The 126,321-nt window shown below is 44.1% G+C and overlaps 1 protein-coding gene across 1 annotated transcript; it reads right to left on the minus strand.

Moving 5' to 3' along the window:
- Positions 1-318: 318 nt before the first annotated feature.
- On the minus strand, positions 319-86,859 carry ADAM19 (ADAM metallopeptidase domain 19). Its single transcript, XM_063086356.1, has 23 exons — positions 86,763-86,859; positions 82,709-82,791; positions 78,360-78,430; positions 55,351-55,429; positions 49,630-49,706; positions 36,277-36,469; positions 35,494-35,559; positions 31,055-31,126; positions 26,782-26,948; positions 24,768-24,852; positions 23,295-23,434; positions 19,075-19,252; positions 16,468-16,557; positions 13,892-14,087; positions 12,481-12,589; positions 10,671-10,875; positions 9,846-9,923; positions 9,620-9,728; positions 8,520-8,664; positions 7,593-7,677; positions 7,066-7,290; positions 1,762-1,914; positions 319-978 (listed from the first exon to the last, which is right to left on the minus strand). Exons 1-23 carry the CDS (start codon positions 86,857-86,859, stop codon positions 925-927), a joined length of 2,757 nt encoding a protein of 918 aa, XP_062942426.1. The 3' UTR covers positions 319-924.
- Between the last annotated feature and the right edge of the window lie 39,462 nt (positions 86,860-126,321).

Consider the following 126,321-nt stretch of genomic DNA (forward strand, 5'->3'; position numbering starts at 1 on the left):
ATTTTTTGGTCATGAGCACCAGTCACCAGGAGCTCAGGACCACTGAGAGTCCACTCACCAAAGCACCACACATTAGAATGGGTCTGAGGTGAGGAGGAAAAGACAAAAGCATGGGACACTAGGAAAGTGCAGAAGAGAGAACAAAGAGTGATCAAGGATTACCAGGAGTGGAAAATCGCAACCTTTGGCATCATGGCTCAGAGAAGACCCAATCCTGGGGCTCCCCTTGCTGTCTACAGTGCCTCCAAATAGTACCTGTCTGAGTCAGAGTGACCCATGTGAACAAGGAAAGTTGGGGGCCTGGGGGGAGGTGGGGAGGGGACTTGGCTCGTCACATGCAGCCACATAGCCAGGAGCTGTCACCTCAACCAAGCCCTGGGCAGGACCACAGGAATGGCTGGCTTGACCTTTCCTTGATCTCTAAAAGCTAAAAGGGATGGCCAAGGGTCCAGCCTCTGTCCAGCCTGGGACCTTTGAGGGAGACGGAAGCAACAGAAAGCTCTCATGCATACCCTCCACTACAGCATGTGGATGGATGGCTTCTCCAAGCTAAGGCCTGGTCCGGTGGGCTGAACAGAACTTTTCCCAGCTGGGCTGGCTGGCGCAGACATCCTTGCACCTCTGGGCTGGGAGGCTGGAGGGAGAAGCTGCCATTCATCCTCCTCCCTGCTCTCCCCTCTCTCCCCGGGGCTGGATATTGCACAGAACAACACTTAGAAGCCATTGGATTATAGTCCTTTTGGGCCACCGAGGAAGAACAAGGAGGTTCTGAGTCAAGAAGGGGATTTTTGGAGATGTGGTGGTTCCAGGAGGAGGGCAGGAGGAGCTCAGAAGTGGCCAGACATGCTTCTTCCAGATTCCATGGCCATAGATCTTCTGTGGTGTCTGGAGTCCTCAAGGAAAGGGAGAACCCCTTAGATGGGTCTAGATTTTTGAGCTAGTTATCCACCCAGCCCTCTGTGATCTGTATTCAGGAAACTGGAAAGAAAGAGAAGGGAGGGAGAAAGAAATCAGCTGGGTGCGAATCAATGGGCTCAATGGGGAATGGTCCTCTCGTTTTGACAGCTTGGAAGGATAGACAGGTCATCGCTGAGAAGAAAGGTTTCCTGTAGATGTCTGTTGATGTGTCTGCTCACCCAGACCATCAGCCCTGTGGTGACAGGTGTGGTGGGGACCCCTATCACCAGCTGACCAGTCACCCCTCCCTCCTCCCTTCCTCATAAAGCTGCAGCGCAGGCCACAGATGTCCCAATGCCTTGCAGGAATACAGGGCTGTCAGCAGCATCCTCCCCCTTCCAGGACAGGCAACTGAGATCACATCAGCCACAGAGAAGAGGTGATAGTGGGGCCATGTGTGCACAGCCAGGTGGTTTACATAAAATAACCGCCTTGATCTGCACAGAAGCCGTGTGGGGCTGCTTACTGCTGCTTATAATTACCCTTGTACAGATAAGGAAATTAAGCCTCAAGAGAGGGACTTGCTCAGGGTTGCTGTTAAGGTTGGATGCAATGCAGATTTGAAGCCACCATAGCTCAGGCTCCTAAGCATCACCTTTCACATGAAGCCAAAACACCCTAGCACTAATTGAAGAAACAGTCAAATGGGCCCCAAGAAATGCTAAGCTTTCGTCCTTGGCTTCTGTCCTGGAAGTTCAGCCCAGACAACAAAAAGCATGCACTAGTTTGTTTTCTCAAACACACACTTGTCCCCCTGGGGCCTTCTGGTACCAGCTTTTACCTTGGGGGCTTCTGTGGACTCACCTTAGGGACAGGTGCTGCCAGAGGCCGGGGAGGCTGAAGGCCAGCAGCAGAGGGCCGCAGCGTGGAGGTGCCTCCTGGCCTGGGGAGGTTCCTGCGGCCTGGCACTGGGTTCGCTGGGAGGGCCTTCTGGGGCGGTCGAGGCCTGGAGAAATCCTGGAGAGAAAGCAAAAAGCCTCACTCCAAGGCCAGAGGGGCCGATCGAAAGATAATGTTTCTGATATCTTAGGGGTCAAAATCAGATGAAAAAAAGGTATGTACTATATGGTCCCATTTAAAAAGAAACTGTGTATGTGTGTATATAATGTGTCTACATGCTCAGGAGAAAGCCTTTTTGGTGAGCAAGTTGGCAGTATCTGTTAAAATTAGAAATGATCATTCTCTGATCTCATAATTCCACTTCCCATTACCCATGTTAGAGAACTGTTTGCACAGGTGCACACAAATGAAACTCCAGGGATGTACTTTGCAGCACTCTTTGTGACAGTACAGAAATTATAAACACCCAAATTTCCATCAATAAAGAAATACCTCAAATTATAAAATCATATACAATGTAACATTTAAAAAGAATGAAGTAGGTTGGTATGGGCTGATGTGGAAAAATGTTCAAGAGTTCTTGTTAAGTGGAGAAAACAAGCTGAAGTACGAGCTGCAGAGGACAGTTAACATAACATATGTCACTGCACCCCCCCGCCCCACTGTAAACATAGTGAACAGGAAAAAGTCAGGAAGGACACAGACCACATCCATAACAGAGCTTACACTGAGATGGGGTGTAAGTGGGGAAGGAGGGGGTCTAGGTGAACATTCAATTTTTTAATACATATTTAACAATATGTGAATTACCTGTGCAAATAAAAATAAGATTTAAAAAAAGACAAAACCACAGTTTTTTCACTTTGGCAGTTGCTACGGTTGGAATGTCTGTCCCCCCTAAAGCTCATGTTAAAACTTAATCCTCATGTAGCAATATTAAGATGGTGGGAAATCTGACTATGGTATTTGAAAGGTGGAGCCTTTAAGAGGTGATTGGATTGTGAGAGCTCTGCCCTCAGGAACGGATGACCCCACTCATGGATTAATTGGTTAACCGAATAATAGGTTATCAGGCAGTAGCCTGGGGGCTTTATAAGGAGAGGAAGAAGCATGTGCGCAGGCTCTTGACCCTCATCTACTTCTTTTTCTTTTCATATCACTTATCCTTTCTAGCATGTACACGTCCTTTTCTTATTAAATTGATTTTTATTTTCTCTCTCTCCATGCCCTGCAAAAACAGAAGCGGGGGCAGGGGCCCTTGTCTGTTTGGTTTGATAACATCTTAAGCATCTAGACCTGTGCCTAGTATACAGTAGGCACTCAACACATATTCGTTGAATAAATATTCTACTCAAGTTTCTTAAATTAAGTATGTACTTCTGTGCAAATCAAACTTCTTGAAGTAAACATGTATTGTTTCTGCAGCTGAAAAAAAATTTTTATGGGCAAAGAATGAACCATGCCACCCACCGGTCCCCAAGCTGGTGGGGTGAAAGAGAGAAGCCGATTCTGAGGGTGGGAGTTCCAGTGCCTGCTCTCCATGACTAGTTCCCCTTCATGACGGGGTCTCTAACAAGCATAAAAATGGACAAAAGACAAGCATGCAGAGAGGGCAGGAGAAACTCCAGGAGCTGAGATTTTCCACAGGAAGCTTTGCAGAGTCAGAAAACTGACAGCAGAAACTAAAGCCCAGAGAACAGCAGAGCAGCGAAGTCTTGTGACCATAAAGCCATGTTCTTCAGTTCCACCCCATTCCCCTCCCCAGCCCAGGACAGCTGCCAAACTTCAGTGGCTGATGGAGACCAGGATGGAGACCTTCTTGTGGGGAGCGCCAGCTGGGTGCAGGCGTCAGGCTGCAGTTAGGAAATGCCATGCACCCTCTGCCGCTTGCTGTGCAAAATGAGCCACTGGGGGCTTGTTATCTGGGCAGGACCTTTAGCAGCATGTCAGCACTGGGCCTCCCAAGGCAGCGACCTGCCACAAGCCACATCTGACATGACCCAGCTCGGCTCTACCAGTGGCCTCACCAGCACTGTTCTCCAAAAGCAGAAACAGTTTTCAAAAGCTGAACCACCCTGGCCCACAGCTCCTTTCCTCAAGGGGTGGCATCTCATTCAATCAGGTTGCACCAGCCAGACACTGGGCCATCATCCCTGTCAACCCCTATTTGCAATGGATCCTCAAGTCCTGTCTGTTTCTCTTCTACACATTTCTCATCGGCTTCACTCATCACCCCTGCCACCTCCTTGCTCCAAGCTATTATCATCTTTCTCCAGGAAAACGTTTAAGCCTTCTAACTAGAATGTCTATTTGCTGCTAGGGTGATTCTTTCATTTTTTAAAACTTTTTAAGTGTAACATACAGATAAAAAGGTGAAAAAACCCATAAATATACAACCAGATGAATTGTCACAAAATGTACACACTTATGTCATCCCTACCCAGGTCAAAAATTAGAAAATTAACAGTCCCAGAAGCATCTGTGGACCCCTCCCAGACACTACACCTTCCTTCTACCTAAAGGTAGCCTGAAGAGTGATTCTTATCAATGGCAAATCTCAGCATGTCACCATGTGCCACCACTGTTCTCCTCCCATGGGATGCAGACTAATGTCCTGATCAAGCCTACGTGTCCAACCCCCCTGGCTCTCCAGCCTCATCTCATAACTCTTAGGCTCCAGGTACACAGGCCTTTAAGTTGCTCCAACCTGCAGGGCTCTCTCCCATCACATAGCCTCCCAGGACCAGGAAAGCTCTTTCCTTCCCTACCTCTCACAGCCGGGTGAACTCCTTTTCCTCCTTCATGTCACAGCTGAAATGTCACCTACTCAGGGAAGCCTTCCTGGATTTCCCAGACTAGGTCGATTCCCCCCATTACTGGTTTTCCGAGCACACTGAACCTCTCCTTCACGGCACATATTGTTGGAACTGCATGGATCCCAGCACCTCTTCCCCAGCAGAATGTGGGCTCTGGGAGGCAGAGCTGCCATCTTCTTTGCTCGCCAGTGCCTGGCACAGAGCAGAAGCTCATATATTTGTGGAAAGAGCAGAAGAGGTAAGTTTCACCCCCCATCTCTCCAGGGTGGTCCACATCGCCCAACCAGGAGGTGGTGGAGCTCAGATGTGGTTGGCAGACTAGAGACTGTGAGTGCCCCCAGGGCAGGGGGATGTCTCATTCAGCTGGGTTCAAGTCCTGGCCCCTCCACTCACAAACCGTGGGATCATGGGTGAGTCCCTTCAGCCCTGTGAGACTCAGTGACCTCCATGAGAAACGAGGGTAGCGATAACTCACTTCTCCGAATGGATTCGAGGAGGCAGGCAGCTGGCCAGATCTTATCCCTTCAGCACCCCCCCCCCCTCCCCAGAGCAGCTGCCTCCCACTGCCGTGGAGAAACCCCTGCTTGGGCCCCGGGGCCCAGGAGAAGCTGTGCTTGGGATCCGTGTGCCGGGCACCTGCCATGGGCTGGGTGGCCCCCTGTCCTCGGGACTCCTGCCAGCAGCCACCAGGGAGAGTCAGAGGCAACACATGGAGACCCCACCATCTCTCCCACCCAGCTGCATTCCCATTGACCCTGATACCCCCTAACCTAGTGCTTGGCACCTCGGGGTGACATGGGGTGAGGCTGCCCCATGTTTGAACAAGCCTCCGGTGTGGGTTTTTAGGAACAGTGGTCTGAATGGACTGCTCCCCGACACACTCCCTCCATCCCCCGCCCTCCTCTGGCACCTCTGGTCTCCCGCTACACCCTTGTCTCTACATAGTTACTCTCTCCCTTCCTCTCCTCTGTCTCTGCTATGGACTGAATTGTGCACCCCACTCCCACCCCCAAAAATTCTTATGTTGAAGCCCTAACACCCAGTATCTCAGAATGTACCCATATTTACAAAGAAGGTCTTTAAAGAGGTGGTTAAGTTAAAATGAGGCCATTAGGGTGGGCCCTTATCCAACCTGGCATCCTTATAAGAAGAGGCAATTTGGACACACACAGAGACACCCAGGATGCGGCAGAGGCCATGTGAGGACAGAGTAAGAAGGCAGCCATTTGCAAGCCAAGGAGAGGGGCCTCAGGAGAAACCTACCCTGACAGGATCTTGATCTTGGATGTCCAGCCTCCAGAACTGTGAGAGAATGAATTTCTGTTGTTGAAGCCACTCAGTCTGTGGTGTTTTGTTATGGCAGCTCTGGCAAGCTAAAACACTCTCCACCTCCTCTATTCCTCCTTCCTCTTGCTTCCTTCCTCCCTTTCTCTCTCCCTGTCAATTTTTTCCCCTCCCTTTCTGCCTGGATTTTTCCATTCCAATGCCTCATACAAGAGAAATCAGAAAGTAGCAGCTTCACATCAGAGAACCAGACCTAATGCTCTCAGCTCTGCCAAACCGTAACACTGCCTAGTCCTAGAGACTCTCCAAAGCTTGCAGCTAACTCCACAGTCCTTAGGACCAGAGACAGCCTGGGGCCCACGGAGCCCTCTGGACTATGCCCAAGAAAAGCAGTCTCATTTGAGGGGTCACACCTGAAACACACAGGCCAGTTCTAGAAGGCAACTCACCTGGCCACTGACCCAGAAATCCCCGTGTCTACACTGGCGGAACTTCTGTCAGGTACAGCTGGTGCCATCAGAACACAGACACATCACCGGGTGGTGGCTCTGCTTCCATGAGCACCAGTGGTGACAGTGGAGAGCCTAGACCCCACTCTCAGCTCCCAGAGGCCCCTCCCCCTTAACCTGCCCCTCAGATGAGCAAGACATTGGGGGTCATCCCTTGGTAAGACTCCCACTACTGGAAGATACCGACAGCTGCAATTTGATGGAATAAATAGTATGACGAGAGAAGTACAGGGGTACCAAACTCAGACTTCAGGGGTCAAAGAAGGCTTCTTGGGAGAAGTGGCATCTAAGAACAGATCTGAGGATGAACAGGAGCTGGCTGTGCAAAGGGCAAAAGGAGCATACCAGGCAGAAGAAACAGCATTTGCAAAGACCTAGAGGGCAAAAGAGCATGGAGAACTGAAAGAGTTAATTCCAAGAGGAAGGGGGGAGGATAGTGGTTTGTCATAAAATAGGCCAAGCAGGGAGGAAATGTCCTGTGATTTCGGGGCTGCCTGGGGGGTACATTTCCCCATGTTCATTGCTCTAACCCTCTGTGTGCTCCCGAGGCAATCAGCTTATGACCCAAGAAGTTCCATCCTTCTAGCCTCTGAAATTACCCATGACAGGTGGCATTAAAGGCAATGCTACTAGCCCAAGGTTGCTGAGAACCCACTCACCTTAGAGAGGATGCAATTTGGTGCAGGGGGCACTGGACGACTTGGGGGAGGCCTCCTGGATGACTCCTTTCTCTCAACTTGGGATCTGGCCCCTGGTGAGTCCCTAGTAGCCCTGCTGAGATGTGCTGGCAATGGTGTAGGTGGGGACCCGCCGTGCAGATAGTCTGGAGGGGGCCGCGGAGGAGGCTGGGAGGGCTTCCGTAGGGTTTCAGGGGTGTTGGTCACCTGTATGCAAGGAATCTTCAATACACTTAAAAACTCAGGGATGCCCTTGTGTGTCTCATTGAGATGAACAGAGGTTGAGGGGAGTATAGACATGCTGACCTGCTACAAACCCAGAGGATCCCAGAGGTCAGACACAACCCTTAAAGTCATTGGGGGATATCAGAACCAACTGGCATGCCTCTCAAGCCAATAAAATGGCTTTTATTACCAATCCCATGGGCCCACAGAGGTTCTTAGAAAACCCAGCACAGTCCTGAGGGAGGAAGGAAAAGTAGCCAAGTCCAATGGTGCAAAGCCCTTACCTTTCGTTTGCCCTGGGGTGTCTGCAACTTGAAAGTAGGGTTGGCATGGCCAGTTCCACTGTTCTGAGACACCCTGAAAGGACAGCTAGAAACAAGGAATGGGAGAGGGGGGTCAAGGGGGATATTCAGCACAGGTCAGTGACTCAGTTCTTTTGACCCAAGCATGGCCAGCAAGCAGCTACATCTTCCCCCAGTCTGCTCTAGAGGAAGTGGGACTGGTCCTCTCAAATCCCATCTTCCTAGGTAAGGAGACTTGTATGTGGCCCAAGGAGAACTCTCAAGAAAAGAGAGTTGACCTACACAAAGCCGAGTTTTCTCAGCACTTTTTCTTCAACCTTTGAAGATCTTTCTCCCCTAAGGAGACATAAAGATATCAATAGCCATCAACCAATCCCCCTCAAGCATAGATCCAGAAAGACCTGGGATTTAACATCCCCTCCAGAACAAGTGTAACTTAATAGGAGACTTGGAGACTTTACATCTTCAATGTCCAAAGGAATAAATCACTTTTTAAAAAAAAGTGAGTCTGTCTTGAGGGGACGTCCAGCCACCCCTGTGATTGACTTGAGCTAGTCATCTGTTCTCCGTTGCCTCAACTTCCTGTTCTTTAAAATGGGGAACATATCAATTAGATAAAGGAAGGCAAATGAGTTTTTATTTCATATTCCGACTTGAACTGGTTGGGAGCATTCTGCTAAGAAGGATTCAGAAGTGACGAGCAGGCTCAGTACAGAGTATTCAGAGTGAGATTAACTAGTCGTGTCTGCCACAGTCACAGAGCATGGCAAAAGGGGTGAGGGCAGAGTTACCCTGCTTCATCTTCCCTGAATTAGACCCACCACCACCAACTCTTTCACTTGGTACTGCCCATGGAGAGCTTTAAAATCCAGAAGTGGACCCTGAGTGCTTCAGGACACCCTGTCATACCTGAACTGCTGTCTCAACTTGGAAGGGAGGGTCGAGGGCTTGAGTTGGCCCAGTTTGTTGTTCTGTTTACAGCAGTAGTACACCAGCATAAGGGCCACCAGCACAAAGATGGCTGTGAACACACCAGCGATCACAGGTCCAACACCTTCCAGAAATAGAAGCCAAGCGAGAGATTTAGACGCTGTTTGGGCTATAGCAGTGGATTGCAAACAATGTATTCCTGATTCTTCTGTAAACATTTGATTTGCATTTAATTTGTATTACTTATTTTAACCTAAAAATAATAATAAAAAGCGCACATTATGCACCACTGGGAAACCACTAATATTAACTTAAACAGCCAGGTCAATTTGCTTTGTGCAGACCTTATATTATAAAGCTTCTCCAGACACTTCTGTTTACTTGAACAGAGTCCCTTTCAAGGCAAGCGGTTTAAGCTTTGTTATCATTTGCCACTGGTTTTCAGCCTGACTCATGATTTTCCTGGACACAAAGCAACCAACATTTTTGCAACTCAGATTGATTTGAGGCTAGAACCCTCACCTATAACCCACAATTTCACATTTGGTTTCATCAAAACTGCCTCAATGTTCTCACAGATTATAAATTTAAATGTACAAATATATTTATACCAATAAAACACTACTTTTATCTGTTTTATATATTAGGAGTTCTTCCTTGAAAGACTTTTTTAAAAGTACTTTGCTACTATTAAAAACAAAAAGGTTTGGAAACCACCCACAGGGCTAGAAACCCTGAGATATCTACTAAAAAACTAAACTTTTCTGAGTGTCTGACTCCTCATTTTAACCTTTGTTCATCTAAGGAAATCTAATCTGCCCCAATGTGCCCCAGGTTCATGATTATTTTTAAGTGCCCCAAAAGGACTAGTCACTACCCCTTCAAAAGGGGTGTGAATATTCAATGACCTACAGTCTCTCTTAATCTCTTGCTCTACTAGGCAAGGGTTCATTCTCCTCAGTAGAAAGGACAGGAGAAGAGTGACTGGGCGTGGATACTCTACAACATGCCACTTGCCCCTGCAATGCCCATCCCTTCTCACAAAGGCAGGCAGGGGCCCTGAGCAGGCTGGGACTCACTGTCGGGGGGCATGGGCCCGCTGTCGATGCTGCCCCCTGGGCCAGACGTGTTGCAGAAGGGAGGGGCCCAGCCCCGCAGGCAGTGGCAGTTCTGGTTGTTGTTGCAGACCTAGAGGGAGGGAAGGGAAAGGGCGTCAGCACCCTGGAGAGCTCTGGCCTCCCACAGAGGCTGCCCCAGAGCCCCAGTGTGGAGGAGCCCAGAACCCGGGCACATGGGCACACGTACCCCATGGCCATTGCACTTCTTCCCGCAGCCTTCAGTTTCAAAGAAGGAGGTGTTCCTGCACTGCCCCTCGAAGCAAATCTGTAGCGAGGAGGAAGCAGAATCACTGGCACAACAGAAGGGACACTGGTTGGAAATTAGGGGACTGGGGTTTTGCGCTCAGAAAATATGGGGACCCAAAAGGGCAGCCCACTTCTGGTTATTAGTTACAGTGAAAAATAGAAAACAACCAAGGACAGGACAGTAGTTAACTAAATTCTGCCATTGTTTTCGTAAATAGGGAGAAAATGATAAATTTTATATTGTTAAAATATTATATTTAACAATGTAATATTAAATGTTATTACATTATGTATTACATTATGATATATTATGCTGATTATATCTTCATTACTTAATTGTATACTAATATATCCTAATTTCAATCTTATACCTAAAAATAACGATGGCGAAAGCAGCCTACTTTGCCAGGTACTATACCAAGTGCTTCATATGTTTTTTATATTTTCATTATCACAGTTAACTCTGTGAAAGAGTTGACGTTATTTTTCCCAGGCTTCCTTGACTTCTAGTCCATTTTTAATTCATATGATAATCATTGAGGATGAAAACGGTAACAGCTAGCCCCTCTAAGTGATTTACAGGGATTGTCTCCTTTAATCCTTACAACAGTTCTATGAAGTGGATGCCTGCTGTCACTATACATGTTTATAAAAAAGCCATTGAGGCTCAGAGGTTAGAGAGGCTGGGATTCGAACCCAGGCATCCTCCCTCCAGAGCTCCTCTCTGCAGCCTGGCTCCTGAGGTAGGCCGGGAGAAGGGACTCACATGGTTGTAGCCACACTTGGTCCCAGTCATGACCAGGCCTGGGTCCAGCATGTCACCCTCCTCCTCAGGACTTCGGTAGACATGAGTGCCCCGGCATTTGATCTGCTTCCCATTCATCATGATGTCAGTGTTGATGGGCACCGCATTGGACTCCAGAGGCCGCATCTCAGAGGTCTGACATTGGATCTTCCCACACTTGGCATCTCTGGGCCCAAGAGAGAGGGAGGGAAGGAGATGGAATCTGAGGCAGGAGAACAGCTGGGGCACCACAGAGCTTCAGTCTTTCTTGGCGGAGACAGCAGGCTTGGGTAGTGTGGGATAAAGGCCTAGAGCAGTAAGTGTGCTCTAGAAACCCATCAGGAGAGACTGCATGCAGACTTAGACCAAGGGAAGGGTGTAGGCTTCCTGTCCCTGCACGGATATAGGCCAGGGAACTGTACTGGAAAGTCCTTACTTCAAGGACAACTGCCTGGCCTGAGCAATACGTCCCCTTATGCTCTTTACACCATCATCCACCCAGATCCTCTAGCCAGACGCCTGGGGTCATTTCCAACTCCCCACTCTACCTCACTCCTGGGTTCACACAATTGTTAAGCCCTGTCAATCTTCTGTCTGATGTATCTACCCTAATTCACACCAACATCCTCCCTCACCTGAACTGCAAGAAACTGATTTCCTGCCTCCAGTATTGCCCCAAGGAGTCTAATTTCCACACTGCTCTTAAGCCAAAGTCCAAACTCCCCTAGCCATTCATTCAAGACTTTTCACAATCTAGTCCCTGCTTAACTATCCAGGCTCATTTCTCACAGTCCCCTCTCTATTGCACCCCAATATTATACTTTGTATCAAACTTCTATCAGTTCTTTCAACTGCTGGTTTTTCTCTATCTGTATCTTTGCCTACAACAGTCTCCTATGCACCAGCACCACTCCCAACCCTGTTCTCCTAGATAATTGCTCCAGATCTCAGCAGAGGCATAACTTTCTTTGGGAAATCACCATGACCCATTAAGTCGGGTTGGGTGGCTGATTACCACACTATACCACGACAACACTATATTGTTAATTAAAAGTTACACACACTCAGCACAGTATCTTATATATAGTAAACCCTCAATAGATAGTGGATAACCCTCAATATCCGCATCCAGCCCAGCGAAGACCGAGCCACTGCCAGAAGCCCCCCAGGCTCCCCTGCTGGAATGAGGGGGGGCACCACGGACCCCAACCATGCCTCCCCTCGTCCCTCCTCCTCCCACCCTATCCTCTTTCTTCTTCCCCTCTCCCCCTCCCCCCAACTGCTCCACAACATCTTAGAATGTAGAAAGAGTAACAACAACAACAATAAAGAAAGAAACTGAAAAAAAAGATTGTGGATAGATGGTTGAATGGATGCATAGATGGGTGGGTGGGTGGATAAAGGGATGAATGGATGGATGGGTGGGTGGATAGTTAGTTGGAATGAATGAATGAGTGAATGAATGATGGGCTATTTAAATGAGGGTATAATTAGCACCCTGCAGAAAGGACCCAAAAAGGTATATTCCCTGCTATACTATAAGGTGATCCCAAAAGGAAGCCCGATCAGCTTTCTAGGAAGCACTGACACCTGCCCCTGCACCTACTTCCTTAGGGCTGATTGGGACATTGTCAAACAACAGGCCAAGAATAGATGGCTGACTTCAACTGATTTATTTAAAGGTCCAGCTCTGGAGCCAGCCATGCTGCTGAGCTGGGCATCAGTGAGTAAGGATAGAGCAGGAATTGCTTTGTCACCCGTCGTCTCACGTGGTCTGCCCTACAGTCCTCACCTCAAGTTGCACTCCTTGTATACACCATTCATGTCCTTTCCACAGTTTCCAAAGGCGTCTCCTGCTACATTCACCATCTCAAAGCAGAGATCAGGGGCAGGCCTGGCTCCTGGGTAGGCATGAAACAACATTTATTAGTACACTAGACTGCTGAAAGCCCCCAAAGGACAAAACTAGCCTTCGGTAAAATCATGAGGTTAAGAAAGTTTTGGGGGAGGGAATTCTCAGCCTCTTCCTCCTGTACCCTATCAGCTTATTCCATCCCTGTATTCTCATTAAGACCTACTCACAGAAAAATGTTTTATATCAGTTCTTTATACCTTATTAAGAATTTGTACCTGTGGGGGTTTGTACACTAAGCTGCTCTCTAATAAAGAAGCCCGTTCCATTTCAGAATTCTGAAAAGTGGGTAATACATGCACAAAATTTTAAAGACACAAAGTATGTTTCAGAATTTTTCCTTGTAGCCATCCAATTCCTACTCTCCTACATCCTGGAGAAGCAACACTTATTAACATTATATCTTCTAGAGATAATTGTATCTCTGTCTTCCCTATCTCCTAGATATAATTCCATGTGTATCTTCTGGAGATATCTATCTAATGAAGAACGGAAGCATTCTCTATTTGCTGCTCTGTACCATGCATTTTTACTTAGTTTATTGTGGGAGAGGATTTTATTCAGTACATGCAGAGCTATCTCCTATTTAGGTGCATAGCATTGCACTGTATGGATGCACCAGAATTCATCTAACTGGTCCCTACTGAAGGACATATAGGTTGTTACTGCTATAACATACAATGGTGCAATAAACATCCTTGTAAATATATCTTCACATACATGTGCAAGTAAAAATGTAGGCTATATTTTTAAGCAGTGAAATTGATGGGTCCAATAAGTGCACTGAAAATTTTGATATCTCCAAATTGCTCTCCGTAGGGGTTTTACCTGTTTCCTTATACCTGCCACAACACTGTATTATTATTGTTGCTGTTGTTATATTATTAGCATTATTATTATTATTATTATATTAACTTTCAGTCTTTGCAATCTGATACATGAAAAATCGCACTTCACAGTAGTTATAATTTGCTTTCCCTGATATGACTGAGGTTAAGCATCTTTTCATAGCTTCAGAGCCGTTTACATTTGCTTTTCTGTCTCCATCCTCTGCCCATTTTTCTTCTGGATTATTCTGATCCATTTGCTCACTCTGAGGATTAAAAGCATCCAGGGACTGGGAAGAACTCTGTCCGCTGGCTCTCCCTGAGTCGAAGGGTGAAAGAGCTGGGATGTGGAGTGCTGTGTGGAAGCCAGGATTCCAAGCTACCCCGAGTGCCTGATGGGGGGGTGGGGGTGCTAGCTTGGGAGTGGTGGGAGGGAGTAGGGCTGTGCTCCCCAGAGCTCTTACCGGGCCCCCACAGCTGCTGGCACTGCTCCTGGTAGGTGAGGCACATGCCGTTGTAGCAGTAGGCCTGGCCACCCTCACAAGGGGTGCCGTCCATCTGGTAGAAGTTGGTGGGGCAGTGGGGAGACTTGCCTGTGCAGAATTCTGGGAGGTCACACTGCCGCGCCTGCTCGCGGCACAGGGTGCCAGGAGGCAGCAACTGAGTAGAGGAAGGAGAGGAAAAAACAGTCAATCTGCCCCCTGCCCTCAACCCTATCAGCCAAGGGCTGGTAAGCATTACTCTTGTGGAAGAGAATTTTCTATTGCCATGGCTCACAGCACTTTTTACATGACCTGTTAGCTCAATATGAATAGCGACTTGGAGTTTTCAAGGTATTTTCACAAATGTTAACTCACTTCCTCTTCGCAGCAGTCTTAAGAAGTAGGTAAGAAATAATGGTTATGCAACAGTTTACAGCTTACTGCCTGCTTTAGTAATAAGTTACTTCTATGCAGCTCCCACTTAAGTGCCAGTAAAAATATTACTTCATTTAGTTTTGATGACAGTCCTATGTAGTATAATTATCCCAATTATATAGACGATGACACCTGAGGCTTAAAGAGGTTAAACAATGTATCCAAAGTCTCATAGTAAGTGGCAGAGGAGCCAGGCCCACTAATACATAAACATGTGCACGTGTGCACGCACACACACACAACTAGCATTCACATAACATCTTTGAATTTACAAACACTTTAGCAATAATACATCCCCATTAGTGACCCAGCCACTGGGCTGAATATGTTACATGCATTTATCTCCTGTGATCCTCCCAATATCTACGAGATAGATAACTGCTGTTTGCCCCACTTTGCAGATAAAATAACCCGATCAACAGGACACCTTGGGCAAATGGTAAAAATTGAGTTTTACTTGAGTCTTAACAGCTTCCCCAGGTGGACAGTGTTATTAATACTCCTCCCACCTTATAGATAAAGAACGTGGGCTTAGATGGTTAATTGGTTGCCCAAAATCACACAGCCAGAGCTTGAACTCAAAGTCTCAGATACCAGTTTGAGACTCAAATTGAAATCCTGGGACTGAATGCAATGGGCACTATCCATGAGTATTCTCAGGCTTTGCTCCAAGACTGGAAGAACTGGACCCAGCACAGGCTCCTGGAGGATGCCAGGTCTACCCTAGAGTCAAACCGCATGGCGTGCAAGCTCCCCTGAGCCAGGTAAGGAAAGCTCGTCTGACAGTAGAGCCCTCCCCTGCTCCTACGTGACTCCACAGAGCCCACAAGGTCCTCCCAGGACAGAAGGCAGACAGGCCCATTTGCTGGCCACTCGTGGGCCAAGAATGGGCCAGCCGAGCAGCTTGCTGAAAGAATGGAGCCCCAGCTGCAAGGCTGGCTGGGGGTAGTATGTGGAGGACGACGCTGCAGGACACGCTGTACCACCCAGGAGCAGAAAGGAGGCAAAGAGGACCCACCCCCAAGCCAGCCTGCTTGCCTGGATCCAAATCCCAGCTCCTCAACCAGCAGCGGGATCTTGGGCAGCCACTTCAAACCTCTTTGTGTTCCTTCACCCATAATTGGGGATAGTAACCCCCATGGGGTTGTTAAAAGGAATAAGCTAGAATAAAGTACTTGAACAGTGTCTAGTGCATAATGTGCACTCAGCAAGTGGGAGGTGGAAGCACAGGTGCACACATCCTGTCCAAAACCTTGAGGCCAGATGGGTGTCAGACTTAAGATTTTAGGAAACAGATATTATAATACACATGTACATATGTAGTGTATGTGTGCAAGGCCTAGGATAACACTCTATAATCAAACACACTAATATTTCTGCAGGGAAATATAAATATTCACTTTAGGTATGTTTTTTTCTTTAAAAAAAAAAATGCCTATAATTAGTCTCATGTCAATTCAGGTCAAGTTTTGCCACTAAAAATTTTTATTTATTTATTTATTTCAGTTTTCAGAACTTTCTGAATTTCAGATTTGTTGATAAGAGATTGTGGTCCTATAGTAACATTAGTAGTAATAAACTATATATTTCCCACATCGTTACTATGGATGTGTGCTCCAGAGTCAGGGAAAGCTGGATTTAGCCCCTTCCTGACTGTTTGATTCTGGATAATCCACTCATCCAGTATAAGTCCCCTGTTTCCTTAACTTAAAATGAGGATAACGATATACATCTCATGGGGCTTTCGTAAGGACTGAATGAAATATGTCTATAAAATTTCCAGCATAGTGCCTAGAATCTACGAAGAGGTTCATTAATGTTAATCAAAATTATGATGATGATGATTATGAGCTCCAAATAAAATCAATCCTGCTCTCTGTCTGAACAGTTCTTTAAAAAAAAAAAAAAAATGACCATCTGCCAGGTGGCAGCACCTGCCGGGATGCTTTGAGCTGACTGAGGCCCAGTGTAGGAAACAGTCAGCTCTGCTCAGGGGTCCTCTCTGAAACTTTGGCATCATCATTCCTCCAGGATGGTGATGACCAGCCACCCTCCCCCAACCCCCCAGCAGAGCAGTTGGCTATCAGGTCAGAACCCTAGGCAGGGGGGAAAGGGCCACTTACCTTACACTGGTGGCAGCAGGAGCCGTGGGCACACTCCGCCCCTCCCCTCAGGGTGCAATTAGAGGCGTTGCAGCAGGGGTTGTCACATTCCTGGGGAGGTAGTGAGAGGGGGCCGGAGATGGGAGATGGGAGGCTGGGCTGCAGGAGGGCCTTCACCACGCCACATTTCCCCACCCCTACCCGACACGCCCCTGGGAGCCCCAACACCCCAGGAACTCTGCCAAAACATCACTTTACAGCTTTATCACTAAGGTAATATGTATCTATCATAGAAAATACACATAAGCACTATCATCAATAACACAACATCTTAGACATGACTACATTTTGAGTGTGAATATTTTCCCAGGCATATACACATATCTAGACATATACTGGTTTTATAAACTCATGGTATCCACACTGCTTTTAACTTAATATACTATGCACGTTTCTCCTTGTAACCATGTATTCTTCTAAAACATGACTTTTAGCACAGTACTACATTAGACGGAAAGTCTACGATTTGTTTTTCTCATCCCCAGTAGAACATCCAGACACCCTATCTCCCACTGCTGCCTGCCCTCCCCCACACACTCCCGGACCCCATTAACCCCAGGCAGAGAGGCCATCGAGCCAGGGCGTGCTGAAACAACCTCTGTGAAAAGATTATGTCAACTACTGGGCCTGTTTCCTCAAACTTCTTTCTCTGCCTGCTGCTCTTCCTAAACCCTCTCTTGCCTGGAACTTTCTGGAACAGGTCTCTAGGGGATCCTTGCTCTCTCCCCTTTCATCCTGCCACACAGGTCCTAATGTGCCTGAGACTTAATACAGCCTGAGACTTAAGAAAGATGAGGAGACACCCCAGTGAGTCCGAGTGTCCTTATCGCACTCCTACAGTATTCACAGGCCAGTCCACAAACCATTTCTTGACAGCGGGCCATGCTCCATACATATTTCCACTACAGCCTTGAGGAGGCAGCATCATCCCCATTTTGCAGATGGGGAAACCGTGGCTCAGACAAGTCCAGCAGCTGGCTGAGGCACACACCTGCCAAATTCAAGTCATGTCTGCCTGGGGCCCACCTCAGGTTTATTAAGTGTATCATAACCACAACAGTCCAGGGGTCTAGCATGTTGAAGAGACATACCCCACCTCCTGACTACAGACACCTGTCCACCTGCCTCCCCTAAGAGAAGGAATATGGGCACTTTCCTCCCATGAATCTCCCCCCGTCCTGGGCTCCAGGCAGACCCGTGTTTCTGCCCTTCCGGCATAATATATTTCCTCCCCTCTACCTGCAATGAGCCTTCCCTCCTTGTGCTCTTAACACTTCCCGCCCAAACAGGGCAACTTCCTGTCACATTATATCTGTTCCCAGCACCATGGAATTTGCCCTCCTAGCACTTGTCATAGACTGTATTTGAATATTTTTGCAATCATTTGGTCAAAATGTGTTTTCCCCACTAGACTATAAGCTCCCCAAGGATAGGAACTATGTCTGTTTTTGCTGTCTCTCCTATCCCTAGTACCTGACACAGTAGCCCGTGCTCAGTAAAGACTGCTTGAATGAGCAGCTGCTCAGAATACGAGGGGTCTCCAAAAAGTTCCTGGAAAGATTCATATTATTTTTTAATCCCATTTTTCCACAAACCTTCCTAAGTACCCTCATATAAGCCGACCAGCTGAGTCCTCTCTTGGGCTGCTTCTCCGCCCCACCGAGCCTCCGTGCTAGTACAACTCCCTCCTTCTGAAGGGTCTGGGCTGATCTCTCTGAGCTTATGGTTATGGGGGTAGTAGTCTCTTTAACCAGTTCTTATTTTATTCTGAAAATTACATGCTGGCATTAAAAGAACAAAACCATAGAGAAAGCTATAAAATCAAATTTTTTTTCCAAGTATACCCTGTCTCACCCCCATAGTTTATGTTATTCATGTATTCTCCCTCAGATTGTATACGTGTGTTAACATACATATTTTCATCCTTCAAAAAAAGAGATGAAACAATCCAGTTCTGCTTTTTGCAGAACAGCATGCATTTGTTAAAAACGACAGAGCTATGCTGTGTGCCCTGCACGCTCACTTTGAAGATCAGAAGGAAGGAAAGAGCTTATACATAAACACTTCTCCTCTTCCTCCTTGCAACCCTTTCGAGACTTGACAGCACTTGCTACATCCCCTTTCAATCATCTCTTCTCCAGGCTAAACAGCATGAGTGTGTTATTTTAAGCAGCCTCATAAGGCCCATGCTCAAGTCCATATATCCGGCTGTGTGGCCTCCAGAATAAATTCAGTGCAGCTGGAGGGCCAGGGAGGTTATCTGTAGCTCCACTGGGGAAGAGAGAGCCAACCTGCCACATGATTGTGGTTTCTGGTTAAAACAGACACTCACAAGAAAAACTCCACCCTGATCTTAGAAACAAACAGTGCCAAACACAAATTAGGAGGGGCTACAGAAACAGTCCACCTGCAAGACTTACACTCTAAGTCTTATTGGCAATAGGGTCTTGATAGCCATGTATAAGAAATGCCTGTGACTGAGAAATTTCCACTGTATTTTCTTTTGACCTTAACCTTTGACACCAATGCAGATTCTTCCCTCCCATTAGCACTGTCGTGGCCCCTTACCTCTTCCTCCCCACAGTCACACTCTTCCCCATCTTCCAGGTACCCGTTCCCACACCTCCGGCCTCCATACAGCGTTCTGGTGTCTGGCATGTTGGACAGACACATTCCACCACCTGACTGCAGGTACCTGTCCAGCTCCTTCCTGTTGCATCCATTGAACACTCTGGGAAAGGGGTGCCTGGCAGAGCACAGGGCTGGAATTAGTTGAGAATCTGAGCATCCAGCAGCCAGAATAGCTGTAACTCCCGCTACCCGTGAGGCTGATTCCACCTGGACTCAGACCCCCCAAGTCATGCACATACATTATGCCCCTTTGGAACATTCACTGACACATGAATATAGAATTTTTTCACCCTTAATGATGTAATATTTACCACCTCATAAGGTTTTGTTTTTCTCACTTTGCATGGAGGAGTTGTAGTGGATTGAATTATGTCCCCCCAAAACTCCCTGAAGTTTGAATTGTGTCCCCCAAGTTTTATGTGTTAGAAACTTAGCCCCCACTGAGACTAAGAGGGTGTGAAATCCTATTATTGTAATTGAAGAGTGGGGCCTTGAAGAGGTGATTGGATTGTAGGACCATGCAGTAGTGAACGGATTAAAATTGGTGATCAGGGGTGTGGTTCTGAGGGGTTTAAAAGAAGAGGTGAGTCTGTCTCTCTCTTGCTCTCTCTCTCTCTCTGCTTCTACCATCTTGCCATGTGAGACCCCTGGGTCACTGTCACCACCACCAGATGGACTTTGGACTTTCTGGCCTCAGAAACTGTAAGCAGTAAATTTCATTTTCTTTATAAATCACCCAGTCTCAGATATTCTGTTATAGCAACACAAAACTGACTAATACAGAAAATTGATCCCAGAGAAGTGGGGTGTTGTTTATAATAAATACTTGAAAATGTGGAAACGGCTTTGGAACTGGGAGTTGAGGAGAGGGTGTAGGAGTCTGGAGGACTCAGAAGACAAGAAAACCAGGGAAAGTTTTAGAGACTGGTTACGTGGTGGCAAGCAGAATGCTGATAGAAATATATGGACTGTAAAGACCATTCTAAGGTGGTCTCAGATAGAAATAAGAAGGAGTTTTTCAGAAACTTGCACAAAGATCTCTCTTGCTGTGAACTAGCAAGGAATTTGGCCGCATTCAGTCCATGCCCTAGGACTTTGCGGAAGTTGAAACTTAGGAGTTGTGAACCAGAGTGCTTGGCAGAAGAAATTTCTAAGCAGCAAAGCATTAAGGAAGCTGCATGGCTACTTGCAGCAGCCTGAGTTATGATGGCAAAGGCACGACATAAAGCCAGAATTTAAAAGGGAAGCACAGCTTAAAGATTTAGAAAATTTGCAGCCTGTCCATGTGGTAGAGAAGAGAGCATGAAATGGTGCAACCCAGTGACCATTAGCTAAGAAGATTAACACAAAAGAACGGGATTATCAAGAGAAGGGGGGAAAAGGCCCTGAAGGCATTGCAGAAACCTCTGGGGCCAAACCTTCCATTTCAGGCCCAAAGGCCTAGGGAGACAAAATGGTCTTGGGGAACAGGCCTGAGGCACCCTCCATGGACTCACCACCCAGGGCCACCTCTAGAAGCTGCTTCCAGCACCAGTTTCCCAGCTGCTTTGGCTGCTCCAGCCATGGCTAAACTGGTCCCAGGTGTGGCTAGGCCCACAGCTTTGGAAGATACTAGCCAGAAGCCTTGGTGACGTCCACATGGTGTTAGGTCTGCAGGCTTGCAGAATGACAGAGCTGTAGAGGCTTGGGATCCTCCACCCCGATTTCAGAGGATGTATGGAAAAGTCTGGGGGCCCAGGAAGAGATCTGTCGCAGGGGCAGAGTCACTGCAGACAATCTTCGCTAGAGTAATGCCAAGTGGAACCACGGGGTCAGTGTTGCAGCAGAGGAACCCAACAGTGCCATGCCTAGTGGAGCTATGAGAGCAGGACCACCATGGAGACCCCAGGCCTGGGGAGCTACCAGAGTGGAACACCAGACTGGGAGTGCTAAAGTGTGGCCTGAGACCAGGAAAGCCATAGGAGCGGAACTGCCTGAGGACTCAGGGACCCGACCCCCATGCCAACATGCAGAGAACATTGAACATGGAGTCAAGTTACAAGATTCACCAGCTTTGAGATTTAATGCCTGCACTGCTGAGTTTCAGACTTGTTTGGCACCTGTTACTCCTTTCTTTTGGCCTATTTCTCCCTTTTGGAATATGACCCCTATGCCTGTCCCACCATTTTATCTCGGAAGTAGATAACTCATATAGATTTCACAGATGGGACTTTGAAGTTGAAACAAGTTAAGACTTCAGCGATAAAATCAATGTATTTGCATGTGAAAAGGACATGAGTTTTGGAAGGCCAGGGGTGGAAAGCAGTGGATTGAATTATGTACCCCTAAAACTCCCTGAAGTTTGAATTGTGTCCCCCAAGTTTTATGTATTAGAAACTTAGCCCCCACTGAGACTAAGAGGGTGGGAGGCCCTATTATGGTAATTAAAGGTGGGGCCTTGAAGAGGTGATTGGATTGTAGGACCATGCAGTAGTGAATGGATTAAAAATGGTGGTCAGGGGCATGGTCCTGAGGGCTTTAAAAGAAGAGGAGAGTCTGTCTTTGTCTTGTTCTCTCTTTCTCTCTCTGCTTTCACCATCTTGCAATGTGAGACCCCTGGGTCACTGTCACCACCACTAGATGGACTTTGGACTTCCCAGCCTCAGAAACTATAAACAATAAATTTTGTTTTCTTTATAAATCACCCAGTTCTGTGTATTTTGTTATGAGCAACAAAAACGGACTAATATGGGAGGTATCAGAATCAGAAGCAGCAATTTCTGCCCTTTGCATGAAGGGGGTTGTAATAAGTAAAGGGTTATAGGTGTGTTACAACAGGTCTCTTGAGCCTTAGAGCTTAATGTAATATCAGCCAACCCAAACTTTTCTTTCCTGAAACTGATATCTGGTGGATAATCTCCGGGGACAGAGGACCATGCCAAAAAAGGCCAAGATCATAGACCAGTGATCTGATCTCTGTTCTAAGGATGCAAAGAGCACTCTAAACTTAACCAGCAAACGAACAAAGGCATGGTCTTTGTGACAAGAGTATGAAAGATCCTGGGTCCCACGACTGGGAGAAAGAATGAAAAGTACCACCATTTCGGTCTACAAAGGGAGAGTTATCTTGCTCCCAATTCTCTAAACCAATTAAAGGTTAAACACTAGAGAGTTTCTTTCAGTGGTAAAGTATGCTAGGAGGAATTGGTTACTAATAATTGCTAGACTACTAAAATTTGTGAATAATTTAAAAACAAACGAGTAGTAATTCATATAACTTGCTACCATTTGTCTACAGATAATGCTTTTTAGATGGGAAGAGAAAGGGGTGGACTTAATCGTGAGCTCTTATGGATTTCAGCATCACCTGTGGAGGTGTATCCCACACGTCAACATCATCCTTTCTGTGTTACAGCCAAGAAGTGATGACCAAACGCTGAATACTGGCACTCCAAGAAAGCTATATGTCTCAGAAAGCTATACCTCTCAGAGATGCTGGAACGCCATTCTCTAAGAAGCACAAGTGGGCCCTAATGGTTTGGGGTGAGGGAAAGGTCCCACCATGATGTCTGCCAGGTCCTGGAAGAACCCAACGTTTTGTGCTATCTGTGTTCAGACACCAGAACATAAGTCCTGTGAAGAAACTCTAAAATTCTCCTTCAGAGGCTCCAGTTTGAAAAAATCCACCATGACTACAAGGAGATGTAGTTGCCTCGTCCTGGTCCCTCGTGGTAAACGCAGCCTGCAAATTCCCTGAGGAGCCACTGTGGGGTGTGTGGATGGTCCCCTGCCTTCAACTGGTGCTGGAGGCTACATCAGAGCTTTCCATGAAGCTGGGATATGACAGCACTGATCAAACTTTCTTGGGATGAGAGGATTAAGGGTTGCGGGTGTGATCAAAATGGGTTCTCATCAAAAATTCATTAAGTACAAAAAGACACATGTGATCAAGCCAAAGACACCAGCACCAAACTTCCTGCTAGAAACCTAGTGCTTCTTCCATATACTCGCCTTCTTGATCCTCTTACAATTTCCTTGTTGCAAAAACCACTTTTCTCTGAGGCCCCACCAGAGGGATGACAGAGGCTCCCTGGGCCCAGCCAGGGAGTGCACTTGGGTGGCGCTGGCCAAGCATGCCCTACCCTCCTGCCCACCCTCACCCATCGTGATCCACTCACCCAGTGGCAGCCGCCATGATGCACCCGCCATCAGCTGCGCTGGCCGAGCAGCAATCTGCAGTATCGTGGCTCATGCCGAAGTTGTGGCCCATCTCGTGGGCCATGGTGGCAGCCACGCCGATGGCATTCTCAGAGTGGTCCTGCTCGGGGAGAGAGCCGAGGTCAAGGTCAAGAGGATAGCTCTGCTTCCCTCCCCACTGCCCCATCCCTGCCTTTTCTGTAGCCAAGACTTGCAGCTCCCCATGATTCTGCCACCACTGAGCAAACAGGCTCTCCATTCCTGCTTCTGACAGCAAGTCTAAAGTCGTGGTCATTATTAGGAAATTAAATGTTTAAAAGCTCGTATTTCCCAAGTTCTAGAAGGTTGCAGACCATGTCTTACCCATTGATGAATTTCCAGACCAATAATTACTTTCTGAATAAATGAAAGAGGAGGAATTTTTCCTGTTCTTCATCTTAACATATTTATCTCTCCAGTATGTAAGGGGATTGACATAGGAAACACCACCTTGAGTCAAACATAGGGTGCAATTGGCTCAGTGTTTTCTGAGAGGTATATATGAGGGAAACTTCAAAAAGCTCATGGAAAATAGAATTAAAAGATAATATGAATATTTCCATAACCTTTTTGAAGTACCCTCTTATATCCCAGGCACAGCACTTGGCATAGTGTTCAATGCTTAATAGCCAGAAGCAAAAGCCAAGAAAACAGAAAAGCAAAAACCAAAAAAAAAAAAAAAAGCTAGCAGATCAAAAGCAGCTAAAAAAGATTTGCTAACACTAGGTGTGTTTCTTGCATTATTTCATTCTTACTCCAAGATTATAAGCTGTAAAATTATCTCTACTTTAACCTGAGGATGGCTCATTAACTTGCCCACAGCCATAGCTGCTCTTTGCACCTAGTCAGTTCTGACTCTAGAGCCTGTTGTCTTAAACTTTATGCTACTTTGTCAATAAACATAGAACGAACAGCGGGATGGAGAAATGGATGGCTAGCAGCCTCTTTGATAGCCACTTCCCAGGTTAGATATGAACAGTCAAAACATTCTCACAAAGTCATAGAGAATTTCAGAAGAAGCAGTAATTTCCTAACCATGACTTTGAGACAGGCCCTTGTTCCATAATGACATACATAACAACACAGGACCTGGAATAAAAACACTTTTAATCTCTATTCTCTTACTATTCCCCAGCCTATGGTTTGGAACATATGAGAGATCTAGTGATGTCTTCATGTAATTGCTTCAAGATTCTTCTGAGCTTGAAAATCAGGAATAAACTACAGTAAATGAAAATTCACCCCTGGGTACCTCCATCTTTTAGAATTAATGACTTTGATTTAAATAATTGTCCTTCTTGATGTCAAAGCTTTTTTTCTGCAATAATATCAAATTATTTTTTAAAAGATGACTTCCTGTCCTGCGAGCCAGCTTTATTGCATTCTGCAGCACCAGCAAATGGGCTGAGACTCACCATGTTGACCCCTCCAGATTGGTACACGGAGCACATGGCCATGAGGGGGGCCAGGCCAATGGTGGTGCCGTGGAAGGACATGCCGCTGCAGGGGGAAGGAGAGAGATGACTCAGGCGGGGGCTGACAGGACTGCTGCAATGTGCCCAGGAGTGGGTGGCCATCACGGTGTTCTTGGCCCTGCTGACATTCCCAGATCATTCCCAAGGGAAGAGGCCCTAGTATCCGGGCTGACTGGACACCTCCCAGGTGGCCACGCATCTCACTTCCTCTCACCTACTCCCTCACTGCTCCAGAGTGACAGAAAGAGAGAGCCAAAGGTCACTTCTTCCCACAATATGCCCATAGTCAATTCCATGGAAGGAAATGGGCAGGGCTCGCAGAGCTGCATCCCATTCCTGCTGCACAGGAAAAGGTCAGAGGGAGGGGCCAATGGGGGGTGGCACAGGTCTTGACTCCGAAGTGAGCCAAGCCCACTTCCGCCAGCTGCTGCGGCCCCCGGCTCTGTGTGTGTGTCTTGAGGGGTGAAATGGAAGGACTGCGACAGCAGCTGTGGGGCTGACGCTTCATTCCCACATCACTCTGGGGCCGAGGAAACAGCTGTGTCCCATCAGGAGCCTCACAGAGTGCAGCCGGGTGCAGGGATTAGCAGTTTCTGCCCTTGTTTTACAATTGTGGTCCTAATCAGCCAACAGCCAGCTACATTTTCTCCAGTTTAACACATCCCCCTCTCAGCTGTATACCTCCAGGATAAAGGAGAAGAAGTAAATAAAATACCAGTGATTTTGTGCATGTCACAAACATGTAATCTATTTAAGGGGTCTATATGGAAATTCATTATGTAGTTCTTATGTCCATGTTTGTCTTCTCACTGAGAACATTTTATCTTTGAAAGTGAGACTATCTTACTTGTTTTGGGATCACTAGAACCTAATATAGAATCTGATGCATAGTGGGTGATTAATAAATGTTTGCTGAATTTAAGGCAGACTTATCTTAAGAGAAACAATATGCAAAGAAATATGAAAGATAGATATCAATCAGCCCAGCTGGTTATTTTATAAACTTAGACATGGCTTTCAGGAAGTCCTACTGGAAACCTAGATTTAAGGTCTTGTCCAAAGCAGGATGCCATACTTCCAAAGTTCAAGACAAAAGTTTTGGTAACCAAAAACTCTTTGAGGTGAGTTGTACCGTCATGAAGTAACCACTCATAGCCCAGGATTTTGGAACAGTTATTTTCCCTGGTTTCATTTAAAGGGTAAACCAAGGTTTAAATGCTTGTTGACTCAGAGCTATACTTGTATTTAGGGAACAGATGAAAAATGGTTTCATTATCTATATGCCTTCTGTTGTAACTGTCTCAAAATACCTGTGGAAGTCAACACTAATAAACAGCAAAAATTCACCCTTAGAAGACTGTTGCGTACCACCACGACTTCCATTGTTGTCTGTTCTTTTCTCTCCTGGACTGATGAAAATCCAACACAATCCCTCCCCAATGTCTCTCTCCCACCAAATACACAGCTCCTGCACCATCTGCCACTAAGACTACCTCAGGTATTCAGGCCTGAGCCCCCTGGGAACCGAGTGAAGGACGACCCAACGATGGCCCCTCTCCTGTGCCCGTGTTGGGGGATCAGCTCATGTCAGAACAAAGTGCCAATATCAAGCCCCTTAGAAAGTCTGTTTCAAAGTGGCCCATGACCAACAGTCGCTTCCCTGATACACATTCAGCTATTTCAGATGCTCAACTGATCGTGGGTAAATCTAATTCTCTCATGTAGATTGTAGACACTTCTTAGGACTGTTACGACTCCTAGGTTTTTAAATATTTTCCAAGGTGTGCTGGGTATAAAGCACGTGTCTGAGAAATGCCTGATTGTCTGGGCCAGGGAATCAGGATGGCCTTGGACAACCTACACTCAGCACTGGAGAAAAAGAGGGGTAAGCTCTGGGCACAAAGAGGCTTTGCAGCCAAGGCCAGCGCAACACATATGGACAAAGGCTACTCACGTGATTAACTGTGCGTTGTCATGGCTCTTGTGGGTGAGCAGCTTGCGCCTCCAACTGAGAAATGACCAGAGGGTAGAATACGGATTCTCCGAAACTTCACACATATTCCCATGAGTCCACACTTCCAAGCCCACAAGAGCAATCCGAATGTTCAAGGATCGGTAAAACTGAAAGTACACACAGAAAGGCCAAGTATCTGTCAGCACCTCCTGGGATTTATAAGGCCCTTCCTAGCCTAAGAGATCAGAGCACAGATACCAGATTTCTCTTCTGCCCTGGCTCCAAGGGGAAGAGGAAACAGCTACTATTGACATTTTTCGGAAGGGAAAAACGAGATCCTGAGAGAGGTACACAACATTCTGGTGGCAGAACTGGGGTGACTTTGCTTAGAGAAGAGAAGACCGAGATAGTACATAAAGTTGCTCTCAAATATGTACAGCGCTTTCATGTGGAAAAAGGATCAGCACTGTTCTGTGTGGTCCTCAAGCAGGGCTTAGGTCAACAAGTAAAACAAACAGGAAGATAAATCTCATTTTAAAATAGAAGAAATCTTTCAAACAAAGCTGGTCATAAGTAAGCTAAGAGCTAAATTTGCTGTCTTCTGTAATAAGCACCCGTGGTCTGGCTGTACCATATTCTCTCCTAATTCCTTACATGGCCCTTATCTTTTTTATACATATCGAAAAAGTTCCCTTGTATATAGATTTTTTAAAAAACAACTTTATTAAGGTATAATTTATACACCATAAAGTCCACCCATTTTAAGTATACAGCTCACTATATTTTAGTAAATTTTTCAAGTTACAAAGCCATCACCATAATCCAGGTTTAAAATACTTTCATCACACCAGTAAGATCCCTCATGTCCATTTATGGTCATTTCCTATTCTCACACCCAACCCCAGGCAACCATTGATCTACTTTCTGTCTCTAGAGATTTGCCTTTTCTGGAATTTTTTACAAATGAAATCATACAATATATGGTCTTCTGTGTCTGGCTTCTTTCACTTAGCATAATGTTTTTGAGACTCATCCATGTTGTAGCCTGTATCAGTCTGTCATTCCTTTTTATTGCTTAATAATATTCTACTGTATGGATATACCAAGTTATATATGGATATTTTATTGTAAGATGTCTCTCACTCATTTTGGAAGTAGATGAGTATAAATGACGTACACATAGATAGGTGTGCCTACGCCCAAAAGTTTGCTTCCCCACCCCTGGAGGCACTCAGATTTTGTCAAGGATACCATGAACAGGTTGCAAGCTTTAGACTGTAAAGGTCCTAGGTAATCTTCAGAGTTCTGTCCGACCTAGAGATCCTGAAATTTTATAAATGAGGCCTGACCCTCAACCTCCCTAGAGCTACATCTGACATTTTTGACATGGAATCTTTCATCTCATATATATATATAAGCAGGAGGAAAGTTTTCTTTAAAGCTAAGCCATTGAAAGGCTAGGCACAAGGGGTTCTTTGATGGGTTTCCCCTAGAGACTACTGAGCCAGTGACTTTAAAAAAAAAAAAAGTCCCATGTCTACAGAGGTCACATGAGCAGGAGATACTATCTTACTCCAAAACTGGCAGGTACTTCCCAGCAAAAAATAATAGTGGCACCAATGTTTATCAAGTGCTTTCTATATACTAAGCACTGAGGCTTAGAGATGTTAAGGAACTTGCCCAAAGTCTCAACAAGAAGATGGTAGAGCCAGGATTAAGGCCCAGAGTATAACCTCAGAGCCTATTCATGACCCTGTACTGCTCATGTGGGGGGTAGTTACACAGCCACACAATCAACCTACCCCCAAGAACTTATGGTCTAAGATGGACTCCAGATTCTGCAAAATATCAGTTTATTTCTATGGAAATTTTGACTTTCCTTTTTTGTGCCACATCTATCCTTAAAGAAAATAATGGGCTCGGATTCTAATTCAAATTTGCTTCACGGGAGGGGAGCTTTCTAAGGAAGTAAACTTGGCTTCTTCACAGTTAAGGGAAAACATATTGGATTGGGCTCATGATTCAGCAAATTAGTACATTCACTCCAGATTTAGTTCAACAATGGTTCTGTTCAAGTAGCTGGGTCAGCAAGCTTCAGGGAAGTGGGTGTGCCTCCCTGCCAGCCTGCATTGACCAACATCAGCTACTGAAGAGCAAACCAAGACTGGACAGACTGAGAAGCCAGCAAGACCTGGGGCTTCATAAGAACTGATGCCTCTTTTTTCCCTCCACGTTTCATCAGCACCCTTGGTTCCATCACCCAGACCAGATGAAAAGTTCACTAAAGGAAACCCAGCCATGTCCCCCATATCCCAGTTCTCCAGAACAATAGATGTCACAGGGGTGCTTGCAGGGTCTGCCTCAGTATTCCCCCTCCCTCTCTGCCCAGATAAACAAGCTTTTCTTGTTTTCCCAGATGTTGAGTATTTGGGTTGTAGGATCATTTAAATGTTATTGTTGAGTGAGTTGGGAGCTAGAGAGAGGACTGGACCATGTCCATAGAGTCCTTCCTTCCAGGAAATGCCAGTGTTGGACTTTCACCTAACTAACCTGTGTTTCCAGAGCCATCCAGGGCAGAAAACCTGGGGCATAGAACCTGCCTCCTGATGACTTCAAAACACTTCCAAATTTGCTTGTTAATCTCTAAAAAATATCTTAAATTCTCTTCTTCATACTCTAATATTTAGAAAAAAAATTATTTCCCCTTTAGACCTGGGATCATGAATCCCTAGCAGGTCCAGAGTTAAGCTTCAGAAGTTTTATGAGTGTCCTGAAATTGTACAATTAATGTGATCAAATTCTCAAAAAGATGTGACAAATTAAATTTAACAGAGTTTAACTGAGTGAAGAATGATTCAGAATCAGGAGGCCCCTAGAATCAGAACAGGTTCAGAGGGACTCCATCACTGCCATGTGGTTAAACTTTATAGACAAAAAAAAGAAGGTAATGTACAGAAAACGGGAGTGAGGTACGGAACAGCTGGCTGCCTGCGATTGGCTGAGACTTGGCTACTTGTTACAAGAGTGGGTTACAGTGTTTATACATCAATTAAGTTATAGCTCACTATGTCTGAAGAAACCTTCACGCCAAACTTAATTTAACAATTCCCCCTTTAGGCACTGACATCACTCTGTGCCATCATTATAAATGGACTTATTTGGTCTCAAATTCCACTGGGAAATAGCAGAACCATGGGACTTAAAAGGTGGGATCAGGGAAACAGAACAATAGAGGGGGAAAAAAGGATTAGCAATAAGTCATTTTTTCATAAGGGTTAGAGCAGAAGGGACTTCCTGATTATGCTGGAATCTCCTGTTTTCAGGGTAAAACAATAACTGGTCTGCTAATCTGCTTTGTTAAAGTTTTAGCTGGATCAAGTGGCACTTAACATGAGTGATTCCATTTTGGTTTGGTTTGATCTGCTGGGGACTAGTGAAAGAGCTCAGTCCAAAACAATGGCTTCTCATAATTTTTGTTTAACACCTTCTTTCTTTCATACATATAAAGTATTTCCAAGTCCCAGACCAACCTGTTCTAGTAAAATTCAAAAATTAGGGTATTTCCTTTGGGCATGTAATAAAAGGTCCTGACCTAGGAAAGTTAACCATTCACACAGCCTTCCTAAGAGACAAGAACTAATTGTAGGACAGGTTTATGGATGCAGACTTAACAAGTTGGCCCCAAACAACCCAATTCTCAGCTTTTAAGGCTGTGTACCTCTCCTACCCTGACCTACCTACCTCAATGCCCTCCCAGGTCAGAGAATCCCTGGGCTGTATGCCTGGAAGGAAACTTGAAGAACCTTAAAGGTTCTTAAACTGGCCTCCTCCATGCCCTGGGTTCTTTGGGAGCTACTGCAGGGGTGAGAGGAAGGGGTCAGAAGACAGAGCTCTGGGTCCTCACCCCTGCTTCAGCCTGGAGTAGTCTGTTTTCATCTGACATGTACTAGACATTGGCATAAGACTTTATTTTTACAAAAAAAGAATTCCACCAGAAAAATAAAAATAATCAAAAGCCATTGATTTAGGCCAACCCCTCTATTTTATAAATTAAAAACAAAATAGAAAAGGAAAAAAACCCCAGCAACCCAGAGAAGATGAGTTACTTGCCTAAGGTTACATAGCTCAGGCCTTTGTTATGAGCACCCCGAGCCTCTACAGCACTATTCATTCCTTTTTGGAAACAGGCTGGGTGGCCAGTCCAGCAGAAGACAGCTCAGGAGCCATTCTGAGGTGCCGGCACCTTTCCCACAAAGTACACACCTGGTCTCACCTTATCAACATAGTTGGCAACCTCCATGAGCTTGTGTTTGGTGGCGTCCTGGTCCCGTCGATTCTTCTGAAACTAAATGCGACAAGCAGAACCAGGTGAGACCCCAGAACCTCTCCCAGGACCCTTCCTGTGTCCCATTACTTGTCACTGAATTTGTTCTTATTTTTTTCTGTCTTCTATGAACAGTCATTTTTATGCAATTGCCTTCCCTACCATGGTGACAGCTCGTGGAGGGCAGGACTTGGGTCACAGCCATCTTGGTGTCCTCAACTATTAACTCAGTGCACAGCACATAGCAGGCATGTAGTAACTGTGCAAAGAACTGAATTGTCTTCCTCTAACCCTTGAAGTAAATCTTATTTTATCCTTCAAATTACAAAGCCTCTGGCAAACTCCCTCTGGGGCTTAGAAGAGTAACTGATCCAATCCTAGCCTTGGTCATCACCCCATCATGAAGCCACCATCACTCAGAACTCACAAAGCTGCCCCACATGCAGACAATCAATGCTGGTCAAATTGTTGCTGAGCACCTTTTATGGGCAAGGCATTGTGCTTTGCACTAGGTAGTACACAAAGAAGTGTGAGATCTTGGTCCTAGCCTAGAGGAGCTTTGATTAAAACAGAGAGAGGACCAGAAATAACAACGATCACTCCTCTGTTTAAGGAGTATACAATTGAAATGAGCTGAGAAAACCTGCTGAGAAAACATGCACAGAAATAACCGACTGCGGTGGGAGGCCCTGTGAACGATACACAGTTGGTACTGGCAACAAGGACCATAAGATATTGACAAATAAGCTTCATCTTGCACGCCACTCAGATTGACTGAACGTGCCTTCTACAGGAAGAAGAATTCTGAAACTGCATCAGACTAAAATCAGACATTTCTAATCGAGCACAGGAAAAAGTGCTGTGCTCTATTAGAAATGTCTGTCATGGGTACCAGAAGAAAGACGTAGTAGTATGAATGCCCTATATTTACCATTCCTGCCCCAAAAGGATAGACCTCTATCAGCCGCAACGATGAAGGAAAGCTTCGCAATGTAAAAATAAAATTTGCTGTAACTGCAACTTAAATTTGCAAATGACAGGCGTGTCCTGTACGCTACCATTGTTACACAGAATCTAGGCAGCTATTTGATCTACCTTAGGTACACACTATATGTTACTTCAATTCCAAACCTTCAAGTCCTTCTTCCACCCCATCCCACAAGACTATCCTAGCAAGAAACAAAAAGAACAGCCAAATAAAACACCCTGGGATATTTATTTGGCTCGGGGTGTATCCCAGCCCTGAAACAGGGAAGAAATCCATTTCCCATTCTCCCAGTGCTTTTGAACACTCCTGACTTCCTCAGAACTGTCACTCACCAGAAGAGCAGCTTACTGTCCATACTGCTTTCTACAGAGTTAACTTCAGTGTCAGACCCTGTGACTTAGACCTTTCCAAGGTGTTAATCCAGAAGTTTCTCATTATAGAGTTTTCCCATTTCTAAACTGGTCTCATGGCACAGAAAGTACTGCAGTATTTCCATTTTTTTAGTAAATATTTATAAGAACATCAAGGTCATATTTCATTGCCTTGCATATATATATATCCTATCTTCAAACAACCGCCCATAAGACCACCATAGTTTAAGCAGTGCATCTGGTTGTCCAGAACAGTCTGAAGCAGGAATCAGCAAACTTTTTCTATAAAGGGCCAGATAGTAAATATTTTAGGCTTTCTGGGCCATACTGTCATTCTCATAACTATTCAACTCTGCTGTGGAAGCAGCCATGGATAATACCTAAACCAATGGGCACAGTTGTGTTCCAGTAAAACTCTTTTTACAAAAACATGTGCTGGGCTGGATTTGGCCATAGGATATAGTTTGTAGACCCCTGGACTAAAGAAAGAAATATCTCGACCTCACATTTTCTAGGGTGACACAGAACTATCCTTTCCCAGCTACCCCACATTCTGTCACATCATGAAAGCTCTTCTATCCCCTCTGACAACTTCACACCTTATCCTTTTTCCCCCTTGGATTCCATGGAATGAATAAACAGGGGACCACTCAAAAGCTTGCTTGCTTTTACTGCTGACAACTCTCTGGGCAGCGGCACTGTGCCTTGTTTTCCCTTTCTATCTCCACTGTCTGCTCTGAGTCCAGCACTCAGAGGACAAGGCTGTCTTGTCTCAGCACCAGGCTATAAATCACGCATAAGGTAGCCAGCTGTCTTCCCGTCCTCTCAGATTAATTGATTGTCAGGAAGATATTTCTGCCTGCAGAGGAGCAGAGGCCCCTGGAAGAGGCAGTGAGAGAGCTGGTGAGGGGCTGACTCGGGAACCTGTGAACCCAGCCTGGCCTGTTACATCCCCACCCACCCCCTCACGTGAATCACTCAAAGCCTTTGGCGGAGGGGTGCCCAGGACCACTTTAGCTGCATGAATCACAGCCACATTGGGAGCCCAGGTCAGGAATGCCTGTGCTGCTGAAGGGCTCTCCTCTGTCACAGGAAGATGGCTCTAGGCAACCCCACAGTCCTGGAGGCACCCTGGATGCACACGTCTTCTCTTGGGGTCTTGCTGTGACCCTGGAGGTCAGGAGACTGAAGATGCCTAATCCCTGCCCCACCCCCACTTCTTGGCTTCTGGAGACTCACACCCAGTGACCCTGCACTGAGATTCTGCTGGCAAGACTGCAAGGCCAAAGGGGAGCAACACCCCACCTTTAAACTAAAGCGGCACTACATTCCCATATGTTAACTGTTAGGGTCGCCAGGAACTTTCATCTGATCAAAGGATTCTGTGGCTGAAAAAAAAACGGCTCAAAACCCCCTGTATTAGATGGTCTTAGATACGAAGCTTAAAGGCAAAAATGTCCTAGGGTCTGAGGAGCTCAGCTTCCTTCTGGCAACCCTCCCACTATGGGCAGTCGTGCAGGGCAGGGGCTGGGGGGTTCCTTCCTCCCACACCGTGGAGCATCAGCTGGCTTTAAAACCAGCTCTGAGTTTTACTCTCCATGGCATTCCTCCATTCTATATACATACTAGTCTTTGGAGAGGAAAAAGAAGATACAGAAAACACACACACACACACACACACACACACACACACACACACACGGGGCTGTCGGAAAAACCAATACCAACGTCAATGAAAAAGCTAAACTCTGCTTAAAGTGGAACACAATGTTCCCTTGGCCTGGAATGCCCTTCACCTCCACTTCTCCACTCAGTTAACTCCTCCTTGTCCTTTAAGACAGCTCAAGGGCCACCTCCTCCTTCCGGCCTGAAGTCTAGTGCTACCTGGTGCTACCTCCAGGATCTGTGCTTTGGGATTATGGACTTGGTAGGCCTTACAATGAGGCCTTTTGGGGAGCTGGTAAACCATTTGGATGGGGTATGAGACAGACCAGGGCTGTGATGCATTCTGCACTCCAGAGAGCCCCAGGTGAGCATGCACAGTGTCAGAACACAGTGAGGGCTCTGCTCATTCTGATGTTCCAATGTGCAGAAGACACACTGAGTCATGAGTTGAGTCACTACATAAAGTGATAACTGGAGGGAACATCTGGCTAATTGGGGTGAATCTGGGTTCTGTGGGCCTGAACCCATTCCCCAGGTGTCAGCTTCCACATCACTGCCTCAGAGAAGCTTTCCCAGTTTCCCAAAACTGTGTTGGATCCTGCATTAGATGCACTCTCATCCTCCCTAATGGTGCACCTTGGCAGTTTCACACAGGAACTATAGACTTTTTGTGCTATTACTGCAGACTCTGCGATGCCAGGGGTGGGCGTGACCTCGTGAGAGCTATATCTCCAACAGTGCTTGGCACATAATAGACAATCAAGAGATTGCTGAGGAATAAATAAGATGTAGAAGTGAGTAGATGAGTGTCCATCAAATCTTAGAATCTGACTAATTGGAGGAATGTGCAATTAAAAGCTAAACTGCTACTCCTTTGAATTTGCATTTCTCACAAGTTCCCAGGCACTGCTAATGCTACTGGTCTGCAGACCTCATTTTGGGAACCATGGCTTTAGGTCTTCATTTGGCATCAACATGATTATAAAAATGAACCCACACATGGGCAAGAAAATGAGAATATACTTATTATCTTCGCAAAAAACAGAATTTTAAAAATTTCCATAGAGATTTCATGGACCCCCTAAGAATAAACATCAGAACCTAAAGGTCTTTGGACCTAGTTTAAGAAATGTTAAGCCAGACAATTATCCTGACTTTCTATCTGATTGATAACATTGAGCTAGGAGAGACTTTTCTTGGCTTTTTTTCCCAACTATGTTTAAAATGGCAAAAAGGGCCCTTGGTCAGATTTAAAGGTCAAAATCATATGAGAAACTGGAGAGAGATGAACGTGTGAGCACTGCCCTGAGCAGTGAAGCCTGGGATGGAGGGATCAAGACAGCACTTGCCCTGCTCCCACTCACCTCTGCGTAATCAGCCACGAGGTAAAGCTCCACGTACTTCATGGAGTGTAAATCTTCTCTTTTCATCTAAGAAAGAGATATAAGCAGATCAGAGCTGTAGAAATGGTGGACTTGGCCTCATTTCAAAAAACTGCTAAGAAATAAAGCTGGTTAATAAGCAGCGGACTGCCTTACTTATTTAATCCTTGGACTCCAGGGACAGTCCTGGCTGTGGTCACCATCACCCTCACTAGCACCTTCCACCCACCATCTGGTCACTGCTGGAGGCTGCGTGGGGACCCTGGATCAAGTCTCTATTCTCAAAAAACAATGAGCTGGGCTAGTACAGGCAGAACAGAGGCCAACATTCTGTGAGGGAACACGCCACTCAAGTTCCCTTTAAACCACATACCGCTTTTACCAGTGTAAATAAATACAAGCATTTTATGCATATGGGGAAGTGGCTATTCCAAAAGGAATGAGATATATATATATGTACATATTTTAGTGAGATATACTTAGTGAGATATACATATATATGTATATATTTTATTTTTTCACTTTTTAAAGTTTTTGAAATCAGTATCTCAGAATATTCAAGATGTACTAGTGTTCTCCCCAAAAGCAGATATTCTAAGGGTATCTCAAACTCAACAATGACTTAGAATAAAAGAAAAAAGCGATTGCCTCCTTCTTAGCCACAACCCGTCAATTTAGAAATATTCCTGGATTCAAAGTAAGGGTCCTCAGAGGGGACAAGTCCATCCCCAGGTTGAGTCCTACACTGAGAGCCTTGAAACTCACCCTGCGAGGTTTTCTCTTGGTCTGGTGTGTAAACTGAAGGACCCAGTCCCTGGTGGTGGGCTTGGAGTGCTGGAACCCACAGTTCCCTGGGGGCAGCTTGAGATGTTCAGATCTGTAAATAAGGTGCTGGCCTCCGCTGTCAGGGAGGGGCTCGATGATGTAGCTGAGGTTGCTGCTCACCATAATCAGTCCTCTGTTGATAGGAGAAACACGATCTCTGGTCAAAGATTACGGTCCTGGCAAAGTTCCCTTGCATAGGCCTTAGTTTCCCCATATGCAAAATGACAGTTGATTTCGATCACTGGTTCTTAACCTTATTATGGGGCCATGCACCCCTCTGTGAGAATCTCATGCAAGCTCATTTCTTCTCCACAGAAATGCACATGTATGTAAGATGTGGTGCACAAGCTTAGGGCCCGAAGCTCATCACAGGACTCCAAGTTAAAAATCTCTGGACTGGAGAAGCTCAAAAAGTTCTAAAACGGCTGCACCCAGGACAGTTAATACTTATAAACAGTGGTAAGAACAGGATTCCAAAAAAACCTCCCAAATCGAAACATGGCATATGACAAATCACAGGTCAATGCTTTATAGACAGAAAAAGCAAGACACTGGCCAGAGAAAAATCACTGGCCTGCAGGTGAGGAGACTCAGGTTCTGGATTTAGCTCCAGCACTCAATTGTCACTTTCTCTTCAACAAATGTCTTAAATCTCTCAAGCCTCAGTTTCCTCATCCCTAAAACAGAAATGATAATTTACTAACTCGTCGGGACTGCTGGATAATTAAATGGAAAGACAAGTGTCCTTGTGCTTTGAAAACAAAGCTAGATGCACCTCTGACGACATTCCTGCTAGTCCCAACTGCCCCATGTCAGCACGCATCTATTTGGTGAAGTGACATCCACAACCAAACACGTAGGACTACTTTTCTCCCCCTTAATTAGAGATACTAGCGTTGAACTCAGAATAAAGAGGTGTGTTCACTCATTTTATTCTTTCACTCATGGAGCCCTTACTCTGTCCTAGACATAACCTAGACATAGCCCTTGTCCTCAAATAACTCACAGTCCACTGTGTAAGAACCCAAATGCCCCAAGGGATCACACCTGATCACATAAGTCCTTCTCGGCCACACCCCATCATGGCGCTGGTTGCCCTTCTACTCTCCTTCCTGCCGGCGCGAATCGCACACCAATCAGCTCACCCCAAGCCCCATGCGGTATGCTAAGTAGGGATTGTATTTTAAGCCAATCAGCCTTCCCTAAAAGCCCTATATATACGTGTGTGTGTCGCCTAATAAACAAGCTCTCTCCAGTGGATCGTCAACTGGTGTCAACTCGTCCTTTCATTTGGTGCCGAAACCCAGGACAGAGCTTCTGTCGAACGGCGACACTTTTCGGATCGCAGCGGCAACACCTTCCAAGTCATCCCTCAGGGCTCCCTCGAGCTGTAACACTTTTCGAATCGCAGCGGCAGCGCTTTCCAAGTCGCCCCTCGGGAACTCCGTCCCGCCAGGACCGGCCTCCCTTCCACCGCTCACCATTGACGGTCCACCCTCGTCCATTCTTTTTGGCGCTGGCTCCTTCCACTCACCACCGGCTCATTATTAGGTAAGCCCCCTTTCCTAAAGGGCACCAGCCCTTTTTCAGTCTACCACAGGGAGTCTAGATCGTCTGGTAGCCCCTAACGCCCATACCCCACCCCACCATGGTCTTCATGACCACCATAAATTCCCAAACTATAACAGGTTCCAAAGCCCTGGTAAACTTTTACTTTCATTTTTGGAGGTTAAAAGCCCCATTCTGTTCTCTCCTTCTCTCTTTCACCCTCCTGTCCACCACTCTCTTCTCTCCACTTCCCGGGTCCGGGACCCAACCAGAAAATCCTGGCACTAGGTTCCTTCAGGCACCGGGCTTTTGCCCTAGAGAAGTGGAGGTCTGAGTGACGACCCACACCTCCCTTCTCTCCTCCTGGTTCGTACCTGAACCTGCCGGGACTGACGTGACCTACTGGGGACGCCCTCTAGGATCCCGCCTTTCCCAACCGGCTGAAGGATCTGTCCTATCACTAAATCTCTGTCCGATTTCTGTCTAAATTCCCATTAAGAGACCAGAATGGGCACTTCCTCCTCCTCCCTAGGGGACTCTCCACTTCAATGCCTTCTGAAAAACCTCACCAACCTTTCCCTCAGGCCGGATATTGAGCCCAAACTCCTCACCAAATTCTGTACACAAGATTGGCCTTATTATCCTTTAGATAATCAAAACACATGGCCCCCTGAGGGCACACTAGATCCTAACATTTTAACTATTGCCAGCGCCTAAAAAAATGGAAGGAGATCCCCTACATCGAGGCTTTTCACCTCTTGGCTCAGAACCCCGCCCTCTGCTCCTCCTGTGCTCCCTCTCAAGTCCTTTTAGCCTGTAAACCCTCTTCACAGTATTCTTCCACCTTCAACCCTGCTGATGAACCCCCACCCTACCGACCTCCTCCTCCCCCAGTGCCTCCGGCGTCCACTCCTCCTCCCCCATCATCCGCGTCACCTTCTGCACCTCCTGCGCCATCCACTCCCCTGTCTTTACCCTCACCTACTCCTGACCCACTAAGCCCCCCTTTCACCCATTCCCGAGGACCTCCCCCCGCCCCTTTAACAATCGCCCCACAACGTGAGGTAGCTGGGGCTGAAGGAGTAGTTAGGGTCCATGTTCCCTTTTCCCTAGCTGACCTTCCTACATTAAAGAATTCCAATGGATCCTTCAGGCCTACAGCCTCACACATCATGACATCTTCATGCTCCTAGCCAATACCCTCCTCCCCGAGGAACGCTGCAGGGTCTGGGATACAGCCCAAACCCATGCCACTGACACCCATCGTACCAATCCGAATCACCCACCAGGCCCCCAAGCAGTCCCAGAACAGGAACCTAATTGGGATTATAACACAGCCCAGGGAATCCAGGCTCAAGACCGTTTTGCCTCTTGCTTAATAACTGGCCTCAAAAAATCAGCTCGCAAGGTCGTCAATTTCCAAAAAATTAAAGAAATTGTCCAAAAAAAGGAGGAAACTCCCTCCAAGTTCCTCAATAGATTAACTCAGGACTTTCAACAATACACTAACTTAGACCCCAACTCAGAAGACGGCCGGCATGTCCTTATGACCTATTTCCTGGCCCAATCCTACCCCGACATTAAAACTAAACTTAAAAAATTAGAGCAGGGTCCTGCAACCCCTCAGACCAAAATCCTGTCAGTGGCCTTCAAGGTTTTTCATAATCGGGAGGAGGACGTCGAAAACAAAAGGCCGACCATGCCAACTTTCTCCACCTGGAGCCTGCTTTAAATGTGGAAAGGAAGGGCATTGGGCAAAGGCTTGCCCCATCCCCAGGCCACCCACCACTCCTTGTCCAAAATGCAAAAAGAAGGGACATTGGGGATCTGATTGCCCCCTTGCCCGAAGGGGTGAGGGACCAACTGCCCCACAGTCCCCCGAACCGTGGACACCACCTATGGTGGGCCTCACTGAGGAGGACTGAAGGAGCCTTGGGCCCTTGCCAACCATCTCTATACAAAGCAAGAGCCCAGGGTATCCATGGTTGTGGACGGCCACCCAATATCTTTCCTCCTGGACACTGGAGCCACCTTTTCGGTCTTAAGGGAATATAAAGGCCCCACCACCTCCAGCAGCTCTCCTATAGTAGGGGTAGGAGGTAAACAAATCTTTCCCCAAAAAACCCCTCTTTTAACCTGCTGCCTTCAAGGCACTCAATCCGTTTTCTCCCATGCCTTTCCTTCTTCTCAATCACCCCATCTGACAAAGCCCTCTTGCAAAAAATTTCCTCCTCCAGCATACCAATCCTAACACCCCTCTCAAACCTGGGCCATACCCCTCCCACCAGGCCAGAGGTCTCAAACCTGCGGCCGACTGGCAAGTCGATTTTACGCACATGCCTTCTGTCCGGCGCCTCAAATACCTCTTGGTGTTTGTTGATACCTTTTCAGGATGGGTAGAGGCATTCCCAACATCCAATAAAAAGGCCTCCACCATAGCCCAGACTCTCCTTTCCCAAATCATCCCACGATTTGGGATGCCCACTTCCATTCAAGCTGACAATGGACCTGAATTTACCGCCCAGATAATACAAAAACTCTCCCAGTCACTCTCTCTCCCCTGGCACCTACATTGCCCTTACTGACCTCAGGCATCTGGAAAGGTAGAGAGAACCATACTAACTAAATTGTCTCTGGGTCCGTCTTCTACCTCTCGCTCTACTCAAGACCAGAGCTCTCCCAAAAAAGCCCTCCAATCTTTCCCCTTTTACCCATACCACCCACTATGGCCTTACCCTTGCTCTCCCACCTTCACCGTCACTTTCCAAAAATAACCTTTCACTCAGTCCAGGCCAATTAGTATTCTACACTTCCCCGGAACCCAAAACCCCCCTAACCCCTAAGTGGGAAGGCATCATATTTCCAGGCTGAAGCCTTACACTCAGGATCCGCCCTCGGCCACCGAGAACTCCAATAACAAGCTGCAAAAGAACTTAACACACCATTCTTTTAAGTGTATCCCTCATCCTACCGACCCTTTCAAACTCCGCCTATCCTGGACCTCAGCCCAATTCCGGAGACATGAACCTTCTCCTTGGCCTTCTTCTGTTCCTTTCACTTCACCCAGGGAGCCTTCAGACCCCTTCCTATATATGGAAGTTTGAGGTAATAGAAACCTACACTCATAAACAAACCCGGATCAGTGGCTCTCTAGCTGGGACCGCAGATTGCCCCATCTCCGGTTGCTCTCAAACTGTAAACATCCCTCTCGCTACATCCCTAATCAAACAAGCTACCCGCCCCTACCTATGTTTTCTCTATGACCAAACTGCCGACCACTGTAAATGGTGGCCGGACACTTATGGAGGCTGTCCGTATTGGTCCTGCAAGATCCATGACCCACTCATTGGTGTGGGCGGCAGGTTGTTTGCATTCAACAGCGGGACACAGCAATACTCCCTAACAGTTTCTGATCCCTGGAACTCCAGATGGGCTACCAGGATTTCCTCTGCCCTAGAACAATCCTCTTCCTTTTCTGCTAGCCCCCCAGGGTCATCCATTTACACCTGGCAACAAATCATTTCTGAAACACTCATCTTTCTCAACCACACCTCACCAGCTGTCTCTCCCGGAAATTGTTTTCTTTGCGCCTCTCTCATGCGACCGCTCCTGGCAGCCATCCCCTTAAACGCTTCCCTTCCTCTCAATGCTACCTCCTCCCCACCATCAGAACCCCTTAACCTTCCGGACGTTCCTCTCTGGGAGCCTGACAACAAACACAATAACACTTTGTTGCCCCGTCACTGTTTCATCGGAAACTCTTCCTCCCTAACTTTTCCTCCGTCTTATTGTAATCTCAACACAACCATTCATACCCACACTGTCGCCCCACCAGCCTCTTTCTTCTGGTGCAATGGAACCCTCTCTACCTCCATCCTGCCTAATCTTACTGCCCCATGCCTTCTTGTCACCATCATCCCTCAACTCACTCTGTACTCCAATTCAGAACTGTTCCATCTTCTTTATCCCCCACTCAAGGCAAAAAAGGGCCGCCTTCCTCCCGATCATGGTTGGTATTTCCCTAACAACAGCAGCGGTTCGAGCCGGCCTGTCGGGAGGAGCCTTAGGACACAGTTTATGGGCGGTCGAAGACATAAATGCTAAACTTGAAGGGGCTCTGACCTCCACTGCCGAATCTCTTTCCTCTCTACAGAGACAAATTACCTCTTCAGCTCAGGTCACCCTCCAAAACCGCAGAGCACTAGACCTCCTCACTGCAGAAAAAGGAGGTACTTGCCTCTTCCTTGGGGAATAATGCTGTTATTATATCAATGAATCCGGTCTAGTAGAAACAAACATCATCAAACTCACCGACTTAGCTTCCAGCCTACGAACCATATCCAGTTCTAACCCCTTTTCTTCTTTTATCTTAAACCCTATCCTAACTTGGATTTGGCCCATTTTGGGACCTCTACTCATTATCCTCATAACCTGCCTTTTCTTGCCCTGCATCATTAGGTTTCTTCAAACCCAAGTGGGAAAAATCTCTAATCAGGCCTTTAACCAGCTTTTGTTTAGAAACTACCATCTCCTAGGTACCGATGAACCCCCCGCCTCATCTCATGAGCGCCTCAGCCGATGCCGAAGAGACACCACCTTACAGAGGGAACGCATTCCTACACGCCCTCGCCACCGACGCCTGGCTGCTCCCTCCAGTATCCAACTACGAACAATGGAACCGGTACATATTCGACTTGTGGCTTCAAGGAACGTTTATGGACTTTTCCCCTTTTGAAATTACTTGTTTCTCCACCCTCCTTTGGGGTTTCATAATGGGTATTTATGTACCTTCCTCCCTTTGCCCCCCCCACAACGCCACAATTCAGCAGGAAGTAGCTTGATGACTTCAACGTCCCCTTTCCTAAAACAAGAAAAAGGGAGGAATGTAAGGACCCAAATGCCCCAAGGGATCACACTGAGGAATGTAAGAACCCAAATGCCCCAAGGGATCACACCCTGATCACATAAGTCCTTCTTGGCCACACCCCATCATGGCACTGGTTGCCCTTCTACTCTCCTTCCTGCCAGCGCGAATCGCACACCAATCAGCTCACCCCAAGCCCCATGCGGTATGCTAAGTAGGGATTGTATTTTAAGCCAATCAGCCTTCCCTAAAAGCCCTATATATATGTGTGTGTGCCGCCTAATAAACGAGCTCTCTCCGGTGGATCGTCAACTGGTGTCGACTCGTCCTTTCACACTGGAGGTCAGTCACTCATTCCACAAACATTTACTGGGCTCCTGCCATATGCCAGGCATAGAGCTAGTTGATGAGGATGAAGTAGCAAACAGGACAAAGTGCCTGCCTTTCTGAGGCTTAGATTCTAAACGTGGGAATAAGTCACTATAACAGAGAGCAAAAAGGTTTCATCACCCCTAACACTGATGGATGGATTGGACGCAGCTTCTTAGGACGTCCCATCAGCAAGGCTTCTGAGGGTTTCTCTAGGCTCAGTGAGAAAGAGTGCCATATTTATCATCCATTGCTATCACAGGTAATAAATGGAAGGGTGAGTAGAGGCCCATGTGGCAGGCATCCTTGATACAGTGAGATGAATACTATGGACACTCTGAATGTTCTCAAGGCTCTGGGGGAGGAGGAAGCCGGCGAGTAAGCCCAAGGGCCCTAGCAGCATTTTGTGTGCTCCGAAACCTCACTCAGGCTCTCATCCATTGAGAGAGCTCGAAACCTAAAGCATCACCAGCTCAGGGTCTCTGCCACTGTATATTGGCAGGACCTCTCTCTTAGGTCATGTCGGCTTCCACCCCCACTGAAACCCCCTCGGGATCCCTGCCCACCTCTGCCCAGGGAAGAGCCTGTGACGCTGCAGGAAAGACCGCAGCAGGCTCTGATCAGCAGCAGCCCTTCCCAGATCCGATGCCTGGCTGACCTCCCTCCAGGGCCTCACCCAGGAGGATGCAGCAACACCCAACCAGCCCTCAGCAGGATGCCTAAGGTACACCCTGAACAGCAGGGGTGGGAGTGGGGCAAAGAGCAAGGGCCACATCCACTCCCTACTCCAGACAGGAAACGGCAGAGGGGAGAGCTGCTGCAAGCATCCTGTTCCTAGTTATCAGCTCATTTCAGCTGACCAAGGCCTCTCCTGTCACCTCAGTTTCCCCTAATGGCCACAAACGTTGGAAACAGAGAAGGCTGGACCACAAACCAATTGACGGTTCTGTGTGCACCAGGCATGGCTGCTGAGATTACACCCAGTGAGTGGAAAGTTCCATGTAGGAGTCAGTGAAAGTTCCAGTGTAGAGCCAAAAGGTGTGGTTGACCCAGCATCAGTTGAATAAGCCTCTGGGCCAAATACAGCAGAGACCAAGCCAAAGTCTGGGGATCAATAAACAGTAACAATCACAGTGGCTGTAAGTTACTGAGCCTTTGCTGTAGACCAGGCATGTGCTCAGAATTTTATCATTCAGGCCAGCTTCTGTGAACCTTACAAATATTATCCTCAGTGTATAAATGGGAAAACTAAGGCTCAGCAAGGTTAATTAACTAGCCAAAGTCATACAGGTAGTAAGAGTAAGAATAGGGGCTTGAATCTTAGCATTCTGGTTCCAAGTCCCACAACCTTAACCTTAACCCTACACCACCTCTGTCACAACAACCCTGTAGAGTAGATCAGAAAGGTACCACCAATCTACAGATGGCTACAAGTGATGGTACCTCTTCTGAGGTGTGATTGGCCACTACCCAATGGCCTGTCTGAAGTGAGACACCAGTTCCCTAGGAGATAAGAAGACAAGGGAGGCATTCAGCCTACTTTTCATCTTCAGATACCGTTGATTGGGATCTAACCACATGCCAGGCACTTGTGTTTACAAATGTTATTCTTATTTCATGCCCACATCAGTGTTACAATGTAGACATCATCATGGGTCCCATTTTATAGATGAGAAAACTGAGGCTCTAAAAGATTAAATAACAAGTTCTCACAGGTAATCTGGGGACAAAGATTTAAGGTCTGGCAGCCCCTGGACCCCATACCCTTAACCTCTATCTCCCTCCATCAGTGAGTTCCAAACCTATGGGTTGGAGATCTCTAGGATCAGAGCTCCCAGAGCTATCTATTAGAATATTCCACAGAGTGCATTAAAAATACAGATATCTGGGCCCAACTTACAAGACTTGGATTCTGCACATCTGAGCATCTGCATTGTTAAAAAGTCCCACGGGTGATTCCCCGCATGGCCACAGTCAGGACGTTGGCCAAAGCCCACACTCTGCAGCAGTAGCCTGCCTTTTCACAGGGCCCAAGCAGTTCTGTTTCAGGCAGTGGGCAGATTACAGTTTGAGAAACACAAGCTCAGAAGACACTGAAGGTCTTTCCAGCAATAGGACTCTGTGGCTACTCCCTACACCTCTCCCTACTGTGGCCCCTGGTAATTCACCCCATGTTACTATTACAATCCTCCCAGGCTGTCCACAGATGGAAGAAAGGAGGCACAGACCCCAGCACTTTACAGTGAGCCGCAGCTTTGACGGTGGGAGAATTTCCAAGAAATCTAGTTCCACCACTGCCAGCCAAGTCCTCTAGCTGCCCTTCCGTGAGCACCCACCAGTCACTTATCATTCTGGGAGCCTCATTGATCTAATTTGCTAAATGTTAGCACTGGCAGAATCAGTGCTCAGTTAGGAGGCTCGGGTGGGGGGCCCAGGAGGCTGGCTGGCTCGGACCTCACATGCTATTCTCCATTCTGTTCTCCATCCTATCCCTCATCATTGAGAGCTTGATACAAATGGAACTGTGCAGAGGAACCCAGGCAGGTCAGGCCAGGCAGGCAGCGGGCAATTTGTGCCTAATGCTTGAATGACTGCAGGACTCACCCAAATGCATCCTTTAAGCACCTAGACAAGAACTGCTTCCTGCAAATTTGTCCATTCAAAACTAAACCCAGGGACACATCCTACATCCCTACATCTAGAGCTGCCCTAAGAGGTAACTACCTTGTTACCCCTCCTTCTCTGCACCAGCCCCCCCCCCCTGCAAATCTGCACCCACATGAATGGGGATACAGGGGACTTCAAAGGCAACTCAGAAGGCAATGTGCTCCCTCTGGGCCAGGGTGGCAGGGCACAGGTAGACAGCATAGGCTCAGGAGTGAGACACACCTGGATTCAGGTTTGGGATCTGCTGTCTACTAGCTGTGTGGTAAGTTATGCAATAATACTGCCAATCTCACAGAGTTGCTGTGATAATGGACTAAAGTAATAGCTAATGTTTACTAATAACCAAAGTAACATTTAAAAAGAATACCTAGCAGTCATAGAGCCTGTATTACACTTCCATAGCCTTTTGACACAGCTGTACCCAGAACCTGCTATGTGACAGGAACTGTTCTAGGCACCAGGATACAGCATGATCAAAACAAACTCCCTGCTGTCAAGGAGCTCACACTCATCACTGAATGTAAATCCACCATCCAGGGCACTATTGCTGTTCCCATTTTACAGGTGAGAAAACTGAGACTAGAGAATTAAAGTAGCCTGTCAGGTGTTAAAACCAGGAATTGTCTGACTGCAGAATCTAAACCTGTCACAATTTAATGGTACTGCCCTCTGAGGGCTTAATCCACACAGTGCCCAACACAGAGGTAGCATTTGGAAGCACCATGCCTCTTCTTATGGGTTGGCTGCCTGTTTATGAGCCACCTCCTTGTGCCCCAGGTCCCCACCTCCCTGACAATGGGCCCATTCTCTCTGAGCTCAGAGCTTCAACCCCAAAGGGTCCTTTTCATGTTCTGGTCTACTCTTCTTCTACAGATGAGAGGAAAGCCCAGAAAAAAGGAACTTGCCCCAGGTCACCCAGTGAGTTTATGTTGGAGCCAGGGAAAGATCCCAGGTCTCCTAATGTCCAGGCTCATTATTCTGGGGAGGGGCCTTGACATCAGCCCCCACTCTTCAAGACCCTGAGAGACTCAGCCACCTGCAGGACTGAGTAAGGACCAGGGGAGCTACTAGCCTTGCCAAAGCAAAGACAAGGAAAAAATTAAATGAGGAGGGGAAAACACAGAGATTACACCAACAGGAAGTGTGGTGCTAGATCTCAAAGTCAGATCTCAAAAACTCTAAATTTTGAGCTCATTCCAGGCCTCATGCACACATGCATACACATTCATTTTCATACTCCATTCATTTTCAATCTCATATTCTCTCTCTCTCCATCTCTTCTCTCTCCTTCCTTTCATTCCTCCCTCCCTCCTTTCCTCTCCATCTGTCTCTGTCTGTCTGTCTGTCTCTCTCTCTCTCTCTCTCACACACACACACACACACACTCACACACACACACACACACACACACACACACACAGAGCATCTGAGTCCAGGGACCAAGGTTAAAGTATAATCACAGTGAGTGTGAGCCCCACATTTCTGAGGACAGAGCTGCTATAATATAATGGTGATCCATCAAATAGATCATTATGAATGATTTATTATATACCTTTGAAAGACTTTCTATATAATTAAATTTGCCAGACATTAGTACATAAGATACTATGCAAAAATTCAAAGAATCAGTCAGACAGACCTATGTGCACCAAGACAAAATGTTAAGTTGGAAAAAAATTATAGAATTATATGTAGAGAGTAGTCTCATTTGTGTATATATATATATATGTACATATATATGTATATGCAATTATGTATTTCAATTATGTATACCCCCAGCAAATTACAGAAGGGGGATGGGATTGGTCAGAAAGTAGGACAGGATAAAGAACTTCCACTTTTTTTACTTTATACACTCCTGTATGATTTCAATGTTTAACACTAAACTTGTATTAGTTATATAAAATAATTTTTAATAAGCATTTTCTTTAAAAATAGAAAACTTACCAGTCAAGTACCCCTCCTGCTGATAGTGAGCAGGGAACACACACAGATACCCCTCGTGTCTCCCAGAAAACACAGGCTCAGTGAAAGACACCTCACCCAATACTGTCTAGATTTCCTCACAAAATCACTCTGTACATATATAATGTGTTAGTTTGCAAAGCATTCATGTATTCAAGAAGCTGTGTAAATATATGGAGAATGGGTACTTAATCTGAGACAGGCTTGTGGGGTACAGACACTTGACCATAAGATATGGTATATCACATCTTTTTATTGGTATAGTTTATAAGAATCTATAGATAGCTTCCACCCAATTCTTAAAGGAGTTAGGGGTCCAAATAAGATTGCAAAGCATTATATTACATATCTATGTTTGTTTTTGAAAAGAATATTTCTAAAAGAACACACAAGAATCTGTGTAACAATGGCTGCCTCTGAAAAGGGGAGACATCTAGAAATCTGGAGTGAGAAAGAGACCTCTCTTAACATTGTACACTCTTTTGTACTATTTGAATTTATTTTTTACTATGACTGTGTATTACTTCTTCAATTAAAGTAACCCAAAGAACTGCTTTGGAGAGAAGAGGGGGCCCAGCAACTATCTAGGAGCTCAGCTGAATGCCTCTGTCTGTGTAACATCGGCCTGAAGATCCACCTGGTATAAACCCTACCCATCTTCTCCAATCACAAGGCGCATGTTTCCAGGAGAGAAGAGCAATTACTATGGAGATTTTCCATTGCAGCGTCACTTTGTGAGCCTTGAGGGGAGACTTGAGTTTGAACCATGGGTTTGAACACCACCACTGCTGCAGCTGCTCCTTCTCCAGAGTCCAAATGCAGCCATCTGGCAAGAGTCTCCAGCTCTTATATCGGTCCGGCCCACAGCCTTGTTTTCTCAAGGTGCATAGTGAGAAGGCTGGGAAAATAAGGCAGCTGGACCCCAGCAGACGGAAGCATGTAAAACAGAAACACATGGACTGCTCACCCGGTTTCCCCCTGTCAGCACGGCTGCTGGAATGATTTACAAGAGGCCAAGCCAAGTTCCCACTGCTCCAGACAGAGGGGATGGAGCAAGAGGCAGAGAGAAGCAGGTCACACCTGCATGTTTCCTTTCCTCCTTCTGGGGACAGGCTTTGTTTACTTGCAGACTGCAGGTGGCACTGGCTAGGCCTGTAAACACCACTGTGAGGCCAGTTGGCTTGGCTCAATCAGGTCACTTGAGTGGGGGATTAGGGGTCACTCTGTTATCATCTCCTAGCCAAAGCCTGTTTCCTGCCTAATTCCCTCTGGCCTTACAGAGGAGACATGGCTCAATTTATAAACAGACACTTGGGACCTGCAGCATGAGGGACCTTTGATTTGCATGGAAGCCTGAGTAAATCTTAGCATGATTTCACTATTATAAGACAATACGAATCCTGTATGTTTGTAGAGTGCTGTACAATTAACAAAGCTCCTAATAATCTTCTTTCCTGTAGAAACCACAATAAAGACTTACTCACATTTCTCCTCCTAACCACCCCCGGTGCTTTCCCGTGTGCCCCCCCTTTCCCACCCCCCATGCATAGCATGCCCCTCCTCTTTCTGTGAGTATAACCATCAGTTCAATGGCAGTCATCTCCTGTGTTGGCCTTACCATACCTAAATAAAAATAAAACTTATACTTTAAAACATCAAGTTCTTCAGGAAAGTTAAGCTCAAGCCCAGTGAATTTGTGGACCATCTAGGGTTTCCCTAGTCCTTTCCCTCCCAGGCTCGGCCCTTCTCAGCGCTGGCTTGCACACTCTCTCAATAGACTCCATTCCAAGGTCCTCGCCTTAGGCTAGCCCTACTTGTCTTGAAAATTCCATTCCTGGAGAGAATGTGACCTGCCCCCCTGCAGCTTCAGGGGCTCTTACCTAATTCCCCGGCAGGCACTGAGCGTGACGCTGGACTGTTCTGCCTTCCTCACCGTGCCATGGTAAAAGCAGTGATCCTAGTAAGGAGAAAGGAAGAGGTCAGTCAACGAACACTGATAAGCCTGGCAACATTCATGTCTCGTGAAGGTGATGGAGGATTCATAGCTGACTGTATATCTACCCTAACCCTGTAGCACCTTACAACATACAAGGAGCTTTCCAAGCCACCATTTTATTTGATTCTCATAATAATCCTAGGAAGTGGGGCAAGGCAGATGTCATTGTTCACATTAAACAGATGAAGCTGAGGCTCAGAGGAGCAAAGAGATTTGCTGAATGTAAATCTCCCCACTAGTTGGAGAACCCAGGATTTTCAGATCAAGTTCAGAGCTCTTTCCATGATGCATTTCCACAGCAAACACAGGCCTCCCACCAACACCACTTTTGTAACCCCCCATAGTGGGTTGAATAGTGTCCCCCTAAAACTCATGTCTTCCTGGAACCTCAGAATGTGCTTTTATTTGGAAATAGGGTCTTTGCAGGTATAATTAAATTAAGATGAAGTCATACTGGATTGGAGTGGGTCCTAAATCCACTGACTTATGTCTTTATCAGAAGAGGAGAGGACACAGAGAGACACACAGAAAGAGAAGGTGGCCATTTGAAGATGTAGGCAAAGATTGGCATGATGAAGCTATAAGCTGAGGAACACCCAGGATGACCAGAAGCCACGAGAAGCTGGAAGAGGCAAGGGAGGATTTTTCCCTAGAGGCTTTAGAGGGAGCATGGCCCTGCCAACACCTTGATTTTGAACTCTTATCCTTCAGAATTGTGAAAGAATAAATTTCTGTCATTTCAAACATCCAAGTTCATGGTGCTTTGTTACAGCAGCTCTAGGAAATGAATACATCCCCATCTCTTCCACAACTCATGAGGCTCTTCCACCCCTGAATCCCTCCACACCCAGATCATACTTGATTTGGCACCTGTGTCCATGAGGGCTGGTGTCGCTCTCTAGTCACTGTGTCTCATGGCCATCTGGCCTTCCCAACCTGGCTGGATCCCTGCATCTCTACAAATAGCTGTGCCAGGCCCTGGGCTAGGCCCTGAGTACAGTAATGAGCAAGCAGAGACACAGCTCCAGCCTTCACGGGACTTACCGTCCTATGAGAGCCAGTCATTAATCAGAAAGCCAAGCAAAGACATAGTTGCCAACGAAAGGAGTGGTATGGAATAAAAGTTCAAGATGCTTGCAGAGTGTTTTATAAGTAGAGCAACCATAGTATTTAGGAGTCAAATAGCACTGTTGAGAGTGCTAACATGCTAACCCGGACAAACAGGCACAAACCAGGACTGTCCCCAACAAACCAAGGGGCAATAACAAAGGACACGCTCCTTTCAGCTTCTTCCCAAGTAGGTCAAGAGAGATGAGCAGAGAGGATAGAGAGAAGATAAAACCCTCAGGGTATAGCCGGGTTCTGAAAATCATAAGAAGGATATGAACTACACAGTTACAGATAGGAGGCTTTCTCTTTTTCTCCCCAAACACCTTGAGCCTGAGCAGGGACAATAGTAAATGCTTGGCCTTCGCCTATGCAATGGTCCAACGGATCTCTCTCCAGGACCATGCTGCTTATAGTGTGTCTTTGTCCCCAGCAGGCAGGGATGTGACCCGGGAGACAGCTAATCCATTTGTCTGTATTCTCTGGCTCCACTTCCCTCCCAGCTGTAAGCGTGAGTGTAGCCTTATAATGAAATTTAAGCACGTTGGCGTAGCCAGGCCGGGTTTAAATCCAAGCCCCTTCAGCCACCAGCTATGTCAGCAGGCCCACAACCTCCCTGACCTTCAGTGTCTTCAGTCTCTACCTCACAGAGTGGTGGTGAGAATACTGTACTGGTGTATAAAGGAGCTAGTAAGAGTATCTGGCACCGAGCAGCAAACAATAAACATTAGTGACCAGATTATCTATCATTAAATCCTCCTTCAAGGGCCGAATGTGGCCTCAGAGGGCCTGGAAGCCCACCAAGAGGCTGATCCCATGGCCTTAGCTGTGCCAATTCCACATCCAATCCAGCTGAGCCATGCAGCCCGATAAGAGCATATAGCCCAAGCTGACACTTACTCAGGCTCAGTCTCAGGACCACAGGTGCCTTTTCATCTGCTGATAAAACCATCGGCCAGAGACATAGCTCCTCTGCCCATTTGAGCTCACGCAGTCAGGAACAGGGACAGGCACCGGCCCTCTCTTTGCATCAAACTCAAATACTGACCTTCAGAGGAGCACAAAGGAAAGCCACCATGCTGGGGAGACATTCCTCAGCACTTATGAAAGAAGGTGAGGCCAGCAAAACCCTCCTTCCATCCAGGAGTCCAACTGCTTTCAAACACCACCTGTCACATGGCTTTTCCACTTACCCCTGGGCTCTGGGGCTTGGAGGCAGATCATCAAGTGCTCAAGCCCAGAGCCTAGTCCTCAGAACTCAAGGTGGGCCCCAAACCCACAGCATAGGATTATTCACAGGGAGAAGAGGGGCCAGTTCTCCCAGGGAGAGAGGGGCCAGGCCTGGATGAGGTAAATGGGGTTCATAAGAGTTGCAGTGACAGTCAAGAAACTCAGAAATGTGGGTCAGCCACAGTTTCAAAATGCTGGGACTTTTACACATAAAGGCGAATTCAAATCCAGGGACGGGTGTGAAGAATCCCTGTCCCTCTTCCTATCTCTGGACTGATGCTAACAGTGCTCACAGCCTGGGTGCTCTCTGAAATAGCTTAGCAAACAACTGACTTCTGTGATGTGTAACAATTTACAGAGGGCTTTCACAGTATTATCTTATGTGATCACGACACCTGCCACTTACTGTTATTAATAAAAGAGCTAACAACTATCCAGCCCATACTACTTGATGAATGACTTATGCAGATATTTTTCGTTTAATTATGACCACAGCCTTATAAGGTAGACATTATTATTCCCATGTTTTCAAGGGGGGAAACAAAAGGTTAGAGAGGTTTTAAGTCACTGACAGGGTGACACAGCAAAGTGGAGATTCGAACCCCAGCAGCCTGACCCCCAACTCCATCCACAGCCTCTCCCAGCAATGGTGGCACCAGCAATGGCGTAGAAATTGATTTGTCAAAGCTCTATTATCCTCCAGCACCTCTAGCACCCAAGAAGACTGAAGTTTTAGTCTAAGCCTTACCACTACTGATTATCTGAACTTGGGTAAGTTACTTTTCCTCTTTTCCTCTCAAGTTCCTCATCTGTAAAATGTGGGGTTGGAAGAGATGTTTATAAATTCCCATAAGAATCAGTGATTCATCTTACTTTTCCATAGCCTTGAGAGTCAGATATCAGCATATCCAATTTTCAAATGAGGAAACTCGATACTAGTGTGGTCAAAAGGGTTGTTTAAGGTTACATAGCAAGTGAAAGACAAGAAGACAACCCTGGCTTCAGACCCCAAACCCGTAACTCTTTCCACTGGAACACATTCACAAACCCATTCCCCCAATGACCTGACCTAGATGAGAGCTGCAGCCTAGAGGCCCGGCTGATGAGTCTTGATAAGGTTCCCAGAACTCTTGCTACCCCAGGCCAAGTTTGGTAGCAGAGCGCAGTCCTCAACACTTGGGTCAAGCACAGCTGACTGATTTATTCCATTCCCATTTCTCTTTGAGTTCTCAGCTTCCAAATGAGAAAGCTGACTGAGAGCCCCACGGGTCTGGGTGGGGGCTGTGCAAGAGTCCAGTAACAGGGGATATAAGAAAACAACGGGTTGTCCCATGGTTCGGCCAGGATGTCAAGAAGACCTCAGGAAGGAGGGGGATTCTGGAGGGAAGGGAAGTTCTCCTCCACTCCTCTGTTTCTGAAAGGCCCTTACAACATCTCTGCTTAATGCACAAGCTGAGAGCACAAAGAACAAGCCAATGATCGGTCATGAAGTCACTGCATTCCACAGCTTCTCAGCCTGATGGGGCCACCAAGGGGGCTTTCATAGCAGGAAGCATGAGCTCATGGCAAACTGTGGACTGAGACCCATTCTTGAGCTTTGGGTGTAGAAGTAGCAGAAGCCAAACTCAGAGGAGGGTATTTTGTGAGGTTATAACGGCTGGGGCCTTTCAAGGTACGCCTGTACTCACTCTTGAAGGCAGAGAAGAGAGGTCTCAAAAAGGGAGGAGAAGTTCTCGCCAAGGGCATGGAGGAGGTGTGGAATCACAGCTGGATAGCCTCCCAGAGAGGAGAAGACACAGCTCGACCTGCCTGCTGCAGGCACTGGCCACACCACCAACTCCTTCCTGACCCAGGAACGTCTTGTTGAAGACAGTGGCATTAATCTTCACATCTAGCAATCTAACCTAGCCCCTCAGCTACCCACTTAGTGTGCTTTAGATCTCTTAGATCATCAAAACTTACTTTCCTGTGTCCCTGTCCCCATTCAGGGATAATCTGATAAACCAGTCTGAGCGGTTAATGACTGATAGTGGCTGTCATTGTCTTGTTAGACATTTGCACTGTAGCAGGGATTTTTTAAAAAATGGGCCATGTGGGAATCTTGGGGTCCACAGGAAGCTGCCAGAGTAGTACTGAGGCACAGGGACCTTTTCTGCTGTCTTCTCACCACACCTCCCAGATCTGTATGCCTCAGAAGTCCATTATGTCCTGCCCCAAAGGCAAAAGACCACTGCCGCCCCTGCCAGGGTCCTCCTTCCCTTCTCCTTCACCCATCTCATCAGACTCTGAGAAGAGTCACTCTAATCCAGGGTTTCTCAACTTGGGCTCTACTGACATTTAGAGGCAGATAATTCTCTGTTGTGGAGGGTCTGTCCTGTGCATTGTACTATGTTAAGCAGTATCCCTGGCTCCTACCCTCTAGATACCAGTAGCTTCCCCCCACCAGTCATGACAATCAAAACTGTCTCCAAACATTGCCAAATGTCCCCAGTGGGTGGGGGGGTTGAGAACCACTCCTGATTGAGAACCACTGCTCTGAGCCTACAAATTCTAACAGGCATCCTATAGGAAGAGCTAGCAAACCATTAAATGGGTATAATCCACTACCTTAAATGTCCACCAATGGGGTGTGGTGAAGCATAGATGTATCCATCGGAAAGACCATTTGAAAGACAAATGGTCATTTGACAAAGACAAATTTGTCATTTTCTGAATGACAAATTTTTGACTTTGTGCAAACATCCCTACACAAAAACAACTCTGAGGGGGAAAATGTCCAATATGAAGATAGCCGCAAAATTAAAAAAAAAAAAACCCTTCATAACTTAAAATCACATTAAAAAGGTAGATTACAAAATTCGTATGCACAGTGATTACAACTCTGTAAACCTTATACATCCATTAAAAAAAGGATTGATGTTAGGTGTTTATCTAACTGGGTGAGACAACAGGATTATGGCTAAATCATTTCTTTTACTTAAAGTTTTGTTAATATGTGGGTAATTAACATAAAGCAGAGAAAATACATGCATCATGATGATTTCTAACAGTTTCAATCAGATGCAATTACTCTAAAATATTCTATTTGTTTATTTGACTATTTTAACAAGCAAAGGAGAGGGAGAACTTCTGTTTACTCCCCTAGTCTTCAGTCTGGAGAAACAATCCCTGCAGAGAAGGGGCCACCCCTTCATGCATCTCCTCAGTTCCCAGGAGTGGTACTGGGGTAGGGCACCTGCTGGGTAGACATTGGTTGACCTGAGCTTACCTCAGAGTTCAGCGTGGAGGTTTGAGGGTTGCCACTTGGAGTATAGTGGGTTTCTGTGTAGGTTGGAGCAAAAAGATGCCTGCAAAAAATAAAAACAGACATATACGTCTTTGGTTGATGAATGCCATTCTCCTGGTAACAACAGCCAGTGATTTTAATTCAACCAGGCAGGACCACCCCAAGCAACTTTATGCAGAAGAAACTGGACAGCCATAAGGAAGAAGTTAGTTATTAATTTTATGTTCATTGGGATAGTCACTCCAGCCAGATGGAGTTGACAGAATGAAAGCAATGAACTTAACTTTTCTTCTGGGTCCTGGGAAAATACACATACAAACACATACACAAAATTTCCCAGGGTCTATGGACACTGTTATAGACTTTAATTGTTTGTGCAAGCATTGCATCCACCAATTTTTAAAATCAGCACAGAACTTTTTCTTTAAGAAAATAACCTCTTCCCTGTTCATGTTATGATGAGATTGTCAATGAAGGTGTCCTACCTGGCCTTGGCCAAGAGGTTGCCCATGTTTCAAGCTAAGCCAATGGAGAGATGTTGCAAGGTCTGTATAGATGGAAGTAATATATCTGCTCCTGCTACATGGGTTCCCAGGGCTGCCTTTGCCTGTCCTTTCTGAAACCTAGTGGTTCACATTTCCTGAGACCTGGTAGTTCTTTATGTTACCATTCCAAAAATTTTCTTTTTTTCTTTTCTAAACTTGGACATTGGCTTCTCTCCTGCCTCAGAGCCCTTGAAGCTGAGGTTAAGAATCTCTCACCAAAGGACAGATGACACCAAATAAGGTTCCTAGAATTTCTCTAAAAGTTAAAAGAAAAATGAAAAAGCCTAATGGATGTTTCGACTAATTCAGCCACATTAAAAGCAGAATGCATCCATAGAAAGTCAAAGTCAGGGGGCAAAAAGGTTTCTAATGGAAGGCACCATTAGAAATTGGAGTCTGATCAAAAAAAAGAATGATGTGGATTTATACAAGGGTACTTCAAAAAGTTTGTGGAAAAATAGAAGAGAATATGAATCTTTCCATGAATTTTTAAGACCCCTTGTATGTACCAATATGGGAAAATAGCTAAAATGGAGTTAGATAGAAGCAGTAAATTTCAAAAAAGTATGTATTTTAAAAGTCCATTCTAGTGAAAAACTAATAATTGTACACACAAGTGCATGTATTGAAAACAACTGGAGAAGCAAATGTCCATTCTTATCTCAGTGGATTGCAAAAGATGTTCACAATGTAAGTTACATATTTCTGAAACTGGTTGATTTTTTAAATAATTACCAGTTATTTATTTTAAAAACTGAAAACCTAAATTAAAACTGCTTTTAAAAAGAAGAAAATGAAGGCTGGGGCTAGCACAGAAAGCCAAAGGAATCTGCAGAAACAACCCGGGTTTTGGAAGAGGTGATATTTCCCAGCAAGAGAAGGTCATTATAGACGGTCTCTAGGGTCACTCTAGAGTCACTCACAGCTCTAAGTTCTGGGACTCCTGACTCTCAGAGTTCTCTGCACTCCCAGCATGCAGTCAGAAGGCAAATGCAAGAGAATGATCTCTTGTACTGTCAAGCTCTTCAACACGCAGCCAAGGACAAGAAGAAAAGAAGCCCACGGGGGAATGTGAAAATAAAGCAAAGCCAAAACCCAGCTTGGGTAGAGAAACGCTCACTCACGTGGAAACTTTGGGTCAGTAGTTAACCTGCTAGCATCTGTCTCCCACCCTTTCTCTTTCTGCTTAGCATCTAACCAGCCCAAGATCCAAGGGAGGAGTCACCCATTTGTTTGAGGGTGATAAACTGTAAGCTCCATGAGGGCAGAGGCCAAACAGTTTTGCTAACTGGTATATGTCAGGGCTTAACATTTGTTGAATGAAAGAACTACTTAACATATTACTGAATGAATGAATGAGTGAATGGTTTAGCAAACTAGGAGCTTAAAGCATGGTCAGGAGTCTGGAAGAGGTTTTGATTCCAGCTCTGACATGGTCTCTAAAGGCCATGAGCAAGTTACTTTATCTCTCCTAACCTTTGTTTCCTCTTCCACAAAAATGAGGATAATAAAACCACTCGATAGGGCTGTCGTGAGAGTCAAATGACATAATAATGAATATAACTGGCACAGGCACAAAGTGGAAATCAGTAAAATTTGACAAGTATCATTATTGCTTTCAACAGGGATTATGACGGAAGAACCCTGGAAAACGACAGGATTTACCTGTTTCTCTCCCTCTAATTCTCCCCAATCACTAAGAGAGGTGATAAGAAGCAGTTAGCTCATTCCTGCAGCCCATTTCCTGGGCCCGCTTTCACAGACTGCATAGTGAACAGCTGGACAGGGGTTCAGTTTAATGGTCCATCCCAGGTGCCCGTGTGGAGATGCAAATTTTCCCACAGGAATGCACTTCTGGTAAACATATTCTTAGCCTCTTCTCAGTCTCGGGGAAGCAGGGTGGTAATCATTCATCCAGTGACATTAAGATGGTCCAAAGAGAACAATCCAAATAGAGCATCAGAGGTGTCCACATTCCTGTTGGTCCTCAGAAGATAAGAATCTTTCTGCAGCTTTTTATTTTGAGGATCTATCCACCTCCATCCTCATAAAACCCTCAGAGCCTCAGCATTGAAAGAAACCAGAGAAATCAAACAGTCAAACTCACTAGACTGTGGGCTCCCTAAGGGCAGAAACTAGGGTTGCCTTTCAATGCTTCCCCCCAGCTTCCTCACCTAAACATGTATTATTCTGTGAAGAAGTGGATGAATAAATAAATGAAGGACTGAATGAGCTAACCTTGTACCTAGTGTAAGAATCTGCCAAGATGGCCATTCAGTATTGGATGCCTCCAGGGACAGGGACCTCTTGAGAATAGCCACTACATTTCTGACCACTTACAGATGTTAAAGTTCTTACATTGAATTAAAAACTACCTCTCTGTAACTGGCACCTTTATTCTGTCTCCTGAATCTACAGAGAACAATCTGCTGTCTCTTCCACCTACTGCCCTTTCTGAACCAGCAGCATTGGTATCACCTACAAACTAGTTAAAAATGCAAATTGTCAGGTCCTACCACAGACCAACTGAATCAGATAGAAACCCTGGGGTTGGGGCCCAACCATCTCTTTTAACAACCTTCTGGGTGCTTCTGATGCAGGCTAAAGTTTAGAACCACCGCCTTAAACCACAAGTTCTCAGACAAACTTCAGAGATGTCTGGAAGTGTCTCACTATCCAAGCCTCGCTCCCCTTTCTGCCTCCACCACATCCTGGATCATTCTGAGCTTGGTGAACCCAGAAAGATTATGATCATAATAGTTCACATGTACTTAAGTGTTAAATCCTTGAGTTATTTCATGTAACCTTCACAAGACACCTATGAGGTAGGTACCAATACCTTCCCCATTTTGTAGTTAAGGATACCAAGGCTTTGAGTTCACACAGCAGTGTCGAAGCCAGATTTCAAACTCATGTCTATTGAACTTGGCCATACTTTTTCAGCAGTTTGCTGCTCTTTCTGAGAAGGTGGAAGCATAAAACTAAAGCATTACCAGGAACCAGTAGACCAAACTGCAATTTGATGGTGATAAATAGTGGCCCTGAGGTCATATACAATTACGTCACAAAAAAGGAGACCATTAGCTCTTAGATGTGAATGTCTGCAGAGAAGAGCAACAGGAGTAAAAAAGCACAGGGCAGGAAAAGGAGGGTGGGCAAGTTATTTTGAAACAACAGCCCCTCCCCTAAACTGGGCAGCAATGTTGACCAGGAAGGTTCTTCCCTCTATTAGCAAATGGAAGGGTCAAGTTTCATCATTGCTATCTGTACAATTTTACCAATAGGGGACAAAACACAACTTTCAAATGCTCCCCACTGTTCCACGCTAGGTCCCTCTGTGTCCCCGTGCCCAGGCAGTACCTCAGCATTGTCCGCAGGATGAAAGACGCTGCTGTCCCCTCAGAGAGGAGGCCACATGGCCACTGTGCAGCCTGGCCCAGCCCGGCCCAGCTGCCCCTTCTCCAACCACATCTTGTTTTCATCTCCTCCCTGACAAGGGGCTGGCTCAGCAGATCGGCAGGAAGCCATCTCTCACCACTGGCTTGCATTAGGATTTTCAGGAAAGAGTTGTGAGTGATATGCATCCAGGAAGAGAGAAGGACTGTCCATGATTTCCCACCCTGCCCCCTCCTTTTTCTGCCTTACCCTGCTGCACTCCGTTAGTGCCTCCCACCCCATCCGCTCCACGCTCAGGAGCCCATGGCAGGCAGATGAGCGTCCTACATTTGTGGGATCTGTCTGCCAATATCACGGCATCCTTATAATAGCAGCCAGCTCTGGGGTACAGACTTTGGGCAAAACACTGGGCACTCAGACCCCAAAGTCCTTGAGCAAAACCTGCATCTTCTGAGTCCCACCTAGGAAAATAAGCTGCCCCCCAAATACCATTCATTAAAAATAGGGTCACTCCTCAGGGAAAAGCAGAACTGCCCATGGCAGGCTGGAACTTTTATGTACAAGCAGCCAGCTCTGACCCATCTTTCCTAAGGCTCAGAGTCTTCAAACCCAGGACACTCCCTTAAGTACTATTTATCGTCAGAAAAATTTCACTGCCTCTCTAAGCTGGAACTCCCTCTCAAGAGAAAGGAGCAGTGAGACTAAAATAAATTTGCAAAACATCTCCTCAGACCTCAACTCTCCTTCCTCCTGCCTCAGATAAGCAAGCTGATGAAGACCAAGTGATAACAATTTCCACACTACCTTGAAAAGCAGCCTGTACAGACATGCAAACATCACTCTCCTCATCTCAGTGGCTATTTTTACTGACACCTCCTTCCCCCAGGTCTTGCTCCATCCAGTCCTTTCAAGAGTATCCAGGCATTTATATTCTGGTGCTACCCAGGGAGGTATGGACTTGCTGCTCCCTCTTATTTTACCTGAAGGGTCTTCGCTCTGCCTGTGTTTGTGATAACGTACGTCCCTTTCATTTCTTGCTCATACTCATAATGTCATTGTCATAGGACTTAGCCCCATAACTATACAACTCCTGAAATGGCTGTGAAAAAATATAAAATCCCAGGCCCCCATCCCAGCCATACTGAGAATTAAATTCTCTGGCGAAGGACTAAGAAATCTGTATTTTTAATAGTTTTTCCAGGTCATACTTTTTCAGGCTCTGGGAATTATTCTACTTCATTTGCTCAATTTTAACATTTTAAATTCTTTATCCCATTTCCAGCCTCCTAATGACCTCTGAAAATCTAAAGATGACAGCAGCACAGCACACAGGGAGAGTCCAGGGCTCAGAGTGCTTTGGTTTGAGTACCAGTTGCACTGGCTGACTGTCCTTCCAAACCCTGGAAATAAGGCAGAAGGTGACTATGGTTCCTTTCAGTGTCACACAAAAGCACAGTGAAGTCTTACACCCTGAGAGTTCTGTCTAAGGTTCTTTGGACTCCTTGTGGGGAATGTAGATTTGAAAGACTTACTATTTACAATTAATTAGGGCAGCTCTTGTACGACCTTGTCAAATCAGATGTTAACTTGTGAAAAAACTAAGAGGATATGACAGAGATACAAATATTTCCCATTCAGTAGAAAAGGTAACTCCAAAGGTTATGGTTTTATTGCCCTAAGGATATTAACGACTTTTATATCTAATTTAGCAATCTTATCTCAGCATTCCTTTTTTCACTATTGAAAATGTGTGTGCACGCGCGCACACACACACACACACACACACACACTTCCTGGTTTCCCTTATCCAATTTTAAGCCCGTTTTGTCATCTTGCTGGTTTTCCATTAATTAAATAATAAAACTTCGATAATGGCTCACTATGTATTTTCCTTGAGCTGCCTAAACCCCCTCTATTCCCTAGACTGCAAAAAAAACCAGACCAATAATTACTATCTCACAGTGCTGCTGACAGAATCAAATGAGAAAATACATTCAAATCCTAGTTCTGACACTTGTAAGTTGTGTGACCTCAGACAAGTCGGTAACCTCTCTGAACCTCCGTTTTCTCACCTATAAAGTAGGGAAAATGACAAAATCTACTTCAGAGGGTTGCTGTAAAATGTTAGAACAGTGCCTGGCACACAGTAACACTATATGATTATTTGTTAAATAAAATGAACAAATGTGAAAGAATTCTTTGTAAAGTATAAAGTATTTGTTTCTACAAATATCATTGTTACCATGTTCTTCAGGACTAGCTATGTGGCAAAATCTTGATAATTGTTAAATACAGATAATGGGCATCTGAGGGTTCATAATTCTAGTTTCTCTCCTTTTGGGTATGTTTGTAAATTTTGGCATTCCTATTTTTTTAAACCAGCTAGGTGATATGGTCCAAGTCCCAAGCTACTCAGCCTTAGTTTCCCTTTCTATCAAATGGAAATGGTGATGCCCAGGACAGGCAAGCAATGGGAAGTTTTTAAAAAGCAAAGAGTGCTATTCTAATGTAATGGCCTATGCTAGCCCATATGCACATATGCAGGACACAGACACAGCATGTATTACTGTCTTTTGTTTTCAAAGACGGTTAAAGAAAAGGGGAGAAGAGACAGCTAGAGATGCTTTAGAACCAAGATTTCCAAATCAGTACTCATTCCACCTCTGACTCCAAAGGAATGGAAACAATCCGATGTGCCAAAGGCATGGCCCTAAAGCCATATAAGGGATTGAGAAATCCAGGGGCCCATGAGCAGAGGCATTCCTTTTTGAGGGAACAGAAAGGCCAAGAAAGGGGGAACTTGAAAGGTTGTCCCTATAGTAAGGGACTGAACCTCCTCTTATCCCAAGGACTCACTTGAACGAGCGCCATCATTGCCAGAGGACCAACTTCAGAAGCAACACTTTGAAGGCAAGATGGTACGACCCACATGCCTGGCAAGAAGCCAAAGCTACTCAGTATGTTTTCTTTAACCTCCTATTAAGGAAGTTTCCAAACAACACGTTAAATCAACACTCCTTTTCACCAAATGCTTCCCATTACATCTTCTCCCTATCCCTACAAGACCTGGCACCCTTCCAACCAGCTCCTAATCCTGTGTTTGGCTTTTATGTTCTATACCAAAGGATGTTTGGATGAGCACAGTTTACTCCTTTGGCCAGCAGGGTCTTTATTTAATCCTCTTTGTGCCTCCCTCTGGCCTGCCTCTAGGAAGATGAGTAAACTCTCTGAGTAAATAGGGCCGACTTCTTGGGATCAGGCGGCTTAACTGGCAGGGACCTGAGGGCCTCAAAGTGGCCCACCCAAGAAGAGTTCACAGATTTGTTTTGTGGTGTCCTGAACTGCCCATTATGGGCACAGTATTTATTGGAATTGGAAAGGAACAGTTAGGAGAAATGGGGTACTATCTTTAGTATTTCTGAGAAAAATTTAAGAGCAAAAACATTGCTTGACATCATCCTCCTTAGCAACCAGTTTTTGGTAAATAACCACCGTTTATCAGATTAGCTGATACCGCACATAACCTGAGGGTATGCAAGGGGTATGAAAACACAGCCACACTGTGAGGGTGAATTCTGTGGAGAAGACACAGAGGAAGTGAAGAAAAGGACCCTCTGAGACCATGGGACCTGTGAGAACAAGAACATGCTTAGAAAGAGGGGCATAGGCGGACCATCTTCCCCCAAAAGCAAACAAACAAATGTAGAACAGGTGGGTGAAAACCACAAACCAACCTGCCCTAAATGGAGGTGTTCAGTCCCTTTTAGCCTCTGACTAAATATCCCAGTAACTTTTATAAACTTGCCCAATGTTTTGTAACAGCCTAAAGCACAAATCACAGCCAAAGCATAAGTCAAGAATGTCAGACCTTGGAAAGCCCTCATGGAGGGTAGTGGACACCCCTTGTCCCAGGCTGCCCAGCCCACCCAGCCCAGGTGCCTCCTTCTTCGGAAAACAGTGGCCCAATTTGCATTTAGTGAAATATTCCCGTCTCACTGCATTGCTGGCTGGGGCACTAGGAGTTGGTCAAGGTCCCTGCCCTTGCCTGGTCAAATGACTGGTACATGACGAGCCTAGACAGTCAGATCTCATCTCTCTGAATTTCAAGATGAGTGTCACCTGCGTGGAAATGGCTGGCACTGACTCACACCAGTGGTGGCACCTGTCCTTTCCAAACCCTAGTTCTTCAGCTTTTCCCTCATTCTATGGGTTTTCCCATAACCTTTCTAAAGTGTTTTTGGGGAAAGGGACTTTGCCCAAAACTTACTTAGTGTGTAAGTTGCAGAGTCTACTGCAACAAAGCGATGTTATATACTACCCTCTGCTCAACATCCCCCACTTTGAAAAACAGAAAGCAACTTACCAACATCGCACCATTATATTTTGTTTCTAAACCCATCAGTCTTAATAGAGTAAGCTAAATGTCAGTGGAAGATAATCTAAGAGTTAGGCCATGCAGACACCCCCAGAAGGCAGAGAGGAAGGATGTTCATGAAATCTCATCAATAATTGCTTATTAAGCAGCGTAATATGGTACAAACTATGGGGCACATGGCATCAGGAAGCCCGAGTTCCTCATGGCTTGATGTCATCACACATTTGCTGTGGGTCCTTGGCAAAGCTGCAGTACCTCTTCTGAGCCTCGGGCTCTGCATCTGCAAGCCCACTCACTCATTCCACAACATTTATTGAGGCCAGTCATGCACCAGCACTGTGCTAGGGGATGAGGATATGGCAGCCAAGGAGGCAGGCAAGGCTTTCCTGCCCTCCACCTGGCATCAGCCTCTTCCACCATGAAGAGCAGGTCATCTGTGAGAGCACATGGCAGACACAGACAGGCCACACAGAGGGGAGGTGCTACTGTCTGATCCCCAGAAGGCAAGTGACTGTTTCACAGCTCAGCTTTCTTCCTTCCTTCCCAGAACAGCTGCAAACCATTGTGGTAACCAATTTCCAGTTTCTCCTAACAAGCTGCCTACACAGCTATGGAGGAGGAGTGTGTGTGTACATGCATGTGTGTGTGTACATGTGAATGTGTGTGCGTGCACACGTGTGTGTTGAAGACACAGAGCAAGACTGGCCTAGGGATCAGAAACCAAGGACACCGACTCAACATTGCTGACTTCCTTTTCCACAGCCATACTTCCATCACCACATACCTGAGAGGCCAGTTTGACTTTCGTATTCTTACCCAAGCCCCAAATCTAGTGTCAGTTAAGTATGGAGATAAAGAGCTGCTAGAATACAAGGAGCCCAATATCCCTCCCAACTCTTAGATCACCCCTTTCCCGAGCACTCTAGTCTGCCTCCAAAGGAATCCCTTCTCATTACTTCCCTTCCCCAGAAGCGGGGGCTTGGAAAAAGAAGCCATGCTTGATATAATGCAGCCATTATAGCCCCTTGGCCCATCTGGACCTCTCTCCAGGGAGACTGATATAAGAGGAGAAAATGTGGAGGCTGCCAGTTTTCTGCAAACCCGCAACCTCAGGGGAAAAAGGAAGAGGAAAGGGGGGCAATAGGGGCACATGGGAGCTATGGAAGAGACTGGAAAAGAGCCATAAGCACAGAAATCATAAAGACCACATTTCTCCTTCAACTGGCTGAGGAAAGCCTGGCCCAGCTCCACCCACTCAATGATATCATTGTTTTCAACAAAAGCCAGTTTGAGAATCTCCAGAGAGGCCCCCAGTGAAGCCCCAGCTGCTGGAATGGGCAGAGGTCTCACCAGTTCCTGGGAATCAGTGCTTAGAATTTTAGATAAGGAGGGAAGACAGAGATACCAAGGGAAAGGACAGATTTTGCTTCTACTAGGCCTTTTAGGGTTATGGAAAGAGTAAAGGACATGACTTTTCATGCAGATTTTTTCAATGGATTTCCACCATGATCCTGCAAAGTTGGTGACTAGAGATTATTACCTTCATCTAACAAGAAAACTAAGATCTGAGAAAAGAAGTGGCTTGTCCAAGGCCCCACCACAAACTAAGGACAAACCTAGGGACTGGCACCACCATTCTGCTCCTATTCAAGCTAGGAACCTTAGACTGGCCCTTGAATCCATCCTCAGCCAATATTCAATCCATTTCCCAGTCTCCATGATTTCACCTCCATAAATATCTCTGGAATCCACCCTCTTCTCTTTGTGTCAGCTATCTCTTCCCTAAATTAGTCCTCCTGAAATGCATTTTGGATGCTGTCACTATCTGGATTCTAAAATATTCTTCATCCGCCCCCTCAAGATAAAAGCCCAAACTCTAAGAAGCCTTCAAGGACTCAAGCCTGCCCACCCCGCCAACCTCTTTGCTCATCACTTCCTTCCTCCTGCTCTCTATTCTAACCACAGAGAACTTCTTTTCATTTTCAACGTTACTCTGGCCTTCAGGCCTCTGTTCCTGCTACTCATGCTGCTTGGCACACACTCTGCACTGCATGAGCCAGCTCTTCCGCACCCTCCACCACCAAACTCCTTCCTCTCTTCACTTCCTCCAAGAAGCCTTCCTGGACCCCCAACCCAGGAGAAGTTCTCCTTCTGAGTACCTCTACTTCCTCCATCTCAGCACACCCACATTGTTCTGTAATTGCTTAATTACCTGCCTCCACCACTAAGCTCCAAGGCCCATGATAGCAGAGACTGTGTTTTCCTGGCCATTGCATCTCCCCAGAACACCCAGCACCTATCCCACTGCCTGACACATAGCTGGCACTCACAATATCTGTTGAATGCAGGAAGAGAAGGAAGAAAAGACAGAAGTTGAGAATTCTCAATGAATAGTCCAGAGCTCAAGCCCAGTACACTGGGGCCTCTACTCAGAAAAAGCCAGGGATTTTCTGACCCAATACCCGCCCTTCGGCTGAGTTTGAGCAAGACCTGCAACTTGCTCCTGGGGTGCCCAGAAGCCTATTCATTTAGCATTCAAGGGGTCAGCCAAAGGTCTGTGTATGTCACTGAGTTCTAAATAGAGAAAGAGTAAAGCTTACTTTCTTAAAATCAAAATATCTCCTGGGTGAAATGTAAACGCGGTTTCATTTTCAGGCCAGAATCAGTCCAGAGGCCCCATGTTGGCCGCCTCCTCTCATAGGTATTTCCCCACAATAGTCATGTTCCATTTCCCAAGTGCAAAGTTAAGAGAGTAGAAAACATTCTTTAATTTCCAAGGAGCCTAGATGAAGAGCTTAGTTACGTTCTAGAAGCTGGGAGAAAAGAAAGGGCTGGAAGGAGGAACTTCTAGTACATCCCCCAAACCCAAATATATATCCACACATCCCACCCACATGCCCTGCTTCTCAGAGGACTCCCCCACCTACCCACGTTGTGATGAAGCCATCGTGCCTTGTACTCAGGCCCCTGCAATCCATCCACCATGCAGCAGGTACACCTCCATCCACTCAGGTCATCCCAAATTTCTCTTCAGTGGGGCGGGGGCTGCTTATCATCCAAGGTATAGAAAATACAGCCTAGCTTTAAAGTAGCTTCTTTCCTAGAAGTAGCCCCCCTAGTTCCCTGACCACATGGTTTTACGTGATATAAGAGAGAACCCAACTCAAAGTCAAAAACGGGAGAATAAAAAATTGAACTCTGGACCACTCAAGTCCTCTGGTAGCCCAGCTATGGAAGGAAAAGCAACCCCTTCCCCAACCTTAACACATCACTCTTCTGAATTCAAATGATTTTGCTAGTTAGGAATACTGAATTCCTAAGAGATGACCAGCACTACAGCTTTGGGTTCCCTTGGTGCAGACCAAATACTTATACATCATTTTCTCAGTCTGAATTCCTTTCTCATTCTCCCCCCCTCTCCTTTCTCCCTCCCTCATCTTGAAAGACAGAGCTACAGTAGCCCTCTTCAGAGAAGCCTCCTCCACCCACCAGTCATAAATTCTCTCTTTCCTTGCCTTCTCAGCACTTTACTTCCAACTCCATTTTGTAAATTTGTAATCTGCCTTGGATTATGCTGTCTGTCTGTCATTTTCTCTCCCACACAGTATAAAACTGCCAGAGGGCAAAGATATCTGTGTTTTCATCCCTCCTCCCTATAAGCATCTAGCATAAGAGGTGCTCAATCAATACCCCCTGAAATCAAACTTGTAGAATGAAGAAAAGTTAGGTTGGGCTTAAAAGGTAAGAAATCTATCAACTGATAAATGAAATAACAAAATGTGGTATATTCATATAATGAAATACTATATAGCAATAAAAAGAAATGCTGATACAAGCTACAACATGAATAGATCTCAAAAACATTACCCTAAGTGAAAGAAGCCAGTCACAAAAGATCACATATTGTATAATCCCATTTATATAAAATATCCGGAATAGGCAAATCTAGAGACGGCAGATTAGTGGCTGCCTAGGGCTGACGGAGGTTGGGAGAGAATGGGGAATGGCTGAGTGCCAGGGCTGCCTTAACGAAGTACCACAAACTAAGTGGCTTAAAAAACAAGTTTAATGTCTTGCAGCTTTGCAGGCAAAAAGTCCAAGATCAAGGTGTCGGCAAGACCATGCTCCCTCTGAAGGTGCGAGAGATCTATTCCAGGCCTCTCTCCTAGCTCCTTGGCTTGTGACAGGATAACTCTAATCATCACATGGCATTCTCCCTGTGCCTGTGTGTTTGTGTCCAGATTTCCCCTTTCTATAAGGACAACAGTCCTACTGGATCAGGGGCCCACTACACTCACTGCAGTATGACTTCATCTTAACTAATCATATCCTCAATGACTCAATTTCCACATAAGATCACTCTGATGTAGTGAGTTAGGATTTCAACATATGAAATTTGGAGAACACAATTTAAACTACTATAATACTACTAATTGTTTCTTTTTGAAATGATGGAAATGTTCTAAAATCAGATTATAGTGATGATTGCACAACTCTGTAAATATACTAAAAAACATTAAATTGTATACTTGAAACAGATAAAGTATAAAACATATAAACTGTATCTCAATAAAGCTGTTTTTAAAAAAATAAGGCAGGAGGGCTTGGGTTTAAAGAGTCTGCCCAAGCTCAACAATCAACCCATTGGCCAGAGTTTGTGAAATAGGATCTCTCAACAAGGATGGAGAAATATAAACTTGTAAAGAAGCCAGAAGCAGTTTGCCTTTATATATACACATGTTACATGTAAATTCCCTTTCACCCAGTGATTTATATCAAGAAGATGACCCTCTAGAAGTACCTTCCAAAGAATACAAGTGTGTTCAGTCCAGCGCTTTGTAAAAATGAAAAAAAGTAGATATGGAAATAACCTGAATATCCAGCAATATGAGGTGATTAAATTAATCACGCCATCTTGATAACTGTTAAATCTGGATGATGAGTAGATAAGGATTCATTATATTATTCTCTCTATTCTATGTGTTTCATAATTTTTCATTATAAGAAATTTTAAGAGTTAATCATGGCATAAACATACAATGTAATATCATATAGCCATTAAAAAGGATATGATAAACGTATATGGAAATGTATCCGTAATAACTCTCATACTCATCCATGTAAATGTAAAATGGTACAGTCTTTGAGAAGTATGTATCGAGTGAGAGGTGCAATTTAAAATTTAAAAACATTTTAAATGTATATGCCATATGACCTTGCAACTCTACTTCTAGGTATCAGTCCTACAGATATATTTGCAAATGTGCTTAAAAATTATGTACAAGCCTATAACTGAGCGTTGATTGTAATAACAAGAAATCAGAAAACTAACTGTCCATTAATAGGGAAATTAATACATTTTGGCCCGTCCATTCAATGGAATCCTATGTCACTATTAAAAAGAATAAAGAAGGTCTATAAATGGCTAATGTGAAAGATATAGAAGAAAAATAATAAAAAAGCAAATTATACAGCAGTATATCTTATTTAAAAACTCAATAACTTCTGTCATTTTTTTCTAGTGTTTTCTTATGAAAAATGTCAAACTTTCCAAAAAGTTCTTGTGTAAATGTTTTAATTGTCTTGATGCCCATGCTATATTTCCATATGAAAAAAAATAGGTTATAAAACTGATACGGTATGACCCCATGTAGTAAACACACATAGGGTTAAAAAAATCTATGTAAAACATTAAGCTCATGTTAAATGCTCACTCACTGGATGTCTAGCTATTGTTATTATCTTAAGGTACAGAGCCTGATGATAAAGGGATCCTCAAACTTAAGAACATAAGAGCATGCTCTGACTTACTCCAAGTCCACAGCTTCCCTTAACTCTGACAGGTCCCTCTAAGGCCAGCAGGGCAGTGGACACTTCCTCCCATTCAGTTAACCCCAGGCTGCTGCTGAAGGGCAGCCGGAAGAAATAAGCTTGAGACAAAAGAATGCCATGGACATCCTTCCTGGCTGCACAAGCAGCCCTGGCTGCAGGTCCCTGGAAGGAGATAGAGCCGGAACCAGTGAACAAATCCCAACCTCCTCATCGGACAGTTCAAGCCTTGCCAAGGGAGCGGCTGGGTACTGAGTCTGCAGGCACAGAAAAGAGGTACAGTTCGGCCGACTGGTGAACACTGCAAAGCTGTGTTCTTGAAATACAGTTAGGTCAAACTGGGCATCACCGGAGAGCAGAAGTGAATTTCCTCCCAGGGGCAATGGGTTTTAAGGCCAACTCTTCCTAATTACATTTGGAAACCAACTCAGGGGAATTCCCTCTTACTTCACTCTTAAATGTTTTTCCGACCCTGCATAACACAAATAACAGTGGCTATTTATTGCGCTTTCACAGCACACCAGGCACTGGGTAAGCCCTTTAAGAGCATTACGTTATTGAATTCACACACATCCTATGAAGTCCTATGAAGTGACTACTGTTATTATCCCCATCATGTGGATGAGGAAACAGACTCCCAAAGGTTAAGCAACTTTGCCAAAGCTTACACCTCCAGAGAGTGCAAGCAGACGGGCACTGGAACATACCTCCCTGGATCACACCACTGCATCAAATTGGCATTTAAATTCTAACTAGGGCCTAAGGTAGGAGGAAAGGGAAGAGGGAGGGTAGGATAATGGAGAAGAAATGCCGACGCTAACCAAAAAAGAGCTCAAAGCATGCTGAGCCAGGACAGAGCATCTGAGAGCTTAGACGTAGGAGTCAAACAGACCTAGCCTCGCATCCTGGCTCTGCCCTTCCCACCCAGGTGAACTTGAGTAAGTCACACAGCGCCACAACTCAGAGACCCCATCTGCCAAGTAGGATTTATACAGCTACCTACACTTTATAGGGTAGTTATGACAATTAAGTTAGACGAACCATGTAAAGACCACAGTACAGTGCCTGTTATCTGTAATAGGCACCTCCTACATGTTAGTTATTACCATTATGGTTGTCATCATTATCAACACCTGACCATCCTTCCTAGTTATCCTCAGCTACGAGTTCTAAGGGCAGTCCAAGCATCAAAGAATATAACCTGGAACTTAGGAAATGTTGAGAAGCAATAACCACACATTATTTCTCAATATGTTTTTTTCTTGTCATTTTCACGCTTGAAGAAAGCTGCAGGCACCACATGTGACGCCTTGCATCACCAAGACACTTTAGAAAACATTTGTTCTTGACTTTGCATTAACACAAGCTAGCATGTATTAAAAACCTGGCTGCTATGTGCCAGGCATTGTACTAAACATAGTATAATATATTATCTCTAAATCTCACAAACCCTGCATATTCATTTTCTGGGGCTGTGTGTAATAAATGACCACAAACTTGGTGTCTTGAAACAACAGACAGTTGTTTTCTCACAGCTCTGGAAGCCAGAAGAATAAAATCAATATTACTGGGCCAAAATCAAGGTGTCAGCAGGGTTGTGCTCCCTCTGGAAAAATCTGTTTCTTGCCTCTTCCAACTTCTGGTAGATGCCAGCATTCCTTGACTTGTGGCTGCATCACTCCAATCCCTTCCTTCAGGATCACATCACTTTCTTCTCTTCTGTCTGTGGTCAAGTCTCCCTCTGCATCTCTCTTACAAATACACTTGTTATTGCAGTCAGAGCCCACCTGGATATTCAGGATAACCTCCCCATTGCAAGATCTTTAACTTAATCACATCTGCAAAGACCCTTTTTTTTACCCACCATATAAGGCACCATAGTCAAATGCTCCAGGGATTAGACTGTGAATATCTTCTGGTGGAGGAGGTAAATTTTTCAGCCTACGACACTCTGCAATGAAGAAATTAACATCTCTACTTCCCATGAAAGAGGCATAATGGAGTCAGAGGCAGGCAGACCTGAGTTTGACACCTGGCTCTGCCTGAAACTGGGTAAACTACTTAAACTCCTCACACTTGAGTTTCCTCATTTATAAAATGTGGACAATAATAATATCTCTTTCAAAGGGCTGCCATGACGATTAAATAAGACATTGTGTGAAGTACCTTTGCACAGGGACCAGCTCCCAGTAAATGCTCACAAAGCAGTGAGTCGTATTATGAATACAAATGAAAAAGAAAACTCAAAAGACAAGCTACTTACCAAAGACCACCTAACCAGGGAGTGTCAGTGCCTGGAATCAAATCTGGGTCTCTGACACCAAAGTCCGAGCCTGTTCTACTCTATGGATTAGGGTGTTTGGGGTATGTGTGCTCACAGCCTTCAGAATCAGCATATCTAGGCTATTTCTACTTCAGATGCTCCCTGATACTTCAGGCAACTGTATAGCTGCATCCGTTCAGATTGTCACTCCTAATTACTGACACTGAGCTTAAGCAATGGGCCCGCAGAAAGTGATATCATATTTCCAATGATTTAGAAATAATGGTTCCTTAATCCATGCAGGCTGCTATAACAAAATACCATAAACTGGATAGCTTACAAAATGATAGAAATTTATTTCTCACAGTTCTGGAGGCTGGGAAGCCCAAGATCAAATCATTAGCAGATTTGGTGTCTCATGAGAGCCCACTTTCTGGTTCATAAACGGCACCTTCTAGCTGTGTCTTCATGTGGTGGAAGGGGTGAGCTAGCTCTCTGAGTTCTCTTTTATGAGGGCTCTGCCCTCATGACCTAATCATATCCCAAAGGCCGCACCTCCTTATACCATCATCTTGGAGCATTAGGATTTCAACATATGAATTTGGGGAAGACATAAATATTCAGTCCATTGCAAATGGAGACCCTTGCAGGGGCAGGGTTGAGAGGATTATACAAAGATCACATCACATTGGCTGGCAGTCCATTTATTCGGCAACATGGGAATTAAAAATAAAATCAACCTTAGTCTACAAAGCTATAATAGAAACCACATCTCAAACAGAACCACCAGGTATCTCTGGGGCCAGGTGTCTCATGTAGCACTTAAAATTTAAATTCGCTCATGCATTCACTGCCTTCAGAGTCAACGCAGCAGGTGATTCCATTCCTGATGCTTCCAAAGAACATTTGAAGAAAATTCCAGACACCCACAGGAAGCTCTCATCAAATTCTGGTGTCCCCACCCATCCATCCATCCAGCTGTTTCCTTGGCCCCCGTCTCCCTGGATTATACAATCTCAGCTGTGGGGAACAGGGAGCCCAGCTGCACGCAGAGTTTGGAAAAACATTTTGAATACTTTTAGAACTGCCAAATACTTGGTTTAAAAATGATATCCTTTAATTTCTTAAGCCATGTGTATTTTAAGTGAAATGTAATCCATATGTTTGTGACTCATTTAAATGCAATGCAGTAAAGCATGGGATACCCTCTAAGCTTCTCTTTGATCCAAGAAACTGAGTTTTGCCAACAACAAATGAAGCTCCTGACAAAAGAGAGTCAAAGAGAGCTGTCCTTTATTCTAAGTAAGATATTAAAAGTCTACCCCCAACCAAAGATGAAGCTGGGAGGGTGGGGCAGGGAGAGAGTTCCATGGCTTGAGTCGTATTCAGAGTTTTGCTCTGGATCAGCTACATATTTCTCCCAGGCCTCCTCAGAAGAGAAATGCATGAACAAGAGGTGGCAAAACTAACCCATCCTGTCTATTGCTCAAAAACTCCTTTTCTACCTGCTAATTCTCCCCTTCTTGGTTCCTCCAGCGTTATACAATCCAAATAGGATTGAGGAGAAAGAGAGAAAATTAAGGAGCTAGATCGCTCCATTAGCAGTGAATGACTGTTCATTTTCCAGGTTGTTGCTTGATTTCCAGGACAACAAAAGCAGTCTCCAAGTTAGAGATAAGAAGATAGAGTAATCAGAAATAATGATGGGTATTAAAATGAGTAAATGTCTAAATGCCCAAATTCTGCCTTGACAATTACTGTTCTCCAGGAAGTACAGAAAACAATATCCATTCAGATTAGCTAGACTTATGCAAACAAGATCTCTCTGTAGCTAACTGGGCTGGAGCACAATAAATGGAGTGAGAACAAAGGACACCTCTCCCTTTCCCCAGCCCAAACCTAAACCTTATCATCATTTGGACTTAAGGAAGGGCAGTATACTGAAGAAATGAGAGTCCCAGAATGTGCTTAAGAGACAGGCGGAGAGAAATATGTGGCCAAATATCCACTGGGCAAAGTGCCCACTAGTTGAGCTGCTCATTTGCTTTTGAAGGTGACCTTGTAACGTAATGATCCTGCCCACTAGGAATGTAGCCCAGTGAGCATCCTGGAAGCTGGCGGGCAGTTCAGCATGCCATCCTCTTGGAAAAAGTGAAGAAAGGAAAAGGGAGAGAGACAGGGCCCACAAATTCCTGGATGCCTACAGCTAGGAAAATTCCATTTGATTTCAGCAAACAACTTTTTGTCAAATATGGTTCCTGGGTTGCTGGGGCAGTCCATGGAACATGGGGAAACTATAAGGAGAAAAGATATTACAAACTTATGCCTCAAGATTACGGGCTTTGAAAATAACAGCCTTTAATTTCTACCCTGTAATTTCCCTTCTTGTGTTCTCTGTTGCCTGGACCAGTGGGTCCTGAGCTAGCAGTTCATCCCCACCTTCAAGGTCCCACAGTTTGGGACACCATTTCCCTTTTCCCCCCTGCCCATCATTTCCAAGGCTGTCTACACAACTGGAGCAAACCCTCTGAGGCAGGGATTTCTTTTCCGTTTTTCCATTTAACACAGTATCCTTCAAATAGCTAGTGAAGGAAGAGCTCTTAGAGCCCAAATTGAACAAAATCCTCATTTTACAGATGAGAATGCTGAGGCTCAGAAGGGCTGAGTGGCTTGTTGACCAGTTCCACATTGTCTGTCTCTGAGCTCAGTGCTAAATCCACTGTACCACACTGCCTCAATGACAAGTAAGTTTCTCCTAAAAACAGCTATGCACCAACATTTGCAATGAAGATGTGTGTGTGTAAATGTAAAACAATGTAACAAACTATAATATATTCTTTATTAGAGCAGAGTACTATCTTCAGGACATCCAACTGAGTTGAGGAACAATATGTCTGATATAATCTCATTTGTGCATCTGTGTGTGTGCTTCTGTGTGATTGTGTCTAGTGTGATTGTGCTTATGAGTACTCACAGACACGTTCTTGCACGCAGAGAAAAGGTCCAGGGTATACCCACCAACAGTTAACAGCAGATTCTCCTTGTGGGTAAGAATTTTCATTCTTCTATGTATTTGGCATTGCTACACGGTTTACAATGAGCGTGCATTGCTTTTGCAATTTGAAAACAATGAGTTGAGCTGCCATTTACTGAGCCTGGAATACAAGCAAGGCACTACGCAAGCCCCTTAACATACACCATCTCATCTCATCCTCCCTGTGGCTCCATCACGGGGAACTAAGATCATACCCCAGGTGAGGAAACTGAGGCTTAAAGAGGACACACAGCTAGTAAGTGGCAGAGCCAGGATTAAAATGCAGGACTGTCTGATATGAAAGCCACGTTCAGGTCATTCTTTTTCGTTTTTGAAAGAGATCACTCTTTTTCACCTGTATACAATAGAGAAAAGGAGTGTGTTTCTCATGACGATGTCATCTGTTTGTCCTGAGTTGTTTCAAAGCATAGAAAAGGCTGCCAGCTGCTGTGCTACGGAACTAAGACACCTCGGTGTGCCTGCTGCCTGAGCTGCAGCTCTGCCACATCCCCCTCCCCGGCCCATCCCCCGCGCTCCTTGTCCTCACCATTCTTGGCCATCTCTCCATGTGTGAATTCCATTAAGGGCTCGCTCACTGCTATTTTGGGCCATGCCTTAGCACGTGGGCCTTGATTTGATGGGAGAAGGCCAGACACCTCAGGATGATGAAAAAGAAATTTCAAATGTCCTCTCCCTTCCCCAGAGTCCCAGAAACACTTGCCCACCACTCATGGGAGGCCTGAGAATCCAATGTATGGGGAAATGCATGGGGAGTAGGGGGTGAAACAAAGGTGGAGTGGAAATCTTCATACTCTTTTAGGGCCTTTGAACTTGGCTGCTCCCTCTCCTTGGAACTGTCGTCTCCCGGCTGTCAGCTGTCACCATGGCTCACTCCCTCACCTCATTCAGATCTTGACTCAAATATCAATTCACTGGCAAGGTCTCCCCAGAAAGAACATAAACAGCAGCTCCCTCTACGCCCCCTGCTTCCTTGGAGCCCTTATGTCCCTTTGTTCCCAGCATTGCATTTGTCGTCTGACACATTACACATCCACTCATTTGCTTCCTGCTTCCCCCAACTAGAACATAAGCACCATAAAGTTAAAAATGTTTTATTCACAGCTTTATCCCAGTTATCTCCACCAGAGCCTAGAATGTTACAGATGCATAGCAGATGAAAAGAATGAATGAATCAATTGAGGAGGTTAAGTACCAGAGTCTGAGAAATCATTTAGCACAGGGCCCAGTCTCCCCCCAAATATCATGGGTTTATAGAAACCTTCACACAGCAATCAGAAAAGCTTCTTCCCCGCTTCCACGCTGTTTTGAATCTGGACTTGCATGCACCATGAATGAGAAGGCTTTGGGAAATAAACGCACTAGGAAGTCGTGTGCAGTTGGAGTTCCGCTCCCTAACACATGTTCAAAACAAAAAGCCCAATTTGGATGAAAATAGCAGGAAGCCATTACCCCAGGGACACCTGGTGAGGTCATATTGCTTGGCTCTGCTGCTTCCATTTTTGTCAAGTCTCCTGCCTTCTGCCAACTCAAGGAGGCCAGGAACCACACACATCCAGCCCCATGCTGCTCACTGTAAAACAAGAGAGCTGCAGACAATACAACCACGTCTGCCAGCTCGCTTCTGGAACTTCAGTGTGGGACGATAAAAATCACAACAATAGTGACCACACACGATGTGCTCTATAAGCCCTTTGTGCACATCACCTCATTCAGTCCATAACCATCCTGTGAGGTTGGCATCACTATCCTCATTTTGTAGATGAGGACACTAAGGTTCTAAAAGATTCAGCAATTTGCCCTGGGTCACATTCTGTGACCTTAGAACCAAGCCAAGAATACAAATGATCCGAGTCTCACCTCTCTCATTTACTTGCTGTGCGACGTTAGACAAGTGCCTATCCCTTTCTAAGTCAAAGTTTCTGCATCGGCACATAAGACCGTTGCATTCTAAGGTGTTTTCTAAGGTGTCTTCCCGCCCTAGTTTCTTATGATCTCTTGCAAAGGTTCTAAAACAGGAGAGAAGGACCAGGACTCGAGTCCTGAGATCCCTGTTGGCCAGTGCAACTCCTAAGGATTTGTCCATGACACCAACACCGTCACTTGGGATGATCAGAGGAAGCTTAAAGGTCATATGCTCAACTCAGGGCAGAACGGGAGAGATTAGACTCAGGTGACAACAGGAAACACTTAAACTAGAACTAAAGGGCTGGGGCCATGAGAAACTAAAGCAGGTGCCTGAGAGAGACTGTCAACAACAGATCCTTTAAGGGTCTGTTCTTGTAGGACCAAAGGAAGACAACCCAAAGAGAAGTCCTGGGCAAGCAGAGCCTGCACCCTCTGGGGATGCAGCCAGCCAGGCCTGTTCCAGGGAAATAGGAGAAAAGGAACATTTTACTCTCAAGAGGAGAGCAGCAAAAATGACAGCAATGCCCATCTTCCTGGCTCCCCGAAAGCCACTGTATACTGGCGGCAGTGGAACAATATGGATGAAGCCCCATTACCACACAAGCTGCTTGAGTTGTACTTTAACAACACTTGGGTGATCCTCATTTGCAAGTGGCCAAAAAGCCCAAATTTGGAATAGATCATATTCTTCTTTTCCACCAAGCCTAGCAGTCATTCCCATCCTTCTGGAAAAGGGAAGATCCTTCTCTGTCTCTTTCTTGGCAGTGATGCATTTGATTACTCATTGGCTTCCAGAGGGTTCTGGCAACTCTCCAAGCCAACCAGCCTTATCTGTGATGTCTGGGTGGCAGAACGCAAGTGGGACTGTTGGTGGGGAAATACCGAAGGCCTTCAGAGTCCCTTGGCCAAGTAAGGAGGGCTCTTCAGTGGCCAAGCAGATTGGAAATGGCCAAAGAACAGGCAGTAGATGTAGCCACGCGTTACGTCTACTCACCCCCTTGATAACATGAATCAAGATACAACCGCGCCTGACGGCAAATCAATATTGAAATATTTCTGAGCCAGGCCACCACCCAAGATGAATGAGGTTAGGAAGTTGGAGCAGCTGAGCCCGATGGAGCCAGGAGACTGCTGACGGTGCCATTATCAGTAACATCTCAGATTTAGCTGACCCAGAACAGACAGAACAATCAGGGTCTCAGGCTCCAAATCCCAGCACACTCCGCCTTGCCTCTCTCCTCTCTGCTGTTTTCCTTTAATCTCCTTCACTTCCTGCCATGTGCTAGGCTGGAGCTAGCAAGGCAGCTGCCCAGGACCTCCAGTCCTTCCCCTCCCTTAATCTCATACATACACACACCCCTGTGCGCCTGCAGTGAACTCTAAGAGGCCCCGGAAATTCAGCCTAAGAAAATTCAAGCAAGACGTTAAGCATTCCAGTAATTTCACAGCAAGTCAAGAGACTGTGGAAAAGCTCTGTCTTTGTAAGATGCTTCCCCAAGGAACCAAGGATTCAGAGTTTGGGGTCACTCCACTAACTGCTTCCTTCCAAAACAGCGAGGCCTGCATCTGGCATTGACATAGACTTTAATTGTTTGACTTTAGACAAAGGAGGAGTCCACTTACTCATTCTTCTCCAGGTCCAGGATCAGTTCTTGCCCCTCAGCCATTACCCTGAGCTCAGCTTTGAGTGGATGCTAAAAGCAACAACAAAAGAATGTCAGTTCCTACAAGTGGGGACCAAGGTTCCCAGGAATGGGCACAGGGTCTAGCACTGTGCTTGAACATTGATCCATGGGAGACAAATGAGAAAAGGTCAATTGCATGTCCAGCCCAAAATTGAAATGTCCTCAATCCCAGAATGACCCCAATCCTTCTCCTGTCTGCTTTCTCCTGAAAGGCAAAGGAAAGAAACTCCAAGCTGAAATGTGGTGTAAGTGTATGCATGGGGTCTGGTAAAGGAAAAAGCTGGAAAACACGATCTTCAGTAGAAAATTATGTGAGGAGTCAGATCTGGATTAAGTGCTGGCTCTGACACCTGCAGCTGTGTGAACCTGGCCACGTTACTGAGCCTCCCAACATCTCAGTTTCCTCATTTGAAATACAGAGATAGTAATAGTCAACTTTATGGGGATTTTATAAGGATTAAGTGAGATAATGAATGTAAATAATTTATCACAGTGCCTGGCACGCAGGAAGCCCTCAATATATGTTGGCTGTTATCTTATAAAATACCAGGGGATCGTCTTCATAGTGGGTCCTTATTTTATTTTATTTTGGCCCTCAGTTTGGAAACCCCCAATCATCTCAAAGGAAACAACTAAAAGCACTTCAAATTAAGGTTTCATAGTTACAAAAGTAGATATATTTTACACATAAGTAGTCTGCTAATGGCCAAAGGTGTTACACACCCAGAATAGATCACTTAGATCTACAAATGGCCAATTAGCACAAAATATATGCTCAACATCACTGGTAAACCAGCCCCCCACCAAAACACACATTTAAAAAAAAAGTACCTTTAAAAAATCAAAGTGTCAAAGATTTTTTAAAACTGTAAATCACAGTGTAGTAGATCATACCATTGAGAATTTAAATTGATACCAACTCTCTGGAAAATAATTTGACAGTATGGACCAAGAGTTTAAAAATGCTTAGACCTTTTGACCCAATAATATAAAACTATCTGAAGGGAACAAACAGAAGTACTGGCAAAGGTTTATATTCAAGGACATTTATTACTTATAATGATGAATAATGAAATATAACCTAAATGTCCAAAAATAAGAGAATGGTTAAATAAATGATGATTTATTCTGATGGCAGAACACTAGACAGTCATTAAAAACAGTGACTTTAAACAATCTTTAAATTATTGAGAAAGTTTATATAGTGAACATTAGGCACAAATCCTCAAAATATAACACTGTATGTATTATTTAAATATACTTTTGTGTAGTTTTGTATTTTTTTGTAGAGTGAAAAAAAGTAGAGAGAAAGAAACCTAAAGGTTACCATAGTTACTCTAGGCAGTGGGATCACGTGTTAATTTTATTTCGTGCATCATTCTATGTTTTTATAATTGCTTTTATAATTTAAGAAAAGAACTTTTAATCTCTTTTTGCCTTATTATTGTGGGAAATTTCAAAGAAATTTTAAAAACCAAGTTGTAAAAAATCTTCATGCTTTAAAAATTCAACCTAAGGCTGTTGAACTTTTTTCCAAGGAGTAAACTATTTATTTAAAACAGAATATTTACATATTTAAAACAGATAGATTCTTTGTGTTTTTGTTTCTATAATGCTAAAAATAAGAGTAAAGATTGAACCCAACAATGTAGGGTTCATTGTTGACAATTAAGTGATGGTAATGTAAGCCTCTGGGGTGTTTTAAATATGAGCTCTCTAACTTGGGACCAAGAAACTGATAAATTCTTAAGTCCCTTTTAAGTGACAAAAGTCCTCGCTAGAGTAGAGCTTCTACCCCTTTCAAGGTTGACATCAAAGCTTGGTTCTGGCACATCTGAAAAATGGGTCACCTGCTTTGCCACCTCTGGTTGGGGGCCTACCTCTTCTAAGCATATTCCCCTTCTTACTTCCTGCAAATCCCACTCCCCAGTAGGGTCTGGGCATCCCTGAGACTTTTGGGTCACCAAGGGCTCTGATCAGATCTGAATGTTCTGACCAAGGACTCTTGGGCAACTCTGTCCCTTGCATAATTTATCCTATTACCCCATCCCAAGAAGGGACTTTTCAAATCCACGAGAGTAGGAAGCTGTGGGAGATGTTTGCCCACTAACTTTCACTAAGAGATTCACTTCTGTTTCTGGTGCCCTGAGTCGGCTCTGCCAATACCTATTCCGGTTGCTGGTCTTTTGCCACTTTATTCTGGGGAGTTCTGGAGTAAGTGCCCTGCCCGATCACATTCTGCATCAGGGACACCCCCAAAGGGCATTTGAGAAAGAGCTCACAGCAACAGAGGTGTAGCAAATCCCTTATTCAAAAGGTAGGTGATCCCATACCAAACAGCCTCCCCCTCCAAAAAAAGAGGTAGGTGACCATGTGACAACCCACACAAAAAAAGAATATTGACACAAATCAAAGCACTATCACCTGTCCCCCAAAGAAACACAAGCTGCAACATGAGTACTAATATTTATTATTAAGTGGGTAATCCAAAAATAATTCTTTATTCTGGAAGGTACTCAGACACTGATATCTAAAATATGATGTTCCTTGTTTCCATGGGACATTTCAAGCAAAACAATGAAACTGCATTTTAAGGATCTTTGAAACTTCCCTGTCTAGTTCTACTCACCAGCTTTTCTTGTGTAACTCCACTTGTTATTAGGAAGGGGCACTATCACCTCTCCTGGGGAAGGGTTAAAAGTCCTTTCTCTTTAGGATTAGGTTAAATAGATCTTCAGCTCCATAGGGTATTGGAAACCTGTCCTATATATTTTTATCCCCCTTAAGATTTAGTATAATACTTAGCACCCAGTAAGTGTTCAATTAAAGTTTAATGAATGAATGAATAACATTAATGAGAATAAGAGGCCTGAGTGAAATGCAACACATAGCCTCTCTGACATTCATTCATTCAGCAAATATTTATGGTACCAGGCTCTGTGCTGACTATTTCTACAGAATACAGTGACCCATATTCTGGGCAGACAATGGCTGGGAACAAAGATAGGATCTGGTCCTCTGTTTCGTTTCTCAGGCCCTTCCTGAGGATACACGGCATCTCCCATTTGGAGGGAACAAAGAAGCCGCTATAAAAAGTATCAGATCCTTTCCTCGAGCAATAATGGATGGGTTGCGATATCTAAGATCTTAATTTTTAAAAATAATCTGCTCTAGGATGGCCATCCATGAATCTGTCTAGATTTTTCCTGAAGCTACTTCAGCTTCTCCTACTTTTTGATGAGATGAGTTCCATGCATTTATTGCCTTTAGGTCAAAATGTTACTTGCTTTTATTTGTTTTGGAATTTTCACTGTAAGTTCCCTTAGTAAATCCAAGCTGGAACATTTTTGGATATGTCTGTATTACTCTAGCCATAACTTCAAGGATCCCGGGCATTTCTCTTCTCCATCCATCTTTCCATCCTCAAGAGCCACAATGTCTGAGTCTTTCCTGACACCTCTCCCTCCTACTGTAATCTTGCTCCTATATGTGGCCTAATAAATCACAGTCCGTTCGAACCCAAAAAGATCTTAGAAACCAACCCCTTTCCCCAGTTCTCTCCCTCCTTATTCCTTCTTATCCCTACTGTATAAACGAGTAAGCTCAAATTTTTTAGAAAGTGTAGTGTCAATAGCTGGTTACTGGCATACAACAATCATATCTTCCTTCAAAGCTCCTTCATGTCTCACGTGAGCTGTAAAAACTAGAACCACAAAGAATATCCTAGATGTACAAGTCCTCTCTGAAAGAACAGAATAATGTTTTCTGTCTTGTTCCCAATCCCCTTTGCAAAGCCTGTACATTCTGCTGGTGTTCAGGGTGGAGGAGCTTCTTGCATTTCAAGATGCGTTCCCCAGTACTAGGTCCCGACCCTGCCTCTTTTTAAAAATAGCTTAGATTATACTTTTGCTCTCCAAGTACATTATCTCATCAATAAAATGAAGCATGTACTATGCAGAGCAAAAATAACGATGACAATATGTCATGAATTCCAATCCAGAGTGAGTGATGTTTGTGACACCATCACATTTGCACTTAGTTTGTGTCAGCATTAATGTGAATTTTCATTTCCTCAATAAATGTCATTTGGAAGTGTTCGAAAAATTTGTCAGACAATGAAGGAAAGCCCCGTCTGGGATATCCAAAACCAAAACACAGACAGAGTGGGCCAGAAACAGAACTAATGGTGATGACTGGGCCTCCAGGAAAGTTGAGTAGGTGGCCCCAGGCTTCACAGACTCAAGTTATCAACTCCTGCCTCTGAAAATGAAAGCTTTTGAGTCTTACCTTTTCTCTCGTGGGGCTTTCTGAAGTCTTCCACTGAGGTATCATTAGTTCATGCTGCAGCTGGGGGCCACCTTCCCCACTTCCTCCTGCCAATACAAGGTGCACACCATTGGAATCCCAGACCTCTATACACTAGCTAAGCCATGCATGCACTGTCTGCAACAACCACTGCCACCCAGAAAGAACTCCGTGCTGGGTCATTAGAAGACCTGCTGGACTCCCAACTCTTGGTGCTTTCTCTGTAGGCCAGGCGCCTGTCTAGGTGTTGGCAATATAATGGTAAACAGGACAAATACGGTTGCTCTACTTGCCAAGTTTACCTTGTAGAGGTGGGAGACAGAAAATGAACAAACATTCTCAGATGGTATTAAGTGGCCTGAAGAAAATATAACAGGATCATGGAATAAAGGGATACCTAGCAGGGAGTATCTATTTTGGACAGGATGACTAGCAAAGATGGCACTTAATTGAGACCTGAGTGACCAAAAGAAAGCAGCCATGCAAAGTTCTGGGGGGAGAGTGCCCCAGGTAGAGGGATTGGCAAAGTGCAAAGGTCCTGCCTCAGCAGAAGTGAACCTGGCCTGTCTAAGGAACAGCTGAAGGTAGAGATAGCTAGAGTTGAGTAAACAAGAGAGGAAATTGGTAAGTGATGTGATCAGCAAGACGGCCCGGGGTCTGATAATGCAGAGGCCATGGAAAGTGTCTGGATTTTATTATAAATTGACTTGGAAGGCACTGGATGTGTTAAACACAAAGCAATATGATCTGTACAAGGTTTAAAAAGGCTGACTGCCTGCTGGGTGGAGAATGGGAGAGGGGTGGAGAACGGTGGGGGGAGTGAGAGTAGAAGCAGGAAGGCAAGGCTGCTGGAGGCTTGTGGAAGCCCTGGTGAGAGACGATGAGGCTCAGACTAGAATGACATCAGTGGAGAGGAATGAAGTGGCGGAATTCTGGGTATATTCTGGAGGGGAGGTCAAATCCATAGGTACTGTTCCCATTGAGCTTTTGAGTTTTCTTACCTGTAAACTGAAGACGACACCCACCTGCCCATCTCACAGCATTACTGGGAAGAGGTGATGTGAAATTGCTTCCTAATCCTCAAAGCATCATTACATAACTTGAGCTGCCTAATGGCAAGTTTGCATTTGTTTGCTGCTTCTTACTCTCCAAATCCCTCTCACCACCTAGTTCTCCTTCATCCTCACGAAACCCCAGCAAGGTAGACAGCAGGATTCCTATTTCTCAAGAAAGGGAATTGAAACTACAGAAGAGACTTGTTCAACCTCTCAACCTTTGAGTACAGACCTCAAACACTGGTTTGAGGCCATCTTACTCAAATGGTGATTTCCCAAGACCTAAACAAATTTGTCCCCACAAGAATAAACCAAATCCATAGGACTCCTGTGGATGAAGGTGAGGACTCCAAAATCTCTTCTTTCTAAACCAATTACATCAATCACATAGAAATATAATGAATGGTAAAAAAGATGGCTGTGGTTGTTCTGTTAAAGAGTAACTTTCCTCTCAGATTACTAATATAATGTACTTATATTACAGGATGTCATCAAAATACATCCTAACAAATAATCTCATTGGACCAACACTTTCATCAGACTGGTAAAAATCAGAAGCAATGCATTCATTTAGTTATCAAATATTTTTTAAGTACTTAACGATGTGCCAAGTACTACACCAGGTTCTTAATATTCATGAAGGAACAAGACGGGCACAGAACCTGCCATGGTATCTCTAATAAATCTAGATTCTTTTCAACAAAATAGAATTACGTTATATTTAATAGAATATTTAAAGAGCTTAATTTATGATGACAAAAAAATACTGAAAGCATCCTAAAGTCTCTTCAATAGAGGAACATAGTACATCTTAAGAAAAATTGTCCAAAACTTGGAAATAAGTCAAAGGGCAAGCAGGATATCTTTTCAATGTTATATTGGAGCATTGTTTAACAAGGCCTCCCATGGATTACTGAACTACCTAAAGGTACCATTGACTTTCTATTTACTATTGATTAAAGGCCTAGATTCTGTGAAGTTTTATGTTTACCGGCAGACTTCTGTCTGATAGAGGTGCAAATGATTTCACTATAGTAGAAAGATAACCAAGAATCAGGGTTGTTTTGCCCCAAGAGGCACCCTCCACATTTGTGTCTGTCCCAGCCTCATGAGTTCAACATTCTTTCTCCAAGGCTTGTGTCACTCCTGTCCCTCTCATCTCTTCTGAACCAGCTTTACTATCCTGTACACTACCTCATTAATGAATTGAATAAATCTTTGCCACATTTGTATGACAGTCATGTTTTTAACTTTTTGAAACTTAGACTTCTGCAGTCCCTTGATGGAATTTATAGAGTCATTAAAATCATGTTTTGGTAGAATTTAATGATGTGGGAAATGCTCATGATGTTAAGTGAAAAACACAAGACACAAAACTGTACATATGGTATGGTTCCAGTTTTATCAACATATATATATTTATAGGAACACACAAAGACTGGAGAGAAAAAGCCAAAATATTAATAGCAACTGTATATTTGGGGATTGCAGATCATTTTATTCCTTTTATATTTTTCGTTATTTCGCAGATATCCTACAGCGACTCTGCCTCACTGGGTGGTCTCCAAGGATTCAAGACTCAAAGCAGGCGCCTGTAGTCGGAGCAATAACTTGCTTTCCTTGCCTTTCTTCAGGCTTTTCTCTTGCACTAAGCACTGACTCGGGCCTCGCGTTAGGCTCTAAAAAACCAGATATGAACAGAGGTGGTTCCCTCTCTCTCAAGAAGCTCCCAGACTCCAGGAAAAAGAAGGGCTTCCTCAGGCTCGCTGTGAACCCCCTGTGCCTCAGTTTCATTTCGGTGCAAGAGCTCAAAGGGCGGTTCTGTCTGTCCCCCAGAGAACGGGAGAACCGCGGGACTTCGCCCCCGGAGCTCCTCAGCGCCCCGGGGGAGCACAGCCTCCTGGCTCCAGGCGGCTGGGGGTCGAGCCCGCCCCGCCCCGCCCCACCCGGCCGCCGCTCGCTTTATTTGAAAACGCTGACTGTTAGTCCCGCAGGCAGTGGTCTGGAGGCAGCCCAGCCCGTCGCAGCGGCCCAGCCCGGGCTGAGCTTTCTCGGGTCATAATGACAGATCCCGGGCACCGCCCCCCGGGACCATTCCTTCCGCGAAATCTGCAGAGAGCCCCAGAGGGATGGGGCCGGGGAGGGGGTGGTGTCTGGGAAACTAGTTGTGAGAAACATAGACATCACCCAGCATCCCAACTGGAACCACCGAGTCCGACCCTTCACAGGGGAAAGAGGCCCAGAGAAAGGGCGAGCGTCGGGTGAGGTGGAGAGAGAGCCCTGGTTTCCAGTGCCAGCGCGGACCTCAAACCGTGGCGCAGCCATGGGCACGTCTTTTCCCTTTAGTGGGCCTCAATTTCCCCATCTGTAAAATGGGTGCATCGGACCTGATCTTCACTAGGGTCTCCGCCAGCTCAGGGGTCCAAAGTGTACGGCCGGAGATACCCGGCCAACCATCCCACCACCGCTACCATCGTCTCCCCGGGGGCATTTTATTTCCTGCCCCGCCCGCGTGCGCCTGACACCGAGCACGGTCCCAGGAAGCCGCTCCCCTGGCCGCACAGGCTGGACGCCCGGGATGCTCGGGGCTGGCGCGTGCAGCAGGCGGCAGAGATAGAGATGAGACAGAGAGAGGCGGAGCGGAGATGAGGGACCGTGAGAAAACGGAGGAGGAGAGACCGGAGAGCAGCAGGAAAAGAAGGCAAGAGCAGAAACACAGAGAAAGAAGAGAGAGAGGAAGGCAAGGCGGTGAAAGGAGCGGCTGTTTTCTGTCTGCTCCGGGTCTCGCCGACCTCGACCACCTCCCGGGGCGCACAACGTGGGAACAAAGCCTGGGCTCCCAGGCTGGGGGGCGGCGGGGGCGCAGGCCCCTCGGAGTTGCAGGAGGCGTAGGGATCGCGGTACCGGCGCTCCGAACCCGCAGGGCGGTCCCCGGGCCACCCAGCCCACTCGCCTCCATCCCCCCCGCGCCCTGCACTTACTTCTCGTCCATCCCGGCTCCTGCGCCGCCCGCGGCCGGAGAAGCTGCAAGACTAGCACCAGCAGGCAGAGCCGGGCGGCGCCCGCGCCCCCGAGCATGGTGGCGGCCGCCCCTCGCGCCCGGCGCTCACACGCCCTGGGTCATGCCTGCCCCCCGGCCCGGCGGCGGTGGCGGTGCGTCTGAAACCCACCGCTCGCCGAGCGCCTCCCCACCCGGCGCCCAGCCCTCGGCCGAGACGCTCCGCCCCCAGCCCCGCCGGGCTCCGCCAGGGCTTGGAGGAGGGGAGGCGCCCGCCGGGAGGGGGCTGGAGCGACCGGCCAGGGGAGGAGCCGGCAGGACCCCTGGGGAGCCGGGCTGACTCAGGTGAGGGACACCGAGGGGGAGAAAGACTTGGAGCCCGAGAAGGGGAAGGAATTCACGGTGGACGCGGCCTGGGGAGGGTCGGGTCGGGCTTCTAGGAGTTAAACTGGACCCTTCTCTGTGCAGCGGCCCGTTTACTCTGTCCCGCACTGTGCTAGTTGCCTTGGGTGACACTCAGAGGTGACTCACCCAGTGCCGTTCTCCCAGAGACCGCCACTCTTAGAGGCAGGCTCCGAAAGAGTTAACAGAATCACCAGGCACAAAGAACTAAGTGCTATATGGAGTTGTTGTTTTAGCAGGACACAAATCAAGGAGCCATTCCTTCTGACTGGGAGGAGGGGTTGGTGAAGATGAGGAATCCCAGAGAAGACATCTGAGCTCTGGAGGAGGAAAAATGGAACCCAAGGCGCAGGAAACAGCCTAGACAAAACGCTAGGGCGGGAAAGCCCATGGGCTGTATGGGAAAAAGTGGGCGGGAGGGGGTGGAGGACCAGAATTTGGGATGGTTAGGGTTTAGAGTTTTGGAGGGAAGTGGAAATGAGACCCGAAAATTATAATAATGACTGTCATTTATTGAGGACTCACTATCTGCTAGAATAAGAAAATCATGATAGCTAAGACTGGTGTAGCACTTACTAAGTGCCAGACACTGTCCTCAGCACTTTACATAATTTATTAATTAATCAAGGAAAAGAACTATCTTTTATTGGCCCTATATGTGCCAGGGACTCTGCATACATTATCTCTTTTATTTAGACCAACAATCTTATGAGGTAGCCACTAGTATTATCCATGTTTTAGAGATGAGAAAATCAAATCTGAGAGGCTAAGTCCCTTGCCCACCGTCACACAGCTAATGTCACAGCCTGCATTCAAAGCCATATCTGTGTAACTCCAGAGCCTGATGCAGCACACCTTATCTTACAGATGAAGAACCTGATAATCAGAGAGCAGTGACTTTCCTAAGATCCCTTAGCAAGTTTTGGCAAAGCCTGATTCTAGAAACCTAGCCTCAGACCTCTCATCATCTGTTCCTTTCATGAGTCTCTTTAGTCAAACCCAGGTTTGCCCAACTAAAAATACTGTGTGTTGGGGAGGACAAGGCACTCCTGAAGATGGTTGGTGGGTAGGTCTGTCAAAACCTACCCACAGGCACACATGGGGGGAAAAATGATGTGGTTCTTGCCATGGATGTGGTTAGGGACTGTATTATTTTTCTCCAGCTGCCATAACAAAATACCACAGACAGTGGCTTAAACAACAAAAATGTATTTTCTCATATTTCTTGAGGCTAGAAGTTCAAGATCCAGGTGCCATCAGGATTGTTTTCTGGTGAGGTCTCTCTTCCTGGCTCATCCATGGTGGCCTTCTCACTGTGACCACACATAGCCCCTTCTCTGAGTGTGTGCAGAGAGAGAATGTTTTGGTATTTCTTCTTCTTATAAGGACAACAGTCCTATCAGAGTAGGTCTCTACTCTCATGACCTCATTTAACTTTTATTACCTCATTATAGGCTCTGTCTCCACATATGATCACATTGAGGGTTAGGGTTTCAACATGAATTTGGGGGGACACAATTCAGTCCATAACATTCCTCCCTCTGGCCCACCAAAATGTATGTACTTTTTACATACAAAATACGTTCACCCCATCCCAACAGCTCCAAAAGTCTTAACATCAATTCCAAGTCTGGAGTCTCATCTAAATATCATTTAAATCAGGTGTGGGTGACACTTGTAGGATTCGTCCTGAGGCAAAATTCCTCTGTAGCTATGAAATCAGACAAGTTATACGGTTCCAAATTACAACGGTATTTTTTAAAGTTCATGAAAAGATTCATATTATCTTTTGATTCTGTTTTCCACAAACTTTTTGAAGTACCCACGTACAATGGTGGGACAGGCATAGGAGCAGACATTCCCATTCCAAAAGGAAAAAATTGGAAAGAAGAAAGCGGTAACAGGCCATGCCTAACGGATTCTGTGGACAGATCTTGCAAAAAGACATACAAACTCCATACTTGAAATTCCCTTCCATTTTTTTTTTTTTGGTGACCGGTAAGGGGATCACAACCCTCGGTGTGGGGTTGCCCGCACCGTGCTCAACTCAGCCAGTGAGCACACCGGGCCATCCCTATATAGGATCCGAACCCGCAGCGGCAGCACCACTGCGCTCCCAGCGCCGCACTCTCCTGAGTGAGCCACGGGGTTGGCCCTCCCTTCCATTTTCTGGTACTCAATTGATCAATATTCAATCAGCATGTAGCCCTGAAAGTTTGGATGTAGCTCACAAGAGAAAAATCCAGTGGTTAATGCACGACCGAGCTATCAGAAAGTTCCCAATTCTGTTTTGTCCCATCCCTCCAAACTTGTGTACAGGAACAAGTATCTATACAACTTTTGACCTCCTGGAAACCTCTCCATGTATTTGTAAAGAATGTATTTGTTATTTATAAAGAATACTACATCTCCACATAATCTTTAAAATATTCCTTACATTTAACAGAGCAATAACATTTCTGGGAAACTATCCTGAAATAATAATCTGCAATGCACACACAGATTTATGGACTAGAATGTTCATAGTGGTGTTATTTATAATAGTGAAAATATTTAAAACAACCTAAATATCCAATGTGGCAGAACAGTTCATAAATTATAGAATATCCATATGATGGATCATTATGCAGCCACTTAAAATGATGAGAGTTTATGCAGTGATGTTAAATGAAAGAAAAAAAGCAGGATCCAAAATTACATTTCTGTATGATCTCAGCTATGTAAATAAAAGACATTTTTAAAAAGACTAGAAGGAAATGTGCCAAAATGTTAGCAGTGGTTACCTCTGCATGTAAGACTATGGATGAAGGTTTTTTTTGTTTGGTTCGGGTTTTTTGTTGTTTGTCTTTTTTCCCACTTTCATTTTCTACAATACTCATATTTAAGTATTGCTTTAGTAACAGAGGGGTGGGTAAACAGTAAACACAGAAAGGAACACAAAAAGAAAAAGGGTTCATCCTCATGTCTTAAGCAGAGTTTTACATACTTGACCTCTCTGCACATGGTTGACTTTCTCCTGTGATGTTAGGAAAACTGAGCCAGAGTTACAGCAACCAGTTCCAGAATTCAGAAGTGGAGATGACCCAGGTCACTGTTTCTCTCTAGCTATAGTATCCTGTTATGGTTAGGAGATAGCCATCTTGCTTGGGGTTAAATTTCCTTATTGTCCTTTATCGGTTGTGTGGCCTCAGGCTCTACCATTTTTGAGAGGCTAATATGGGTGTTGAAAATAGCACCTCTCACATAGTAAGCAGTCAATAGATACTAGCTAACATTACCGTCCTTCTACTGCTAGTCCGGTGCAGTGTTATTCATAACGCTTACTTTGTGCTTTTAGTGGTGTAATGTGTGAAGAGTCTAATACGCGCTTATTCTTTGTTATCAAATAGTCATGTTATAGTATCCTTGTCTTTTTTGACCCCTTCTCACTAGATTGTGAGCCCATTGTAAATAGGAGCTGGATCTTGTTCTTTTCTCATCCCTCCAACATTTGAAAGGCACAATAGATGTTTAGTTGAATAAATTATAAATTAAATAATAATAATAATGATTGCCTCATTCTAGCTCAGCACAAACTACCAAGGCACTCATGGAGAAATTATTTTTGTTGGCCTCTGTTACAAGAATAATGTTGGCCCTGTGAAAATTTTGCTTTGTGAACCATTTCCCAGCAACTAGCTCTTTAAAAAAAAAAAAAAAAAAAAAAAAGTCCTGTTTATTCAGGTATAATTTACACACATTAACAATTTTCATTTTTTAATCTACAGTTCTATGAGTTTTGACAAACACATACAGTCAAATAACCACTTCCACAATCAGTATCCCCCCAAAAACTTCCCTCCTATGTCTTTGTATTTGATCCTTTCTCTAACCCCCTGGCAATCACTAATATGTTTTTTATCCCTATAGTATTGCTTTCTCCAGAATGTCAAATAAATGGAACCATAAAAGATACAGACTTTTGATTCTGGCTCCTTTCACTTAACATAGTATATTTATGATTCCTTTTCATCACATGTTGCACACAGGAATTGATATTCAACTCTGTACCCCACAGATAGGTACCATCAACTGTTACAATAAAAACTCTTTTTTTAATTAAAAATATATATGTATAGGTATATTTAAAAAACACGATTTAATTTTTGATCATTATTGAGGTTAGCAATCTTTTACATCTTTAAGTCACACCTCTGGATGTTTTGCCATCTATTTGCATTCTTACTGCTTTTATTTTTAATATGTAAAAAAAAGTCATTTGTTGAAATTCCAAGATAATCAAAATATTAAAGTATAAAAGTGGAATGATACTTTTAGCTATGTTAAAGGATGATTTATCATACACAACAAATTGGATAGTTGTGACAATGATGAAAATAAAAAGTTTATTTTACATTTTTGTATTTTTTAAATTTTTCTCATAAACATATATTATTTCTTTATAATGAGGAAAGTTATATATTGAAAATAAAAGTGTATATTTCTCCAAGTTAGAGCCACAATTATATTTCATGGTTAACACTAGAGGTATAGTTGCTAAATCAGTAACAAAAGAGCCATGCTTACTATTATTGGATAACATTGTTGTGGAAATTGTGGTCAATGGAAAAAGACATATAGACCAGAGGTGTATGTGTAAGGAAAGAACATGCACCAATAGTTCTTTCCTTTTTATTGTTCAGTGGTACTCCATTATATGGATGCACCATAGATAGTTTATCTACTCACCAGTTGAAGTACATTTGGGTGTTTTTAGTTTTTGATGATTATGAATAAAGTCACTATAAATATTCAGGTTTTATGTAAACATAAGTTTTCATTTCTCTAGAATGAATAACTAGAAGTGGAATTGCTGGATATTGTAGTTAAGCATATGTTTCACTTCATAAGAACTGCAAAAAATATTTTACAAATTGGCTATACAATTTTGCATTCCCACCAGCAATGTATGAGAGTTCCGGTTGGTCTGCATCATTGCCAGAACTTGGTATTGCTGGTTCTTTTTATTTTAGCCATTGTAATAGGTGTGTTGTTTCCCAGCAACTCTATTGCTCTTTAAATACACCATGAGGTAGCCCAGTTATGATTATTAGATCCATTTTGATAGAAGTTACTAAAGCCAAAATAAGGTTTTACTCAAGTTTTTTGGTTATGTTAAAGATGTGGGTCTTTCTTTCTTTCTTTTTTTTTTTTTCAATAATCCACAGGAGAAGCAAATCTCCTCAATCCCTGGGAAACCCATAAAGCTCTTGGAATCTCTCATTCAAAGAGCATTTATTGAGCACCAATTATGTGCTTGGCATCTGCTAGAATCTACAGAGGTGTTATGTCTCCAGCATAACAATTACAATAGGGGGAGGTGGGACAAAAGAAAGAAGGGGTTAGGAACTGACAAGTAAATTAAATGATCGATTACAGAGGTTGATCAAGTTTCTTGATGTGTGACTTGGGTCCTTTGATTTCTCAACATCGGGTACTATCTTCGATTGTGTATAATAATAATAATCACTATCATATGTTGAGCACCTTGACTGGTGCTGAGCACAGTGTCTATATCATCTCATTTAGTACCCATAACAGTTCTGTGAGGAAATAGTAGGTCAAACCATATGGAATTGTTGACTTTTGTGAGTCAGAAATAGTCAAACACTGGTGATGGTATATGGTTCACCCTAATAATTACAGTTACTACTGATTGGACAAGGCTTATGATGGACCCAGTGCATTATCTCATTTTATACTCAGGACACCCCTCTGTGGTAGGTACGACTGATATTCCTACTTTATGGATGAGGCAACTGAGGCTGGAGGTGGCAACAGAAGAGTAACCAGAGAATGTTCATACAGCTGTCAGGTTGGAGACAAAGCCTGGATTCAAACAGAAATGGAAGTCATGTCAAAGTCACTGTCTACAACCACAGTACTACTCTGATGTTACCACAGATGAGCAAACTGAGGCTTGAAGAGGTGAAGTTGCCTGAGATGGCCATGGATTCCATCCTGACTAAAGTTTGCAGGGCATCCTACCTTTAAACTCCTGGCCTAATCACTTTTTTTCTCATTGCCTCCTTGGCACTCTGTAGACTCTGGCTGAATTCAGCCTGTCCTCAGAAGCACGTACATCTGGATGGTGACCCCTTATTTGCAGAACAGCGAAGATAGAGGCGTCAACAACTATTTGTTCCCACATGACCCTAATAGTAATATTTTTATTACTATTAATAAAATAGCAGTTTTAGGTTCACAGCAAAATTGAGAAGAAAGTACAGAGGATTCTCTTGTACCTCCTTGTCCCCACATACACACAAGCCCTTCCCCCAACTATCTGCATTCCACACTATGGCGGTACATTTGTTACAATCAATGAACCTACATTAATACATCATTATCACTCAAAGTCCACAGTTTACATTAGGCTTCACTCTTGGTGCTGTACATTCTATGGGTTTTGACAAATGTATGACCTGTATCCACCATTGTGGTCATACTGAGTAGTTTCACTGTCCCAAAATTCTCCATGCTCAGCAAACTCATCCCTCCCTTTCCCTCACCCTTGGTGACCGTTAATCTTTTCACTATCTCCATCGTTTTGCCTTTTCCAGACTGTATATAGTTGGGATCGTACAGTGTGTAGCCTTTTCACATCGGCTTCTTTCACTTAGTGATATGTGTTTATGGTTCTTCACATCTTTTCATGCCTTGACAGATCATTTCTTTATTCCATTGTCTGTATGTACCACAGTTTATTTATTCATTCACCTACTGAAGGACATCTGGGTTGCTTCCAAGTTTTTGCAAATTATGGATAAAGCTGCTATAAACATTTGCATGCAGGTTTTTGTATGGCCATAAGTTTTCAATTCATTTGTGTTAATACCAAGAAGCATGATTGCAGGATGGTGTGGTAAGAATGTTTACTTTTATAAGAAATTGCCAAACTACCTTCCAAAGTGGCTGTACTATTTTAGATTTCCACCAACCATAATTGAGAGTTCCTGTTGGTCCACATCTTCACCTGCATTTGGTATTGTCAGTTGTCAGTGTTTTGGATTCTGGTTATTTTAATAAGTGTGTAGTGGTATTTTGCCGTTTTAATTTGCAATTTGCTAATGACAGACATATGAAGTCGAACATATTTTCATGATTATTTTCGATCTGTTTATCTTCTTTTGTGAGGTGTATGTTCAGGTCTTTTTGCCCAATTTTTTAATCAGATTGTTTATTTTCTTATTGTTGAGATTTAATAGTTCTTTATATATATTGGATAATAGTCCTTTATCAAATGTCTTTTGCAAATTTTTTTTCCCATTCTGTGTCTTATCTTCTCATTTTCGTGACAACGTCGTTCATGGAGTAGAGGATTTTAATTTAATGAAGTCCAGCTTATCAATTATTTCTTGCATGGCTCATGCCTTTGAAATTATATCTAAAAAGTCATTGCTATTTCGAAGGTTATCCAGGTTTTCTCCTGTGTTATCTTCTAAGTGTTTCATATTTTTGCATTTTATATTTAAGTTTATAATCCTTTTTTATTTTATTTTATTTATTATTTTGTGTGTGTGGCTGGATGATACAGGGGTTGAACCCTGGACCTTGGTGTTATCAGCACCACACTCTAAACAACTGAGCTAATTGGTTAGCCCTATGATTTATTTCAAGTTAATTTTTTCAAGGATGTAATGTCTGTGTCTAGACTCATTTCTTTACATGTGGATGTCTAGTTGTTCCAGAACTATTTGTTGAAAGGATTACCTTTTTCCATTGTACTGTCTTTGCTCCTTTGTCAAAGATCGGTATATTTTCATAACTATATTTTGTGGATCTCTTTCTGGGCTCTCTATTCCTTTCCATTGATTTATTTGCCTTTCTTTCACCAATACCACACTGTCTTGATCACAATAGCTTTATAATAAGTTTTAAAGTTGGGTAGTGTAGGTTCTCCAACTTTGTTCTTTTCCTTCAATATTGAGTTGGTTATTCTGGGGATTTACCTCTCCTTATAAACTTTAGGATCAGTTTGTTGATATTCACAAAATAACTTGCTGGATTTTTCATTGGGATTTTATTATATCTATACATCAAGTTAGGAAGAATTGACACCTTGACAATATCCTATCCATGAGCATGGAATATCTCTCCATTTTTTTATTCTTTCTTTGTATCTTCCATTAGAGTTTTGGAGTTTTCCTCATATAGATCTTGTCTATATTTTGTTAGATTTTATCTAAGTATTTCATTGGGTGGGGGATGGTAATGTAAATGATAATGTGTTTTTAATTTTCTAATTCCACTTGTTCATTGCTGGTATATAGGAAAGTGATTGACTTTTGTAAATTAACCTTGTAGACTGCAACCTTGCTGTAACTGCTTATTAGTTCCAAGAGGATTTTTTTTTGTCAATTATGTGAGATTTTCTACATAGATAATCATGTAATTTGTGAACAAAAACAGTTTTATTTCTTCCTTCCAATCTGTATAATTTCATTTCGTTTTCTTGTCTTCTTCCTTTAGCTAGGCCTTCCAGTATGTTGTTGAAATATAGTGGTGAGAGGGGACTTGCTTTTACTTTGTTCCTAATCTTAGGAGCAAAGCTTCTAGTTTCTCATGATTAAGTATGATGCTAGCTGTAGGTTTTTGTAGATATTCTTTATCAAGTTGAGGAAGTTCCCCTCTCTTCCTAGTTTATTAAGAGTTTTTATCATAAGTGGATGTTGGATTATTTTGTCAAATGCTTTTTCTGCAACTTTTGATATGATCATGTGATTTTCCTTTGTTAACCTGTTGATGTGATTAATTAATTGATTTTTGAATGTTGGGCCAACCTTGCATACTTGCGATAAATTCCACCTGGTCATGGAATTATAATTCTTTTCATAACTTGATGGATGCAATTTACTAACATTACACTGAGAATTTTTGCATCTATGTTCATGTGAGATATTTGTCTCTAGTATTTCTTTCTTTTCTTATAATGTCTTTGTCTGGTTTTGGTATTAGGGTAATGCTGGCCTCATTGAATGAGTTGCAATGTATTAACTCTGCTTCTCTCTTCCAGAAGAGGTTGCAAATAATTGGTATAATTTCTTTCTTAAATGTTTGGTAGAATGCACCAGTGAAACCATCTGGGCTTGGTGTTTTCTGTTTTGGAAAGTTATTAATTATTGATTCGATTTCTTTAGTAGGTCTAGGCCTATTCAGATTGTCTGTTTTTTCTTGTGTGAGTTTTGGCAGATTGTGTCTTTCAAGGAATTGGTCCATTTTATCGATGTTATCAAATTTGTGGGCATAGTGTTGTTTATGATATGCTTTAGTATCCTTTTAATATCCATGGTATCTGTAGTGATGTTTCATTTTTCATTTCTGATATTAGTAATTTGTCTTCTCTCTTTTTTTCTTAGTTAGCATGACTAGAGATTTATTGGTTTTATTGCTCTTTTCAGAGAACCAGCTTTGGGTTTTATTGACTTTTATTGATTTCTTATTTTCAACTTCATTGATTTCTGCTATAATTTGTATTATTTATTTTCTTCTGCTTACTCTGAATTTAATTTGGTCTTCTTTTTCAAGTGTCCTAAAGTGGAAGCATGGATTATTGGTTTTCAGATCCTTCTTTTTTAATATATGCATTCAATGCTATACATTTTACTCTAAGCACTGCTTTTACTACGTCACAAACTTTGATAGATTGTATTTTCATTTAGTTTAAAATATTTTTTAATTCTCTTGAGATTTCTTCTTTGAGCCATATGTTATTAAGAAGAATGTTGCTTAATCTCCACGTATTCTGGAACTTTTCAGCTATCCTTTTATTACTGATTTCTAGTTTAATTCCATTGCAGTCTGAGCACAGACATTGTATGATTTCTATTCTTTTAAATATACTAAGGTGTGTTTTATGGCTCAGAATGTGGTCTGTTTTGGTGAATGTTCTATGTGAGCTTGAGAAGAATGTGTAATTGCTGTTGTTGGATGAAGTACTTTTGAGTTCACCTTTGTCCTTACTATTTTCTACCTGCTGGATCTGTTCATCACTAATAGAGGGATATTGAAGTCTTCAACTATAAAGGGGACTCATCTATTTCTCTTTGTGGTTCTATCAGTTCTTGCCTCATGTGTCAGGTGCATACACATTAAGAATTGTTATGTCTTTTTGGAGTATTGATTTCTTTATCATAATGATAATTCACCCCTTTATCCTTGATAACTCCCCTTGCTCTGAAGTCTGCTTTGTCAAACTACTCCTGCTTTTGATTAGTGTTAGCATGGTATATCTTTCTCTATCTCTTTACTTTTAACCTATATGAAGCTTTATATTTAAAGTGCGTTTCGTGTAGACAACATACAGTTGGGTCTTCTTTTTTGATCCACTCTGACACTCTCTTTTATTTTATGAATATTTTATTTATTTATTTATTTATGCATGCATGCATGCAGCTGGACAGTACAGACTCTGTCTTTCAATAGGTGTGATTAGGCCCTTGACACTTGAAATGATTATTGATACAGATGGATTGATATCTATCATAGTTGTTACCATTTTCTATTTATCACCCTTCTTCTTTGTTTCTATAACAAACTGTTATCTCTTAGACCAATTAAGAATAAGAAATATAAAAATTTTTATTTTATCTTTATTCATTTCTTGATGCTCATCCTTTCTTTATGTAGATTTGAGTTTCTGACCTAAGGAACTTTTAAATTATTTTTTGCAAGTCAGGTCTACTGGCAACAAATTCCCTCAATGTTTGTTTTCCTGAGAAAATCTTTATTTCTCTTTCACTTTTGAAGAATAATTTTGGGGGGTACAGAAGTCTAGGTTGGTGGGTCTTTCTCTTAATACTTTAAATATTACACTCCACTCTCTTCTTGCTGGTATGGTTTCTGAGAAGTTGGATATAATTTTTTGCTTCTCCCTTGGTAAGGTGTTTTCCCCCCTCTGGCTTCTTTCACAAATTTTTGTTTATATTTGATTTTCTGAAGTATGAATGTGATATGCCTAGGTGTAGTTTTTTTGGCATGTATCCTGCTTGGTGTTCTTCAAGGTTCCTGGATCTGTGGTTTGATGTCTGACAATATACGGAAATTCTCAGTCATTATTCCTTCAAAAATTGCTTCTGTTTCTTTCTCTCTTTCTTCTCCTTCTGGTATTCCCAATCCTGACTACCTTTTGTAGTTGTCCAACAATTCTTGGGTACTCTATTCTTTTTTTTTTTCTTTTTTCCCCGACCAGTAAGGGGATCGCAAACCTTGGCACGGTGTGGTCCGCAACATGCTCAGCCAGTGAGCGCACCGGTCATCCCTATATAGGATCTGAACCCATGGCCTCAGCGCTACCACAGCGCCGCACTCTCCTGAGTGAGCCACGGGGCCAGCCCCTCTGTTCTTTTCAGTCGTTTTTTCTTTGCTGTTGAGTTTTGGAAGTTTTTATCATCACATCCTCAAGTGCAGAGATTCCCTCCTTAGCTGTGTCCAGTCTACTCATAAGCCCCTCAAAGACATTCTTCATTTCTGTTATACTGTTTTTGATCTCTAGAATTTCTTTTTGATTCTTTCTTAGAATTTTCATCTCTGTTTGCATTATCTATCTGTTCTTGCATGTTGTCTACTTTTTCCATTAAAGCTCTTAGCATATTAATCATATTTTTTAAAATTCTTGGTCTGATAATTCCAACATCTCTGCTACATCTGACTCTTGTTCTGGTACTTGTTCAGACTCTTTAAACTGTGCTGTGGTGTGTGTGTGTGTGTGTGTGTGTGTGTGTGTGTGTGTGTGTGTCTTTTAGTATGTGTTGTAATTTTTTTTGAAAGTTAGACTTGATGTACTTGGTAAAAGAAACTTTTACCAGTAAATAGGCCTTTAGTAATGTAGTGGTAAGTTGTGAGGGGAAGAGAAGTGTTCTACAGTACTATGGGTTAAGTCTCAGTCTTTTGATGAGCCCATGCCCCTGGACTGTGAACTTCACAAGTGCTTCTTAGATACCCTCTCCCCACCCCACTACCCTGCTTCCTTAGGTGGGACAGGATGGCTAGACACGGGTGGAGTTACGTGTTTCTCTTTCCCATATGGAAGACTAGAGGGAGCAGGAGTTGGGTTAGAGCCCCTTCCTCAGGAAGGTTATGCTCTGATAAAACCCCAGCAGGGTAGGCTCTGGTTAAATAGTTTCCCCTTATGGAAGGCCTTGAGAAGAACAGAATGCTCTGGACTATTTCAAAATGGTTCCTTTTGCCTTCCTCCTCCTGGAGTTCAATGGGATTTTTCTTCAGTATTCACTATGAGGCCTTAATAGCGCTCCTGGAGGTAAAACTCAACAAAACTATGGGACCTCCTATAACTAGGTCCCCCTAGGGTTTTTAACTCTCACAGCTTTCCAAACTGAGCCTCTTAGCAATTTGTCAATTACAGTTCAGGTTTTCTTATCCATCCCCATCCTGGCACTGGTTCCCAGGAGTTTTCTGCTCTGGTAAGTTGTGACTCTCTGTATCCAATCCAACTTTCTGTCTCTCCAATTTTGGGGGCAGCATTTTGCCATATAACCTCACTTCTCTGATGGACCTAAGAAGAGTTGTGGATTTTTCAGTTTGTCAAGCTTTTTCTTGTTGCTAGAACAGAGTGATGACTTCTAAGCTCCTTACATACTGGACTGGAAACCGGAAGTCAAATATTTTTAACAGATATAATGATGCAAAATGTATCATGGGAGCCAGCTTCCTGCAGCTGTTTCCCTCCCACAGCTACCAGCCACCCTCCCCCAGGCATTTTTTTCCTGTCCTGATGTCTGGTTGGGATTCAGAGATTACACCAAACTTTTCCAGAGATGTTTCACTGCTTTATCTTATTTGATCCCTTCAAAAAGCCACATGAGTGGGTGCCAGTGATCCCATTTCACAGAAGAGAAAATTGGCATTTTAGGGGGTGAACAACTTCCCCAAGGTCACACAATCAGGACACAATCCCACTGTGGGTGTTTTATTTTATGGGGGTATGGTAGCAGTGCAGATCTTAGAGTAGCAACATTTTGCATTTATAGCCACACCTAAGAGACTTCTGGGTCTATGAATTTTTTATTCAGCTATATGCAAACCATTGTGACATGACCTAGAAAGAGTAGTGCCTAGAAAAGAGCCCCTACCGTCTACATCCTTACTAGCCAAAGTGTGGTTCACAGACCAGCAGCATTAGCATTACCTGGGAGCCTGTTAGAAATGCAGAATCTCAGGCCCCCACTCCAGACCTCCTGAATTAGAACCTGCATTTTAACAAGATTCAAAAAAAAAAAAAAAAAAGGTGATTTTTGGGCAAATTAAAGATTGAGATGCACTGTTAGGAGACAGTCAGTAAAACTTGATTTTGCATACAGCAAGAGAAAACAAAGTGTTTTCCTGGAATAGAAGCTAAGAGTTGAGGAAACCCAGAAAAGAGAGATTGGATATAAACAAGGATTGCGGAAGTCTTCCTGAAGGTGAGATAGGAAGTGCTCGGTTTCCATGGGCTCAGATTACAGGACACATATCTGGGTTTCAAGCCACTCCCCAAGGTCTCAGACCCCTCCTCTAAGCCCTCCCCTAGAGGAAAGTTACTGTTGCTTGTTAGACCTATTTTCAGCACCATCAGAGGGAAATTGATACCACAAGGGGCTGGCTTTTGCAAATACAGTGGCTGAGCATGCTCAGTAGAGAAGGGCTAGATAATCCTGGTGGCTGAGCATGCTCAGTAAAGTGGAACTTATTCTTTTTTTTTTTTTTTTTTTTGTCTTTTTCGTGACTGGTAAGGGGAACGCAACCCTTGGCTTGGTGTCGCCCACACCGCACTCAGCCAGTGAACGCACCAGCCATTCCTATATAGGATCTGAAACTGTGACGGGAGCGTCGCTGCGCTCCCAGCGCCGCACTCTCCCGAGTGCGCCATGGGGTCGGCCCCTAACTTATTCTTTGAATGACCTTCCACTAGAGGTGCTAAAGAGCAAAGGATATTCTTGAATATGTTCAGTGCATGTGGTGGGATTTGACCAATGAACATGAACCAAAAAGAGACCAACTGAGCATGTGCAAGACTATGCTACATAACAGGGGACCACCCCCTTAGTTGAATATTTATCAGATAGCATGAATATTTATTAGATAGCAAAATTATAAAAGCTGAATCCTGGTAGGAGGTGGGGTTTGTTGCTCACTTTCCTGGGGCCAACCTGTACTTCCCCAGCTGAGGTGTATAAGCTTTACTGTTGTGTTAAGCTTACTTTTAGCAGGTGGCTTCTCACTCTCTTGAGCCAGCCTACACTCTATACTGAAGTTTAAGTGTGTATTTCTTACTTCCATGTTAAACTTGGTATGGCCCTGCTCAGTCTCTGGAGCTAAGCCTCACTCTCTCTGTGAAGTCTGTATTTCTCATCTGTTAACTAAACTTGTTCTCACTCTCTACTGTGACTTTGCTCTTGAATTCTTTCCTATGGTGAAGTCAAGAACCTGGTAAGAGGATGGGTTGGGTTGAGGCTGGCTATTGGGCCTCCCCAGACCCTTCCTCCGATATCCAAGGAAAGGGTTTTAAGTTCAGCCTTGAAGGAGGAAAGTTCACGTGAACAAAGGTAGAGAGATGGGAATTGTTCAGTGTTTGGGGAAAGGCAAATCAACCCGTGTGACCAGAGGGAGGTAGTAGGTGAAGCTAAGAAGAATAAGAGCAGATGATCAAGGGCATTTTCTGTATGATTAATAAAGCAGGTGAAATTCTATAAGTCAGAGGTCATGAGGTAGTGACCTATGGGCCAAAATTGGCCAACACAGTGTTTTAAAAATATTTTGGGTTATAGTTGTGTCAAAAAATAACTTTCAAAATATTAAAAATACATACTGAGCATTCAAATTTTATTTAATTAGTTAATCAGAAAACCAGCAAAATGACCAAGCTGATTCAAAAGAAGATAGGAAAAACTAGAAAAAAGCAACTCCAAAATAATTAAGTTAGTTGAAAAACTGGTTAATGACCTGCAGAGTAATAAAACAACATTCTTTGAGGGTATCTTCTCTATCCGACAGAAATTATTTGCAGCTCTACTGGACAAAAAGAATCACTGACCTATTATTGGTTTTCTACACATTAACATCTGCCTTGGATTGAGTGTTACCCCAAAACTTGACTGTTAAGAGGGTGGGAAATCCTATTATGGTAATCCAAAGGTGAGGCTTTGAAGAGATGATTAGATTGTAGGACCGTGCAGTAGTGAATGGATTAAAAATGGTGGTTTGGGGTGTGGTTTGAAGGGCTTTAAAAGGAGAGTGAACAAGAAGGTTAGTCTCTCTCTCTGCTGCACCATTTCCTACCATGTGAGACCCCTGGGTCACTGTTGCCACCACCAAGGCCTTCACCAGCTGTCTTCCCTGGGCTTTGGACCTCCCAGCCTCTGAAATTGCAAGCAATCAATTTCATTTTCTTTATAAATTACCCAGTTCCAGGTATTTTGTTATAAGCAACAGAAATGGACTAATACAACATCCAGCTTTACAGAGAGTTATAAAATATCAGGATCCTAATTAATAATAAATAATAAACAGTAGGTCAAACAATCCTGTCTTCCCCTTTGGTCAGACAATGCTCTGAACAGGAAAGAGTGCATAAGGGCAGTGATTCTCAAACTTAGGCTTAAATCAGAATTGCGTGGAGGGTGATTGCAGCACAGCGTGCTGATCTTCAACCCTGGATTTTCTGCTTCAGTAGGTCTGGGACATACGCTGATGATTCGTTTCCAGGTGAAAATGGTGCTGCTGATCAGGGAGCTCACTTTGAGAATCACTGCTCTTGGATGCCGTTGAAAGGAACTGCAGTCATCCTTTTGCCTCATTCCCACATTTTGGATAGTTTTTCTTAATAGTTGCCAACATTCAAAACTCAAATTTATTTGGATTAATTTATTTTGACTAATTCTGACTTCTCTTGAAAAATTAGAAGATTGGGCAATAGAACGCTTAAATTCTCCCATGGTGACAGTTGGCTGGAGCACAGTATTAGCTGCTCCTTTCTGGTGTAATATTTGTTCTCCATCTTGTCACAGACACCCACATCTAGCCCACATCACTCATATATTTAGTAGGCATTTGATTTTTCTATCCCTGCAAAAGATGGTGGAGTCATAATGCAGGATTTGGAGGAGGGGCATGAGTGTAGCTGGTTAATGCCTGTCCCTGTATCCTATCTGATCAGTTCAGGCACCCCAGGCTGGCCTCCCAGAAGTGCAACCTGGGCAATTGCACAGGCCCCACGCTCAGAAGAGTCCTGTACTTTAATGCTCTGCTGTTGCCATCTGGAAATTCTTTTGGACAAGAGGCCCCGCATTTTCATTTTGTATTGGGAACCACATATCATGTAACTGTCCTGCAGCCATCCCAAAGTTTGGAATCCACACGTAAAAGCAACCTTCTCATCACCAGATTGCTAAGAAGGGAACAAAGGTAATTCCAGGATCAAAGATCCAGGGGCCACTTGAGAAACCATCTTTCTGCAGACAAGGGTATTATTTTACTTTATAGCTAGAGCTACTAAGGTTCAGAAAAGAAAATTGACTTCCTCAAGGTCATGGACAAATCCTGAAAAGGAAGACAAATTAGAATTCTAAAGTGATGAGTCTGCAAGGCAGTGAGTACTGAGGCCACCAGTGAGTTTATGTATCTGATGTACCTCCACATACTGATATGAAAATCCGTTTGTCACTTAGCTGAAAACTTTGGGTTGATTTGGTTGAAGCAGGAGAAGGAAAGGGATAAAATAGGAAGAGTGGGAGTGTGATCTTTAAACAGATCAAGAAAACTGTGTAAACAGACCCATTCTCAAATAAGGAAAACATTATATATGAACTCCACCTATGTTTGTTACAAAGGGCAGACTTCTACTTAAACCCCAAATAAACTGCAGAGGGCAAAGGCATTCAGCGAAAACCTGCCAATATACTGCCCAATTAAAAATGGCAATCAAGGTTCCAGGAAGCACTTAATTTCAGCAGGCCCCATTTAGCTGGAAAATAGCTCAATTACTTGTAGGTCTCAGCTGCCTGGTTTTAGGTTAATGGTTGCACACACCCAGTGAGAGAGCTGAGTCCCGGCAGCTGGTTGAGTGGTAAGTTGGAGTGGGGTTAGGCAAATGACTTAACCCCTGATGGCCTTGCACCTGTTCACACCTGCTCTTGTGGTTTGGGTGGGGTGGATCTTGACAAAACAAAGTTGCTTCCTTTTCCTCTGAGATGGTAAGCAAGGTATGTTTGAGGCTATGAGTGGTCTTCCTGCTACCATATCTGGAAAGAACCTATCTGAAAAGGAAGTCAAATAGTGACAAGAGGTAGAGAGAAAGAGTCAGGATACTAATTATATTATTTGAACCTGTGGATCCAGCCATACCTGAAGTCGACCTACCCCATGAACTTCTCAAATACGTGAACAAAGACATTTCTTTTCTGCTTAAACTAGTATGTGTTAGGGGTCTGTCAGTTGTGGCTAAAAATGTATTGCTAATATAAAAGCTTCCTCCATCGTAGGGACTGTGCTAGGTGCTGGGATTACAAATGTGGATAAGGCACATTGATTTTATCTTTGTGGTACTTAGAGTTTGGAGGGAAAGATGACAATAAGCAAGCAAACAAAAACAAATAAATAAAATATAATAATTATAATTGGGATTTGTAAACAGATGAGCTAAAAAAAAGAATTAGAAAGGAGGACTACTTTAGACAGCATGGTGGGGGGAAGGCTCTCCTTTGAGTTGTCTTTTAAGCTGAGAGTCAACAGTATGAAGAGCAGGGAAAAAAGTTCCAGGTAGAGAAAACAGCAACTGTTCTTAGGGTTTAAAGGGCTTGATTCACTCAAGGACCCGAAAGAAGGCCTTAATTTATTCATCCATTCAACAAACTTCTATTAAGCAGTGGTACAGTTCTAGGCACAGGGACACAAATATACATAAAAGTAGACCCTGACAAGTTGGCCAAATGTATTGAAAGCTGTAAAAATGTTCAAACCATTTGATTCAGCAATTTTACTTCTAGGAGTTTATACAAAAGAATTAAAACAGGTATGTCTGCAGAGATAGCTACAGGGATGTTCATTACAGCATTATTTGTTTTTCAACTTTGTATTGAAGTACAACCTACATACCAAAGAGTGCTCATATCATAGGATACAGCTCAGCTAGTTTCACAGTCTAAACACAGCCATATTATTGGTATCCAGATCGAGAAAGAGAACATGAGCTCCGGAAGCCCCCTTTTTCCCCATCTAGTCACAAATTCTCCCCTCCAATCAAGGGTGACTATTAGCCTGATTTCTAACAGTATAATTTTGTCTTTTTTCTTTATATAAATAGAATCACATATTATGTGATTTGGGGGGGTTGGGGACTCCCTGGATTCTTTTGCTTAATTTTGTGTTTGTGAAATTCCATTGCATTGTTTATATAGTTATGGATTGTTTATTCTGTATAGTATTCCATTATGAAAATGTACCACCTTTATAAGGGCTGGCCCATGGCTCACTTGGGAGAGTGTGGTGCTGATAACACAAAGGCCACGGGTTCAGATCCCTATATAGGGATGGCCAGTTAGCTCACTTGGGAGAGTATGGTGCTGACAGCACCAAGTTGAGGGTTAAGATCACCTTACCGATCATCTTTAAAAAAAAAAAAAGTACCACCTTTATTTATCTACTCTGCTCTTTATAGACATTTGGATAGTTTCCTGATAGAGACTATTATAAACAATGCTGTTGCCAACATTATTTTGGTTTACATATATCTGCACTTGTTTGGGGTATATTCCTGAGAGTGATATTCCTGGGTCATAGAATCCTGGGTCATACTATGTGTTCAGCTTTAGAAGTCATTGCTAAACAGTTTACCAAATGTTTCTATGAACTGACACCTCCGCTAGCTTTGTAAGTGAGTTCTGGTTTCTTCATGTGCCTGCTAACACTTGGTATTTTCCCTTTTTAAAAATTTTAGCTACCTGTTGGGCATGCGTTGGTATCAAATTGTGGTTTCAATTTTCATATCCCTGATGATTAATGAGGTTGAAAACCTCATCATATGTTTATTGGCCATTGGATATTCTCTTTTTTGAAGAGTCTGTTCAAGTTTATTTCCCGTTTTTCTACTGGGTAGTCTTGTCTTTTTTTATTGGTTTGCAGGAGTTCTTTAAACTTTCTGACTACAAGTCTTCAGTCAGATATATATATGCAAATATCTTCTTCCACTTTAATGGGTGCCTTTTTACTCCCTTTTGATGAAAAGAAATTCTTGATATTAATATAGTAGAATTTATCATTTTTTTTATGGTTAATACTTTTTGAGTCCTATTTAAGTAATTGCTTTTTACCCCAGGATCAGAAAAATGTTCTTGTACGTTTTCCTCAAAAAGCTTTACTGTTTTTATTTTACATTTACATCTGCAATCTATCTGAAATGTATTTTTGTTTATGGTGTGAGGTAGAAGGCAAGATAATTTTTTCCACATGGCCATGGTTCTTAAACTGTGCACCAAGTCACCCTTGGATGCCACGGGGAACTCACAAGTTCCCATAGGATATTTTACCTTTTCAAGGGAAGCACAGTGACATCTGTTGGATACCATAAGCTGTTAGTTTGAAATAGTTAATGGTTTCAACATTAAATCTTACTATATTCCCTTCAATGGCATCCTATTTTTTGCAAAGCTGGGTTTTTTAAGGTTGCTGTGATAAAAAGTAAAGACACTGTGAAACCAGGAAACGAGAATTATGGTGTTCAATCTGATTCCAGGGACTGAGAAGCTGTGCAGTGCCCAATAGGAACACAAATCCATTAGTAAATATTGTGGTTGTTTAAAAATAAAATAAACAATCGTTTTTTCTTTCAATTTATGTGTATTATTTTTTTCAAATGATCACTAAGTTTTAGGATATAAATATTTATTAAATTGTTTGGATCTAACTACCTAATAAATGGAACTATTGAGTGTTTATTTCTTTGGACTTATGTGTGACATGAAAAAAATTACTAAGATGTTAAAGGTGCCAGGTATGGAGACAGTTGGGAACCTCATTGAGGGAAACAGACTCTGGAGAGGTCCCCATGATTCCCACCCTGGTAGTTATGTTCTTCTGGGATCCTCTCCTCTTGTGTGATTGCATGTGAGTGGGATCTCTGCCTTGCTTCTAACCAAGAGAATACAGCAAAGGTGACAGGATTTGTGTGATTGTGTTACATAAGACTGTAACACTTGACTTGGTAGGAGACTCTCCCTGCCTTGTAGGCTTTGAAGAAGCAAGCTTCCATGTTGTGAGCTACCCATGGAGAGAGCCATGTGGCAAGGAGGTAAAGACAGCCTTGGACCAACAGCCTGAAAAAACTGAGGCCCTCAGTTTGGCAGCCTGTAAGGAATTGAATTCTGCCAATAACCATAAAAGTTTGAAAGCAGATCCTTACCTTGTCAAGCCTCAGATAAGACTACAACTCTGACCAACACCTTGACTGCAGCTTTGTTAGACCCTGAAGCAGAGGGTCATAGACCATGCCCAAACTTTTGTCTACAGAAACTGTACGCTAATAAATGTATGTTGTGTTGAGGTGCAAATTAGTGGCAGTATTGTTTCATGGCAATAGGTAACTAATATACTCACCATGTAGTTATCTCATTGTCCCAGCATCATTTAGTGAAAAGACCACTCTTTGCAATGTCACAGCATTTTTATAATACTGAGAAGCAGAAGCAGAAATTTCTAATAGAGTTTTGATGAATAGATCATGGTATATTTTATCCATGTGACAGAATAATTGACAGCCAATAAAATCATGTGGGAAATATCTAATAATATGGGAAAGTTTTCACGTTAGATCACTAAGTGAAAAAATGAGTTATATTTATATGTTCAATTATATTCTGTGTAAAATGCGAGTATCGTGTATCTGCCAAAAATTCCTTTTGAGGAGGAAGGAGTATGTGTTTAATAAGTTTTTCATGTGTTTTAAAATTTTTCAACGGAGAAATTGCCAACAAATTTCCTACAAAGAGAACATATTACTTTCATAAACACACAAATTCATGCACACAAACACTTTTTAAATCAAAATCAATCCCTTCCTTGAAGAAATGTGTAGTGTAGCAGAAGGCAACAGGCTACAAACAAATAAGGGTGCTATAAAGTTGAGGACCATTTGGAGACCTAATTCAAATCATCCTAACGTAGATGAGAAAGATATTGTCTCTTGTACTGTGACTGGCCTTGCTTGAGTTACATGCCATCCTTAGACCAATTACAATAGATGGAATATGGGGGTTCTAGGCCAGGATCACAAGCCTACCCTATGAACCCTGCCTGTCATCAGCATAGTGTGGCAAGGGGTGACAAAGGGATCTTCCCAAAGGAAAGAGGGTACTGTGACCAGAAGAAGGGAGATGATAAAGATGATAATGAGAGACAGAGCAAGAAGCAGTGAGTTTTGGCTGGAGGAGTAGAGGGAAGGCAGAGAGGAAGTGATACTTAAGCTGGGTGTTCAAAGGTGAAGAGGTGTCTCCAGGCAGCTGGGGTCAGGAGGGCATCTAAGGAGTCTAAGAAAATAATCTAGGTGATTCATTTTCAGAAATGACTTATCTGAGGGTGTTTTAACTGCTTCAGGCCTGGCCCAAAGTTATCTGACTGCTCCAGCCCATTCCCAAAGGTCTCTGAACAGTTAGAGCTCTCCTTGAGATGGTAATTAGTTACTAGCCCGCATTGTTTTCTTTATTTCCTGGTGTTTCTCCTTTCACAGGGCTTAAGTGTACCTTTTTCATGGGCTTGTCCTGAGCCCCCAGACAAAGGAATTCCTTGCAAGGGGGTAATAAATTTTAGGCAGCATTTGGGAAGATTGTGCACCCCACAGTACTCAGCCAGTGAGGAAGTGGCGGGAGGGACTTGCATACTAGGGAATAAATTGCTTGCTACAGCCCTTTTCTGTGTGCCTGTCCTGCAGACACCCAAACCTTATGAGGCTGTAATTAAAGTCTCACTTTGCTATACCTCGTGTCTCCATGTCCATCCTTTGGCATTGGACAGGTAAGGACATTTCTCCCAGGAGGAGGGAGGGAGGGAGCAGTAAGAGCAAGGGGGAAGGGAGCCAGAGAGAGACAGAGATCAGATCTGGAAGCGGCTTCTGTGTCAGGCCACGGTGCTGAGCCTTCTCCCCAAAGCGAACGGGGAGCCCCAGAAGGAAGGAAGGTGAGGATGGGTGAGTGTGATCCCCTTTGCTTCGCCGGCAAAGTGCAGTGCCTGACAAGTGCCATTAGGAGCAGTAATAGTCATGATATTTGCTGTCCCCTGCACTCGACTCCATGACTCTCCAGTGGCTGTGAAGAGGATAGGTTTAGGGTCTCTGACAGTAGCCTTGATTAAATTGGTGTGTTTCAAATGTTTTGTTTTTTATAAAATTAATTTATTGATTTTAACTGACACGTTGTAATTGTACGTTTTTATGGGATACAATTTGATGTTCTGATGCATGTAAATGGTGTATAATGATGGGTCAGGGTAGTTAGTGTATTCATCTCCTCATGCATTTATCATTTCTCTGTGGCAAAAACATTCAAAAGCCTCTCCTCTAGCTATCTGCTTAGAGGACAACCAATATGGAGAAAGGGCCTGCCACCCAGCATAGATCATCTGACTTGGTTCTGAGTTCCCCATAAAAAACCTCACGGCCTCTCTCCTCCTGCTACCACCTATGCGCCGCCTCACTTCCTTTAGGAATCCAGTCTCACAGCACAGAGACTGTAAGTAGCCATCAACCCCCATGCCCCTTCACCGTCTCCTTCAGGGAAACCACAGGAAACACTGGTTGGAATAAATCCTGTCAGTCACACCATGCAGACATTCTCCTAAGTACTGTTCTTTTAAAAAACTGGAAAGTTGGGTTGAGGAGTTTGAGGCTATTCTTAGCACCAATCACTATAAAAAAGGAAATGCCACTGATAATCTTAGATGGCTATATTTTTATATGGGATAATTCAAGTTTCCAAGCTTCCTTCTTAGCGTTCCCAGTCGTAAGAAATCCTTAATAAAAATACTACCTCAGGTCGTACCCTCTAACCAAGCTTAACATTGCTGATATCCTCTGGGGCTATTCAAATCAGGATTGACTGGGAGAACTCAGATTGCATTTTTAGCCCATTTTTATAGCTGCCTCCTTCTGAGTTGCTCATGTCGGTTATCAGGAAAATAATCAGTGAATCAAACTATGTACAAATATTTATTTGCACTGATTATACATAGACAGCATAGCAAAGGGGTTGATGTGTAGGCTCCTGTCAGACTTACCTGAGTCTCATACCTGTGTGGCTTCGGGCAAGTTGCTCAACCCCTCTGCTTCCTTTACAAAATGGGCTGTCGTGAACCTTATGAGCTAATGCCTGGTGGCTGCCACTTAGTAAATGTTCAGCATGTGTTAATTAGTTATTATCATGATGATTATTATATGTGTAGTCATGCCTCCCACCATGAGGACTGCAAAAATGCAGTTTTGCCTTTACGAATTGTGCATTCTATCTTGCTACAAAGAATAAGAGAACAATAGAAAGGATGATACCTTGTGTTGGAGAGGCTGCTAAAAAAACATGCACTTTCATCTTTCATACACTGCTAGCCTCTTGCTTTGAGCTTTTTTGGAGAGTAATTTGTCAACGTGTGTTGAAAGCCTTTAAAATGTGTTTGCCCTCCGGTCTAAATTACCTCCAGAAATTTTCTTGAGAAAACAAGCTGACAAGCAAAGATTTAGCTTGGATATTAGTTAGAGTAGCAGGCATTTGGTAACAGTCTAAACGTCTAAGAACAGAAGTTAAATGCATATTTAGACATTACAATTGAACATTTACACAAAGCAGGCCACAAAACAATATGTACAGTATAGGTCCATTTCCAGGGTATAACCTGAAGTAGCGTTTTTGTCAAGGATTTATTGTAACCAGAAACTCTAAGGAAGCTTGAGTTATTCCCATATAAAGATACAGATATATAGATATCTATATACACATATATAGAAAAGGTCTGTAGACTTTGGCTTAACAATGGTTTTATGTGTGGGTGGAGCTTTTGAGTGGGTTTTTTGTTTCATTTACTTGTATTTCCATAGGGAAGTATTGCTTTTATATAAGAAAAAAAAAAGAAACCTCAGAAAAAACAAAGTTCAATCAATCTAGAAAACAGAGAACAAATATAGCACGATAGGTAAGTAAGCAGTGACTTGTTTTTTACTTGATATCTCTAATTCTGGGCTCTTTATTTAGCTTCCCACAGATACATGGATTCACTGTGTGGTGTTGGCCAAGCTCTTCCCATCTCTGGCCCTCAGTTTTCCAGCTGTTAAATGCATGGGTTGGGCTCAGTCAGGGGCAGCAAAAAGCTTTTATATTGAGTACTAACTCCATATCATTGCTGGGGACAGCCTGGACCATCTCTGTGATGAAAAGAAATGTCTGATGGAAGGTGAGAGCTCTGTAACTGACTAGCAATGTCTGCCATGGTCATTAGAGTGTGGAATGACACAGGAGAGCCACGCGGTTCCTACATGCAGACTAGATAACTTAAAGGTGAAAGAAAGGGAGCCGAGATGCTGGGTACGGTTCAAGCTTTACTAAAGAAAGAAATCTGCCGGGCTGTGCTCAGAGTGGCAGGCAGCCCAGGGCTGCCCTGAAGAGGGGACAGCACCAGGTGTGGGGGTGGTAGAGCTTATATAGTGTGCCAAAGGCTGGCTGATACCATCAAGGAGGGTCATTATGTTAATGTGGATTGGGGTGGAGAACTGCATCCTTGCAGAAGCAAAAGGGGTTTCTGTTTAAGTCAGGAGGCTTCTCCTAAAGGGAAGGGGAGGGGAGGAGAGGGGAGGAGGTGGGCGGCGCCGATTGGTACTTGGGCTTGTCTAAAGTGGCGCTGGTTATGTTGCAGATCTATTATTCCTGCCTTTTAAGTATATGAAAAAGAGGAAAAGGGCAGAGGTCTCATTCTTCTGAAGCTACTTCCTGCTGGAGATGTGCGAAGATATGGAAAAAATAAAAGATTTAGGTGGCAGGGTATTGGTTTCGTGTGGGGAGGCTGTATCCCTCTGGGGAAGGGTTGCTGATTCTGAGGGGCTGATATTCTCCTCCCGGGAACAATTTGGTGACCTTTTGGTTGGTGAAAGCCTGTATAGGTTCCTGCAAGAAATTAGAGAAACATCAAAAGAGACAGGGACCAAAAAGTAGGATGAGGCACAGTTAGGGGTCCTAGTAGGGGCATAAGCCAGGGTATCCAAGGGTTCCGTGAAATGGTTGAAGTTGTCTTGGATCACCCTGGACTCATTTACATAATAACAGCATTCTTCCCCCAAGAAGAGGCAGGTGCCTTGCTTCTGGGCTGTAAGAAAGTAAAATAAAGGGCCTGACAGTGCTGTAAAGCAAATGTCGTGAGTGAGGTGACCTGTCACTGGACGGAGGAGATGCTGTCTATACTTAGTTGCTCTGAGAGTTTTTCATAGAATTGAGAGGCAGTAGCAGGGCCCGCTATGCCAGTCCCAGTTGCAGGAAGGATCCCTGCCCCTATTAAAAGGTCCAATTAGTGCCCTACGGGAGCGGGGACACTTCCTGAGAGGGGGGCTGAAGTTAGTCCCAGTCTCATCTCCATCTCTCCATCTGTCTGGAGGATGATGTCAGGGACAAGCCAAAAGAACATGCGAGAAATCGTGTTATGGGGGAAGGCAACAGGATAACGTAGTCTTACAAAGGAAATATATTCCGGTTTTAGGGCATGGATGAGGAGGGGGTAAGGAGTGGCAGCATTTGGTGTTAGCGAGGCAGAGTGTGGGCAGGCCCCAAACAATGCTGACAGTCCCCACTGACGTGAGATCAGAGGAAATGAAGAGACGTTTGTGGAAACATCGCAGGCTGCATCGACAGGGAGGGGGTGACCACAAAAAGTTTCTCGCAAAGTGGGAGACAGATGAGTCGCTTGGGGACCAGTCAGATTCGCTGAGGACTGCATCGTCCCTGCGGACCTGGAACCTCCATGTTCCAGGTAAGGGGGAGCATTAAGATAGGAGGAAAAACACAGAAAGGATGTGAAGGGTTAGGGAGCCAAAAGAATTTATTTTTATTTTATATTTATTTATTTATTTATTATTATTTTATTTTATTATTTTTTTTTTTTTAATTTTATTTTGTCGATACACAATGTGGCTGGTTATTGTGGCCCATTACCAGAACCTCCCTCCCAACAATATCCTTTCTGTATGCTTGTCAGGTCAACTTCAAGGAATTGTAATTGTTGTATCTTCTCCCCCCCCGCCCCCAGTTTATTTTTGTGTGTGTGTGTGTGTGTGTGTGTGTGTGTGAATTTATTTATTTATTTTTAACTCCCACCAATAAGTGAGAACATGTGATATTTCTCTTTCTGTGCCTGACTTGTTTCACTTAATATAATTCTCTCGAGGTCCATCCATGTTGTTGCAAATGGCAGTATTTCATTCGTTTTTATAGCTGAGTAGTATTCCATTGTGTAGATGTACCACATTTTCCATATCTACTCATCCGATGATGGACATTTGGGCTGGTTCCAACTCTTGAGCCAAAAGAATTTAAAGAGCACATTGCCACAATGACATTGCTAAGAAGCATCCTACTGATAGGAAGTAAAGCAGTGCCAGGAGAAACCTTCCTATTATGTTACAGTCTTTGGGGGCAGCTGCTGCCAATCCTGTAGCAAGTACTAGAACAGATAGTATAATAGTAGCTCTCGTGTGAAGGACATGAAGTGGGCCTGCAAGAGTGACAGGTAATTGCTGGGGGAAAGATCATCTTTCTTCTGGGATTGGGGGAAGAGCAGAGGTCCTAGAGATTTTCAGTTTCGTGGGTCCTAAAGTGCACGAAGTGTGAGGAGATGTCAAGTTGGGGGTTGAGCACAGGGACCCCTCTGGCTTGGTGTTAACAGATTCTTTGGGTAAATTCTCAGGTGCTAGTTTTACCAAGGATAAGTGACACCAAGAGGCCTTTCCTAGTACTTTTACTGCCATGGGGGTGGTGAGAAGTGCTGTATAAGGCCCTTCCCAGCATGGTGAGAGGGGCTTGGGATTCAGGTTTTAACGTACACTTGCTGTCCCGGGATCAGTTTAAAATCTGAGGGGGAGGTGGGGAAAGGATGAGGTAATAGAAGTTTGGCCTGTTCCCTAAGAAGATCCCTAATGAGTGAAAGAGTGGGGAGACACTGGCCTAAAGGTGATGAGCTGGAAGGGAGAGGTGTGAGAGTGAAGGGCCTACCATACATAAGCTCAAAGGGGCTGAGGCCTGTGGGCTTGCAGGGGGGCAGCCCATAGGCAAGTGAATGACAGGTGGGTAGGCCAAGATGAGGGATCATTTCTGAGGTGAGAGCATGCATTACTGCTGTAGCATCCTCTGCAGTGCAGGGAAAAGCCTCAGTCCAACCAGAAAAGGTATCTACTAAGGTTAGAAGATAGTGTGTCCTTTTGTAAGGAGAGTAATATAAGGGCTGAAGAAGGCCTAGTAGGAGTTCGTAGCCTATATGAATTGAATTATGGAAATCTAAAAGGATTTGCTCAGCTTGTGTAGTAGGGAGGACATAGCAACCAGAGAGACTATACCAGTTGTCCTTTCTCTGTGCTCCCAACCACTGGAGGTGTTGTATTTCTTGGCGTGTGCATTGGGATAAGGGCGTAGGGGCCATGAGAAGGACCTGAGCAGGAGAGGAAGAGTGGGGGCCTGGTGATTGAGCAGCCTCGTGATTGATCCGCCAGTTTGTTTCCCTGGGCTATGGGGTCATTGGAGATTTGGTGTCCTCTGCAGTGTATAACCCCAACCTCCTTTGGGAGTTGTGCAGCCTCAATAGCTTGTGTAGATTTACTATGGCATAACCCACCCAGGGGGCGGACATGGAGGTGGCGCTCCCGTCTATGAACCGTGTAATGAGATGCGGGGAGATGCGTGAAAAGGGATTGAGAAAGAGGTCTAAAGCCTCCATGCAATTGTGTTCTAAGGGTCATGGGTGTTTGGGGATGAGAGTGGCTCGATTTTAAGGGAGGGCAAGGTTTAAAGGAGAACTGGGAGTTTTCAATGAAAGTAAGGTGAATAAGTTGTAGGTGGGAAAGGGAGAGAATTGACTTGGCCTTATGGCTGAGAAGGTCTTGACTGTTTGTTGTTTAAAAGTTAGTTTAGAGCTTTCTTGTGTTAAAAGGATGGCTGCCGCCTAGGTGCATAAACGGGCCCATTCTTGAGCTGTGGTGTCTGGTTGTTTAGAAAGGTTTGTAACCAGGAAGAAAATATCTCCTGCCTCTTGTCCCAAAACCCTGACCACCTGTCCTTGGGTTTTGGTGACAAATAGGATAAAAGGATGAGATAAGTTTGGGAGAGAGAGATCTGGGGCTGTGAGGAGAGTGGCTTTTAATTGCTAGAAGAGAGAATGAATAGGCTTTGTGGGATCTAAAGGAACGGCAGTATCCCCTTTGGCTGCCCCATAAAGTGGCTTTGCTAGCACACCAAAATTAGGAATCCATAGGCAAAGATACCCTGCAAGGCCCAAAAAAGAAAGGATCTCACCCTTTGTGGTGGGAGTAGGGAGTTCAGAAATTAGACTCTTGAACTGAAGAAGAAATTTGGGCCTTGCTGAGGACACTGGATATCCCCTGGAGGCCAGGAAATTAAGGAGAGCAACAGAGTGGGTGTGTGAATCCTCATAGGAGGGGCTACAAAGGAGGAGGTCATCCACATATTGTATTAAGGTGCTAGAGGTTGGAGGAAGTTCAGATGAGTCTTGAGCTAAGGCCTGGTTGAAGAAGTGGGGGCTATCCCAAAACCCCCGAGGTAGTACTGTCCAGGTGAGTTGTTGGGAATGGCACGTGTCAGGATTAGTACTGTACTAAATGGTATGAGCCATTAGCCTTTAAAACCAGAAGGATGGGTGTATTGAAAGGTGAGCGGGTAGGCCGTGAGAGATGAGAAGAAAGGAGTTTGTATATGGTGGGTTTAAGCCTATTAGGTGTTTGTTAGTGATGGGGTACTGTGGGACATCAGGGAACAAAGAGGGGTTCTGCAATTTAACAAGGATAGGGGAATGGTGCATAGCAATGGAGGGAGAAGATGCATCCCATACTAGGGCTTAACCTTGTCCGAGCGGGAGGGGAAGGTGGAAGCCTCAGGGGCCAGGTCTGGGTGTGGCCTGTAACAGGAGTATTGTAGCTGGAGTTAAAGTGTTTAGGGTAAGAGTAGCTTTGAATTCAAAAAGAATGTCCATCCCAGTAAGGGGTTGGGCATTGAGGCATTATTAAAAATTTGTGTGTGAATTGGGTGTGTGGTAGGGTGTAGGAAAGGGGTTGAGTGATCTGTGGGTGGTATGCTGACCCATGACCCCTACTATTGTGATAGAGGATGGGGTTGTTGGTCCTGCATACTTAGGAAGGGTAAAGTAAATGGCCCTTGTATAGATGACAAAAGAGATCGGCTTTCCTGCTACAAGGTGAGTTACCCTGGGCTCATGCCAGGTGATCTCTGTGGGGGCCTCAGGCCCTGGGGATCATCAGTCCTCCTCCTGGGCAAAGTCTGGAAGCTCTGGTAGGGATGGCCATGAAGCCAAAGGCTGTAGGATGAGGACTGGGCCACTCCCTCTCTGGTGAGTGGCATAGTCAATCCCCCAGTGACCTGGCAGTTTGCAGTGAGGGCAGGTTACGACAGGCCCATGCTGAGTGGCCCGGTTTACCACATTTGAAGCAGTTCTGGGTGGCTTGCCTCTTAAGGCAGCCGGCTTTGGAGTATGTGAGCCTTGGATGGCATTAGCCAGGAGCTGGTATTTGGTCTGATCTCTTTTATAGTTTTTCGAATATCAGGGGCTGATTGGGTAATGAAATGAGAGTGTAAGAGGGCCATGCCTGTTGGGGAGTTTGGATCTATATGTGTGTATTTATGTAAAGCCTCAGAGAGGCAGGTTAGGAACTCATTGGGATTTTCAGTGTATCTCTGTGTGATTTCCCTAAGCTTGTCATAATTGACTGACTCATGAGTAGCCTTTTGGAGGCCGTGAAGTAGGTGTGTGTGATCATGTTATCCCAGAGATCCCAATCCCCATGGCCAGCCTGGTAGTTCCAGTTTGGGTCCATGCAAGGAACAGCAATGGCTCCCACAGGCCACCTATTATTTTGAGCATGTACCTGCCACCATCCAGACCTGCTCCCTGTACATGGATTTAGACAATTCCTTCTGTCCCAGCCACTTCATGGAAGGGTTATAAAAAGCCAGAGCTGAGGTGGGGTTGTTACCTGATGAAAGGGGAGAAGGAGAGCAGTTGGGCTGAGGACGAGCATCTGGAGGCCAGGTGTGGGGAAGAGAGAGAAATGTGGAGGGCTGACAGATCAGAAGATTGACCCGAGTCTGGTAGGAGAGTTTGAGCATGAGCTAGGAGAATTTGACACATAGGACAGTTTTGACAGAGAAAAGAACACGTTCAGAGATAGAAGGCCTCAACAAGGAATATCTATGGCTTTTGCCATTTTGGTGAGTGTCTAAATTGAGTGCCATCTTGTGGCCACTGGGATCCATCGTAATGAGGCGTTTGAGTTTTAATGTCTCCCTGGAGGCCGAGAAATTGGCCAGGAGACAGCCCAAGGGCGTAGAGCATGGAGGTTTGGATTGTGGGGATCCCATTTAGAGAATGAGAAAGGGCAGTCAGTCCTGGTAGAAGAAGCATGCCAACAAAGAGCATCCTCTGCTATCCACCTTCTTTTTGAGAGAAAAGCCATGACCTGCTAATGAAGCATCCTTCAATAGCTGGGGGGCACAAGAAGAATTCCCTCAGCCAGGTGCCTGGGCTTCGTAGAGACCAAAGTCATAGAGAGTAGTCAGGGGAACCATAGGAGTAGGCAGGACAGACCCACTGGCTCATCCTGAATTGAGGCTGGTGTCGAATGTGTTGGTTTGAAACGGCAAAAGTAGAAAGTCCTGGAGGCATCCGGTTTTGGCAGGTCCAGGAACGGCAGCCGAGGGCCAATCACCCCAAGAAAGAGGGGGATCATCCACAACATCAGCCAAAACCCTTCCTGGGTTTCAGCACCATAATGAAAGAAAGTGAGCCAAGATGCCGGGTACTGCTCAAGCTTTATTAAAGAAAGAAATCTGCCAGGCTGTGCTCAGAGTGGCAGGCAGCCCAGGGCTGCCCTGAAAATGGTGGACAGCACCAGGTGTGGGGGTGGTAGAGCTTACATAGTGCGCCAAGGGCTGGCTGATACCATCAAGGAGGGTCATTATGCTAATGTGGATTGGGGTGGAGAACTGCATCCTTGCAGAAGCAGAAGGGGTTTCTGTTTAAGTCAGGAGGCTTCTCCTAAAGGGAAAGGGAGGGGAGGGGAGGGGAGGAGGTGGGCGGCACCATTTTGTACTTGGGCTTGTCTAAAGTGGCACTGGTTATGTTGCAAGTCTATTAAAAGGTCTTGTGTAATTTTGAGTCTGGGGCATCTTTAAGCAGAAATATTTATCTGAATTTGGAAAGTCATAGGGGTTGGGGATACCCAACTCCATGTATTCATTTTTGGTTAGGTCACACTGGATCACTAGTTTTCCGTCTTGTTTCACAGAACCCAAGGCATAACTCAAGGTTTACTAAAGGAGAAAATGGCTAATGGCAGTGGTGTCCCAATTGTATCTGCTCCTATCACCTCCCATCCCAATAATGAGGAACACACCCACAGCTGTTGTTTCAAGTTTTTCAACCTGAAACCATTTGAAAGCCTGCCACAGTTGTGAGAGGCATAAACCTGATCCTGGCTTTGACCTTGGTCCACGTTTCATGTTTTGTGAAATTCTCTAAAAGCCACACTTCTGTGGGTTGGTTCAGAGAAGGCCAGTTCTAATCATTATCCTCCCAGAAAACAGAAGTGCAAAGTGCTCATTCCCTACAGGACTTCCCAGCATGAAGTGAAGCCCATTCTTGTTTTGACTCAACAGAACCAAGGCCCACAGAGGGGTGATGACATTCTTAAAGTCACATACTAAGGTCAACCAACATCCAGCTTTGCCCACTGGCAAGCAAACATGGATTCTTTGGCAAAAACCAGCATCTGGCTCTCAGCAGCTTGGCTATTTAGAGGAAGGGGCAACCTGGAGGGGCTTTACTGCATCTCAGCATAACCACACTAATCCACCATCGCTTCCACAGAGAACAGCAGGCTGTGTTCAGGGATTTTAGCAACAGCTGTGCCTTCCAAACCAAGACACTGTTGAGAAAGATGATCCGAATGTGAGCTGTGTTTTTCAGAGGGATTTGTTGGGACTTTCCTACTCAAACGGCCCTTTGTGTGCTTTTAAAAGATGGGCATTAACCTCACACATGGCTAAGGCATGATGGATGACTTGGAGTTCTCAATTTACACTTGGCTGGTGGCCAGAGCAGAGCCGTCAACACGCCCGGGTATCTCCTGGACAGTGCCCTGCTTGTTCAGACTTGTTTCTGATAGAATGGGTGGATCTTAGGGCTTCCTCTCCATCCGGGTTTGCCAAGCTGAACAAGGCTAGGCTGTGACAAAGGCTGATTCCAGGTTTCTCTCAGGGCCACAGAATTTAGTGTCCTGAATTGATTGCCTCTATTATTATCTTTATCTACTTCAGGCTTTACTCCAGCCCCTGCCCATTTGTTGCAAGGTGTGTGCGGTCCTACTCAAGACTGGGGCATTAGGAGTGCAAGACCTGTGCCAAAGTCACGTCTACCCAGTGTGTAAAAGTCCTGTTTAAAGCTTGGGCCTGTTACCTTCTCAGTAAGATGCTTTGCAAATGAGAAGTGATCCTGGGTTCATCGGTGCTCTGTACTGCCTTCTCAGAGGGATACAGAAGCTGCCTGCTGGACCACTGCCTGTCACAGGCTCACACCGTTATGTGAGTGTTCAACATTCCCAGGTTGGAGCTGGGTGGGGTTTTGCCCCCTTTCCTCTCCTTCAAACTGGATTGGAGAAGGGGCCGCTTCACCTTCTGGTGAAGAGCTGAGCTTTTAGAGATCCCACATCGGTTCAGAAGAGGTTCCTAACAAAAGCTGGTGGAAGAGACTCAGGCCAGCCTGCTGAGCCGACCCCTTGAGAATGGCAAGCAAGTTATCATATGGGAAGAGGAAGGGGAGCCCCTGTGGTATCCTAAGAAGTTATATACCCAGAATCCAGGCATCTACATCAAACAAAGGAGATGAGGGAACGAGCCCAGGTGGGCTCCTCTGGTCTGGCAGAGGTTTGACTCCACTGGGTGCTGACACTATGATGTTGTGGACAGCCTCCCGGAAAAGCAGGGAGGCCTAGGCCAGGTGGAGAGTGGCTGCATTTGTCGTCGTGGATCCCTGGTTCTAGTGCAGCCCTTGTATTGCTCGCTGGCTTAGGCAATTGTAAATCTAGTGAGAGCAACTTCACTGGAGCTAGATATTTTCTCACTTATCCTCAGACCCAACCAGCCTTGTGGTCTAGCCTAGCTCAGAGTAACCAAGAGAAGGTATTAGTAAGTTTGACTCCTTGGAACCTGTTAGCTCTGGTTCTGAATTTATTCATAGGAATTTAATCTAAAGAAGAGAGTTTGTTTTGGCTATAAGAATGTTGTCATCTCAGTGTTAGTAATCACAATAAATGTCAGAAATAATTTAAATTCCAACAGTAAGGGATTGGTATAAGCAATTATAGTATACCTATATAAGAAAACTATTAAAAGTTGTATTCTGGATTAGTCCTTCCTGGTGCAAGTACAAGGGTACTTTGCAAGTTTGTGCAAAAAGGGCTAGCCAGTTAGCTCATTTGGTTAGAGTGCAGCTTTATAACACCAAGGTCAAGGGTTTGTATCCCTGTACCTTCCAGGTTCCAAAGAAAAAAAAAAGGTTTGCAGAAAAATAGAATTAAAAGATGGTATGAATCTTTTTGTGAACTTTTTGCAGTACCCTCATACATCCAAGGTGTTTTTGTTTTGTTTTGTTTTTGTTTTTTTTTTTTAAAGTTTCCTGGTAATTTTTATAAGCACTCAAACATGAGAAGCACTGTTTGTCAGCCAGCCTGGGAATTCCATTAGCCAGTGAGGCTGAGAGTACAGGGCTGCATCTGCTATTCTGTTGGCCACCATATATTTATTTTTGTAGTTTACAGGATAAAACATTGGTCCTGGTTGGCCACCAAGGATCTTAGAATCTACAGGAGACAAATAAAGGTGGTGTGGGAACATGAAGAAAGAACGATTAACTTAGTCTTTGAGGGTTAGAGAACTCTTCTGGAAGGGAAGAATTCTGGATTAATTAGAATTTGGTTCAGCTGCATATGAGAGAAAACACAAAATTACAGTGAATTAGACAGAAATTTATTTTTCTATCATATAAAAGTCTTGAGGAAAGTGATCCAGAGCAGGAATGGTATTCTCCTCCTATTTTTCTGCCACCCTCAGCATGAGGCTTATGTGGCCCTACATGTTTGCTCAGATTCCAGACATCACTTTCATAGTCCTGCCAGTAGGAAAGACGAAGGGGCAAAGAAGGCCACAACCTTTCCCTGTAAGGATATTTTCTGGAAGTTGCACATGAAACTTCCACTGATACCTTCCAGTCCAGAACTTAGGTACTTGGCCATACTTGCTTCAAGAGATGAAACTCTTTATTCAGAATAGCCACGTACCTAGCTAAAAATGTAGAGTTCCACTATCAAAAAAAAGAAAAGGAAAGCAGCCCTTGAGAGAAAACTGGCAAATCTGTATGCTGAGATTTGAAGAAGGAGTCGCAGTTAGGCAGGGAAGTCACTGTGCAGACAGGGGAACTAGTGGGGCCCTTTTGGCAAAGAGGGACACTGTATAGCACCTTCTTTCCACTTGGCTCTGTTCATTACCCTTCATATTGTGATCCAAAGTCCACCTGGAATGAATCTGCCTGCCCTAGCTACTCAGTGCTCAGATCTAAAATGACCTCAGCCCAATTCTGACATCAAAACCCGTCACATCACTGGAAATAATGGCTGCTTAAAGAAAACTCCTCCTTGTGTTCTGTCAGTAAGAGAGCTCACTCTTAGATCTCATCATGAAATCAACTTGGAAGAACTACAATCCCAACCCTTTTATATGATTAATTATGGTACATCTGCCTGAAGCAATATTATGCAAACACGAAAGGTGATCATTTATGAAGGTGTAGAGTATGATAAACAGCTCATAATAAAATATTAAGGAAATGCAAAATCGTGCATGTATTGTAATTTTAATAACGTGAAAATGCATGTATATGGACAAATATTAAAAAGAATTCAAAATAAAAATAATAATTGGATAGATGAAAGGCTTTTTTCTCCTCTGAAAATTCCCTTTAGTGTGGTTATATTGTTTTCATAACTAATAAAATTTGAAAATATGCCTCGCAAATGCTACATGGTGTCAATAGTAGGTGTGCATAAGAGTCACCTTAGGAGCTTATTAAAAATGCAGATGCCCTGGCTCTAGCCCAAGAGATTCTGATTCTATACATTTGAGAAATGTCTGCATTTTTAACAAGCACCTAGGGTCATTTTGTTGGAGTGGTACATTGACCGCATTTGAAAAACAATGCCATAGATGGTGTCTCAGAGACACCTAAAAATAGAGCTGACACATTATGTACCAAAGCAGTCCAGATTTGTGTTGCACTAAAGAATCTATGTCAATATTCCTCGATCATTATAGGGTAAACAGCAAGAAAGTCTAAAACAAAGACTCCATGTGAAAAAAAATGCACTGACTCCCTCATTTGTAAAATGTCACTAAAAGGTATAGCTTTCATTATTTTTCTTTTAGTCTTCCAAGTAAACTTGAAGCTGCCTGATAAAAGCACCCACCCCAGCTGTTAACATACCTCCAGTCTCTTAGAGTCTCTATACTCTTACATTATTATCCCATGCCTTCTTAATAGGCCCAACACAATTTCAGCTATAATCTACCTTTGAGAGTGAAGTATGGCGATTTCAGTCTCTGCATCCGCATAACACAATCTGCATAATCAGCCCTCTGGATGATTCGATGCTCATTTTATTGATGAACATGAACAACTCATCCCAATTTGCCCAGGAGTTTCCAGATTTTAGCACTAAAAGTCCAGTGTCTGGGAACCCCCTGCCCCTCAGTCTTGGGCAAGCTGGGACTGGGATGGTTGGTCACCCTATGCTGTTCTATTGCCTATAACGTATGTAATTACCAACAAACTAAAGGAAAAGACATTCTCCAGGAGGGGTTGTTAGCCTCTGCAGGGAACATAGGCAAAAACTTAGTTTTCTAAAGATCTTCCTTTGAAAAAGAATGCATGTAATACGTTGTTCCTTATTTCTAGAAATAGGACATTTCCCTAAAGTAGTTTCGGAGAAGGAGCCAGAGATATAAGGGTGGAGCAAGAAGCTCTCCCCCACTTCTCCCCCCTCCCTTCCTACAAACATTCGTTACTTAGTGAAAATTTTACTAAGATTCATGTCTGTTAAACTCATCACAAAGGAGAGATGTAAGATTGGATCGCAGTCAGAATGCAGAATGCAGAGATAAAAATAAATCTGTCAAGAAGATGTGGAATTTTTCATCAAGTAGAAATAGATGAAAGTAACTCCTACACTTTTTTTTTCTTGCCATCAAGACACATACACTTGATTTTTTTTCTATAATCACATTTTAAAAATCAGTAATAATTTAATATAATCAAACATTAAACATGTTTAAATTTCTCTAATTCTCCCCCCCTCCTTCTTTCTTTTTTACAATTCATTTGTTTACATTAGGATCCAAACAAGTTCTGCTCATTGCATTGTTTGCTATGTCAGCTGTCTCAAGTTTCTTTTAATCTATAGGTTCCCCCTTTATCTAATTTTTTCCCCTTTATCCCATAAAGTTTCCCAAGATCTGGATTTGCTGGCCCCATCCCAGTAGAGTCATTTAACATGTTCTGCCATCACCTGCATTTCCTGGTGACTGGTTGCTGGATTCTGAGGCTTGGCCTCAGGTTAGATTTGGCTTCAGAGGAATATCTTCTTACTTCAGGAGGTCCATTATGTCTGATTGTCTCTCTATGATGTTAGCAGATATCGAAGATCATTTGCTAGATCCATTATTTCAAGAGGAGTTTGTAAAACACCATATTCTAATTATTTTATTCCCTCTTTATTCACTAGCTGAGCTATTTCAATAGACAGAAAGGTTTCCTCCTCAGCTATTTATGGTTAGCCGGGGAACAATTCATATAGGAAAGATGGGATAAATGCTACAGATGTGGGACTTCCTTAAGGATTTCTTGCAGGGCTGATTATGTGGTGGTGAACTCCTACAGTTTTTGTTTGTCTGGAAAACACGCTATTTCTCTGTCATTTCTGAAGGAGAGCCTTGCTGGGTATAGTATTCTTGGCTGGCAGTTTTTTCTTTTAGTATTTTGAATATAAGATCCCATTTTCTTCTGGCCTGTGGAGTTTCTGTTGAGAAGTCTGCTGCTAGTCTAGTAGGGTCTCCCTTACAGGTGACTTGGTGCTTTTCTCGTTTCTTTTAAGATTCTCTTTGTCTTTGAGCTTTGCCAGTTTGACTACAATGTGTCTTGGAGAGGATCTTTTGGGGTTCATCTATAAGGGGATCTTTGAGCCTCCTGGATCTGAAGACCCATGTCTCTCCTTAAACCTGGGAAGTTTTTCTTTATTCATTGAATAGGTTTTCAATGTGTTTTCTTTCTCCTCCCCTTCTGGAACACCCATGATTCAAATGTTTATGTGTGTGCTTAAGGTTGTCTGCTAGCTCTCTTAGATTTTGTTCATTTTTTAAATTCTTTTTTCCTTTTTTGTTTGTCTGCCTGGGTTATTTTGAAAAGACTATCTTCAGGATCAGAAATTCTTTCTTCTGCTTGTTCTAGCCTGCTGTTTAAGCTCTTAGTTGTGTTTTTTTATTTCAGAGTGACTCTTTCAGTCCTCTGAGTTCTGCTACATTCTTTTTAAATTTCCTCCTTCATATCCTGGAATTTTCTTCCCCTCATTTCATTACGTTGTCTGAGTCTTCTTGTATCTCAGTGAGTTTCCTTAAAACTGTTGCTCAAAACTCCTTTTCAATAATTTCAAAGTTTTCCTGTTCTATAGGGGTCTGGTATTTGAGAATTACTGTATTCTTTTGGTGATGTCAAATTTCTTGGATTTTTGTATTCTAGTATCTCTACATTGATGCCTGGTCATCTGGAAGAACAGTTGCTTCTTCTATTACTCTGTAGCGGGCTTTGAGGAGAGAGACTTTCTCATCTTTTTCTGGTCTCCACTGATGACTCTCTTTGTGTCAATGCAGTCAAGTGTCTGGTGGGCCACCTGCACAATGGCTGTGGCTACTGCTTTGGTGGCAAGCTGCTTTTGCAGCAGCTGTGGCTGTGGTGGGCCACCTGTGTGGAAGTGGTGTTTTTCCTTACCTGTTTCTGGGCTGGGAGGATGCTGTCCTCAGCTCCTGCCTAGGACCCTGGGTGTGCTCCTTGCCTGCTTCCAGATGGTGGGGGCTGCCCTCAGCTCCTCCTCTTGTTTTTTTAAATAAGTAGTTTTGTTGTGATGCTTTTGGAATTTCTCTTAAATCCTAAAAAGTTAAGAAGATTCAGAAAGCTAAAAAAGGATATGCTTCAGCAGAATCTGTTCCAAAATGTAGTACAAAAAATTTTCACAATTACCCTGCCCACATCAAAATTATACTATTTTAAAATATTGCAAGTAGTTCATAGAATCCTGAAAAATTCATTTCAAAATCAGTTCTAAGCTACAACTTTGAAAAGCAGCTCATACTTTTGGCTCAGGAATAATCCTATTGACAGCTGGTTGACACAGTGAAAAATATACTTGTATGTGTATTTAGTACATTTGCCTACTTGAATTCTTGGGTGCAATATCAGCTTTCATTAAAAAGCCAGTTTAATAGCCAATGGCAATTTACAACAACTGTAAGTTTCATTTCCTCAATCTTTTAAGACTGTTAGGTACTTAATGCAGAAAACGGTTTATTCAGTCACTGCTTTCTTTCAGTAAAGGATTTGAGGTGCCCAATGCAGAAAACCCTATGTGAAGTCAATAAGTTTAAAACCAAAGCCACCAGCGACAATTGTATTAACATGTTCCAAAAAGTGTTCTGTGAGATGATAGTACGCATTATGTTAAAACAACAAAAAAAAGGGTCTCATGCTAAATA

Source organism: Cynocephalus volans, chromosome 2 (assembly GCF_027409185.1).
Source record: "Cynocephalus volans isolate mCynVol1 chromosome 2, mCynVol1.pri, whole genome shotgun sequence".
NCBI classification, from domain to species: Eukaryota; Metazoa; Chordata; class Mammalia; order Dermoptera; family Cynocephalidae; genus Cynocephalus; species Cynocephalus volans.

Bases quoted from the DNA above. Each gene is read 5' to 3' on its own strand.
- ADAM19 (XM_063086356.1), bottom strand. From the start codon at position 86,859: ATGCTCGGGGGCGCGGGCGCCGCCCGGCTCTGCCTGCTGGTGCTAGTC. The intron at 78,431-82,708 runs GTAAGACTCAAA...TGTTGCTTTTAG, and splicing joins AAAGCCCCACGAGAGAAAAG to CATCCACTCAAAGCTGAGCT. The intron at 35,560-36,276 runs GTGAGTTTCAAG...TCTCTTTCTTAG, and splicing joins CCAAGAGAAAACCTCGCAGG to ATGAAAAGAGAAGATTTACA.